This window comes from Neoarius graeffei, chromosome 11 (genome assembly GCF_027579695.1).
Source record: "Neoarius graeffei isolate fNeoGra1 chromosome 11, fNeoGra1.pri, whole genome shotgun sequence".
Taxonomy (NCBI): Eukaryota; Metazoa; Chordata; class Actinopteri; order Siluriformes; family Ariidae; genus Neoarius; species Neoarius graeffei.
Window position 1 is genome coordinate 35,008,421 of NC_083579.1, and position 128,401 is coordinate 35,136,821.

General features: G+C 42.1%; 2 protein-coding genes across 8 annotated transcripts; both read left to right on the forward strand.

Moving 5' to 3' along the window:
* Nucleotides 1-12,901: 12,901 nt before the first annotated feature.
* On the forward strand, nt 12,902-78,810 carry ppp1r13ba (protein phosphatase 1, regulatory subunit 13Ba). Of its 4 annotated transcripts, XM_060933771.1 has the most exons (16): nt 12,902-12,967; nt 26,046-26,113; nt 33,982-34,083; nt 41,865-42,039; nt 42,642-42,823; nt 46,108-46,248; nt 47,142-47,331; nt 47,866-47,964; nt 62,212-62,303; nt 68,230-68,659; nt 69,563-70,227; nt 71,444-71,581; nt 74,000-74,133; nt 74,219-74,385; nt 75,958-76,157; nt 77,636-78,810. In XM_060933771.1, exons 2-16 carry the CDS (start codon nt 26,078-26,080, stop codon nt 77,675-77,677), a joined length of 2,793 nt encoding a protein of 930 aa, XP_060789754.1. In that variant the 5' UTR covers nt 12,902-12,967; nt 26,046-26,077; the 3' UTR covers nt 77,678-78,810. The 4 variants fall into 4 exon arrangements, with proteins under 4 accessions (XP_060789754.1, XP_060789756.1, XP_060789755.1 ...); XM_060933773.1 differs by lacking the exon at nt 47,866-47,964; XM_060933772.1 differs by lacking the exons at nt 12,902-12,967; nt 26,046-26,113; nt 33,982-34,083 and adding an exon at nt 40,397-40,490 and having other exon boundaries at nt 47,863-47,964.
* Nucleotides 78,811-81,705: 2,895 nt separating this feature from the next.
* sdsl (serine dehydratase-like) lies at nt 81,706-108,523 on the forward strand. 4 transcript variants are annotated; one of them, XM_060933779.1, is made up of 8 exons: nt 81,706-81,732; nt 82,128-82,351; nt 93,631-93,670; nt 94,937-95,076; nt 95,187-95,275; nt 97,524-97,751; nt 100,633-100,757; nt 107,381-108,523. In XM_060933779.1, exons 2-8 carry the CDS (start codon nt 82,199-82,201, stop codon nt 107,566-107,568), a joined length of 963 nt encoding a protein of 320 aa, XP_060789762.1. In that variant the 5' UTR covers nt 81,706-81,732; nt 82,128-82,198; the 3' UTR covers nt 107,569-108,523. The 4 variants fall into 4 exon arrangements, with proteins under 4 accessions (XP_060789762.1, XP_060789760.1, XP_060789759.1 ...); XM_060933777.1 differs by lacking the exon at nt 81,706-81,732 and adding an exon at nt 81,750-81,897 and having other exon boundaries at nt 82,125-82,351; XM_060933776.1 differs by lacking the exon at nt 81,706-81,732 and adding an exon at nt 81,750-81,897.
* The last annotated feature ends 19,878 nt before the right edge of the window (nt 108,524-128,401 follow it).

Consider the following 128,401-nt stretch of genomic DNA (forward strand, 5'->3'; position numbering starts at 1 on the left):
TTTTGAGTCTGGTTCCTCTCGAGGTTTCTTCCTCATGTCATCTGAGGGAGTTTTTCCTTGCCACCGTCCCCAGAGGCTTGCTCATTGGGGATAGATTAGGGATAAAATTAGCTCATGTTTTAAGTCATTCAAATTGTGTAAAGCTGCTTTGCGACAATGTTTATTGTTAAAAGCGCTATACAAATAAACTTGACTTGACTTGGAGGCAGACTGGTGGAGGTATGAAATTTTTGCCTCATATTGTGTAACCAGTTAGGAAAAATTTAAGTAAAAAAAAAAAACAGCCTCCTTAACAGTTCTATCCAAAATGACACAATTTTTCATCACAACCTTACACAGTGGTGCTTGAAAGTTTGTGAACTCTTTAGAATGTTCTATATTTCTGCATAAATGTGACCTAAAACATCATCAGATTTTCACACAAGTCCGAAAAGTAGATAAAGAGAACCCAGTTAAACAAATGAGACAAAAATATTATACTTGGTCATTTATTTATTGAGGAAAATGATCCAATATTACATATCTGTGAGTGGCAAAAGTATGTGAACCTCTAGGATTAGCAGTTAATTTGAAGGTAAAATTAGTGTCAGGTGTTTTCACTCAATGGGATGACAATCAGGTGTGAGTGGGCACCCTGTTTTATTTATAGAACAGGGATCTATCAAAGTCAGATCTTCACAACACATGTTTGTGGAAGTGTATTATGGCACGAACAAAGGAGATTTCTGAGGACCTTAGAAAAAGCATTGTTGATGCTCATCAGGCTAGAAAAGGTTACAAAACTATCTCTAAAGATTTTGGACTCCACCAATCCACAGTCAGACAGATTGTGTACAAATGGAGGAAATTCAAGACCATTGTTACCCTCCCTAGGAGTGGTCGACCAACAAAGATCACTCCAAGAGCAAGGCGTGTAATAGTCAGAGAGGTCACAAAGGACGCCAGGGTAACTTCTAAGCAACTGAAGGCCTCTCTCACCATCAGGAGAACACTGAACAACAATGGTGTGCATGCCAGGGTTGCAAGGAGAAAGCCACTGCTCTCCAAAAAGAACGTTGCTGCTCGTCTGCAGTTTGCTAAAGATCATGTGGACAAGCCAGAAGGCTATTGGTAAAATGTTTTGTAGATGGATGAAACCAAAATAGAACTCTTTGGCTTAAATGAGAAGCATTATGTTTGGAGAAAGGAAAACACTGCATTCCAGCAGAAGAACCTTATCCCATCTGTGAAACATGGTGGTGGTAGTATCATGGTTTGGGCCTGTTTTGCTGCATCTGGGCCAGGACAGCTTGCCATCACTGATGGAACAATGACTTCTGAATTATACCAGTGAATGCTACAGGAAAATGTCAGGACATCTGTCCATGAACTAAATCTCAAGAAAAGGTGGGTGATGCAACAAGACAACGACCCTAAGCACACAAGTCGTTCTACCAAAGAATGGTTAAAGAAGAATAAAGTTAATGTTTTGGAATGGCCAAGTCAACGTCCTGACCTTAATCCAATCGAAATGTTATGGAAGGACCTGAAGCGAGCAGTTCATGTGAGGAAACCCACCAACATCCCAGAGTTGAAGCTGTTCTGTACAGAAGAATGGGCTAAAATTCCTCCAAGCCGGTGTGCAGGACTGATCAACAGTTACCAGAAATGTTTAGCTGCAGTTATTGCTGCACAAGGGAGTCACACCAGATACTGAAAGCAAAGGTTCACATACTTTTGCCACTCACAGATCTGTAATATTGGATCATTTTCCTCAATAAATAAATTACCAAGTATAATATTTTTGTCTCATTTGTTTAACTGGCTTCTCTTTATCTACTTTTAGGACTTGTGTGAAAATCTGATGATGTTTTAGGTCATATTTATGCAGAAATATAGAAAATTCTAAAGGGTTCACAAACTTTCAAGCACCACTGTAAGTCAGGAAATGTTTAACAGTCATAAACAATCTGTGAATATGCTAAATAATTTGTCCCTTGGGAGAATCCTTAAAGCTTCTACCACTTTAGAAAGATAAGAACCATTAACTATTCAAAGAACTGTTGTGGAACCCTTTTTTAAAGTTATACCTCCATCATCAACTCTCGATCAACTCCCTCTCATCAACCTCTAAAACCTTCCTTCCTGCTCTGTCCATCCTGAACTCCATTCGGGCTGAAATCCGAATAGCCTCTCCCTCGCTTTCCATCAAGAAAAAAGAGAACCGTCAACAAAGTTAAAAGCTCAGAAGATGAAGGGCGCTGTTTACTGCAATTCATCACACTTAAGCGCTGCGTTGGAAAGAGAAACATGCGTGTTTCCACGGAGCTGTCCGTTACCATGGACACCCTCTTAAAGTTCAACATGGAAAGACGGGACAATAAATCAGGCAACGGTTCACTGTGTCCCCAGTTTGGCAGCGGATTTTAGGAACAAATGTCTCAGGATCGGATTTGTAATTCTTTCCTCAAAGAATGCGAGAAAGAAAGAAAACGTTATAGAAAAAACACTTATGCTACATTACATACTGAACACATTCTGGTTCCTCCATTGACTTTCTCTATTCTTTGATTAGAGCTTTCTCCAGCCTTCTTGAAAGATTTCTGTCCTCTTATACCTCTAGTCTCTAGAGCTGCTGAGTTGAGAAGGCATGGTGTTTATTTTTTAATCAGGTCAGAGCTAAGTGTACTAGCAACACACTCACCAAAGACACCAATAATATCTGCTACTTCCTTTCAAGCTTTATTTTTCTTTTTTATGTCTCTATATACATTTCTGGAGAGGTTGCATATGATGCATCAAACAGGAATTGGGAAGTAACTGAAATCTTGAGTGGAAAACTGAAGCAATGTCAGACCACACACACACACACACACACCATGGGGCTGGTCTGAGGAATTTTTTGAGATAATTGTTTGGTTTCGTCGCTTTACTGCACCTAATTTGCACAAGATTGAGAAAATCCAAACTTAAATATTACGCTGTCGCTGAAATTGTGGCCCTGTGTCATGGACATATGTAGAACATCGGCACTTTTCTGTCCCTTTGCCACTTGCTTGCATAAACATAGTTGTACGCAAATTCTCAAATAGACTTTTTTTTATGCTTCCTGTTTCAAATAAATAAGGATAGGCCATGTATTAAGCTGTGGAATCAATCATGGCTACAAATTAGTTACTTATTTTAAACAAATAAATAATATTTTAAAATAACCAAAATGCCAAGTCATAAAATTTTACTTTGTCCTTATGCAAATTAAGGCACAATGTTTGTCCACATTTTAAGAGCTTGAAAGAAGAAGAAGTTTATTCATCACATGTACACTTGTGAAATTCCTCTCTGCATTTAACCCATCTGAAGCAGTGAAAACACACATGCACACACATGTGAACAATGAGCACACACACATACCCAGAGCAGTGGGCAGCCATGCTAACAACACCCAAGGAGTAGTTGGTGTGTGTGTGTGTGTGGGGGGGGTGCCTCAATCAAGGGCACTTCAGCCCAAGGCTGCCCCATGTTAACCAAACCGCATGTCTTTGAACTGTGGGGGAAATCAGAGCACCCGAAGGAAACCCATGCAGACACAGGGAGAACATGCAAACTCCACACAAAAAAGGGTCCCCGTTGGACACTGGACTCGAACCCAGAACCTTCTTGCTGTGAGGCAACAGTGCTAACCACTACACCACCATGCCACCCAAATGAGAAATGAGAGTGCTTGTGTTTTGAGGCTTTATAAATAAACTTGACTGGACGAATAGTTTCTTCTTGATGTCCCCGGTTTTGCAGTGCATTCTGGGAAACTGGATGTCTCATCTCATCTCATCTCATTATCTCTAGCCGCTTTATCCTTCTACAGGGTCGCAGGCAAGCTGGAGCCTATCCCAGCTGACTACGGGCGAAAGGTGGGGTACACCCTGGACAAGTCGCCAGGTCATCACAGGGCTGACACATACACACAGACAACCATTCACACTCACACCTACGGTCAATTTAGAGTCACCAGTTAACCTAACCTGCATGTCTTTGGACTGTGGGGGAAACCGGAGCACCCGGAGGAAACCCACGCGGACACAGGGAGAACATGCAAACTCCACACAGAAAGGCCCTCGCCGGCCCTGGGGCTCGAACCCAGGACCTTCTTGCTGTGAGGCAACAGTGCTAACCACTACACCACCATGCCACCCAAATGAGAAATGAGAGTGCTTGTGTTTTGAGGCTTTATAAATAAACTTGACTGGACGAATAGTTTCTTCTTGATGTCCCCGGTTTTGCAGTGCATTCTGGGAAACTGGATGTCATGATCTAATTTCATATGGCTTGATTGTACATAGAGTAAGCCAAGACAAGCTAACATTTTTGGGTCTTTCACTGAAATAATGTGTGTGTTTAGAGACACTGCTAACAGATGAGTGAAGATGGTGAAGTGTGCTTATGTCTGAGCTCTTTCCTGCCAGTGGCCTGCTTGTGTTTTTAGATTTATGAGCAGTGAGGCTTTGCATTCTGGCACACGCTTGCCTCCTTCTTTGGAATCAGTAAACTTGAGTGTCAAGCAGGCAGAGACAGAGAGAAGCTGCCATTTTTGTCCTGGCTTCCATGTCTGTTGTTGAGTCATCAATGTGTCGCTCATTTCCCTTCACTGATAAATTAAATGGGAAGTGAGACGTCGTGTACATCAGTGAATCTGATATAAGCAGCATGTCTGTTTACTGTCACCAGGCGCCTCTGATCTGTCACTAACACCTTCTGTGGTCCTGGGGAATGTCATTACAGAGGGAGAATCGTAATTTAGATACCACACATTCCCAAAACAGCCCCATGTATCCTAACCACCCCATCCAAATCCCCCCTGGTGTCAGCTACTTCCTCAACTAATCTATCATACATGCATATACAGAAAAAAACGCAAGCTGTCCAGTTTTCCTTTCATGTGGACACCACAAATCCACTTCATGTCCTCGTTCCTCGTCAAGTATCTCCCAAACACACTTAACGAAAGAGAGAGAGCGAGAGGGGGAAAAGTCCCAATGTTGAAGCTACATACCACCCCCCCAAACCTCCCCTCCCATGTGCCCTGGCCACCCTCCTACCCCTGTTACCCATCTCCTCCTCAACCCTCAACCACACACACACAGAGAGTGAACATCGAAGGTAAACGGCAGCTTGTGCTTTCTCCTGCCTCCTGCCCAGGACTCCATGAAGCGTTTTTGGACTTTGTTTGTCCGCAGCCTGGTCGATGCTTCCAAGGCCAGACTGTGGCTCCAGAAGAGAATCCAGAAGAAGGAGGAAAAAACAGAACACAACAACACAACAGGACACCAGGATTCGGCTGGGCCAGATAAGGTGAAGTATTAAAGGGCTGGACAAAGGATGAGATGAGTTGAGACGATACGAGAAGACAGACACCACGTTTAGGATTTTAGCGCTTAAAATAGCCAGACTTGTCTTGACAGCGGTGAAGGTTTAGCAGGTTGACCTCTCTGACCTCGGTGTTTATGGCAGCACTGAAAGTGAATGACAAAAGCATTTGGAAAATGTGGGGAATTTATAAGCAAAGTGTGTTGAGAAATGTTGAGTGCAGTTTAATGCAAAAGTTTACACACCCTGTACATTGGAAACGAGTTGGCGTTTGCAGATGTTTCTGCATTATCGTAAAAAACAAATGATCAAAAACATGATTTTAATAAATGTATTAATATGGAAACAACCTAAAAGTGATATACATAAAAGTCAACTTTTAAAATGTGATTCAAACGGCTTGAGAGCCTTAAAAGCTTCAAATTTGAAAACGAAAGCATGCTGTGGTTACATTTTTAAGTTATTATACACTTGCGTAATGAGTCACATTAAAATATTTTAACTATAAAAAGTTGAAGGTTGTGAAAACTGTTCACAGATTACCCTGTAATCAACCCTATAACCCTGTTGGAATGTAATCATGATAACAAGCACGGATAATGGTTTGGACTAGTGACCTTCTCATTCTTAAATGAAAACAATAAAAATACACAAGAATTTAGGAAGAAAGAATGGTTTACAGGCTAAGGTGTGAGGAAATGTTTTAATTAGAAGCAACACGAAATGATATCCAAAATCAAATCAGAGGAAGCTGCTATTTTGATTTTATTTTCAGTTAAGAGGAAACAAGATTGTGCATTGTGAGGAGAGTATTGTGAAAATGAGCCAAGTCCTTGTCTTGAAGACACAAAATCAAACAGCGATTCTAAAATGAAGCTTTACAAAGACGTCTTGCATTATTATTATTATTATTATTATCTCATCCAGCCGACAGGCAATGAGCTTATGCCATCATGTGTTGTCCATCGTCGTCCACATTTCACAAAAATCGCTTCTTTTCTCTCAATTCTTCACTGATTTTTATTCTTTTTGGTAGGAAGGTAGGTCTGCCTGGGGTGCATATAGCTTCTACCCAAATTTGCATAATTGCAATTAATAATGAAGATATGGAGTAATTAAGACCTAATGAGCAGTTTCCACACAAATCGCTTCTTCTCCCTCAATTCTTCACTGATTTTGATTCTTTCTGGCATGAAGGTAGGGGGACCTAGGGTGCATATACCTTCTGCCCAGATTTGGGCCGGAGTGAGCTACACCATCATTGACGGTCTCATTATTATTATTATTATTATTATTATTATTATTATTATTATCTGAAACCTCTTTGCATCAGTTGAGCTTGAGGTAGGGACAGATTTTATATATATATATATATATATATTAATTTTTTATTTATTTATTTTTTATTTTAAGAATGTTTTTCCTCTCTGGATTGATTTATCGTGGCAAATTCTGATTGATCCCACCCACACACACACCCACACACACAAATGGTTACATTCTCATATAATCCGATTATTATAGCTCAAGCCTGTAATCCAACTCTTATAGACTCTTAATCTGGACTCATCCGTCTGGAGCAATGCTTTACCTCTGAGAAAAGAAAAGAAAAGAGTCTCTATCCCAGTTTGGGGTGTGGTTGGAATTCATGCTAAACTGATGTATTTATGTTTCAAAGAGATGGACTCAAGGACAGATGAATCAGACAAAAGCATGAAAAAGGGGTGAGATTTTCCTGCGTCTGTGGCTTTATCATGTGCACCACACTGTGTATGTGTGTGCGTGAAGCCTCTCTGTGCAGGACCCCAGCAGAGATCTTAAAATGTGGCCTCAGATGGGGGTTGTTATGTAATGTCTGTGCAAATTTAAGATAGTTGGTCTTTGCGTGACGGAGTCTGAGCCGTTCTCAGTGCCCTAAATCACGTCAGTCGGGTTGGTTAATCTTATCAGCGTGTGCTTCATCGTGTTCTGGAAGTGCTTGTTTTTAGACGCTGTCTGGGAAAGAGAAAAGCAGAATCTTAATAAAAACATGATGATATTCCAAGAGGGCTGGATTGTCTTATCTTATCCGTTGTATATTAATGGAATCTTTTAGTGCTCTGTAGCCAGCAGGAACATACAGAATATGTGTGAGATATCTTTTCACACTTGGCCTGAATAATGAGTGATTCTGGGCTTATTTGGGAAGGTTTTCACACAAAATAATTCCATCTGAATTGTGGCTCAATAGTGCAATTACAGTTTTTGAAAAATGGGAAACAACAGATACATCAGTTTATTCTCCATATCTAGTAGGCAATCTGAATCCTGTGCAAACCAAAACATGCCATCTCCTGCTGTTGTGGTCCTGTGAAACATTACGTCACCTGACATGTTTGACAAATCACCTTATTCGATACTCAACCCTGTGATTCTATCACGTTTATTGTCAATGGCTTCAACTTTGGGCAAGATGGCCACATCTTATTGTGCTTCCAGACTGCTGTTCCAGGATCATTATATGTCCATATAAATTTATACACTATATGACTGGAAGTTTGTAGACACCTAACCATCAGATCCATATGTCCTTGTTGAACATCAAATTCCAGATTTATCCATTTTGCTGTTATAATAAGCTCCACTCTTCTGGGAAGGCTTTCCACTAGATTTTGGAGTGTGTCTGTGGGGATTTGTGTTCATTCACCAACAAGAGCATTAGTAAGGTCAGGCTTTGATGTTGGTAAGGAGGCCTGGGGTGCAGTCGGTGTTCTAGTTCATCCCAAAGGTGTTCGGTGGGGTTGAGGTCGGGGATCTGTGCAGGACACTCGAGTTCTTCCACTTCAAACTTAACATGCCATGTCTTAATGGACCTTGCTTTGTGCACAGCAGCATTGTCATGCTGGAACAGGTTTGGACCGCTTAGTTCCAGTGAAGGGAAGTTGTAATGTTATAGCAGACAGAGGCATTCTAGACAATTGTGTGTTTCCAACATTGGGGAAGAATTGAAGAAGAAGCACATAAGGTTGAGGTGCCTACAAACTTGTGGTCATATAATGTATGTCATGCTGACAGCTGGATTTGTCAACAAATGTTCATTAAAAATAAACAGACAATCAGGAAGACAATCTCCTGTCTTGTGCTTCATTTATGTTTCAGTGATTTTAAATGAGGGCGGCACAGTAGTGTAGTGGTTAGCACTGTTGCCTCACAGCAAGAAGGTTCTGGGTCCGAGCCCAGTGGCTGACAGGGGCCTTTCTGTGTGGAGTTTGCATGTTCTCCCCGTGTCTGTGTGGGTTTGCTCCGGTTTCCCTCACAGTCTAAAGACATGCAGGTTAGGATAATTGGTGGCTCTAAATTGACCGTAGGTGTGAATGGTTGTGTGTCTCTATGTGTCAGACCTGGTCACTTGTCCAGGGTGTACCCCACCTCTCACCCATAGTCAGCTGGGATAGGTTCCAGCTTGCCCATGACCCTGCACAGGATAAGCAGCTATGGATATTGGATGGATGGATGATTTTAAATGATTTACATATATGCTGAAACAACAGAACATATATACAGTACCAGTCAAAAGTCTGGAGACACCTTCTAGTTCAATGGTTTTTCTTTTTTTTTATTAATTAAAAGACACTTCATGTCTTAAAGTAATGATGGATGTCGTTTCTCTTTACTTAGTTGAGCAGTTCTTGACATAACCTTTATGGATTACTACAGTTGTGGATTAGGGCTATTTACTGTATTTTTATTATTTACTATTTACTGTTTGATCTCAAACACATTAGTTACACTAATTAACTTTTGACGAAACACACCTTTTAACTGAAAAGCATTCCAGGTGACTACCTCATGAAGCTGGTTAAGATAATGCCAACAATGTGCAAAGCGTCATCAAGGTAAATGGTGGCTACTTTGAAGAATCTAAAATATGAAAAATATTTTATTTTTTAACACATTTTTTGCCACATAATTCCATATATGTTCCAGATGTTATGTCATAGTTTTGATGTCTTTAGTAATGTTCTACACAGTGGCGGCTGGTGGTCTTTCAAACAGGGGAGGCTGGTCGGTTACGATATTTCCAGATTTTAAAAGAAAAAAGAAAAAACACATCAGTTTTGCCCATACTCTTGCCTCTGATCTGGCTGATTGTTGCCAGGGTCACAAACTGTGAAATAACAGGTTCTTTTGGCCCATTAGCTTACTGTCCAATATACATGATGGTGGTGTTGGGGGGGTTATATTTTAACATTTTATATTTTAAAATTGTGGCATGTTGTTTAAAAATTTATCATTATTGAAAGCAGCTCTTTGTCAGGAACCTCAGCAGTAACAGCAGAGTGTTCTGGAATAGGCACAAGCACTGACCTTGGGGAGCCAAACATAGAGCTGGGTGCCACACATTTCATTCAATGACACTTTCCCTATATTTTACTTATTTTGACTGAGAAATGTTTTATTGACGATTTTGATAACCCTTCACTTTTAATCCAGGTCTGTAGTGTGAAATGTTCTCAGCTGTGTTTTTGTTTAAAAATGTTTTCCAAATTGTAGCGGTGTTTAATTCATATCCAGAAAAATATATATTCCAATATAATATACTCAGCATAAACATTTTAAATAGATTCTATATTTTTGGTCCATTCATGACATATTACTAAAGTAGCCTATTTACTGTTGTTGATGTGGGTCACTTGCTGTTAGCCAATTCACTTTCTCGTACCAGGAGAGCTGAAAGGAACGAGTATTATTCCCTACCTTTTTCACCAAGTCAATTTGAGGCGTTGGTCTACCCTGTTCTTTAATTTTAATTTTTTCCTCGAAAGGAAGACTGGCAAATGGCTTCGCCAAAATTAAATCAGCAATGCTTGGCATCCGTGCACAGCTTTCTTGCTAGCTGACTAGCCCCCTCAAGTTCAAGTTCAGTCACTCAAATAAACGAAATTTCTGGAACTAAGATAGCAAACTTGACAACACTATATTTACACTTTATTTACAATGAAAATATCTCATCTCATTATCTCTAGCCGCTTTATCCTTCTACAGGGTCGCAGGCAAGCTGGAGCCTATCCCAGCTGACTACGGGCGAAAGGCGGGGTACACCCTGGACAAGTCGCCAGGTCATCACAGGGCTGACACATAGACACAGACAACCATTCACACTCACATTCACACCTACGGTCAATTTAGAGTCACCAGTTAACCTAACCTGCATGTCTTTGGACTGTGGGGGAAACCGGAGCACCCGGAGGAAACCCACGCGGACACGGGGAGAACATGCAAACTCCGCACAGAAAGGCCCTCGCCGGCCCCGGGGCTCGAACCCAGGACCTTCTTGCTGTGAGGCGACAGCGCTAACCACTACACCACCGTGCCGCCTACAATGAAAATATATACAAACTTAAAAAGCTGGTAGAAACCGTATGCAATGAATGAAATCGAAATGTAAGCTGATCTCTTACAATACACCACACCACTTGCGAATCCGCATGGGACTGAACTGAGATTCACCGCTGCCTGTCTATATTTGAAACGAGCTGTCAATCAAAGAAAATATCCGGCCGCTTTCACCAATCACCAGTCTCCTCGCGGAAACTGCCATGTCCCTCCCACTGTGAGGCTCGGAGTCCGTAGGCGGGCATTTTCTCAGTATTTGTCCAATAACCGTCTTGCATTTTGAGATTGAAAAGCGCATAGCTCCCAAATGCCATTGAAGTCCACTGAGGCTGGGAGTCCGTGAGACTCCGTGGGCGGGCGGTTTCGCAGTATTTGTCCAATAATCATCTTGCATTTTGAGATTGAAAAGCGCATAGCTCCCAAATGCCATTGAAGTCCACTGAGGCTGGGCTGCATCGCGCTGTCACGAGGGGGAAAAACTCACGCACACATTGGAACTGGGGAAAGTTATAACGGAATGATTTCGCACTGTAGTTGGGTTGAGCACATATATTTCTATGATTCTGGATCTGAAATAGCAATGTTATAAGGTCGGCTATAACATAAGCCTAGCGCAATTCATCCTACACGATGTTCGTCATTTTTAGAGGAGGCTGAGCCTCCCTCGTTGTATTCGAGCAATCGCCCGTGGTTCTACAATATAGAAAATCATCAAAATACAGAAATACCTATGAATAAGTTGGGGTGTCCAAATTTGAATGGTACTGTGTAGATATTTCTTCTTATATGAGGCTAAGGATGGTACATACTATCCCTGATTCACTGTGTTGTTTGCACTCAGTTTTGGACACAAAGCTAGTCAGTTGTGCAGACAGTTCTTATTCTCACTCCTGTCTTTTCTCCCAAAGACCTTCATCCCCGTGTTTCTGAGCTCCAGTGAGCAGGTTGTAACTGAGGTTCCCATCACTGCTGAGACACGGTGTAAAGACGTGGTGGAGTTCTGCAGGAAGGCCGGAGAGAGAGGCTGCCACCTTGTACAAGTCTGCAAAGGAAAAGGTTATTACTAAAACTCTTCCCTAATCACAAAACCTCAATTATTCTCTAATTACAGACTTTCTCTCCCATCTTACACATCTTGCTGAACTCATCAGATCATTGTGAAAATGCATATGACCAAAGATAATAGACTTCACAATGTCTCAATGCTCTAACAATAAAAATAATAATCATCCATCCATTATCTGTAGCCACTTATCCTGTTCTACAGGGTCACAGGCAAGCTGGAGCCTATCCCAGCTGACTATGAAGAGGCAGGGTACACCCTGGACAAGTAGCCAGGTCATCACAGGGCTGACACATACATAGAAACACACAACCGCATTCACACCTACGGTCAATTTAGAGCCACCAATTGGCCTTACCTGCTAATCTTTGGACTGTGGGGGAAACCAGAGCACCTGGAGAAAACCCACACAGACATGGGGAGAACATGCAAACTCCACACAGAAAGGCCCTCGTCGGCCACTGGGCTCGAACCCAGAACCTTCTTGTTGTGAGGTGACAGTGCTAACCACTACACCACCATGCCACCCCACGTTTACATGTATTAAAAATTATGAAAACAAATTAACCAAAACAAAGATTAGTATTTAAATTATAAGAAAGATGTTCATAATTAATAATATTGTTTAAAAAATAATGCCTTTAGACCAGTCTTGAAAGTTTCATATGAGTCAGCTTTACGAAGGGACAGTGGGAGCTTATTCCACAGTCTTGGTCCAGCTGATGAAAATGCTCTAGAACTTTCACCTGTTTCATGATTAAGTTAATCGACATTGTGTATTATGATATTATAATATTACAAACATGTCATGCAAAAATGCACTTTCAGATGTAACATCTTGATTGCATTCTAGAGGTTCAAAATAAAAATAAAAACATCAGTAAAAAAAACAACATTCTGAAATACAAAGGAATCTTTTTCCTGCTGCCTATTTTTATGACACTATTAAGAGGCTGAATAATAACGAATCAGAATGTACTGGGTGATTGTGTATTGTATCTGGTCACTGATTAAATATTGTAATTGATTAGATTACACTGATTATGAAGTAAATATGGCTGATGTTTCTGTCTGCAGAGAGAGCAATACCTTCAGACCACCTGATGCTGGAGTACCAGCAGAAATGGGGTCAGAGAAGGCAGGAGGTGAAGTTTTACCTGCGACGCGAGAATGAGCGCAGCAGCAAGAGTGAGTAACACACAGCACACACACACACACACACCCCTGCTCTCAATAAACATTACACCCCATGTGGGAAAATTCAATCTGCTCAACTGTGCATAATCAGGCCAGCGACTGAAAGTATTTTACTGATATTATCATTGTGTGTATGTTACACTTTTGTGCTATTACCACAGAGGCCCTGATTTAATAAGATCTGAAGTAAAAAAAAACTGATATACGTGTGTGTGTGTGTGTGTGTGTGTGTGTGTGTGTGTGTGTGTGTGTGTGTGTGTGTGTACAAGCTGATGAATTGTGTGTACAGTAAGTGGTTGTGTTCTGAGTGATTTAAAGAGAGTAAATGTGGAAAGAAAACAATATTTACACAAGGTTTCTACACATGCTCACTTTTCTCGATAGCCGTGACGAGTTCAGATCACAAGCAGATTTTAGGAAAAGGAAAAGACTGAAACTGAAAAGCCAAGGTGGTGAGATGTTTTTAAAATGTTCAGAATACAGTAAGATGTCAAACAAAATGAGATTTTAAAGCAAGTGTAAAAAAAAAAAAAAACAACACAACTTGTTACAGTTCCTATTTAAATGATATGCTGTGAATATCTAAAAATAAAACTTTATTTCAAAGTTATTGCAGAAATAGTAAGTAATCATTGAGATACTGAGACGTGATTGTGATGAACGATAAATACCATAAACAACACAGTGAATCATGGTAGTTTGTAATATCCTTTTATATATACGGTATATATATATATATATATATATATATATATATATATATATATATATATATATAATGTGGTGTAGTGGTTAGCGCTGTCACCTCACAGCAAGAAGGTCCGGGTTTGAGCCCTGTGGCCAGCGAGGACCTTTCTATGTGGAGTTTGCATGTTCTCCCCGTGTCTGAGTGGGTTTCCTCCGGGTGCTCCGGTTTCCCCCACAGTCCAAAGACATGCAGGTTAGGTTAACTGGTGACTCTAAATTGACCGTAGGTGTGAATGTGAGTGTGAATGGTTGTCTGTGTCTATGTCTCAGCCCTGTGATGACCTGGCGACTTGTCCAGGGTGTACCCCGCCTTTCGCCCGTAGTCAGCTGGGATAGGCTCCAGCTTGCCTGCGACCCTGTAGAACAGGATAAAGCGGCTACAGATAATGAGATGAGATGATATATATATATATATATATATATATATATATATATATATATATATATATATATATATACACACACTACCGGTCAAAAGTTTGGGGTCACCCAGACAATTTTGTGCTTTCCATGAAAAGTCACACTTTTATTTACCACCATAAGTTGTAAAATGATTAGAAAAGATAGTCAAGACATTTTTCTGGCCATTTTGAGCATTTAATCGACCCCACAAATGTGATGCTCCAGAAACTCAATCTGCTCAAAGGAAGGTCAGTTTTATAGCTTCTCTAAAGAGCTCAACTGTTTTCAGCTGTGCTAACATGATTGTACAAGGGTTTTCTAATCGTCCATTAGCCTTCTGAGGCAATGAGCAAACACATTGTACCATTAGAACACTGGAGTGATAGTTGCTGGAAATGGGCCTCTATACACCTATGGAGATATTGCACCAAAAACCAGACATTTGCAGCTAGAATAGTCATTTACCACATTAGCAATGTATAGAGTGGATTTCTGATTAGTTTAAAGTGATCTTCATTGAAAAGAACAGTGCTTTTCTTTCAAAAATAAGGAAATTTCAAAGTGACCCCAAACTTTTGAACGGTGGTATATACGGTATATATATATATATATACAGTGCTCAGCATAAATGAGTACACCCCCTTTGAAAAGTAACATTTTAAAACAATATCTCAATGAACACAAACAATTTTCAAAATGTTGACAAGACAAAGTTTAATATAACATCTGTTTAACTTATAACGTGAAAGTAAGGTTAATAATATAACTTAGATTACACATTTTTCAGATTTACTCAAATTAGGGTGGTGCAAAGATGAGTACACTCCACAACAAAAACTACTATATCTAGTACTTTGTATGGCCTCTGTAGGTGCAACTGGTAATTGAGTGATCAATCTCATTAAATCTGAAGGTTGATAATTAAATTGAATCAGTCTCATTGAATCATACCATTGAATCATTCTCATTGAATCAGTCTCATTAATTAATACCATTAATTTTGGTGCTTAATAATAAATTATCAAACAGCTAAATTATGGTATATTCCAAATTATTATGATCACGTACCATATTACATAACTCATATGCACCTTTAAATTCTTTGAGATTGGGTACTTCAAAGATATTGGAACACAAATAAACACACAGTTTCAATAATAAATTAATTTATTATAACAAAGATAAAAATGGATAATATCAGTTGGAATCTATATACAGTGTGTGTGTTATGTGTGTGTGTGTGTGTGTGTGTGTGTGTGTGTGTGTCCACGTGGCCTGAACAAAGAGTTAGCTTGGATGGCTAGCTAAGGTGTGTTTGTGTGTGTGTGTGTGTGTGTGTGTGTGTGTGTGTGTGTGTGTGTGTGTGTGTGTGTGTGTGTGTGTGTGTAAACAAAAGAATTAGCTCTGGTAGCTAACTCCACGTGTGTTTGTGGGGGGAGGATGACGACCTCGTGGTCCCTTGAGACAATACAATTAGCCCTGGATGCTAATGAAACAAAAGAATTAGCCGTGTGTTTAGCTAAGGCCCAAGGATCCTACCTCGTGGAGTTAAGACAAAAGGTTAGCCTTGTGTTGCTAGCTGAGGCAAAGGAAGGCTAGCTAACATGTGTTTGTGTGTGAGAGGCCTGGTGACCACGTGTTTCTAAGTAACAAGGGAGTTAGCTTTGGTTGCTAAGACAAAAGAATTAGCTTTAGGCTAATTTCACTAGCTTATAACAGTACTGAATCCACTGAAATCTTGATGAGGTCAAAATATGTGTAAATAATGAAATTAAAGTGTTAGAAAGAAAAAGGGGGCATGCAAAACCTATCTATTAAACAATTGAGAGATCAAAAATAGAACAAATGGTAGAAACACAAAATCAGTGTGCACACTTAAACAGTTCCTGAGTTTAAATTCACACTAAGTAAATAAACTAATTCCTAAGACTAGTCTTTTTGCCCAAAATGCCAAGTCTTACTTCAGTATCTCACGCTTTTGTAGAAAGCAGAGAATTCTTGGAGAGGCTGAGTTTCAGAGGAGCCCGTGGACACTTCTGTAGGAAACAGAGAGTTCTTGGTCCAACGCTTCGTAGCTCGTGGGAAGAAAATCTCTGATTAAGATAATGTGCACAGCTTTAATTAGAAGGAGCCGGTCGCTTCTAACATTAATTAACTGCTTGGGCTGCAGTCCGTACGTACGTATAAGGAACAAATGGAAACCAGTTGTAGCTCAAGTTGAGTTTAAAATCGCGCAATTCTAGGATCAACCATGGCCAAAGGTGAAAGAAAAGCGCGAAACTCTGATTCTTGAGTAAAAGAAAAGAAAAGACGTCTTTATCTGGTTTGCTCAGCGGAGCGAGCGATCCTCCTTGTGTCCATACGGCTTGAAGTCCAAACAGAAAGAGGAGGAAGCGGAAACGTGTTCCGTTACTTATGACTTCAAAGAGGATGTGACGTTGGTGATCCCGCCCCGGCATGATGCAGGTCAACGCGGAAGTTGGCTGATGGGAAATGTAGTTTCTTAAAGGGACTGTGTGTTACCTACACCTCCATGATTGTTAATGACAGCACCAAGTCTTCTAGGCATGGAATGAACAAGTTGGCGACATTTTGCAACATCAATCTTTTTCCATTCTTCAACAATGGCCTCTTTTAGTGGCTGGATGCTGGATGGAGAGTGATGCTCAACTTGTCTCTTCAGAATTCCCCATACCGTAGGTTTTTGATTGGGTTCAGATCAGGAGACATACTTAGCCACTGAATCACTTTCACCCTGTTCTTCTTCAGAAATTCAACAGTGGCCTTAGATGTGTGTTTAGTCATGTTGGAAAAGAGCACAACGACCAAGGGCACGGAGTGATGGTAGCATCTTCTCTTTCAGTATAGAGCAATACATCTGTGAATTCATGATCCCATCAATGAAATGCAGCTCCCCAACACCAGCAGCGCTCATGCAGCCCCACATAAGGACACTGCCACCAACATGTTTCACTGTAGGCACCAGGCATTTTTCTTTGTATTCCTCACCTTTGCGACGCCATACAGTTTTGAAGCCATCAGTTCCAAAAACATTTATCTTGGTCTCATCACTCCAGAGTATAGAGTCCCAGTAGTCTTCATCTTTGTCAGCATGGGCCCTGGCAAACTCTAGGTGGGCTTTTTTGTGCCTGGGCTTTAGAAGAGGCTTCTTTTGTGGACGGCATCCATGCATGCCATTCCTCTGCAGTGTACACTGTATTGTGTCACGGGAAATAGTCACCCCAGTTTGGCTTTCTACTTCTTTAGATAACTGCAGTGAAGTTGCATGCTGATTTTCTTCAACCCTTCTCATCAGAAGACGCTCCTGTCGAGGTGTTAACTTCCGTGGACAACCTGGACGTCTCTGTGAGATGGTTGCAGTTCCATATTTCTTAAATTTTTGTCCCACTTTTGCTACAGTATTCTGACTGATAAGTAAAGCTTTGTAGGTAACACAGTCCATCTAAGAACTACAGATCCCATCAACCTACTTCCGCGATGACCTACGTCACGCTTGGGCAGGATCACCTATGTCACTTCCTCCATGATTCCATAAGTAACTAAGGCACGCTACTCTCTTCCTCTTTTGGGGCTGGGACCACGCGGTAACAGACATAAAGAGACTCTATCCGGACCGTCCGAAATCACAACTTCTGCCTGGCAAGAAAAGATTCAGCGCGATTTTTGTTTACCATTGGCCACGGTAAAACTACTTAAATCATGCTATTTCACTCCTTTCGAGTTACAACCGGTTTGTTTGTCTATTATAGGTAACGTTATGACTGCCGCCCAAAGCAGTTTAATTAAAAGTTAGAAGTGACCGGATTCCTTCTAACTAAATCGCTGTGCACATTGTTTGATCAGAGACTTTTCTTCACGAACGACAAAGCGTCGGACCAAGAATTCTCTGCGCTTCCACGGAATCGACTCATGTGCTCCTGTGGACTCCAAAAGTCTCGGAACATCTCTATAATCTTGCACTGGAAGCAAGATACTGGAAAGTAAGGCTGGCATTTTGGGCAAACTAGTCTTAGGAATTAGCTTTATGAAGTAGTGTGAATTTAAACTCAGGAACTGTTTAATTGTGCACACTGATTTTGTGTTCTACATTGTTCTATGTTCTCTCAGTTGTTTAAAAGATAAGTGTTGCATGCTCTTTTTCTCTATTCCTTTCTAACACTTTAATTTCATTATTACACATATTTTGACCTCATCAAGATTTCAGTGGATTCAGTAGTGTTATAAGCTAGTGGAGTTAGCTACCACGGCTAATGCTTTTGTCTCATTAGCAACAGGGCTAATCCTTTTGTCTCCACCACGTGGTCATACACACACACAAACACACCTTAGCTAGCAACCAAGGCTAACCCTTTTGTTTTAGGCCACGAGGCCACACACACACACACACACACACACACACACACACACACACACACACACACACACACACACACACCTTAGCTAGCAACCAAGGCTAACCCTTTTGTTTTAGGCCACGAGGCCACACATACACACAAACACACCTTAGCTAGCAACCAAGGCTAACCCTTTTGTTTTAGGCCACGAGGCCCCCCCCACACACACGCACGCTCTCACACACACATGCTCTCTCATATACACACATCCACAGATATCACTGACGACCATTTGAATGTATTTCAACTGCTATTACTCATTTTTATCTGTTATAATAAATTCAATTATTATTGAAACTGTGTGTTTATTTGTTGCTCCTAATATACTTGAAGTCACACAATCTAAAAGACCTCCAAATGACCTTCAGTGTACTATTGGCTGTAGCATTTATGTGATACGGTAAGTTATACATTATTGCTGCATTGGTAGTGATCATAACAACTTGGAATATACCATAATTTAGCTGTTTGGTAATTTATTATTAAGCACCAAAATTAATGGTATTACTTAATGAGACTGATTTAATGATTTAATGAGACTGATTTAATGAGATTGATCACTTAAGACCAATTGCACCTACAGCTTTGCTGATCTTCTTGTAGCCTTCACCTTTGTGGTGTAAAGAAATTATTTTCTTTGGGGAATTCTGAAGAGACAAGTTGAGCATCACTCTCCATCCAGCATCCAGTTACTAAAAGAGGTCATTGTTGAAGAATGGAAAAAGATTGATGTTGCAAAATGTCGCCAACTTGTTCATTCCATGCCTAGAAGACTTGGTGCTGTCATTAAAAATCATGGAGGCCATACAAAGTACTAGATGTAGTAGTTTTGTTGTGGGGTGTACTCATTTTTGCACCACCCTAATTTGAGTAAAACTGAAAAAATGTGTAACCTAAGTTATATTATTAACCTTACTTTCACGTTATAAGTTAAACAGATGTTATATTAAACTTTGTCTTGTCAACATTTTGGAAATTGTTTGTGTTCATTGAGATATTGTTTAAAATGATTTTAATAAGTGCAACCGATGTACAAGATTTTTTTGTGTTAATTTAACAGGCCATTTTTTTCAGTGTGGGATTGGACCATATGGGCTAGCCTTTGTGCCCCATGTGAATCAATGAGCCTTCGACACCCATGACCCTGTTGCCGGTTCACTGGTTGTCCTTCCTTGGACCCCTTTTGGTAGGTCCTAACCACTGCATACCAGGAACACCCCACAAGATGTGCCATTTTGGAGATGCTCAGACCCAGTCATCTCACCATCATAATTTGGCCCTTGTCAAAGTCGCTCAGATCCTTACGCTTGCCCATTTTTCCTGCTTCCAACACATCAACTTCAAGAACTGACTGTTCTCTTGCTGCCTAATACATCCCACCCCTTCACAGGTGCCACTGTAATGAGATAATCAATGTTATTCACTTCATCTATCAGTGGTTTTAATATTATGGCTGATCACTGTATGTCAAAAACTGCTCAACTAAGTAAAGAGAAATGACAGTTCATCATTAAGACATGAAGTGTCTCTTAATTAATAATAATAAAAACAAAGCAAAAAAAAAAAACATTGAATGAGAAGGTGTGTCCAAACGTTTGATTGGTACTGCATATTTCACACACTGTATATGAGTAATCTGTTGAAATTGTGATACATGTTTCTTGCCTTTGACACTTGCCAGATTCTTTTCTGAGTTCGGTGTATACTCCAGCTCTGTCCTATTTGGAAAGGAGCCTATTTTCCATCACACACACGTGTGTGGCTCTTGGAGTTGCGTAACTAATCACATTTGTGTGTGTGATTTGTCTTCTCACTACTGACCTGACCTGAAGTTTCCACTCAAGGCGGATATGAGAAACACATGCTCGTCACTTCCCCTTGTCTCATGTGGAAGCTCAATGAGAGAGAGATGGAGTGATACGTGAGAATGAAAGAGAGTGACTTAGTGTCTGTAGTAGGGCTGAGCAAAGTGACAATATGATTCTGAAAAAAAATGACTTAATACAGAGCGTAAAAGAAAATGATGCCACAATTTTTAAACTTTGGAAGCACCAACTGGCACAAAACGAAGACCTACACACAGAAAAAGCAACAAAAAGTAAGAAAAGAAGAAAATCTAAGAACTGCTAATGCTTCCCAGTTAACATAATATCACTCGTTGCTCACATTTCACAAGACCAAACTAGTCACATAGCTAACATGAGCTCTTCACTGAACAATGTGAACATTTCCTCAGTAAAAATGATAAATGCTAAGGGATACAAGATGCTAAATACTAAAGAATATAAGGAGATAAATAATAAATATACTAAATATTAGGATACCAAATACCAAAACACACCCTTATATGGTATGTTGAGAGCTAATTCACATTGTTACAAAACATTCACTCAGATTGGTTCATATCGAAGTGAGTGTGTGTGTGTGTGTGTGTGTGTGTGTGTGTGTGTGTGTGTGTGTGTGTGTGTGTTCAGCTCAGACAAATGACCTGAGGTGAATGATCACACACCCTGTGATGCTGAGGGAAAATCACATGGTTAATCACAGAGTCACAACTAATAAAGCGTAATGCTCAGGCAGGAGATCAGACACACACATCAGACACAACCACAGATTTACATCCACATTTGCATTCATATCACATGGCAGATGCTTTTATGTGAGTATCTTATGCATGTCCCCAAGAGTATTTATTCTTCAGCCAGAGTCTAAAGATTAAAGACACAAACTACAGAAATGCACACATTAATACACACATTATACACTCTGAGTGTGTGTGTGCACTACTGAGGACCAAATGTTCCCACAAGGGTCGTAAAATCTAATAATTTTTATCTTGTGGAGACATTTGGATGGTCCCATAAGGAAATTACTGTTGTGTTTAAAAACAAAAAGAAAAAAAAAAGGAAAAAAAGCCAAAAAGTTTCCTTTTCATTACTGAGGTTAAAGTTAGGGTTAGGTGCAGGCACACCATTCATTAACTGCAATAATAATTATGCCAGTGGAAGGTCCTCAAAGGGATAGTGAGACTAACAAGTGTGTGTGTGTGTGTGTGTGTGTGTGTGTGTGTGTGTGTATTACTATGTGATATTATTTAAAGCTACTTGAGGTAAGAGTAGCCCTGTGATGACCTGGCGACTTGTCCAGGGTGTACCCCGCCTTTCGCCTGTAGTCAGCTGGGATAGGCTCCAGCTTGCCTGCGACCCTGTAGAAGGATAAAGCGGCTACAGATAATGAGATGAGAATGAGATGAGGTAAGAGTTGGGAATGCCGCCCTCTCTGGTAGAAATATGATATTGCAAGCTACTTTTTCTGTATCTGCTGTTTTTATTGAGGTCTCGTCATCGCTGTGTATCAGAATAAAACTTTACTGTACACATTAATAAGAACCAGCTGAAGGAGCAAAACTGCTCATTTACAAGAACAAGAATATCGGCTGTTTACACCAACTTCTGGTGTTTCCATCTTTTTAGTTTAAAATGCTTTCTTTCTTTCTTTCTTTCTTTCTTTCTTTCTTTCTTTCTTTCTCTTTCAACACCAACTTCTGATGTTTCCATGTTTTTAATTTAAAATGCTTTCTTTCTTTCTTTCTTTCTTTCTTTCTTTCTCTTTCAACACCAACTTCTGATGTTTCCATGTTTTTAATTTAAAATGTTCTTTCTTTCTTTCTTTCTTTCTTTCTTTCTTTCTTTCTTTCTTTCTTTCTTTCTTTCTCATAACATCAACTTCTGGTGTTTCCATCTTTTTAGTTTAAAATGCTTTCTTTCTTTCTTTCTTTCTTTCTTTCTTTCTTTCTTTCTTTCTTTCTTTCTTTCTTTCTTTCTTTCTCTTTCAACACCAACTTCTGATGTTTCCATGTTTTTAATTTAAAATGCTTTCTTTCTTTCTTTCTTTCTTTCTTTCTTTCTTTCTTTCTTTCTTTCTTTCTTGCAACACCAACTTCTGATGTTTCCATCTTTTTAGTTTAAAACTCTTTCTTTCTTTCTTTCTTTCTTTCTTTCTTTCTTTCTTTCTTTCTTTCAACACCAACTTCTGATGTTTCCATGTTTTTAGTTTAAAATTCTTTCTTTCTTTCTTTCTTTCTTTCTTTCTTTCTTTCTTTCTTTCTTTCTTTCTCTTTCAACACCAACTTCTGATGTTTCCATGTTTTTAATTTAAAATGCTTTCTTTCTTTCTTTCTTTCTTTCTTTCTTTCTTTCTTTCTTTCTTTCTTTCTTTCTCTTTCAACACCAACTTCTGATGTTTCCATGTTTTTAATTTAAAATGCTCTTTCTTTCTTTCTTTCTTTCTTTCTTTCTTTCTTTCTTTCTTTCTTTCTTTCTTTCTTTCTCATAACATCAACTTCTGGTGTTTCCATCTTTTTAGTTTAAAATGCTTTCTTTCTTTCTTTCTTTCTTTCTTTCTTTCTTTCTTTCTTTCTTTCTCTTTCAACACCAACTTCTGATGTTTCCATGTTTTTAATTTAAAATGCTTTCTTTCTTTCTTTCTTTCTTTCTTTCTTTCTTTCTTTCTTTCTTGCAACACCAACTTCTGATGTTTCCATCTTTTTAGTTTAAAACTCTTTCTTTCTTTCTTTCTTTCTTTCTTTCTTTCTTTCTTTCTTTCTTTCTTTCAACACCAACTTCTGATGTTTCCATGTTTTTAGTTTAAAATTCTTTCTTTCTTTCTTTCTTTCTTTCTTTCTTTCTTTCTTTCTTTCTTTCTTGCAACATCAACTTCTACTGTTTCCATCTTTTTAGTTTAAAATGCTTTCTTTCTTTCTTTCTTTCTTTCTTTCTTTCTTTCTTTCTTTCTTTCTTTCTTTCTTTCTTTCTTTCTTTCTTTCTTTCAACACCAACTTCTGATGTTTCCATGTTTTAGTTTAAAATGCTTTCTTTCTTTCTTTCTTTCTTTCTTTCTTTCTTTCTTTCTTTCTTTCTTTCTTACTTACTTACTTACTTACTTGCAACATCAACTTCTACTGTTTCCATCTTTTTAGTTTAAAATGCTTTCTTTCTTTCTTTCTTTCTTTCTTTCTTTCTTTCTTTCTTTCTTTCTTTCTTTCTCTTTCAACACCAACTTCTACTTTTTCCATCTTTTTAGTTTAAATATGCTTTCTTTCTTGCTTGCTTGCAACACCAATGTCTGGTTTTTCCTCGTTTTTAGTTAAAAAATTAAATCTACAGTGGTGCTTTAAAGTTTGTGAACCCTTTAGAATTTTCTGTATTTCTGCATAAATATGACCTAAAACATCATCAGCTCTGTGGAAACACGCATGTTTTTCTTTCCAACGCAGCACTTAAGTGTAATGAATTGCAGTAAACAGCACCCTTCATCTTCTGAGCTTTTAACTTTGTTGACGGTTCTCTTTTTTCTTGATGGAAAGCGAGGGAGAGGCTATTCGGATTTCAGCCTGAATGGAGTTCAGGATGGACAGAGCAGGAAGGAAGGTTTTAGAGGTTGATGAGAGGGAATTGATAGAGAGTTGATGATGGAGATATAACTTAAAAAAAGGGCTCCACAACAGTTCTTCGAATAGTTAATGGTTCTTATCTTTCTAAAGTGGTAGAAGCTTTAAGGATTCCCCCAAGGGACAAACTATTTAGCATATTCACGTATTGTTTATGACTGTTAAACATTTCCTGACTTACAGTGGTGCTTGAAAGTTTGTGAACCCTTTAGTATTTTCTATATTTCTGCATAAATATGATCTAAAACATCATCAGATTTTCACACAAGTCCTAAAAGTAGATAAAGAGAACCCAGTTAAACAAATGAGACAAAAATATTACAATTGGTCATTTATTTATTGAGGAAAATTATCCAATATTACATATTTGTAATTGGCAAAAGTATGTGAACCTTTGATTTCAGTATCTGGTGCAGCAATAACTGCAACTAAACATTTCCGGTAACTGTTGATCAGTCCTGCACACCGGCTTGGAGGAATTTTAGCCCATTCCTCCGTAGAGAACAGCTTCAGCTCTGGGATGTTGGTGGGTTTCCTCACATGAACTGCTTGCTTCAGGTCCTTCCACAACATTTCGATTGGATTAAGGTCAGGACGTTGACTTGGCCATTCCAAAACATTAACTTTATTCTTCTTTAACCATTCTTTGGTAGAACGACTTGTGTGCTTAGGGTTGTTGTCTTGCTGCATGACCCACCTTCTCTTGAGATTCAGTTCATAGACAGATGTCCTGACATTTTCCTTTAGAATTTGCTGGTATAATTCAGAATTCATTGTTCCATCAATGATGGCAAGCCGTCCTAGCCCAGATGCAGCAAAACAAGCCCAAACCATGATACTACCACCACCATGTTTCACAGATGGGATAAGGTTCTTATGCTGGAATGCAGTGTTTTCCTTTCTCCAAACATAACGCTTCTCATTTAAACTAAAGAGTTCTATTTTGGTTTCATCCATCCAAAAAACATTTTTCCAATAGCCTTCTGGCTTGTCCACATGATCTTTAGCAAACTGCAGACGAGCAGCAATGTTCTTTTTGGAGAGCAGTGGCTTTCTCCTTGCAACCCTGCCATGCACACCATTGTTGTTCAGTGTTCTCCTGATGGTGGACTCATGAACATTAACATTAGCCAATGTGAGAGAGGCCTTCAGTTGCTTAGAAGTTACCCTGGGGTCCTTTGTGACCTCGCCAACTATTACACGCCTTGCTCTTGGAGTGATCTTTGTTGGTCAACCACTCCTGGTGAGGGTAACAATGGTCTTGAATTTCTTCCATTTGTACACAATCTGTCTGACTGTGGATTGGTGGAGTCCAAACTCTTTCGAGATGGTTTTGTAACCTTTTCCAGCCTGATGAGCATCAATAATGCTTTTTCTGAGGTCCTCAGAAATCTCCTTTGTTCGTGCCATGATACACTTCCACAAATATGTGTTGTAAAGATCAGACTTTGATAGAGCCCTGTTCTTTAAATAAAACAGGGTGCCCACTCACACCTGATTGTCATCCCATTGATTGCAAACACCTGACTCTAATTTCACCTTCAAATTAACTGCTAATCCTAGAGGTTCACATACTTTTGCCACTCACAGATATGTAATATTGGATCATTTTCCTCAATAATTAAATGACCAAGTATAATATTTTTGTCTCATTTGTTTAATTGGGTTCTCTTTATCTACTTTTAGGACTTGTGTGAAAATTTGATGATGTTTTAGGTCATATTTATGCAGAAATATAGAACATTCTAAAGGGTTCACATACTTTCAAGCACCACTGTAGCTGACTAACACTAGTGCACTAGTGCCCAGGGTCTTGAAGGAGGAAGACTACTCTGGAAGTTTCTACTGCAAATTTGTGGGCGAGTCCTTTTCTGTACTACTTTCAGGTGTACATTTCCACAGATTTATAATTTCCTTCTTTTTATTTTCATTTTTAAACAAAATTAGAACAGTTGTGCCTTCTTAACGTTCTCATATGTAACTCAGCTGATTTCCTGCTCACTTCGGTGTTAGAGTGAACTTAAAGATGAGAATAATTTTATCTCGTGTCCTTCAGGAAGACAGACCTCAGAGCAGCTGAGCAGAAAGATGAAGGGGAGGACAGACACATTCTGTGTGAACAGGGTATGTACATATACATTTCAACTTCCTATTGAGATGGAGATTCTGTTTGTGATTTGTAATAATACAGGATGTCCCAAAAGTCTTCATACATTGGGGATGGTTGGATCAACAGTTTCCAGGGCTTTAGTTTTTTTTTGGCCACCATGGTCCTGTGGAGTCCTGCTAAGATCCCCAGATCTCAGCCCACTTGATGTTTACTTGTGGGGCACATAAAGGCCATGGCGTACCAGGAAGAGATACAGCATAAAGTTTTTTAAATGAACACATTCGAAATGCGTTACATGCATAACACCAGATGTGCTAACACGAGTTCATCATGAGTGGGAGAGGACTACATGTGTGTTTACAAGGAAAGGGCAATCATGTACAGTAGAGGATGATTTGTAAATAAAGCAAAATTTTGTGAAAAAGATTTTGTGCTAATTTCCCCATGTATGAACACTTTTGCAATGCCCTGTTCAAATGAACATAACTTTATGCTATATATTATCTTCTCATCTCACTGGTGAGAACTGCGCACCTTCACAAAAATGGACAATTTGACCGACGTTCCAGGTGACCAATAACAAACGCTTTCCCTCAGCTTGTCAGTAAACATGTGGAGATACCCTGTTTACTCACCACTTATTTCAGTTGTATATATCATGGCATCCTGTTCCATAAAGCTCATTTCATACGTAATATATCTGGATTAAGATAAGATTTTAACTCCATACATTTACACGTGTTTTCTCTCTATGGAGAGACTGAAATCTGGTCACTGTAATTTAGGCTTTAAAATGCAAAGCGTAAGCACTTTCAGTGTTTTTCCTTGTTTTAGGTCTTTTATGAACTATCTTCAAACAAAAGTTTCCTAAATGGCTTAACATTCAGATTTTCATTCTTTTGCTGAGTTTTCTATGAATCTGTCACTCTCACTTGTTCTTTCTTTCTTTCTTTCTTTCTTTCTTTCTTTCTTTCTTTCTTCGTTTCAAATATGAGTTTTCTATGGTTTCTTTCTTTCTTTCCTTTTCTTCACTTTCATTATTCTGAGGGTTCTGTGGATTGGCTTTCTTTCTTTCTTTCTTTCTTTCTTTCTTTCTTTCTTTCTTTCTTTCTCTTTCTTTCTTTCTTTCTTTCTTTATTCCTTTTCTTCTCTCCCTTTTATATATGCGTTTTCTATGGGTTCTTTCTTTCTTTTCTTCTCTTCCTTTCATATATGAGCTTTCTTTCTTTCTTTCTTTCTTTCTTTCTTTCTTTCTTTCTTTCTTCATTTCAAATATGAGTTTTCTATGGTTTCTTTCTTTCTTTCTTTCTTTCTTTCTTTCTTTCTTTCTTTCTTTCTTTCTTTCTTTCTTTCTTTCTTTCACTGCTTCAATCCTGTATTTCTGCTGTAATATTATTTAGACTGTAATGTTATTGAGTGCTGTGCCACAGGACATGAACTTCTTCTCCCAGACTTACTATAATCCATGTGATATGCCTGGTGTTTTTTTAGAGACAGCTGCTGGACATGAAGTATACTCTGAGTGTATATTCAAAGTTTATTTGGAACAGTGTACATTTTTGCGATATTTCTGTTTAAAATTGCATGTTGGAGTTCTGCTCTGAATAATTTGGCATATTTGGCATGAATGATGAGGTAAATAATGACAGTGTAGTGTGTTGTGTGATATGTGATGTGTATATTTCATGAGTATGAAGGGGAAAATCCACATTCCTTGTGAATGTATGGATTTTCAAATTAAATATGTATAAAAAGAAAAGTGACATCACCTGAAAGCTGTTTATTTCCAACAAACATTTATTGGAGTCATTCATTTCCAGAGCTGAGACTCACACGGCATTCTAACAGGCTTAATGTGCAATATTTGGGGTTAGTGCATTACATTATACCCTTTGTAGTGAGCATATATATAGTGAATAGTAAGCCATTTGGAATTTAGCCTCAGAAGTCCAGGTAGTATTTGTTGTAAATAAACTATTTACATGTGATATGACTTTTCTTTTTTGATATTAGATGCTTGAATAAAATATTTAATCCTGTGATAATTGATGTAGTGTGAACTCTTTATGTACTGTATATATGAACATATATGTTAATGCTCAGAGTGTGAATGTTGTGTTTGGACATGGGTGAGTTATGCTGTAGGAGCTGTAGGGAGAAAACGTCAGCAACGGAAGACATAAACATGCTGGGAATAAAAAACTACCTCAGCGTGATTACGGCTTTGATTGACTCCACAGGATCATAAAATGACTTCCTCCCACTGTCCCCGCCACACGCTGTACAGCTCTCTTACAGATCTGTCTTTATTTTCTCTCCAGGACATAAACTGCCCTGATCGGATCATAAATCATGGCCCATGGCCAGGCTGCGTTTACATACAGAGCACTGAATTTTATGTCTGTGTTCATGAGGAGAAACTACTGGCTGTGTTTCATTTTGTATTGGATATATTTACAGCCACATGCTTCAAAGGTACATGTCTCATTAGGCAGCATTTTAACCCAATAACTAGCACAAGGTATTTATGCTTAATCATATAGCATAAGCTACTGTAGCTATGTAACATGCTAAACTAATAAATGCAATCTCTAAATAACAGTTTCATATGGCATGTTTGTCTAAACCTTCATTAATTATTATTTAGGATAAATGTCATACTGCCAATTTTCGTAGAATTGATCTGAAACTAAATTTAACTACTTTCTTTAGTGTTGCCTCCAAAGCCACACTCCCTAAAGAGGGCTTCCTAAATATAGCACAATCCGGGAAGCATTTTTATACGAAACAGCTCATTCACAGTAACTTGTACAACAGATGCTCTTCATAAATAGATTAAAAAAATCTGTAATCATATAGAGACATGGTGACATTTTCTGTAAGGAGCCATCCATTTTTAACATTTATGGAAGGAGTCTCTAGTGTCAGAGAATTGTAACAGTCAATAAGTTTTCCCAACATAGTGTAAACAGAGACATTTAGCTTTGTGGTTTCTCGGTTACATGACAAGCTGCGTTTTCTTGTCTGATTAACTTCGAAAGAGAAAAGAAAGGATGGTGAGGGAACGACTGTTTATAGAATCAGAATCAAGTTTATTGCTAAGTATGTTCTCACGTACACGGAATTTGCTTTGGTGATGGGGGCTTGAAGAGTTAAGACAGAATAATTTAGCAAAGACAAATGTAGCTACAGACATAGAATAAAAAATAAAAGAATCTGAAAAATACAAATTTGAAAAGTGGACAAATTTAAGGGGTATGCGCATGAGTTGTTGAAGTCCAAGTTGTAAAGTATGTATAGCTGCCATAACATAAATGTTAAATGTAACTCTAAACAGATCTCATCTCATTATCTCTAGCCACTTTATCCTTCTACAGGGTCGCAGGCAAGCTGGAGCCTATCCCAGCTGACTACGGGCGAAAGGCAGGGTACACCCTGGACAAGTCGCCAGGTCATCACAGGGCTGACATATAGACACAGACAACCATTCACACTCACATTCACACCTACGGTCAATTTAGAGTCACCAGTTAACCTAACCTGCATGTCTTTGGGGGAAACCGGAGCACCCGGAGGAAACCCATGCGGACACAGGGAGAACATGCAAACTCCACACAGAAAGGCCCTCGCCGGCCACAGGGCTCGAACCCAGGACCTTCTTGCTGTGAGGCGACAGCGCTAACCACTACACCACCGTGCCGCCCTATAAACAGATGTCATTTTAAAAGTAAATAAATAATTGGAGTATTTGCAGAATTCTGTGGTATAAGAGAAATATAACTAGTAAAAACTGTATTGTATTATAACAGCAGTCCTTAGATTACGTAGCAAAGTAGATACAGTAGTTAGCTAAAAAATATTAGTTGCAATAACTGTAAGGTTGTATGTTAATGACTCCAGTAAGCCACAGTTCAGCAAAACTTTCGTGGAATTTGTGGAATTGCCTTACATGAAGAAGGATGCATCAGAGTCTGTGTTCTAATTTGGCCAAAATAAGGAGCTCAGAAATTGCTTCCTCATTGCCTTCTGATTGGAAGACAGTGATACTTCACTTATAAAGTATGGATTTGCACATGTCAAGGAATAATTGCATTTGCATTTGATCAGGAACCCAATCTCACACTTCCTGTTTTCCGTATCCCAGATGTTGAAGGCTGTTTGACCCATTTCCAAGATTCTTGGTCGATAAGAGATGGTGTAATAAAATCCTGTGTTATGTGGAGACTCTCACGCATGTGATGTGCTAAAGCTTTGCCTTTAAGTGTGAGACAGCTGTGGTGCAGCATGGGGGGGGGGGGGGGTGCTGCTGCTGCAGAGGAATGAGAGAGAGAGAGAGCGAGAGAGAGCTTGCAGGTCAGATTTGCTCTGAGAAGGAAAAACTTGCGCAGTGGAAGTGCTTATCTGATAAAGGAACCATATTTTCTCTCGTCATTAAAAACACCAGGCTGGGATGTGACAGCGTTAAAGTGCAAGTTCAACTCACAGAGATCCTACGCTGGACTGCAGGACGTGCACTGACACACACACACGCACACACATATATATATCTTAAACTGGATAAGACTCACCTGTGAGGCAGTCAGGATGGAGTGGAAGCACATCGAAGCCGTGCAGGAATTCACAGCTGAAGGACAATGCAGTAAAATTGAGGTGCGATCGTGCCTGATAAGCTGGGACTCTGCCCAGGTAAAACCCCTGCAGGGCTCCTCGCTGCTCCTGTGTGTGTGTGTGTGTGTGTGTGTGGGGTCAGGTACTGACTATTGCTACATCTGTATCAGTTGAGTGGGATGTCCTCAGGGATATTAATGTGAAAGACTGTTTTAGTCTGAAAAATTGAAATGGAGTTTGTCAGAGTTTGGGATGTGGCATCAGATAAATCTTCCTTAAGTTGGTGATGTAGTGGTGAATGATCCACTAATGATTCAGTTGTTTCTGAATGACTCTTTTATGGTGATAGATAGATAGATATCACCAAAAATGAAAATGATTCTGTTATTCTAAGTTCAGAACTAGGCAGCACGGTGGTGTAGTGGTTAGCACTGTCGCCTCACAACAAGAAGGTTCTGGGTTCAAGCCCAGTGGCCGACGGGGGCTTTTCTGTGTGGAGTTTGTATGTTCTCCCCGTGTCTGCATGGGTTTCCTCCAGGTGCTCCGGTTTCCCCCACAGTCCAAAGACATGCAGGTTATGTTAACTGGTGGGTCTAAATTGACCGTGAGTGTGAATGGTTGTTTGTCTCTATGTGTCAGTCCTGTGATGATCTGGCGTGTCCAGGGTGTACCCTGCCTCTCACCCATAGTCAGCTGGGATAGGATCCAGCTTGCCTGCAACCCTGCACAGGATAAGTGGTTATGGATAATGGATGGATGAATTAATTCAGAACTGCACTTTTGAATGGCTGGATTAATGGATGGGTGGATGAATGGAAAGTAAGTGGGTGAACAGTTGGAGAAGTGAACAGATAATCACTAGTTGTTTGGGTGGGAGGGTGGATAGACAGGTGGCTGGATGGATTGATATTAGATGGACAGAAGCCTGAGTGGATGGATGTGTGAGTAGAAACGAGAGATGTCTGAATGGAACAGAGATGGGGTGGGGAGATAGATGAATGGTGGATGGATGGTGTGGTGGATGAATGGTTGGGTGAATTGGTGGAGGAATAAGTGGATGGATAAATGGTTGGATGGTAATAAAGGGTGAGTGCATGGCTGGCTGGATGGGTGGATATTGCTAGATGAATGAATGGATGAATATATGTGTGGATAGTAAATGGATGGAAGAGTGCATGAATGGATGGATGATGGATGGAAATGTGCCTTGGTTGATGCCTAGAAGGGTTAGTGGGTGGATGGGTGGATGGTAGATGATGGAAGAGAAAGTGGATGGACTGATAGATGGAGGGGTGGATTGATGGAAATATGGTAAGGTGGATGGGAGACAAATGGGAGGATGGATGTGGAGACATGGGACAGTCTGTATTTTTTTAATTTACCGTAGGAAAGGGAATAAAATTTCGGAAGGAAACACAGTTATGCTGTAAAAAGCTGCAGCATCAGGAGGAGGAGGACAAATGTCCAACCTCAAGGTATCGTTACATCACCATTCAAGAAAGACAAGACAGATTGAAATAGGAAGAGTGGGAGAAACAGACAAGGAATAAGAAAAGGTTAGAGAGAAAGGGAAAAATGTGAGACAAAGAAAGACAGACAGAAATACAGGGTGGAAGACAAATTTTAAAAAGGATTTTTTTTAACAATTCCTCAAATCATAACAACAGTAAACAGATAATTAAGAGGAATGAATGAACGAATGAATAAATAGGAGGGTGGACGAAAGAAAAAGAGAGAGGGAGGAGGAGTGACAGTAAAAGAGACAAAAAGAAAATGAAATCCTGATAGGAATTTCATTTGCTAGTTTGCATTCACTCACTATAAGTTTGCTAAGTTAGCTTTCAGTCTCTTGGTTAACTTGCACATGTTTATTTTTAACTTGGTAGTTAGAAGAGGTTTCAGTTGCTAGTTAGCATTCACTCACTAAGTTAGCTTTCACTTGCCAAGTCAGTTTTTAAGTTGGTTTCAGCTTGCTAAGTTAGCTTTGAGTCCCTTGTTTAACTTTCACATGTTTATTTTTTGCTTGGTAGCTAGAAAAGGGTTTCAGTTGCTAATTAGCATTCACTCACTAAGTTAGTTTTCACATATCAACTTAGCTTATATACTCACTAAGTTAGTTTCCACTTGCTAAGTTAGCTTTCAGTCTCTTGGTTCACTTTCACATGTTACTTTAGCTTCCACTAGCTAGACGAGGTTTCAGTTGCTAGTTAGCACTGATTTAATACGATAGCTTTTTTTTTTAAAACAAGCTAAAAAAAGTTTGCCTTTCACCTCTTCGGTTAGACTTTGCCCAATAGATTACCTTTGATTTGGTTGGAAAGTCTTATTTTGCTAGTTAGCACTTAATAGATTTTGCTAGTTAGCACTGTAGACTTTGCTTACTAGTTTAGCTTTCACTCAACAGCTTAGCTTTCACTTTCATTTGCTAGTTAGTTTTTAACTGCTTTGTTACTCAGACTTGAAAAAAGATTAATGCATAATCTTGGGCAAGTTAATATGTGATTGGTGAAGGTACAGTTTTTGCTACCTGAGATTAGCCCTACTGACTTTATATTAAACTGGGAGGAATTCTACATGCCTTTATTTTAAAAGCATATATAGCTTTTTTAATTGAAAAGAAATAAATGTAAATCAGTCATTGGTATCTGCTTAAAGACTCCTTAATGATCGATGTGTTCACTCTGAAACCTGATTAATGCGGATTCTACACTAGAAAGCCCTGACTCAGTTTTGCTGCATAGGATTCTGATTTATCATTTTGGAAATGAGGCAAGTGTTCAGTGAGGCATTTTGGAGAATTGGGACAGAGCCAGTAGGTGTTAAATGCGCCATAGTGACCCATACTGCGGAGATACAGGACCACAATTTCACTTCTGATTATGATTAAGTGCGTGCGTGCGTGCGTGTGTGTGTGTGCGCACAAAAGCAGGACTTCCTGTTCCTTCTGTCCAGGCTTTTTCCTAGTGACTCTGCAGACTTTTTTTTCCCCCTGGCCTTTGCCTCACCGTTTTACACTCACATCTGCACTGCAGTACAGCAGCAGCGACTGACATGACAGATGCAGTGAATACAGTTTTGTACTGACATTATTCTTAGTGCACTTAGTAAGTGTAGTGCAGATCATGTACAGGCTGCTCATTAAACATTACTATTGATTAAAAAATGAAATAAGAAATATCAAATAATTAAAAAATAGTACAACATTGGCAGGCAAATTTTACTGGAATTAATTACATAATTAATTAATTAATTAAGTGTGTGTGTGCGCATGCAGATGGGGACTCCCCATGTGGAGCTGACTCTGTCTGAGCTTCAGGAGATGGCTGTACGTCAGCAGCAGCAGATCGAGGCTCAGCAACAGATGCTCATGGCAAAGGTAAGCACCTTTCCACTACACACTGCTGTTTCTGTCCCATGTGACTCACACACATCTGAACCTCATTTTGCCTTGCGTGTGTTTGTATGAGGCAGCAGCAAGTCCACGCTTTCTCAGTTACACACTGTTACTGTACTTACTAAATAAAACTGAATAAATACGATGAGAAAATGTATAATGAACTAACAATAACAAAATGAATGGAGTTTAAAAGGAGGTTAAGAGCTCCACTGAGCCATGTGTGTGTGTTATAAGAAGCCATGTTTAACTCAGACAGACATGCACACATGGGAATTTGGACATGTGCACACCCAGACATGTGATATGAGGACACTGTCTCAGCTGTCTTTCAAACAGGATTCGTCCAATGAGGCATGTGGGCAAAACATTTTTATAAGAGAGTAGTGAATGCCACAAGGTTTTGGAAATGTTCCTTTGAAATCCTGGTCAATGCTGACATGAACACATGACATATGTACTGCAGATTTCTCAAATGCTCATTCATGCTGCAAATCTCTTATTGTTCCACATCCCAAATGTGCTTGATTGGATTCAGAGCTTGTTATTTGGGAGGCTACTGAAGTACAGTATCCTGAACTCCTTATCATGTTCATGGAACCAGTTTGAGGTGGCTTTGTGACATTATCATGCTTGAAGTAACCATTATAAGATGGCTTGCAACAATACTCATACAGGCTGTGGCATTTAAATGATGCTGAATTGGTAATACAGGGCACAATATGTGTCAAGAAAACATTCCTCACAGCATTACACCACCACCACCAGCCTGAAGTGTTGACACAACACAGGTTGGATACATGGATTCATGCTGTTAATGCCAAATTTTGACGCAGCAGAAACAGAGAGTCGTCAGATCAGGAGATGCTTTTCTAGTCTTCAACTGTTCAGTTTCGGTGGGCCTGTACCCACTGTAGTCTCAGATTCTAGTTCCTGGCTGACCAGAGGGGAACCTGATGTACAACCCCAATTCCAAAAAAGCTGTGTAAACTGTAAATAAAAACAGAATGCGAGAATTTACAAATCATGAAAACCCTATATTTCATTGAAAATAGTACAAAGACAACATATCAAATGTTGAAACTGATAATAATTTTTTTTTTAAATATATGCTCATTTTGAATTTGATGTCAGCAACATGTTTCAAAAAAAATTGGGACAGGCCACTGTTGCATCACCTCTACTTTTAACAACAAACGTTTGGGAACTGAGGAGGCCAATTGCTGTAGTTTTGAAAGAAAAATGTTGTCCCATTCTTGCCTGATATACAATTTCAGTTGCTCAACAGTTCAGGGTCTCCTTTGTCATATTTTGCACTTCATAATGCACCAAATGTTTTAAATGGGAGACAGGTCTGGACTGCAGGCAGGCCAGTTTAGCACCCAGACTCTTTTACTATCAAGCCATGCAGTTTTCATATGTGCAGAAAGTGGTTTGGCATTGTCTTGTTGAAAGAAGGAAGGCCTTCACTGAAAAACATTTTATCTGGATGGCAGCATATTGCTCTGAAACATGTATATATCATTCAGCATTAATGATGCCTTCCCAGATGTACAAGCTACCCATGTCATGTGCACTAATGCACCCTCATACCATCACAGATGCTGGCTTTTGAACTGTGTACTGTTAACAAGCCAGATGGTCCCTCTTCTCTTTAGCTGGAGGACGTGGTGTACATGATTTCCACCCTGCAAAAAACTGAAAACTGAATTTGAGGAGAAAATTCCTTAATACTAATGAAATTATCTTGCTGAATGGACAGATAATTTTACTTGACAAGACATCTTGGAATAAGTTGGTTACAATCTAGAACTAGTTTTAATAATCTCAGAGTTGGTGTCTTGTATTCTTCTAATAGGAAATGCAAGATTGTTTCAACTATATTCAAGATATTCTAACTTAAGATATCATTTTTGCAGTGTAGAAGAATACAAAACACCAACTCTGAGATTATTAAAACTAGTTCTAGATTGTTACCAACTTATTCCAAGATGTCTTGTCAAGTAAAATTATCTGTCCATGCAGTAAGATAATTTCACTAGTATTAAGGAATTTTCTCCTCAAATTCAGTTTTCAGTTTTTTGCAGTGCAAAAAGAACTTCAAATTTTGATTCATCTGACCACAGAACAGTTTTTCACTTTGCCTTAGTCCATTTTAAATGAGCTTTGGCCCAGAGAAGGTGACTGTGTTTCTGGATATTGTTTATATCTGGTTTTAACTCGCATTTGTGGATGCAGTAATGAACTGTTTTCACAGACAATGATTTTATGAAGTGTCCCTGAGCCCATACGGTGATTTCCACTATAGACACGTGTCTGCTTTTAATGCAGTGTCTCCTGAGGGCCTGAAGATCACAGGCATCCAATGTCAGTTTTCAGCTTTGTCTCGGCCTCTCTGGGATGCTCTTTTTATACCCAATCATGTTACTGACCTGTTGCCAATTAACCAAATTAGGATTTTTTAGCATTACACAACTTTTTTCAGTCTTTTGTTGCCCTGTCCCAACTTTTCTGAAACGTGTTGCTGACATCAAATTCAAAATGAGCATATATTTTTCAAAAAACAATACAATTTCTCAGTTTCAACATTTGATATGTTGTCTTTGTACTATTTTACTCCTTTGCAAATCTTCACATTCTGTTTTCATTTATGTTTTACACAGCGTCCCAACTTTTTTGGAATTGGGGTTTTAGTTTTCTGCTGTTCTTGCCCAGATTTGACATGTTGTGTGTTCTGAGATAAAGAAACACAATGTGATATTTTAAGTAAAAATTGCCCCAAGTTTTAGATTTGTTTCAATAACAGAATATACTTTATTGATTCTGAAAGAAATTCGTGTGCCACTGCTCAAAACAATACTGTCATGTATTTGCAAATGACAGATGACAGAAGATTGTTTACTTAAAAACAGGCAGGCAAACGGTTCAAAAATGTCAGACAAAGGCAGGGTCATGGAACAGGCAATGGTCAAGCGAGGCACAAACAGAATCTCATCTCATTATCTGTAGTCGCTTTATCCTGTTCTACAGGGTCGCAGGCAAGCTGGAGCCTATCCCAGCTGACTACGGGCGAAAGGCAGGGTTCACCCTGGACAAGTCGCCAGGTCATCACAGGGCTGACACATAGACACAGACAACCATTCACACTCACATTCACACATACGGTCAATTGAGGCTACATCCACACGACAACGGCAATGAGATTTTTTTTTTTTAGCGGGTAAAAAAAATATTGCGTCCACATGGGCAACGGATCAGTAAAATATCAGGTCCATATGGCAACGCAACGCTTGCTGAAAACGATGCAATACGCATGCCACACCTCTACGTGCGCTGTAAGACGGTCCCATCGGAGACACCAGAGCAATAGAAGAAGAAGTAGGACGCATGCGCATGTAACGGGTTTATTTTTTTCCACTTGACATTGTGTGTAGTGGTGGGGAAATTCTGCGCTGGCCCTTTAAGAGTGCAGGTAGTTATGGGAACGAGGCGCTGGCCTCTTTCAGTTCGTTTTGGAAATGTAAGCGCCAATGCCACTGGACGTTTGCAGCCCGTCCTCAGCAGTGTATTTGTGTCTCATTTCTTCAGAATAAAAAGACTGGTGAACAACACAACGCAACGTCTGTTACACGCATAAACCCCTTCTTCTATCCGGCGTGAAGCACTCACAGGAACAAACACACAACAACAAGAAAAAGATGGCTGCGACTATGCGAGGAAATCGTGCCTTCTGTGTGTACAAATTAGTTTTATTAGTGTGCACAGTTTTATATAACTTAATTTTCTTATTGTGTGTGAACATTTTGAAAAGCAGTCTTATCCAATAAAAAAAAGAAATTCAAGAAATGGTTCAGTTACTTGTTTATTTAAAAGAAAAGCTGTATACAAAAGTGAATGCAATGCAGTGGTTCATACAAAACAGTCTGTTGAAGGGTCTTCTGACCCTTTTCCCCTCTGCCTCCATTATAGTCAGGTAACTGTTGCTTTGTGTGGAAGGCTGTACTTTCTGTTCATCAAAGCAGGTGTAAATTGTCTGTCTGGCAGGTCAGTCAGGTTAATGTGTAAACAATTTCAATTTCTGTTGTTACGAATGATGCGCGCGAGAGTGCTGCTTGTTCTAGTCATGTGGTTGTGACGTCATCGTAAACAAATCCGTTCTACTCATCCAGACGACTTCGCAACGGCGCCATTGCCAGGTTTTTTCACTCTGGAACCCGTTCTCAAAAGATTTTGTTTTGGGGCACCCAAAACGCTGGTGCCGTGTGGACGCCAGGCCAAAATGATAAAAAATTTTATCAGATTCACCTGAATCCGTTGCCGTGTGGACAGGGCCTTAGAGTCACCACTTAACCTAATCTGCATGTCTTTGGGGGAAACCGGAGCACCCGGAGAAAACCCACGCAGGCAACATGCAAAATCCACACAGAAAGGCCCTCGCCGGCCACGGGGCTCAAACCCGGACCTTCTTGCTGTGAGGCGACAGCGCTAACCACTACACCACCTTGCCGCCTGCACAAACAGAATATCAGAGTTAATACAATGCAGAGTCGAGAAAACAGAAAACAAAGCCAAGAACCAGAGTAGATAAATAATACAGGAAGAGCTTGTTAACGTGTGACATTAGGTACAGTGTGTATACTTTGTAAAGTTTGTATGCATCGAGGGTCCTTATAAGTGCGCACTGTGATTGTGCTCTAATCCAGAACAGGTGCATGGTAATTAGTCCTAATGGTGCTGTGAGCATGTTGTAGTCTGCGGCGCGCGCTCCAAGCACCAATGTGCATGGATGTGACAGAACCCCCCCCCCAAAAAAAAGAGCTCCCTCCAGGAACTACAAACCTCCTTGGTCAGCCCCAGGGATGAAGACCTGAAGCTGGACAAAGTCCCCTTGGAGCCCTGTTCTGGCTCAGGAAGGACGTGGCACAGGAACATGGGCTTTGGCAGAGGTTTGGGTTTTGGTTGGGATTTGAATGGGAGCGTGGACAGGTGGAGGCTTTGGTTCAGGCTTGGACTCGGATATGGACTTAGATATGAGCATAGTCATGGGCTCAGGTGTTGACATGGGCGTGAACTCTGGCATAGACATGGGTTTGGACTCTAGCTTGGACATTGGCATGGATTCTTGCATCAGCATGGGCATGGACCTGAACTGGGCATGGACTCAAAAGAGTACTTAGAGAGTCCTTATAAGCACATGCTGTGACTGCGCTTTAATCCAGAACAGGTGCATGGTAATTAGTCCTAATGGTGTTGCACACACATTGTCGTCTGTAGTGCGTGCTATGCGCTCCAAGTGTCAACACACATGGACCTGGCAAATACAAAAACAGTGAAAGATAAGGAATAAATCTGGCCAAAAATTTGAATAAATTTAGCTATACATAGAGACTCACTAGTCAGAAAATAAAAACAGAATTATTCTTTAAAACTAACTATGCATGTTTAAAAAGTGTCAACCCTTGCACAAGTGTGAACAAGTGTAAGTAAAATAAAATAGAGATGTAAATGTAGAAATATAAGTGTGAATAAAATGAAAGGATTTATGCTATGTAAATTAGCAGAAAGGAAAGCGTTTTCACACACTTTCACAGACTTTCTCTATCCAACCGTCTTTGCTTCAGGTTCAAAACAGATGTTTCATCTGTCAAAAATGGTAACATGAAGGTCCTCATGGAAAAAAAAATATATATAATTACTTTAAATAATTTTCTTTATGGCCACGAACTTAGCATTAATGGTTAAGCATTAAAAGGTAACTGCCACTGCTGTTCAGTCATGATGTCACGAGAAATTTTATGTCACTGGACTTTCATAAATTGTAGCTGAAAAGTTAAAAAAAATGGATTTATTTGTAAACAGAGTGTGCATTAGAAATGTGAGTTTTCTTCTTTCCTGTACGTCACCCTGACATTGTGTCATGAGTCAAAACTGATGTTAGTGTGTGAGTGTACACGCAGGCTTTAGGTCAGTGTGTGTGAGTGTACACTCAGGCTTTAGGTCAGTGTGTGTGAGTGTACACTCAGGCTTTAGGTCAGTGTGTGTGAGTGTACACTCAGGCTTTAGGTCAGTGTGTGTGAGTGTACACTTAGGCTTTAGGTCAGTGTGTGTGTGTGAGGAGATGCATGTAGAGCTCTGAGTCTTAAACAACAGCAGGAAGAGACTCATTCCATGGCCATAGGAAATTACATCAGCACAAAGCTGCAGCTGCCAGGAAGTGGCAAAATGAAAAGTGTGTGAATAAAATGTCCTGAAGTTCGAGGAAAGTAGGAGGAGGAAACAAGAGGAGGAGAACATATGAGCTTTGATTCATCTGAGAACTCCACCAGTCAGTCTCAAGAATGTTCACGGATACGATTTGTTTATGGTTTAAAGAATTTATCGATAATCAGGTAAATAAACACAGCTATTTTTTTCAATTTATTACATGTATTTTGTATGTATATTAACGTAAATTGTTATTATATTGTCATACTTTTTAATTTTTAAAAGTTGTTCATTAAAACGGAGTCATTTCTTTTTATATTCCTTTCACAAAGAGTTCAGTGTCATCTCTTAACATCTAACACCTGATTTTGAGAATAATTAATGAGAAATAATAATAATAATAATAATAATAATGACTAATAGGACCTTTTTTGTTTACTTAAGCTGATTACAGTGTATTTAAATGGGATCAGCAGGAAAAATAATTCAGCTAAATCCTAAACAAAATCTTGCATTATGAGGTACAAAATTGTAAATAAATAAATAAGAATGTACCATGTTATAAGTTGTTTAACACATTTAGATGGAAATACCAGGAAATGACAACTGAAATTCTGACCTCTCGTCTCATCTTCATCTTTGGATCTCAAATCCAAATCAGTGAAGAAAGAGAGAAGCTTGTTTGAGAAATGTATTTTATCAAAACTTTATTAGTGTTTTAATACCTGTTGAAATAAAAACTTTGTTGTGGAGCTGACAGTGAGAGATATGTGATGATAATGCAAGTGTGTGTGTGTGCGCGCACGCTTATTATGAAACCATATTGTTGCATTAGCGCATATGTTTGTGAGAACCGCAGCAGCAACCCTGTGGTAATATAAATGGCTTTGATCATTCTCTAAAGTTTGTGTGTGTGTGTGTGTGTGTGTGTGTGTGTGGGTGCTTTGTGCCAGTTTATTCTAGAGAAGGCCAGTCTGTGAGTCAGCAAAAAACATTCTCCTCTCTCTCTCTCTCTCTCTCTCTCTCTCTCTCTCACACACACACACACACACACACACACACACACACACACATTTGTCTCACTTTGCATGTGAGGACTTTCCATTGATATAATTATTAATGCTGTGCCTGCACCTAAACCTAATCCTGACTTTAACCTTAGAAATGGAAAGGAAACATTTTGAAAATTTTATTATTTTTTAAAATTTTTGTTAAAACAACAACAATAATTTCCTTGTGGGGACTATCCAAAAGTCTCCACAATGTCGAAATGTTCAGATTTTTTTTATTCTTGTGGGGACATTTGGTCCTCAGTAGTATATAAGAACATGCACGCGCGCGCGCACACACACACCCTCCCTGTTTTATTTATTAATTTTTTTCATTATATGCCTTCATTGTGACTGACAGACAAAGAGGCCACACCCCTTCACTGGTTCTATCATACACAAAGGCCACGCTTCTTTTAATTAACTAGACATTACGTTATTTTGAAGGAGACATCCACAGCCCTGGGATCTAGAGTTTGGGTGTTTAAGTGTTTAAATGTGTGTGTGCAGGAGCAGCGTTTGCATTATCTGAAGCAGCAGGATTCTCATCAGGGCCCGGCTACGCCCGAAACAGAGAAACTGCACAGGCTCAGGGAGAGAGTGGAGAATCAGGAGGCCAAGCTGAAGAAAATCCGTGCCATGAGGGGGCAAGTGGACTACAGCAAGCTGATCAATGGAAACCTGTGTATGATCACTTCATTAAACATGAATAAAAACATCACAGTGTAGCTGAATGCTGGAATCGTCTGGGGGCCACCATTTTTTTTCTCCAAAAAGTGGAATTACTTTTTTTCTCGGTGTAGTTTGGTATCACTCCACCCCTTTAGACCCCACCTTCTGAAGTTAGGTTATGGAATTGCAGGACAAACCAGGAAGTTATGCTGATGATAATAAAGTTCCACTTTGAAGTCTGTATTAAATGTGAATTGTTACTCATTGAAATCAATTCTAATATCATGCTTTAGGCCACGCCCCTTCCTGGATCTATACTATGTGCTGAGAAAGAGAAGTGATGTGGCTGTGACTGTTTTTATAGTTTTTGTACCATACATGATGAAAAAACACATCAGTAAGGATGGTTGAGATGCTGAAAAACTCATACACTTGCACATTTGGTGCACAATGCAAAACTGGCAAAAGCTTCCATCATTTGCTCACTACATTAGCCTTGTGAAAACACAAACTTCACACAACAATGCCCTGCTGTTTGATTATAATTTGGTGTAAAAGGAACGCTGGGACAGTACTGAGACTATTTGATGTGTTTGTGTGTGTGTGTGTGTGTAGCTGCAGAGATTGAACATGTGAGCAGTCTGTTCCAGGAGAAGCAGGTGGAGCTGCAGCAGGCTGTAATGAAGGTGGAGCAACTCACACAGCAACTAGAGGAACTGAGAAACAAACGCATTACAGAATCACAGCCTGCAGGGGGCAGCGCCCTGGAGCTACATAAACTGTATCAGGAGCTGCAGGTGAACTACATTATCTATTCCATCCATTATCCATAACTGCATATCCTGTGCAGGGTCACGGGCAAGCTGGAGCCTATCCCAGCTGATGATAGGCGAGATGCAGAGTACACCCTGGACAAGTCGCCAGGTCATTGCAGGGCTGATACATAGAGACAAACAACTGTTCACATTCACACCTATGGTTAATTTAGAGCCACCAATTAGCCTAATCTGCATGTCTTTGGACTGTGGGGGAAACCGGAGCACCCGGAGGAAACCCACCTGGACATGGGGAGAACATGCAAACCCTACACAGAAAGGCCCCCGTCAGCCACTGGGCTCGAACCCAGAAACTTCTTGCTGTGAGGCGACAGTGCTAACCACTACACCACCATGCCGCCCAGGTAAACTACAGTGTCTTGCAAAAGTATTCATCCCCCTTGGTGTTTGTCCTGTTCTGTCACATTACGAGCTGGAATTAAAATGGAATTTTGGAGGGTTAGCACCATTTGATTTACACAACATGCCTACCGCTTTAAAGGTGCACTTTTTTTTTTTTTAATTGTGACACAAACAAATTAAAATGAAAAAACAGAAGTCTGGAGTGTGCATAGGTATTCACCCCCTTTCATATGAAACCCCTAAATAAGAGCTGGTCCAACCAATTCACTTCATAAGTCACATAATTAGTTGATGAAGATCCACCTGTGTGCAATCAAAGCGTCACATGATGTCTATATAAATCAACCTGTTCTGGAAGGACCCTGACTCTCCAACACTACTAAGCAAGCAAATTGAAAATCAAGGAGCCTCCAAACAGGTCAGAGACAAAGTTGTTAAGTATAGATCAGGGTTGGGTTATAAAAAAATATCCAAAACTTTGAATATCCCATGGAGCACCATTAAATCCATTATAGCAAAATGGAAAGAATATTGCACCACTACAAACCTGACAAGAGAAGACAGCCTGGCAAAACTCACAGACTGGGCAAGGAGGGCATTAATCAGAGATGTAACAAAGACACCAAAGATAATGCTGAAGGAGCTGCAAAGATCCACAGCAGAGATGGGAGTATCTGTCCATAGGACCACTTTAAGCCGTACACTCCACAGAGTGGGGCTTTATGGAAGAGTGGCCAAAAAAAGCCATTGCTTAAAGAAAAAAAATAAGAAAACACGTTTGCAGTTTGCCCAACAGCATGTGGCAGACTCCCCAAATACATGGAATATGATTCTCTGGTCAGATGAGACTAAAATTGAACTTTTTGGGAAATGCCATGTTTTCGTGCAAACCCAACACTTCCCATCACCCTGAGAACACCATTCCTACAGTGAAGCATGGTGGTGGCAGCATCATGTTGTGGGGATGTTTTTCATCTGCAGGGACAGGAAAGCTGGTCAGGGTTGAAGGAAAGATGGATGGCACTAAATACAGGGCAATTCTGGAGGAAAACCTGTTTGAGTCGGCCAGAGGTTTGAGATTGGGACGAAGGTTCACATTCCAGCAGGATAATGACCCTAAACATACTGCTAAAGCTACACTGGAGTGGTTTAAAGGGAAACATTTAAATGTCTTGGAATGGCCTAGTCAAAGCCTAGACCTCAATCCAATTGAGAATCTGTGGCATAACTTGAAGATTGCTGTACACCAATGCAACCCATCTAACTTGAAGGAGTTGGAGCAGTTTTGCCTCGAGGAATGGGCAAAAACCCCAGTGGCTAGATGTGCTAAGCTAATAGAAACATACCTCAAGAGACTTGTAGCTGTAATTTCAGCAAAAGGTGGCTCTATGAAGTATTGGCTTTGGGGGGGGGGGGGGGGGTGAATACCTACCGTATGCACACTCCAGATTTCTGTTTTTTCATCTTAATTATTGTTGTGTCACAATAAAACAACAATTTTCACCTTTAAAGTAGTAGGCATATTGTATAAATCAAATGGTGCTAACCCTTCAAAAATCTTGTAATGCGACAAAACAGGACAAACACTAAGGGGAATGAATACTTTTGCAAGGCACTGTATATCAGGAGCTGTTAGTCTAAATGATGACCACATGAACTTTCTCAGTTTATAAGGTCCAGTGTAGGAGGCATGGCCTCTGTGTCTGTCAGTCCAATTCAAAGGGGTGTAGCTTCAATGTGTGTCAGGTCCAGTGAAATGGGTGTGATCTCTGTACCTGTTAATACTCAGGAACGAGACCTATCCTGTGTGTATTTCCATCTCAGTAAAGGAGGTGTAGCCAATTTATGCTGACAACGCAGTCCTCGCAGATGGCGTCGCAGATGGCATCTGCGTAGCCCCCCCACCTTCACAGACGCTCTGTGCGCACCTCCCAAAAATTGTGACCACCACAGAAGCCTCGCAGACAGCGTCGCAGACAAGAGGGCTCTGATTGGTCCACTCTACATCTGCTGTACACGCACTTCCGCTTCCCTACTTTCCCGGTTTGGTTTGTTTTCACTACCGCCATTTTTAAAAACACGAGCGAAGATGGAGCAGCACGAAGAGCAGTTGATCGAGGAAGTGAGGAAGTACATACATCTATACGACTCCAGTTCTAGTCATTATAAGTAACCGGAGGATAAACACTCCACTAACCACACCCACCAATTACTCCTAGCGATTTCGCGACTTCGCGCCCCCTTGCGTTGTGGCGGTGAATAACATCGTGCACGCCTATTACTCCCCACTCAACGATAAATTACAACTGTCTGCGAAAAGCTATCTGCGAAAGCCTTGTCGCAAGAGCATGCAGAGGCCCTCAGTGTCTGTCATTCCAAGTGAAGGAGGCATAGTCTCTGTGCTTGTTAATCACATTGAGGAGGCATGGCTTCTGTCAGATCACATGAAGAGGCATGACCTCTGCATCTGTCAGAGCAAGAAAAAGGGGTGTGGCTTCCATTTTCATCAATCCCAGTAAAGGGGTCATGGATACTGTACATGGCAGACACCTCTAATGCAGTTTTAAAAGTGAAATCATCTCACATTGACTTATTGGATGTTTCACACGGATTATCGATCATATATAACAATCATATGAATTTCCCTAAATAAAGTTGAATTAAATTGGTGTGTCAGTCAAATTGTTAAATATGAAATTAAATATTAAACAGTTTCAGTCAGACAGAAATGCAGCAGACTGTTTTCAGTGGGCTGTGCGTGTTTTGACTCGCAAATCCAGAGCACTCTCAGTTAGTCATTAACAAACGTGCTAATGTCTTAGCAAACATTGCAAATCTGCTGCAGACAGATGCTACAGCACTTTGACTGGTGTCTTTGTGTGTTGATTTATTTGGCCACTCAGATGAGGAACAAGCTGAATCAGGAGCAGAGTAGTAAACTCCAGCAGCACAAGGACATGCTGAACAAACGCAACCTGGAGGTGAGCATGATGGACCGGCGTATTGAGGAGCTGAGAGAGCGCCTCTACAGGAAGAAAGCTGAGGTGCGTTTTACAAAGTGCTAAAAGCAAACAGACACTTGAAGTTATCTTCTTATACTGAGAAGCCCTTTAGCGTAGATCCTCAAAAAATTATTCCAAATTTTAAATCACTGTCTCTGATACCATGTTAGATTGTAAAAATGGGATGCTGGTAAGGGAATGACTGTTTATAGCTGCTATAACATAAGTGAGAACAGGAATGTACTCATTTCATGGATGTTCCACAGCAATACAGGACATGTAACTATAAATGGATAAAAATATGTGTCCATTAATGTATAAAATATTGTAATTGTGGGCAAATTGCTGTGGTTTAAGAGGAATAAAACACTTGAGGATGTGCTGTTATAGGAAAATCAGTTTTGCTTCATCACACCACATCACTCATTATTTTATGATAACAGCATAACACACAGAGAGTTTTATTACTTACAGAGTTATGGGTCCAAATGAAAATCAAACTATGTTGTATTATTAAACACACACACACACACACACACACACACACACACACACACACACACGAGAAGAAAAGCAGCTGTCCTGTTTAGGGTGTGTTGAAGGTCTTGGATGATTTTAGATTCTTGACTTTGGGGTGTGGAAAAGGGGTGTGGTGATTTTTGCCATTACACACACACACACACACACACACACACACGCGCACACACGTGTCTTACAATACTTCTGAGGACTTTCCCCCTCAAAAACTATAATAATAATAATAAGAAGAAGAAGAAGAAGAAGAATTCAATATCAATTTAAATAAATAAATACTATATATAAAATCTAGACATTTTTATACTACACCAATATGACTAAAGCAATGCTTTAGTGAAACCTCAGACCTTTGTTTAATCACCTCTCTCTCTCTGTCTCTCTCTTTCTTTCCTCCACAGTTAGGGCAGATGAGCGCTCCCTCATCCCCTCAGTCTGTTCCCATCACCTCTGGTCGTGTCGCAGCTGTGTTTCCCTACATCCAAGTTCCTACGGTGACCGGGAGGCAGGACGGAGGCTACCCTTTGACCCCTGACCTGCTTAAACCAAACCCACTTCCTGCCCAAATCAATCACATTCGATCCAGATCAGGTGAGTCTCTTTCACTGCTTTGATACTGATATCCTGATGGTTTCTATGGTGATGATCCACACACATCATTCACAATTTAAGCAAGTTTTCTGAATGATCACAGACATGAAAGTGGGGAGTTTTACAACAAATTGTGCAAAATCTACATTTTGGTCAAGGGAATTTTATCATGATACTGATATCAGATTGATGCATCTCTTCGTCAATTGTCAATTTATCTTCCTTTCAGTTATTCCATATTTTTCTAATGTGACATTTCAGTAACACTTACCTTTTATCTTGCCCCATTTGAAAGTTGGGACATAAAATTCCACTCCATCCTCTCACCCACAATCATCTTCACACTTTACTCACACCAATTTCATGCTTGAATTCAGCCTTTTTATGATTTTTTCTGTCTAATACACAATTTCTTTTGTATCTTGTCATGTCTTTCCTTCTCCACTCCCTGTATTTGTTTCCCTTGTCCTTCGTCAATGTGTGTCTATGTGGGGTTTTTTTGGTTGGATCGGTGTGTGTGCACCACCTCAGAAGACGATAGAGTGAGGAAGCCAGCAGGACCGTGGAAGGTCTCAGACCTAGACCTCATAGTGAACCATGAGGTGACCCTTGACCCCAGAGAGCATCCCACCCGTGAGTGTACAGCTGTGACAGTCGGTGAACAAAAAAATGCCTATGTATGTGTTTTGAATGGCAATTCAGAAATAAAATAGAATTTTTTAACACTTGAAGGAATAAGGTGAGGCAACAGGACATAGCTGAAGATGTTCCTACACTCATCTGAGGTTCTTAATATATTATATTAATTTTCTATTAAATAACGGCACATATTGAAATACAGGCATGTAAGATGACAGGGGTAGGAGCTTGTGAGCCTCTGGATTGTAAAGTAGGAACTAAGTCCTCAAACTGGCTGTAGAAGAAGCTTGTCGTCTTCTGACTGGCTGTAGAAGAAGCTTGTTTCTTCTCAGACTTGCTGTAGAAGAAGCTTGTAATCCTCAGATTGGCTGAAAAAGGAGCTTATGGTCCTAATAACTGTTGTAAAGGGAACTTATGGTCCTCAGGTTGGCTGTAGATGGAGCTTGTGGTCCTCATATTGACTGTAGAAGAAACTTGTAGCCCTCAGATTGGCTGTAAAAGGGGCTTGTGGTCCTAAAGACTGACTGTAGAAAAAGCTTGTGGTCCTCAGACTGACTGTAGAAAAAGCTTGTGGTCCTCAGACTGGCTGTAGAAGGAGCTTGTGGTCCTCAGACAGGCTGTAAAAGGAGCTTGTGGTCCTCAGACTGGCTGTAAAAGGAGCTTGTGGTTTTAAAGCCTGGCTGTAGAAGAAGCTTGTGTTCCTAATGACTGCTGTAGAAGGAGCTTGTAGTCCTCAGATTGTCTGTAGAAGGAATGGTCCTCAGACTGTATGTAGAAGTTGTTTGTGGTCCTCAGATTGGATGTAGAAGGAGTGGTCCTCAGACTGGATGTAGAAGGTGTTTGTGGTCCTAAAGGCCGGTTGTAGAAGAAGCTTGTGTTCCTAATGACTGCTGTAGAAGGAGCTTGTGGTCCTCAGACTGGCAGGAGAAGGAGCTTGTGGTCCTCGTGGTGAAAGGAGAAGGAGCTTATCATATTCAAAATGACAGGAGGAGGACCTGGTCGGCCTCAGGTTGGTGGAAAAATTAGTTTGGAGTTTTCAGGATGGCAAAAGCCACAACTTGTGTTTCTCAGGATCACAGGAGTAGGAGGCAATGTAATTCCGTATGGCAGGAGATGCAGATTTTAAAGCATGGTACAGCAACTATTGGTCCTCAGGATGTGTTATGCATTATTGTAGTAATAAGAGAGGTAAGCAATTAAAGAGACAAAGGATGCTGAAGGTTCCAAAATTTCAGTGATGTAGGAATATAAACAGATGTATTAGGTAGTACAGTTGCAACCAGAAGTTTACATACAGTTTAGAAAAAGACACATAAACTTTTTTTCTCCATGTCTGACAGTAAAATTGAGGAAAGTTTTCCTGTTTTAGGTCAGTTAGGATCCCCATTTTTTTTCTTATTTGTAAAATGTCAGAATAATCAGAGAGAGAATTTTTTAGAGAATTTTTAATTACTTTCATCAAAGTCAGAAGTTTACATACACTTGGTTAGTACTTGGTAGAATTGCCTTTGAACTGTTTAACTTGGATGAAGCGTTTTGGGTAGCCTTCCACAAGTTTCTCACAATATCTTGCTGGAATTTTAGCTCATTCGTCCTGACCAAATTGGTGGAGTTGGGTCAAATTTGTGGGCCTTCTTGCTTGTGCACGCCTTTTCAGTGCCACCCACAAATTTTCTATAGGATTGAGGTCAGGGCTTTGTGATGGCCACTTCAATACCTTCTCTTTGTTGTCCTTAGGCCACTTTGCAATTAATTTAGAGGTATGCTTGGGGTCATTGTCCATGTGGAAGACCCATCCACACCCAAGCTTTAACTTTTTGGCTGATGTCTTGAGATGTTGCTTCAATGTATCCACATAAATTTCTTTCCTGTAATGGAAATTTCTAATAAACACTTCAGAACGCTTAGCAGTTGTCTTTTCAGTCATTTATTATAGTAGATCATATAAAAAGATATATAAAATAGGAAAGGAAAGAGAAGAATAGAAGAAGACACCACTTCTGATGATGCCGAGAGTACGTGCATTCTGCGTTGTGTTTTAGTGGCTGTTATCTATTATACTCTAAAGGCATTTGCTTACTGCTTGCATCTTCACGTGATTGGCTCAAGATTTTCTATGAAGCTTTGTTAAAGCGTGCACCTGGCGTGTTCTGGTATGTGCAGGCGGATGTGTAGTTATGGAGAACTCAGGCACCCTGCTTATCACCAAGGCCACAGAAAAGTGATTACAGCATGTGGAAAAACATCTCTTCTCAGTAACTAAGCCACTTTAGCTCAACATACAGAAACACAGAGAATAATAATGTTCGTCCATTAAATTTCCCTCACATTCTCCCCCCTTTTTATCCTACAGGATAATAATTGTTAAAAGGAAAAGAACTGTACACAGTTTCAGTGATAAGAGTTCTCAGAGAGATTCAACTTAACACGTCATTGAGTGTACAGGGATAATGCTAAGGCTATTTTGTAAGACATAGACGTCTTAAGTTAATGCTAGCAAGCTATATACATAGATCAGGAAACAATTGAACAGGAAACAACCACAGATGAAAATGTTTTAAGTTCAGGCTAATTTCATGTCAACTGTGCTGATGTAATCGAACGGTGGGTTGTGGTCTTCGTGTGGGTTTTGGAGGCCAGTCAGGTAAGTCGTCTGAGTCTATTTTCCCATCTGGTAACCAATATTTGTCAGCTGCCTCTGAAACACAGACATACAACATTGACAGAAAACAGGGAGCAAACATAGCATCACAATCACTAAGCCCAGGACCGGTGTGGTGGATAGAATTAGAGTCTTCCATCCACTAACCCAACATGATCAGCTGTCTTCAACTCCTCCATGTTCATCTGCTCATAATTGTTCAGCAACCTTGCACATCTTGTTCAGTGCCTCAGTAATGTTACCGAGTTAACCCTTGCCCTTCTTGACATGTATTGGTGCTCAGAGGGCGGGCAGGCCCTATCAGCCCTCGTCCCACCTCACCGGGACTTGGAGAAAACGTGAAACCCTAAGGCTTATCTATCGGCTAGACACTGAAATACTCTCCCTATTGAGGGTGCATGCGTGATTGATGTGATACTCGCGCTGTTCCATGTAGTGATGCCTTTCTTCCTCACAAGCTTTACCAGCATCCGGGTCACTTAGGCCTTCCTTTTCCTCCTGCTAAGCCGGTTCAGGAACCCTCCTGCAGTGGCTAGCGTGGATCCACGTCACTCTGCCTGTGACCTTCACTGCCGTTGGGGTCGTGAGCAGGACCTGGAATGGGCCATTCCACCATGGCTTGTTCCACTTGGTTCGTCGGAAGTCCTTCACCACTATCCAATCCCCTGGTTGTAGATCCCTCAGCGAGTTTGGGAAGTGCTTCTTTTACCTCTTTGTGGATAAATTTCAAAGCAGAGGACAACGTTGCACAGTAATTCAACATTGCATCATCACACAGTCTGCTGTTCGGCAGTGTTCCTTGAACTGGCCCTATCCCCGTGTTGGGTACTCGTCCAAACAGAATTTCAAAATGGGCTTAACCCATGTTTAGGTCTAGTTTGCATCCTCATTTGTGTGAGTACTACAGGGAGGACCTTTGTCCATCCTAGCCCTGTTTCTGCACAAGCTTTGCTTAGTTTATTTTTAAGGGACCCATTTTCCCTCTCTACTGCTCCCGCACTGGCAGGATGGTAGGCACAGTGTTGTTTCAGGTCTATCCCTAGGAATGCTCCTATTTTCTTTAGGGCTGCATTAACAAAGGGTGTTCCATTGTCACTTGAGATTTTTCTAGGTATACCCCACCTATGGTAGGAATTATATCTCTCAGGAGTGCTTTGACTACCGCCTCTGAGTCTTGTTTAGCTGTGGGGAATACTTTAACCCATTTTGAAAACGTCAACTATTACCAGGCAATACCTTTTCCCTTCACTAGGTGTCAGTTCAATAAGTCCATTTGGAGATGATCAAATGGTTTGTCTGGTATTGGGTGTGCTGCTTGAGTTAGTCTGATACCTTGACCTGCATTATGTTGTGCACATATCAAGCATTGCTTGCAAAATTTCGCAGCATAATTTGAAAACCCCTTTGTGAACCATCTCTTTGTTACTTCTGCTACCATCCCCCCTTTTGACACATGGGTGAGCCCATGTGCCAATTTTGCATAGAAAGGGAACATGTATTTTGGTAGACAGGGATGGCCTGAGGGACAAACCCAGACCAAGTTTGCAAAGATACAGCCTGCCTGTTTCCAGACTCGTCTCTCGTCCTGAGTGGCAGTGCTCTGAAGGTCCACTAGCTGTAAACAAGGGGTAGAAACCTGAGGAAAAGCAAGGTTAGAGGGTGAACTGGAAGCTGAGGCTGCACACTTAGCTGCCGCGTCCGCCCTGGCATTCCCTTGAGACACAAGATCAGTATTGTTAGTATGGGCAGCACACTTACACACAGCAATGGCTCTAGGGAGTAGAATAGCATCCAGCAACTCAGAGACCAGTTTATGATGTGCAATGGGAGATCCTGTGCTAGTGAGAAAATTTCTGTGTTTCCAAATGGTGCCAAAATCGTGCACAATGCCAAATGTGTACCTGCTGTCTGTAAAAATATTGACAGATTGCCCTGCAGCCAATTTGCATGCCTCAATAAGGACACAGAGCTCTGCGGCCTGCGCCGACAGGTTTGAGGGCAGACACGACGCCTTGAGGACCTCGTGATCTGAGACTATGGCAAAACCTACTTTGTTCTTTCCCGTCTCTGGGTCTCTGGAGGCTGAACCATCCACATAGAGGACCATGTCTGGATTTTCCAAAGGGTCGCTCTTTAAGTCTGCCCTGGAGGAACAAAAATCGTTAGTGAGAGCAACACAGTCATGTGGCTCTCCATCATCCTCTGTAGGGAGAAGAGAGGCAGGATTCAGAACAGTACAACGTTTCACAATGATGTTAGGCATATCAAGTATGACAGTGTTATACTTCAACCATCTCTGTGCTGACAAATATGACATCTTTTTCTCCAACAGAAGCAGGGAGACAGCATGTGGGACCAAAAGGGTGAGGTTAGAATACCCCACAATATTTCTGGAGCCAGTTACCACCTTTTCAGCTGCAGCAACTGCACGCAGGCAAACAGGAAGTCCAGCTGCCACTGGGTCCAGCCTGCTGGAGAAGTAGGCTACAGGTCTCAATCTATCCCCATGTTTCTGCAAAAGAACAGAGGTCATAAAAACCCTTCTTTTCATCTACACTTTGAACAAAATGGTTTATTGGGGTCAGGCAGTCCCAGAGTGGGTGTGGTCTGCAGAGCGCTCTTTACGGACGTCAGGTGCGCGCGGGACAGCCGCAGCATTGACTGCTTGCAGATCTTGGACAAACCTCCACTCATCGGGCTGGGACAGTTTTCTTGCTTTCTTAACTGGAAAAAATAGGAGTGTGCACTAGAGAGTCCTGGCAAGGGACAATTACATCTGCCTTCAGCAACGAATCAAAGACCGGTTTTATGCCTGCGATTGCTTCTGGTTTGAGTGGGTACTGGGTCTGTTTAGGCCTGAAATCTGATTTGGGGGTGATCACCACTGGTTCAGCATTCTTTATTAGGCCCACATCATGTTTACCCTTCGCCCAAACGGAATTTGGAACTCCTGCCAATTTGGGGTGCACCTCTGCTGGAGTTATGCCTGTGGAAACAGAGACAAACAGGCCACTATGGCCGGGGTCCCCAGGATCCCGGTCATCAGTGGCTAATATTACGCTGCGCTTAACATACACACACATAGCATGACTTTGTTTGTAGACCCCAAGCTTTTGGCAAAACAACACACTAGGGTCCTCTGTTCAGGACCATTCATTGTCATTGGCTGCGCACTTCCTGACCCACTTCCCCACGTCTTTCCAATGGGCGGCTCGTGGCTTTGCTAATGAGACATGGGGTATAGAATTAACGATGAAAATGAAATCATGCTGGCAGCAGTCGACCTCAGAGTCCTCTGACACGAGGCCGCGTATAACATGTTTGAGAACACTGCGATGAACATTGATGCAGCTGTTTGGACAACGAGCAAAATGGACCTGCACAGCGCAATAATGTTTAGACCAATATGTAGTTTTGAGGGTCAATCTTTCACGTACATGGGAGTCTGCAAACCAAGTCTTTTCAAACTCCACAGCTTGCCCTTGGTGAACATGTGCTGTACAATGCAAATCTTCCTCTTTCATATAATCTGTGTCAGCTGATGAGGTGTTCAAGTATGCGAGCTGTACAAGGTGTTTGGGAGTTTGTGTGAGTTGATCTGAGCAGAGCCGCCAGACATACACATACAGAGGGCTTCCAAACCCATACTGCACACCGCACATTTCACTTTCTTCAATAGTTAGTCCATCTGGAGTGGACGTGAGATTTACTCCTAATTTGCACATTAAATCACATGCTAACAAATTTACTGGACATGTATGTGAGATGAGAATTGAGTGGGACATAACTATTCCTCCCTCGCTTTCACACGGGAGGTTGACTGAGAAAGTTTCGGTTACAGGTCGTCCTGAGATGCCCATTGTCTGAATAGAATTTGAGCTGAGCGGCGGGTCTACTGGAAGTACCCTATGTTGTATCACTGAGTGTCCTGCTCCAGAATCTACTAAAAAGGTTAACACATGCCCACATACAGTGAGGGGCATACAAGGGAGTTTAGAAAAGGGAGTAGTTGTGTATTTTAACAAACTTCATGCAACTTCAGGTGTATCTATTTGGACTGGTGTATCGGGCGTTTCTGTGTAGTCTTGCTGTTGCATGCAGGTGCTGCTACTAATGTGTTTAACGTTATGTGAATGCTCCTGTCTATGTGTATGTGTATCATCAGGTGTGTGTGTGTTACCTCCCCTGTTCTCTGTGTGGGGCCCGTTCCCGGAGTCCACCCATCAGTCTGCTTTTCTGTACTCCTCACAGGGCCTCTGGCTGCTACTGTGGAGACAATTTCAAGCAATGTGTCCCTTCTGATTGCAGTTGTAGCAGGTTGCGCCTTTTATCCAGGACGAGCCACCCCAGGTCGTCCCGTCTTGGCCCCTACCTCGACCTCTTCCTCTAGGTCCAGGCTGAGCAGTCTGGAGAATAGTGAGAGTGGCGGCGTGTAGGTCTTGGTCTCTTTGTGCCGACTTTGTCTTCTCTTTCATCAGACTTTCTGCATGCACAGCGTACTGCTCGATCTTGGTGAGGCTCAGGAGTGCCCTCCACTGCAGCCAGGTTCACGGGCCTGGTCAGGCCACTGTGTTTTTTTTTTTTTTTCTCATGCGCAGTGGTGAGACGGACGAGAAACGCTGACACACCTTCTCCATCTTCTTGCTTACACATACTGATCTTAGTAATGTCTATGTTCAAGGGAAAAGCACTGTCCAGATGAGCACAGAGAGCAGTGAGGGTATTTCTGTACTCACGATTACCAGCCGCACTCCAGTCTGGTGTAGTCGCTCGCCGGTCAGCTTCCGGCCACTCTTTGGAAACTTTGTTCCAATCTATACCCATCTTGGTCATGATTAGGTGGCGAAGTTCATGGGTGGTCGGTCGGAATTCTCTGCAAAATATCAACAGCTCATTACCAAATCTCTTTCCTCCTACCTCTCTCACATTGGGAAGAGAAGCCATGCTTTCCTTCATGTCAGCTGTCGTCCAGGGTCTGTGGACTAAAAGCACACCGTCAGCTCCAGCCACTTCCATCATTGGAAGATGAAGGACTTCAGACTTTAGATTATGGCCTTGTGGACCCACTGGTGAGCACGTGGTCAGGTCCAGGACGGTGTCTTTTCCATCGCCATATGCAAGACCGGATCTCATGTGTGACGGAGAAGCGCTGAGAGGCGTTGATGCTGGAGGCGGCTGGTAGGCTGGGAGAGATTCCAGAGGCTCAGTTTTTCCTTTGTCTCGACTTCTCCCCTTCTCTGTGGGTGAGGCGCTTGTGGGAATGATGCTCTGCCTTGCTGAGGAGGCAGTGTGTGTCGGGGTGGTGGGGCAGACTCCAGGTCAGGGTCCATCTGAAATTTCAAACACTGAGAAGAGGGTGAGAGCCCTGCCTGTCGTTTCTCTCTTTTGTACTCTCTCTTAAGTGTTTCTTCTTTCCATGCAGAAAACACCCTCCAGTCCCCTAAAAACTTAACATTATCTGCAGACTCTTCTTTTCCCTTCTGTTTCAACTTTTCTTCTAACCGTTCTATCTGCCTGGGACTAAAACTGCCCTTTTCAGGGAATTCTAAGTCCTTTACCCATATATCAAACTGTGCCAAATAATCCTCGCCATACGAGGTTTTCATAAACTGGATGTTTGGGCTGTCATAGGAACATCCAATTCTTATTATAGCACATGTAGCCTCACACTTACTTGCTTTTTCTTTTCTTTCCTTAACTTACTGTTTCTGTTCCTCATTGTACACTGTTATATCAATAGGTTGTGACAAAAATGGCTGAGTTTTTTATTAGGATCACAAGAAGAGCAAGTTGGTCTATGTCCAAAAATGCGACACAATAATCCTTTAGGTGTGTTCTTATTAGTAAACAATTTATCTGACATTTGCCTTAAACTAAAGTAGGTATCATTTAGCACAACAACCTCAAAGACAACTCGCGCATGTGTACAAAATCTGTTTCTCTGTTTCAGAATTTGGAGGAGGACAGTACTCTGTTAATTCATCAATATTTTGCGTGCAAACTGGTGTGTCTTTGCGACTTCGTGATCGAACCTCTCTATCTCGTTCCTCCAACGGGCCAGTTGTTCACACAGAACAAAGGGAGCAATATTCAATTCTTTCCAGTTACGAATCGCTGAACGTGAGTCCGTCGAGACATGCACCCGTACTTCCTTCGCTCAAGTAGGTGAGCTGCTACCCAGTCGTCACTTGGGCGGACAATTCTCTTACACAACCCAATAAACTACTCGCAGTTTATTGTCTCAAAATTGTGTTTTATCCGTTTTCTGCAAACATATTGATGGCATCACAGCTTAGCAGTCCTCCTGGCCTCAAACAAACTTTTGTCCGTCTCTTATATCAGTCTTCCTTGACTGGGACAATCTCTGTCCATCTCTTGTATCATTCTTTAAATACTAGGACAAATCTCTGTCCATTTCTTGTATCATTCTTTAAATACTGTTTCCACTAATAACTTTGCATTCTTGTGTAAAGAAATCACTTACTGGTTTGGTGAGCCCTGACGGTCTGGTCTCTCATCCGAGTTCTCAGCTCCGCACCGTAGCCTTGGGAGTGTTCCGTCATCCGAGGATCAGACACGTAGGGCCCACCCAGGGACGCCAAATTGTAATGGAAATTTCTAATAAACACTTCAGAACGCTTAGCAGTTGTCTTTTCAGTCATTTATTATGGTAGATCATATAAAAGATATATACCGTAAAATAGGAAAGGAAAGAGAAGAATAGAAGAAGACACCACTTCTGATGATGCCGAGAGTACACGCACTCTGAGTTGTGTTTTAGTGGCTGTTATCTATTATACTCTAAAGGCATTCGCTCACTGCTTGCATCTTCACGTGATTGGCTCAAGATTTTCTATGAAGCTTTGTTAAAGTGTGCACCTGGCGTGCTCTGGTATGTGCAGGCGGATGCGTAGTTATGGAGAACTCAGGCACCCTGCTTATCACCAAGGCCACAGAAAAGCAGTGGCAGCTGCTGGTTTTTAAAACAGGGGAAGCCCATTTTACGCATTCATCGTAAAACCTGTAGGCCGGATATCAAAGCATAGAAAGGTGTGCCCCATTAGCATAGTGAACTAGACAACCCTACCTAGTGGCAGAAAGTATTTTTGCTTGTACATTTCATGTTATAGTCTGGCTTGCCAGGCTAGTGCCTCATATCCTTAATCAAAAATATCAAACATCCAAAAATCACTGGCTATTCAACAAAGAGCCTTGAACATCATACCCTGATATGCAACACAGAGTCTTTAACACAACACCCAGCTGTGCAACACATCCTTGAACATCTTCTGCAACACAGTCTGGAAATTCATAACCAGGTAGGCTATGCAACACACAGAACCTTGAATATCATACCCAGGTATAACCTATAACACAGAGCCCACCATTCTCTTAACATTACTGAACAATATACACACTTCAGATTCATGAACATGAACACTGTTTATACACAAATTCTGCCCTCCGCTCCTTTTCCAGAAAATGGTCTGTGACCCTGTCATACCAGCTGGTTGTGCTTTCCAGAGACTTCACCAATTTCTGTTAGCAGCTAGCACTGCAGATCCCAATAAGGCTCAAGCTAGCCTACAACCAGATTGAACTACAAATGAAATAAACGAGTGAATTCATGAATGATCAAACTGATAGAATGGATGAAAGTTAACAGAGCACAACGAGTAATATTTACATTTATTTACAGAGTAATGTACAGAGACATCAATGAGAAGAAACGTTTATATGAAAAGAAATTCAGACAGCACTTTGGCACACGACTGCACTTTCTCGACATCCGCTAGGGACTGACTGATCATACTTCCGTGTTCCTTGCCGAAGTACTGCCCTCCTCATGTCTTTCAAACACTACCTCCAATAATCCTTTATCAGCCCGGCTTCTTGTCCCTCCCACTGTCTCGTTTAGTCCCAGAGAAGCCCGGCTTCCCTGGAAGTGACGATTTTGTTGATTTTAACCAATAACAACTAGCCGAAATTGGCTGTTCAGAGCCATCTCGTAGACTGCAATGGATACCCGGCTGCCAGTCAGTGTTGCCAGATACTGCTGACGTTTTCCATCCCAAAATATGTTCAAAACCCGCCAAAATGCACTTAAAACCGCCCAATCTGGCAACACTGCTGCCAGTCCATAGAGCCCATTGAAATAAGAAAGGTTACAGCCTGGCAGCAAAGGTGATTCTCGTAGCGAACTGCAAGTTCGTCAGACATCACTCAAATAAGTTACAGGATAGTTATGAACATAAATACAATCTTGGGCATATATTATGTTATGCAAGTTATTGTTTTAATGAGAATTCAACGTCGTAGACGCCGCAGTTTGGGGAGAGAATTTTAGGGGAAGCTCGGCTTCCCTTGTTGTCTCTGAGAAATCGCCCCTGCAGAAAAGCGATTACAGCATGTGGAAAAACATCTCTTCTCAGTAACTAAGCCACTTTAGCTCAACATACAGAAACACAGAGAATAATAATGTTCGTCCATTAAATTTCCCTCACATTCCTCATGATGTCGTCTATTTTGTGAAGTGCACCAGTCCCTCCTGCAGCAAAGCAGCCCCACAACATGATGCTGCCACTCCCATACTTCATGGTTGGGATGGTGTTCTGAGGCTTGCAAGTTTCCCCTTTCTCTTCCAAACATAATGATGATCATTATGACCAAACAGTTAAATTTTTGTTTCATCAGATCACAGAACATGTCTCCAAAAATTAAGATCTTTGTCCCCATGTGCAGCTTCAAACTGTAATCTGGCTTTTTTATGGTGGTTTTGGAACAGTGGCATTCTCCTCACCGAGTGGCCTTTCAGCTCATGTTGGTACAGAACTCACTTTACTGTGGATAATGTACTCTCTTATCGGTTTCAACCAGCATTTTTACAAGGTCTTTCGCTGTTGTTCTGGGATTCATTTGCACATTTCACACCAAAGCACATTCATCTCTGGGACACAGAAGCCGTCTCCTTCCTGAGCGGTATGATGGCTGTGTGCTCCCATGGTGTTTATACTTGCGTATTATTGTTTGAACAGATGAACGTGGGACCTTCAGGCATCTGGAAATTGTATCCAAGGATGAACCAGACTTGTGAAGATTCACAATTTTTTCCTGATGTCTTGGTTGATTTCTTTTGATTTTCCCATGATGTCATGCAAAGAGGCCCTTGTGTTTGAAGGTGTGCCTTAAAATACATCCACAGGTTTGCCTCCAATTAACTGAAATTATGTCAATTAGCCTATCAGAAGCTTCTAATGCCAAAACATCATGTGGAATGTTCCAAGCTATTTAAAGTCACAGTCAACTTAGTGTATGTAAACTTCTGGCTTTGATGGAAGTAATTAAAAATTATCTTAAATTTCTCTCTGATTACTCTGATATTTTATAAATAAAAATAAATTGGGGATCCTAACTGACCTAAAACAGGAAAAGTTTCCTCAATTTTACTGTCAGACATGGAGAAAAAAGTTTGTGTCTTTTTCTAAACTGTATGTAAACTTCTGGTTGCAACTGTATATAGTAGGTAGTAGATGTAGCAGAATATAACACAAATTTTCCAGAGAAACAGGACATTTTTGACAAATGTGCAAACAAAGAGCTTGTTGGATATGAAACTGTGGTTCCTGGTTCAGTGATTGTGGAACTTTCCAACCGACTAGACTCTCCCATCTTCAGTTCTGTCATCAAACTAACCAAAAGCACTTGGACTAAAACCAGACTTACCATATTTATTAGAAGACATTGAGAAACACCATCATTCCTCAGGGTTTGCAACTTTTATCCTAAGAAAAACAGCAACCATTTTTACACGGTTTCACCTCCTACAGCTTCAAAAGCACAGCCAACGAAGGACATCTGTCCAAGACACCCTGCTTCTCTGGAACGTCTATTACATCCACCGTGTTACATTCTATATTTATTATACATCTGTACACCTGCACAAGGACAAGTTACAGCTCAGGGTTTAAAATATGATAATAGTGTCCTACTTCTTAAGGAAGGGAAAGTAGTGTTTCTATCTCATCATGATAAATGATGGAAGGTATGTATGTATGTATGAATTTATTTATTTATTTATTTATTTATTTTTAGTTTAAATGTCATCCTGTTTGAAAATGGAACACTGCAAACAGATGATTATTTTATTGTGGATGTTTCATGCTGATCCAGTCCTGATTTGAGTAAAAATGAAGCAGAAACTTCTCCATTTTTAACTGAACGCATTTGAGGGTTTGTTTCTTGCTGTGTATGTACGAGGTGCTATCAAAAAGTTCCAAGACTGTTCCTGTTGTGAACAAATGGAGGACGACACGGTCACGCACCTGCAGCAGGAGTGAGCAGCAACTTTCATGAGTCAGTATGTCGGATGACATCGCACTGTCAACATCGGGATCTGTGTTACGTGCGTTTTTGTGACAACTTGCCCGTGTACGTTTGTGATTTTACGCAGAGAGTAAACATCAAATTTTGTGTCAAACTTGAGAAATCAGCAACAGAGACCCTTGAAATGCTTCAGCAAGCCTATGACAATGAAGCAATGAGATATTTTGAGTGGCATTCGTGCATCAAGAGGAGCAGAATTCAGGGTGATCCAAAGATCCTGACACAAAATGCACTCCATTTCTTGGACATTTTTGAAGGTTGTACTCATGAAGCATTTGCAAAGCTATTCGATGTTTCTTGTCTGCTCAAGTTTAAGGTCCATAGTAAAATCGCAAATGTGCACATGCACTTTGTCATCAAAACAAGCGCAGCACAGGTCCTGATGTTGACTGTGCAATTGGCATACTGGCTCATGAAAGTTAGTACTTGCTCCTGCTGCACATGCCTGACCATGCTGCCTTCTGTTCATTTGCAACAGGAACAGTCTCTGAACTTTTTGATCGCACCTTGTATAATGGTTTTGAGTGTTTAAACCTGTTCGATGTACGGTATTATTCAGCACAGAGGAAGTACACACAGTCTGAGTGTTTGTGTGAGACTGGGCTGGGAAAAAAAAATCTTCACAGGAGTTCAGAAGGTCATTGAATTGAATGGAGGCTGCAGCTGCTGTTATGTAACTCAATTTATTTTTGTGGGAGGCCGTGAGCAGGTTATAACAAATTACATCATTGAATTAAGCCTACAGCAGCCTCTCAATCCTTGAAGTCACAGCTCGACACATTTAACCTTTACTGGTTGGCTTCAAATGAGTTATTAGCCATCTAAAATGGATTCCAACATTACATTTTCTGTAAAGAACATATTGTTTTGAATATTATTTGGTATCACGGAGATAATGCTCAGGCCAAAGCCAAAAGAGATGACCCCGGGTTATTGGGAAAGTGTTACTCTTTGTCAAAACACACACACACACACACACACACACACACACACACACATAGACAGACAGAGCGCCATTGTAATCTCTTTAGTCTGATCTGAGAAGAGGACGCTCCACAAATACACTCCATGCCAAGCTGTGATTAGTGGCGTCTTAAGCTTCGACTGTTTAGTCTTGGGTGTGTTATGTCTCTGAACATTTTTATCGTTTCTGTTTATACTTCATTCCTCCCCTCTCGCTCCATCCTACCTTACAGCAAACGATGCAAATTGGAACATGGCCTCGCTCAAAGCCCCGGACTGGAAGGACGCGAGCCAGAACCCGGGCAAGATGGCTGCCGGTGAAAAGGTGAGACGTTGAACTCTGTATGACACAGAGTTACGGAGTTAGGTTTAATTCTTTATTTATTTCTGTCACTTCAATCAATCTACAATTTAATTCTTTTTAACTTGAAATTAAGGAATTCATGGTGGAGGAATCCACACTTTCTCTCCTTACTCAAGAAATTACATTTTATTTATTTTTTTTATTATTTCTAATTGAATTCCAAATAGTTATTCATTAATATTTGCAAATAGTTAACTCCTTTTTTCTTAATAGTATTAATTATTTTAATTTATTTTCCATAACATTAATGCGTAATTCTTATTTACTTACTGAATATTTAGTTCTAAGATTACGTACTAAATATTTATTTAGTTAGTTAGTTAGTTAGTTTTTGTATTTACTTAATGGTGTCAGTAACGTGATAGAGAGCGCCACTTCCAGCCAGACTACAAACATGGCCGTTCTGAACTGCAACACTCAACAACCACAGCATCCTCTATTACCTGTCTATTAATTATACCTGTCACTCATTTCCTGGGTAATCAGCCCACACTATATAAACACCTCTCCCACACTCACTCAATGCGAAGTATCGTTCAGTGTCTTACCTGTCATGCCAAGCCTTGTTATTCTGCTGGCTTTATTGTGTTCTCGACTCTCGTTATTGTCTTGCTCTCATTACTCTCACCCTTATTACTCTGTCTGCTGATCAATTGACCCCTGCCTGTCCCTCGACTTCAATTTCATCTAGCGTTTTGGATTTGTTTGCCAGTCTGTGTTCCCTGCTCTCCCCTGCACATACATCCGTACGTGCTTGTAACCTGACAGGATACTTTGACGCATATGGATGCAACAGAGGAGGCATGGTAGACTGCTTTGATCGCTCAAGGGCACCTCGTAGGAGAACATCAGCAGATGCTCACCGATCTCAACACCAGGATGGCTCAGCTCGCTGCTATGATGCCGCAGGCCCTCCTAATGTGCCCCGAAGCTCCTTCGAGTCCCATGCTCCCAATTTCACGCCCCGAGAAGTACGCCAGGGATGCACTCAGCTGCAAGGGGTTTCTGCTTCAGTGCTCCACGTACTTCTCCTCGCTCCCACACATCTCGGATGAACACAAGATCGCCAGATTTCTTTCGCTTTTAATCGGCAAAGCACTACAATGGGCCAGCGCATTGTGAAGGAGCGGAGGCAAACACACCACCTCCTACGACAGCTTTCTGGAGTTATTCAAGCATGTGTTTGATCACGAACTGAAGGGAATTGAAGTCAGCAAGAGCCTACTCACCATTACCTAAGGTTCAAGGAGAGTCACTGAATGTGCCCTAGATTTCCGGACTCTTTCAGCCACCAGCAGATAGAATGAGCCAACATGAAAGGCGGTGTTTTGCCAAGGACTTCACCCCTCAGTATTGAGCAAACTAGCATGCCACAATGAACATCTTACTCTGGACACTCTTGTTTATCTTGCCATTCAGCTAGACCATCTGCTATCCAGCCGCCCATCCCTCTGGGAAGAAGCTGGACCTCTGATCCTCCCTCTCCCATAGAAGTTTCTCGTGCTCGCCTGAAATGCTCTGAACAAGATCGGAGAAAGAAGGAGGGCTTGTGCTTCTATTGTGGGAGCTTCAGTCACTCTATCATCCAGTGTCCAGTCTGCCCGCCACGCACCAGCTCTGAGGGGACCAAGGCTGATTTGGTGAGTCCCATGAGATCACTAATGGCCCTTTTCCACTACCCTTTTTCAGCTCGCTTCAGCTCACTTCAGCCCGACACGGCTCGTGTTTCGACTATCCAAGAACAGCACGACTCAGCTCGCTTCAGCCCTGCTCAGCCCCCAAAACTCGCACGGTTTTGGAGTGGGGCTGAAGCGAGCCAAACCGAGCCGAGTGGGGCTAGGGGCGTGAGCAGACACTCCCCTGTGCACTGATTAGTGAGGAGGAGTGTTCTCACATGCCCACACATGCCCCGCGAGCACGCTGGGATCTGTAAACACCGTAAACCCGGAAGAAGGAGAATCACGAATTACGAGAATTTCTGAAGCCTTATGTGCCTCACCTCATCTATACGCTCTTGCCAGTATCTGTTGGCGTTGTCGGTGACAAGCCACAGCACCAAGACCAGCAACACTAACGACTCCATGTCCTCCATGTTTATTGTTTACTCTCCGGGTCGTGAGACTACCGCTTAAAAGGTCACTGATGTCACTGTTTGCGCCGCCTAATGACATCACCTGACGTCCACCCACTTTCGCTAACTCCACCCAATGTGTCCACCCACTTCCAGCCAGCACGGTTCAGCGCGGTTGTAGTCGAAATGCAACTCCAACAGCCCCACTCAGCTCGACTCAGCCCGGCACGGCTCAGCCCAACTCAGCCGCGTTGGTAGTGGAAAAGCGGCATAAGAGCTCAATCTCTCAAGTTTCCAGTATTACTGAAACTGTCTTCCTCTACCCATGTGCTGTCAGCGTTTATCGACTCAGGGCAGAGGGAAACTTCATTGCCAGCTCAGTTGTCCAGAGGTTCAATCTGCCCACAAACATGGTGTGGAGCCAACTCAGCATCCGGTCCATTGATGAGCCAACTCAGCATCCGGTCCATAGGGGAGGGCCTCGTCACCTCCCGGACCGCTCCCGTGCATATTCAGGTGGGAGCTCTTCACTCTGAACAAATCTCACTCCTTGTCACAGCTAGCAAGCATCACGATATCATCCTGGGCTATCCATGGCTACAGTTTCATGACCCACTCATTTCCTGGCAGAACAAGGAGATTCTCCAGTGGTCCCTGACATGTTTCCAGAACTGCCTCTGACGTCCTCAGTTAAATCTTTTCTCTACCTTCATAGAAAGTTGTTACCCTGACTCCCTGGAAGGAATCCCTGTGTGTTACCAGGACCTAGGGGAGGGCTTCAGCAAGGGTAAAGCATGCGGCCTACCCCCACATCATCCATACAATTGTGCCATCAAACTCTTGCCTGGTACTTCTTCCCCATGCAGCTACATTTACCCTCTGTCCCAGAATTAACAAGCTGCTATGGAAGAGTACATACAGAAGGCCCTCAAGCAGGGGTACATATGCCCATCCACTTCACCAGCATCAGCGGGATTCTTTTTTGTGAAGAAGAGAGGGAGTGGACTTCGTCCGTGTATAGACTTTCGAAGACTCAATCAGATATCAGTCAAATACCCATATCCACTTCCATTTGTTCCCTCCGCATTGGAACAGCTCCGCAGTGCCATGATCTTCTCCAAGCTTGACCTACATAGTACCTACAGCCTGGTCCGCATCCATGAGGACGACGAGTGGAAGACCGCCTGCAGTACCATCGCCAGTCATTTTGAGTACTGGGTCATGTCTTATGGTCTCTCTTTGGTGCCAAGCGTGTTTCAGTGCCTCATTGACGATGTGCTGCGAGACATGTTGGGGAGGTATGTCATAGCTTACATCGATGACATCTTGATCTACTCCCCTGATGAAGAGAGTCATCTTAACCATGTTTGATCAGTACTCAAACACCTGTCTAAGAACCATCTCTATGTCAAGGCTGAGAAGTGTGAATTTCACATGCGTAAGATCTCCTCCCTGGGGTACATCATCAGTGTTGATGGGGTCAGCATGGACCCCTCCAAGGTAACTGCAGTCACATCCTGGCCTGTACCCACCTCGATGAAGGAGCTCCAATGTTTCCTAGGCTTTGCAAACTTTTATCGTCATTTCATTAGAGGGTTCAGCACCCTCGCAGCACCCCTGACCTCCATCCTGAAGAAGGGACCCAAATGCCTCCACTGGAACCCCACAGCTGAAGAGGCTTTCTTCACTTCTCCTGCCACTGGTCATCCCAGCAGCCATCGCACCCACCAACTGCTGCGAAACAAGTACTGGTAGGAGAACATGCTCACTGAGATCATTTGTTTCATCTCTTCATGCACTGAGTGTGCTCAAGCCAAGGTCCCTCAAACTCCTCTGGCTGGCAAACTATGCCCTCTTCCTGTGCCTCAGAGACCATGGTCCCACCTGGCAAACGACTTCATCACCAACCTGCCGCCATCCCAAGGCAACTCCACAGTTTTGGTCATCATTGACCACTTCTCCAAGGTGCTGAGACTCATCCCGTTATCCGGCCTACCCAAAGCATTTCAGACCTCTGAATTATTGTTCCAGTATGTGTTCCGATACTTCGGCATCCCAGAAGACATAGTCAGTGACCGTGGCCCTCAATTCATCTCTCTTCTGTGGGCCAGCTTCGTGGAGCAGCTAGGGGTCTCGGTGAGCCTCACTTCGGGATATCATCCCCAGTCAAATGGCCAGGTAGAGTGAGCCAGCCAAGAAATAGGATGTTTCCTCAGAATCTTCTGCATGCAAAACCAAGGGGACTGGGCCCGATTCATCCCGTGGGCTGAATACGTGCAAAACTCTCTCAAACACTCAGCCACACAACTTGCACCCTTCCAGTGTATACTTGGCTACCAACCTCTCCTGTTTCCTTGGGACAACTCTCCAGTGTGGGTACAGGCCATGGAAGAGTGGTTCACCCATAGCCAATCAATTTGGGAGGAAGTTCACCAACACATCACGTCAGTTAATCTGTCAGTAACGCGATAGGGAGCACCACTTCCAGTCAGACTACAAACATGGCCGATCTGAACTACAACACCCAAGAACCACAGCACCCGTTATTGCCTGTCTATTAATTACACCTGTCACTCATTTCGTGGTTAATCAGCCCACGCCATATAAACACCTCTCCCACACTCACTCGATGCGAAGTATTGTTCAGTGTCTTACCTGTTATGCCAAGCCTTGTTATTCTGCCTGCCTTATTGTGTTCTCGGCCCTCGTTGTTGTCTCGTTCTCATTACTCTTTCATCTAGCCCTTATTACTCTGTCTGCTGATCGATTGACCCCTGCCTGTCCCTCAACTTCGATTTTGTCTAGCATTTTGGATTTCTTTGCCAGGGGAAAGTGTTCACCACTTTCCCCTGCACATACGTAAGTGCCTGCATCCTGACAAATAGTAGTACTAATCAATCAATCTATCTATCTATCTATCTATCTATCTATCTATCTATCTATCTATCTATCTATCTAAGTCTATTTTTGTTAAAATATAAATTGTTACATACATTACTTTTTGAAACGAAATTTCTGTAAGATCCATATGGTGTAAAGTGTAAGTAAGGGGTGGAGTTTTCTCAGTTTCCTCTCACGTTGAGATGTATACAAGATTAGAAATGATTATAGAGTTAAATCTAACAAATTTGTTGTTATTAATTACTTATTCCACATTACTTGCCTGTAGATGTGCCAAGTTAGCAATAACGTGTATAATTTTTGCATTCATGTAATTCTTTTTATAAAACAAAACTTTAAAACTAACAGATACATGAAGTGAAAGATAAATAATTCGTATTTTACTGAACAAAGGAGAAAAAAAATGACATATTGACACTTAAATACATATTACAGCTTACACACAGAATTAACATATACAATCAGCTCCAGAATTATTGGCACCCTTGGTAAAGATGGATTAAAAAATGTGATGGAAAAAATATATTTGTGTATCACAATTATTTGCACACACACACATCATTAAACTAATTAACCACAAAGATGGATTTTTGCTAATCTAACTTAAAGACAATATATTCTAAGATTTTTTTTTAACTGTCACAATTAATGACACCCTAAGTAAAGATGGGTTAAAAATGTGATTTTAAAAAAATGGTTTTGTGGTTATTTAACTTTAACACACTCTGAAAATTGAACTTTAATATTCATAAGTCACTGCCATCTATGCCATTGAGCTAATTAACTACAGCCATTTTTAAGGATCTTTTTTTTACTTATCCTTACCAAGGGTACCAATAATCTGGAGCTGACTGTAATAAAATGATGATATAGTAGATTATATGCTCATTTCTAGCACTCTCTCCTTCACTACAGGGATCGCCTAAAGTACTGGGCACTATAACAACCTTGTCCAAACATCCGCCCCCGACCTATGGCACATACCCCAGTGTAGGGCATCACTCCACCATCTGTGCCACTAACTCTCTGCCTCGCTCAGCACCAGGCACTCTATCCTGGCACAGATCCTCTGGTTCCTCATCGCAGCAGATCCAGCAGAGGATCACTGTCCCTCCGAGTCCTACACCCTCAGCCGGCTCTCCCGTCTTACCCCCACATGAGAGAAGTAATGACGCCCCTCTGGCTGCAGCAGTTCGACCATTTTATACAGACCGGGGTTCACGACCTCAGTCTCCTCGGAAAGGTCCTGCTACAATGAACTCCAGCTCCATCTATCATGTGTACCTGCAGCAGCCAACGGCCAAAAACTACCAAAGCAGCAGCACCAGAGCTGCAGTCAAAGCAGGTAGGTGTAAGTAAAAAAAAAAACAATGGTCAAATTACAGTATACTGCAGTTCATATAATAATTCATAGTAGCTACTGAAAGAATGAATGATCAACTAAATTGCTAATTATAAATTACTACTACTACTACTACTAATAATAATAATAATTAAAAGAAGATGACAATGAGAGTTTTAAGGACTTTTACAAGAAAAAATAATTCAAAATGTGCTCAATTTTAAGGGCAGTACAATAACATTTAAATTGACAATCATGAATATTTCACTTACTATTAAAGCAGTTAAAAATTATTGTTTACAATTAGTCAGAACAAAATGTTTATTGTACTTATCATTTTATCTATATAATTTTTTTCTTTTGTATTGTGCAGTAAAAGCCTCGAATCCTACAAATGTAAAAAAGGCTTTATAAGTTATGTCATTGTATGCTAAAAAAATAAACACAATTAAAACTCTAAATAAGCTGGATAGCTAGACAGGAAGATAGGAAGAAAGAGAGACAGACAGATGTCCTTCATTAAACATATGAATGGGGACTTTATGATTTAATGCACATTAGATGATAAAAATCAATATCTACCATTAATCAATCAGCAAATGTGACTAAACTCAGCATTAAATAGAACTACAAATGAATAAAAAGTACAATGTCATTCTTTAATTCCTTTAAGCATTGGCAGATTGCTCTGTTTTAAGATGAATAAAACACTTAAGGGCATGCTATTATAGAAAAGTAATCAACTCCCAGTTGACCCAGTAAATCAGCTTCATATCACCACCCTATCATTATTATTTTTCTATTACAGTGCCACACACAGTCTTTCACTTCAAACATATATTTCAAGCACAACCTTGTTTCACAGAATGGTTATTGTCTTAACGTCACTTCCCTTTCTGTCTTTAGTCTATGGAAAGCCGTTGCTGCCAAGTTCAGTCTCCTCGTCCCCTGTTCCCTTCCAGCATCAGTCCTCCAGAGACAATTTGGAGCGTGAGTCTGAACCTGAGATCACCCACAATCCTCAGCCAAATGTGGAGAACATCCCTCGGCCCCTGAGCCCCACTAAACTCACACCGGCTCACTCGCCCCTGCGCTACCAGAGCGACATCGACCTGGAAGTGCTGAGGAGGAAGCTTGCCAATGCTCCTCGTCCTCTTAAAAAGCGAAGCTCCATCACTGAACCTGAGGGTCCGAATGGTCCCAACATCCAGAAACTTCTCTACCAGCGCTTCAACACACTCGCTGGTGGCATGGAAACAGTTACACCATTCTTCCAACCAGACACCGCCCTTAATTTACCAGGTGATGTTGATTCTGTTAATGGAAATGTAATGGAAGCAACTAAAAAAGCCACCGTGGCGATGCCTATTTCAGAGCCCGCACCATCACTGACATCCGACGCTAATGAGAATCAATCTGTACAAACAGCTAATCATACAGAAACTCCGGAAATTACAGATACCATGGATCCTAAGGAAGGTCCTGAAGACAGTCATAACAATAATCAGTCATCATTAGACAAAGACGTAAAGTCCACACCAGCAGAGAAGGAAGACACAGAGAAGAACATGGTGAGTATTACACCAGGACATTACTACAGTAATATCACTAGTGATACAAAGATTCCAGGTGCTTTCACATATGCAGAGTTGAGTCTGTTTGAACAGAACCTTAGTGTGTTCTGCCCCTTAGTGCAGTTCTTTATGCAGGTGATAAAACAGCAATCACACTCAGAGCTGAGAGTGTCTGAGTGAGGTGATTGTTCACTTGAACTCAGGGAACTCAGGGAGAAAGTGATTCGACTCTGAATCAACTTGATTGCAGGAAATGAATCAAACATGCTGCAGTTTGGGGCATTTTTGTAGATTTCTATCTATCTGTCTGTCTATCAAACTGAACCAATGGCAGAACTGCACAAGTGCTATATGTAAATTCTGGAGGTTTAAACTCCCAAAACAAACCAAAAGAGAAAATAAATGCTTCATGCAACTCAGAGAATGTTTTTCTATCACTATATTTCTGAACCCATGAATGAAAGAGTTTTATGGGGATGTTTTCAGCCCTACATGCCCCTCAGCCAACATTTTCTTTTCGGTTCATTACCTTCCACCAACTTTGCTGTCATCCCCATTTGTCTGTCTATTCCCAACATAAGTCAATGTATTCGCCTCCATTTGCTTGTCTGTTTGCTTGTATGGCTGTTTCCAATGTAACTTAAAAAAATAGTGAACGGATTTTGATGAAATTTTGAGAAAAGGTGGGTCATGGGCCAAGGAACAGTTGATTAGATTTTGATGTAAATCTGGACATGCATGTGGATCCAGGATCTTTTTGTCTTTTCCCAATGTAACTCAAAAAAATAGTGAATGGATTTTGATGAAATTTGGAGGAAAGGTGGGCCATGGGCCAAGGAACAAGTGAATAGATTTTGATGCAAATCTGGATATGTATGTGAATCCAGGATTTTTTTTTTGGTCTCTTCCCAACGTAACTCAAAGTACTGAACAGATTTTGATGAAATTTGGTGTACAGCTTTATTATCGTAGGTTCAAGTGATTTGATGTTGATATGTGGCTTGGCAGAGGTATGAACTCTACCGAATGCCCTTCCTCTAATTTCATTAAATACAAATATGAAACCAAATCAGCCCAAATAGCAAGTCAATAAAAATAATCTTCAAGCCAAAGAGTTAAGCAAAACAGAAATTCTTAGATAAGAGTGAATGTTATTGAGACGATTTTTCATACAGTGAATGACTTTTTTTTTTAATTTCTGCTCAAATGCTAGGTGAAGAGGACGAACCTGAAAAAGCCTGGCTCTGAGAGGACAGGTCATGGTCTCCGAGTGAAGTTTAATCCACTGGCGCTGCTTCTGGACGCATCTTTGGAGGGCGAGTTTGACCTGGTGCAAAGGATCATATATGAGGTACAACACAGCATTAAAATACAACAATTACTACTACTAGTGTTAATAATATTGAAATTGAGTGGTGGTGTGGACTCGAGTCACAAATCTGATGACTTCAAACTCGACAAAATTACAAATGGTTTAAATACCACAGTACTGTTAAATTCTGGATTCTGATTGGTCAGAAAAAAGGTGTTGATTAATTTTTTTTTTATAACAGCAGCTCTGTTAGTAGTGCAGCTCCAAATCACAGGTTTATATTAATGAGCTCGTTGATATTAATACATAAATGTTTTCTGTAGTAACAGCTCATTCACAGGGACTTGTATGGTGGATGGTCCACAAAAATGGATTAAAAGTCATGTGTAATCATTGATATGGTGATTTATTTTTCTGTTTTAATAATTATGGAAGGAGTCTCCAATGTCAGCGCTTCGTAACCGTCAGATATAAAGCTATAATTTTCTTTTAAGTTTTCTGACATCTTCAGGACAGAACACTTTGTGGTTTCTCTGTAACACAACAAGCTGCTTTTTTCTTATTAACTTCAAGAGAGAGAAAAAAGAGAAGACTGGTGGAAGACTGTTTATAGCTGCTATAACGTAAGATAGAACAGATAGTAACTTGTTTGGCAAACATGAACTGTAGCTTTAAATTAATAAATAGTATGACGTGTAGTTCTTTAACAAATATTGGCAAATTGCTGTGCTATAAGGGGGGAAAAATACTTATTATAGTACAACCCCGATTCCAAAAAAGTTGGGACAAAGTACAAATTGTAAATAAAAACGGAATGCAATGATGTGGAAGTTTCAAAATTCCATATTTTATTCAGAATAGAACATAGATGACATATCAAATGTTTAAACTGAGAGAATGTATCACTTAAAGAGAAAAATTAGGTGATTTTAAATTTCATGACAACAACACATCTCAAAAAAGTTGTGACAAGGCCATGTTTACCACTGTGAGACATCCCCTTTTCTCTTTACAACAGTCTGTAAATGTCTGGGGACTGAGGAGACAAGTTGCTCAAGTTTAGGGATAGGAATGTTAACCCATTCTTGTCTAATGTAGGATTCTAGTTGCTCAACTGTCTTGGGTCTTTTTTGTCGTATCTTCCGTTTTCTGATGCACCAAATGTTTTCTATGGGTGAAAGATCTGGACTGCAGGCTGGCCACTTCAGTACCCAGACCCTTCTTCTACGCAGCCATGATGCTGTAATTGATGCAGTATGTGGTTTGGCATTGTCATGTTGGAAAATGCAAGGTCTTCCCTGAAAGAGACGCCGTCTGGATGGGAGCATATGTTGCTCTAGAACCTGGATATACCTTTCAGCATTGATGGTGTCTTTCCAGATGTGTAAGCTGCCCATGCCACATGCACTAATGCAACCCCATACCATCAGAGATGCAGGCTTCTGAACTGAGCACTGATAACAACTTGGGTCGTCCTTCTCCTCTTTAGTCCGAATGATACGGCATCCCTGATTTCCATAAAGAACTTCAAATTTTGATTTGTCTGACCACAGAACAGTTTTCCACTTTGCCACAGTCCATTTTAAATGCGCCTTGGCCCAGAGAAGACGTCTGCGCTTCTGGATCATGTTTAGATACGGCTGCTTCTTTGAACTATAGAGTTTTAGCTGGGAACGGCAGATGGCACGGTGAATTGTGTTCACAGATAATGTTCTCTGGAAAAATTCCTGAGCCCATTTTGTGATTTCCAATACAGAAGCATGCCTGTATGTGATGCAGTGCCGTCTAAGGGCCCGAAGATCACGGGCACCCAGTATGGTTTTCCAGCCTTGACCCTTATGCACAGAGATTCTTCCAGATTCTCTGAATCTTTTGATGATATTATGCACTGTAGATGATATGTTCAAACTCTTTGCAATTTTACACTGTCGAACTCCTTTCTGATATTGCTCCACTATTTGTCGGGGCAGAATTAGGGGGATTGGTGATCCTCTTCCCATCTTTACTTCTGAGAGCTGCTGCCACTCCAAGATGCTCTTTTTATACCCAGTCATGTTAATGACCTATTGCCAATTGACCTAATGAGTTGCATTTTGGTCCTCCAGCTGTTCCTTTTTTTGTACCTTTAACTTTTCCAGCCTCTTATTGCCCCTGTCCCAACTTTTTTGAGATGTGTTGCTGTCATGAAATTTCAAATGAGCCAATTTGGCATGAAATTTCAAAATGTTTCACTTTCGACATTTGGTATGTTGTCTATGTTCTATTGTGAATACAATATCAGTTTTTGAGATTTGTAAATTATTGCATTCAGTTTTTATTTACAATTTGTACTTTGTCCCAACTTTTTTGGAATTGGGGTTGTACACGTAAAATAATCAACTTCACGTAGGTCACAGTAACTTTCATCACACCACCCAAACAAGTGTTTTATTCCATATCTATTGGGTTTTACTTCAGGTGGAGAATCCCAGCACTCCGAATGATGAAGGCATCACACCACTGCACAATGCTGTGTGTGCTGGTCATTATCACATCGTGAAATTCCTGCTGGATTTTGGAGTGAACATCAATGCAGCAGACAGCGACGGATGGTACAAATTACAACACAAATAAACCGTTATCATCTTAGAGTAAATTAAAATGTGCTTGTAAATGAAGCTCTGTTGCATGTAACAGGACACCTCTGCACTGCGCCGCCTCGTGTAACAGCGTACATTTGTGTAAGCTCCTAGTGGAGTCAGGGGCAGCCATCTTCGCTACCACTATCAGCGATGTGGAGACGGCAGCGGATAAGTGCGAGGAGATGGAGAACGGCTATGTGCAGTGCTCACAGTTTCTCTATGGTGAGAGAAATGAGGATTTTAGACCAAAAATTGTCTGTTTATAATCGGAATTTGTTTTATCAAGACAGGTTTATTATTCTAATTAAGGGTCCTGATGTCTAAAAAAACCAAAACCCACACATCTTAGGTGAGTACTTTCATTTGGCGTGTAACGATTAACCCAATACAAGATTTGATTCAATTTTCCCACCATATATTTTTGAAAAAAAATTAAAGAATTTATTACAAAAAAATGCAACTTTTTTTCCTGTTCTTTATCAACTTAAATTTCTTTTATTAACTTAAAGACCCTTTTGTCTCATTTTCTTAATTATTTACCCACATTTGTAAAGGTTGGAGCTAAATATAATAGCATATTAACTAGAATATTCCTTTTATTAAAAATGATAAACATTAATAACAAATAGGCCTTTCCTTAATAAACTTTTATGAACATTTGTGAAGGCTGTAGTAAGGCTTAAACATAAAACAACTACCTCCTTTTCTTTTCTTTAGCTTTCGGCAGTCTGTAAAAAGAGAGCTCCAATTTCTTGTTAAATGATGGTATTTGTCACACCATTAGCGTTGAGTTATTTCCGTCTATGGTGAAGCCATGTGTATGCGCTGTTTTACATCATCACACTGTCTCAACAATGCGATTACAGCTAAGAGATTATGGAGCCTGATACTAATCGCAGTTCTTTTATTTCATCGATTTGAATCATCATAAATTTATATCGTGATTTATATTGTTACATGCTTAACTTTCAGACTGTCCAGAAATGTTTGAAATGTAAGATTTTTCAATTCGTTGTGATGCCACATTATTTAAGCCAACCAAATATACCAGTTATACCAAACTGCTGTGGTATAAGATGAATAAAACACTTCAGACCTGTAACAGTAACTCTGCTTTATCACATCATCCCTTCTCATCTCATCTCATTATCTCTAGCCGCTTTATCCTGTTCTACAGGGTCGCAGGCAAGCTGGAGCCTATCCCAGCTGACTACGGGCGAAAGGCAGGGTACACCCTGGACAAGTTGCCAGGTCATCACAGGGCTGACACATAGACACAGACAACCATTCACACTCACGGTCAATTTAGAGTCACCAGTTAACCTAACCTGCATGTCTTTGGACTGTGGGGGAAACCGGAGCACCCGGAGGAAACCCACGCGGACACGGGGAGAACATGCAAACTCCGCACAGAAAGGCCCTCGCCGGCCACGGGGCTCGAACCCGGACCTTCTTGCTGTGAGGCGACAGCGCTAACCACTACACCACCATGCCACCCTCACATCATCCCATTATTGATAATTTTATTATAACAGCATCACAGTGTTTTTGTTTCTTATTTATTACACACTCCTACAATTTGATTAATCGTAATAAATATCATTTAAAAATCATAAATATCAGATTTTAGTATTCTCAGTTCAATAAGTCTGGAGATAAACTGTTAGTTACAACAACCAACATGAAACAGACAAATATAAAGGAAAAAAAAAGATTAAATAAAAAGGATGTAGTGATAAAATAAAATCTGTGCTTGGTGCACTCAAGGTGTTAAATGCTCTGTTTCTCTCTCAGGTGTGCAGGAGAAGTTGGGGGTGATGAATAAGGGGGCAGTTTACGCTCTGTGGGATTATGAAGCTCAGAGTCCAGACGAGCTCTCGTTCCGGGACGGAGATGCTTTCACAGTGCTGAAACGAAGAGATGAGAGTGAGACTGAGTGGTGGTGGGCCAGACATAATGACAAGGAGGGCTACGTTCCCCGAAACCTGCTGGGGGTAAGCACAAAAAATACACCTGAGAGAACCTATTGAATATAAACCATCACTGTGACTGTCAGATACAAAGGCCACTCCTCCTTCAGTGAATATGACAAAGGGCACACTTCCTTCACTGAAATTGACATGCACAGATGCCACACCTCCTTCACTGTGGACAGACACATAAGCCACACCTCCTTCACTGGACGGACACATACTTCCTTTCCACCAACAGGAACCAGGTGCTAGTTCAGAGCTGGTACAGCTTGCCTTGTAAGAACTGGTTTGCTTTTCCAAGGGCTAGAGAGCCACCACAGAGCCACATCATTACATCACTGTGCTTTCCCAGTCGCTAGCCCTGCTACCGGCACGGTGGTGCAGTTGGTTAGCGCTGTTGCCACATAGTGAAGGAGGTTCTGGGTTTGAGCCCAGTGGCTGACGGGGACCTTTCTGTGTGGAGTTTGTATGTTCTCCCTGTGTCTGTGTGGGTTTCCTCTGGGTGCTCTGGTTTCCCTCAAAGTCCAAAGACGTATGGTTAGGTTAACTGGCTACTCTAAATTGTCCATAGGTGTGTGTGTGTGTGAATGGTTGAGAGGAGAAAACCTCTATAATAATCCAGTAGAAAGCAACAGGAAACCACAACTGTAATTCTTCCCTAAAGACTTTGATGGCCAAAGCTGTTAGAGCGGCTACGTCATTGCAGTGATATGCGAGATAGATAGCCCTGCTACAACAAAGGCAGACTACATCATATCCCCCCCCCCCGGATTAGTCAGACTAGATGCTACACCAGCACTGTTTTTTTTTTTTTTTTTTTTTAATAAATATAGCTGTCACAAAGTTTTAGCTGGTTCTGTTGGTCATGATAATAGACTAGCCCTTGACATAAGTGGGTTTTGGTTCTATACCAGCAAAGTGTTAGTGCTGCACTGAAACCAGGTTTCCTAGCCAAGAGACAGTTCTTTGGCTGTTGAAACATGAAGAACTGGTTTGAGATTCGGCACCAGCTTCATATCGGCCTTGGAACTACCTTGGTGGAAAGGAGGTAACCGAGGCCATGCCTTCAATGCAACTGACAGACATGGAGGCCACACACCTTCACTGTGGCGCACACACACAGGCCACACCTCTTTTACTGGACCTGACACAGAGGCTACTCCTCTTTTACGGAACCTGACACAGAGGCTCCTCCTGCTTCACTGGGACAAGCACAAAGATCACATCACCTTCAATGTGACTGATAATGTATCTGTTGCCATACCAAGGATCATGACCAACAGAACCAGCTAAAACTCTGTGGGTTAGGCACTTATAAGCTTTGCTTCAGCCTAAACCCTTTTCGGTCAGCCACAGAACTGTTGTGTTTGTGGTGACCAAATTGGCTTGTATTGTACACTGCTGCTATTGTTGTTGTTGACCGAAATAAATAAATTCAGTCATTGTATTATAATCAATCTTTATTTAATTTCTCTACTTTTTTCTATTTTTTTGTGCAGTTATATCCGAGGATTAAACCCCGGCAGCGGTCGCTGGCATAATGCCCCCTGATGAACAGGAGCCCATCTGGATATTTTGCCCCATTTCCATCTTTTAGTGCCACCAACATAAGAAGAGGGCGTGGCAGCTACAAACTGAAACTAAAGCTTGGATTTATTTATCTGCCAGAAGAGATTTGGTTATCAGGTCTTTGTTTTCAGCCTGCAAAACAGCTCTTATTTAGGTCCTTTTTTTTTTTTTTAAACCTTCACCTAGATGTCTGTTGGATGAAAACACACCAGTTTACTCATTTCCTTTTGTACTGGCGTGAGTTTGTGGGTTTTGAAAGTGATGACAGCTGAGGAAGACAGTTTTGTGTATTTTTGTTGGACAAAGGCAAGACTCAAGGACAGATCATTGTCTACTAAGCAGCTGATTCGACAAAAGGAAGGAAGGAGCTAGGAAGTGCAGAGAGAGAGCGCGAGAGAGAAATAAGAGTGCAGAGGAAATGCTGAAGAGTTTGTGTGTGTGGTTGTGGGGTATAAGACATAGGAAATAGTATGTTAAATAAGCGTTGGTGGCAGTTAAGTTGTGAAAAATGGTAAAAGTCTGCATTTTACATCCAAGAGAAAAAAAAAGCTGTACACACATGCATTTATACATTAAAGCCAAATGTACATAAACAGCTGAGACATGTTTGGTGTGTAAAAGTGTGCTTGTTTAAATTTGTAGTGATGCCACAAGGCTAATGTGGGTAGAGCCTCCAGTTTAGCGTATGATCACATGCTTGCCACAAAAGTCATTGTTCAGTTTCATAAAATACAAGAGCGAGTCCTTTTATATATGTAGATTGTTTGAAGCTAAACTGGTGGTCTTGTGACTCAAGTGAAAAACTAATGAAGCAAACCCCAGACACCAACTGTGTCTCAGCTGATTGTCTCCATTTGGTGTTAATAAAATTAATTTAGCCTGAATTGTTTTGTGTGTTGTATTGACATCCTCCTTGTTTTTAAAAGCTCTTTATAACCCAGACAAGATGAAATGCTTTCAGGGTTCTGGTGTATAGGTGATTGTACTTGGGAGATGATGATGATGATAATAATAATAATAATAACTGATGATAATAAAAATAATGCAGTGTAACAGGCCTAATTCTGAATCTGTGACCTCATTCATGCCATGTAAATGTGCACAATAAAAGCTGTTCTCACATTGGGAACCATCAGAATGACTGGTTGTTCATTTTGTATAATATAATTATATTATTTTAGTGTGAAGTTAATTTGATTATGTGATTTAATCATGTTTTAATTGTAATGAATGACCTAATTTTCAGCATCGCATCCCATTCGAGTATTTTGGTTGAGGTTTGAATCAACGGATTCATTTTAAACCATATATGTAAAGAATGAACATAAATGGACTTTATACTCAATCTGGGAATTTAATCCAACTGAAAAAGGATTTATCTTGCTCTAAATGACACTTTCTGTAATTACACAGAGATCAGACTTTCTCTTCTAAGCAGATATTTGATTGAAGATGTCAACAATAATTTGTTGTTTGACTTAGAAACCGGCGGCACGGTGGTGTAGTGGTTAGCGCTGTCGCCTCACAGCAAGAAGGTTTGGGTTCGAGCCCCGTGGCCGGCGAGGGCCTTTCTGTGCGGAGTTTGCATGTTCTCCCCGTGTCCGCGTGGGTTTCCTCCGGGTGCTCCGGTTTCCCCCACAGTCCAAAGACATGCAGGTTAGGTTAACTGATGACTTTAAATTGACCGTAGGCGTGACTGTGAGTTTGAATGGTTGTCTGTGTCTATGTGTCAGCCCTGTGATGACCTGGCGACTTGTCCAGGGTGTACCCCGCCTTTCGCCCGTAGTCAGCTGGGATAGGCTCCAGCTTGCCTGCGACCCTGTAGAAGGATAAAGCGGCTACAGATAATCAGATGAGATGAGACTTAGAAACCGGCGGCACGGTGGTGTAGTGGTTAGCGCTGTCGCCTCACAGCAAGAAGGTCCGGGTTCGAGCCCTGTGGCTGGCGAGGGCCTTTCTGTGCGGCGTTTGCATGTTCTCCCCGTGTCCGCGTGGGTTTCCTCCGGGTGCTCCGGTTTCCCCCACAGTCCAAAGACATGCAGGTTAGGTTAACTGGTGACTCTAAATTGAGCGTAGGTGTGAATGTGAGTGTGAATGGTTGTCTGTGTCTATGTGTCAGCCCTGTGATGACCTGGCGACTTGTCCAGGGTGTACCCCGCCTTTCGCCCGTAGTCAGCTGGGATAGGCTCCAGCTTGCCTGCGACCCTATAAAAGGATAAAGCGGCTAGAGATAATGAGATGAGATGAGACCTAGAAACCCATCATTGACTGCACTCTATTCTATTACTATTAAACAATGTACGGTGCATGGACAATAAACAAGAAGTCATTTTTATCTTTTTCATTATTGTTATTATTGTTATCATTATTCACATAAAGTGTCACAAAGTAAAATGACCACACAAATTCAATACATATCTCCATATAATGGGCAAAAACTCTTCCACACCCTGTTCAAAGTGTAGTGCATGGACAATAAACAAGAAATTCTTTTTAGTTTCTTTTTTGCTATTAAAAGTTAAGTCATCTCTGAAGAATTAAAAAATTAAATGAATAAAAAATTCTACAATTCTAAATTGTGCAAACTTAAGCACCCTGTTAGGACATCAATGGGCTGTATTTTCAAACAAAAGTGCTATTATGGGTACTTTGTAATTGAAGTAACATTACAATGGGACTCGTCTGGTCTTCCTAATGGCAAATTCCTTGATAATATCATCAAATGATATTTCTATTGAGATCTCTTGGTTGATGCTCATTAGAGCAAGCCCATTCAGACGTTCTTGACTCATTGTTGACCTTATGTATGTCTTCAGCAGTTTTAATTTTGAAAAGCTTCTTTCAGCAGAAGCTACTGTCACAGGTAGTGTAACAGCAGAGGTAAGGAGTGCGTATTTCTACATCCCCAGCCGCATCAGAGGTGTTGTAAAAAAGGTTTTCAACCTTTCATGAGCCAGGGCGCACTTTTTTCAATGAAAAAATCTCAAGGCACATCACCAATAGAAAATGTTGACTGAAACTAAAACGCTGTTGCCAATATTTACAATATACAGTCATTCTATAATTTTCCACGGTACACTAGTGTTCCGGGCGGCACGGTGGTGTAGTGGTTAGCGCTGTCGCCTCACAGCATGAAGGTCCGGGTTCGAGCCCCGTGGCCGGCGAGGGCCTTTCTGTGTGGAGTTTGCATGTTCTCCCCGTGTCCGCGTGGGTTTCCTCCGGGTGCTCCGGTTTCCCCCACAGTCCAAAGACATGCAGGTTAGGTTAACTGGTGACTCTAAATTGACCGTAGGTGTGAATGTGAGTGTGAATGGTTGTCTGTGTCTATGTGTCAGCCCTGTGATGACCTGGCGCCTTGTCCAGGGTGTACCCCGCCTTCCGCCCATAGTCAGCTGGGATAGGCTCCAGCTTGCCTGCGACCCTGTAGAAGGATAAAGCGGCTACAGATAATCAGATGAGATGAGACTTAGAAACCGGCGGCACGGTGGTGTAGTGGTTAGCGCTGTCGCCTCACAGCAAGAAGGTCCGGGTTCGAGCCCTGTGGCTGGCGAGGGCCTTTCTGTGCGGCGTTTGCATGTTCTCCCCGTGTCCGCGTGGGTTTCCTCCGGGTGCTCCGGTTTCCCCCACAGTCCAAAGACATGCAGGTTAGGTTAACTGGTGACTCTAAATTGAGCGTAGGTGTGAATGTGAGTGTGAATGGTTGTCTGTGTCTATGTGTCAGCCCTGTGATGACCTGGCGACTTGTCCAGGGTGTACCCCGCCTTTCGCCCGTAGTCAGCTGGGATAGGCTCCAGCTTGCCTGCGACCCTGTAGAAGGATAAAGCGGCTACAGATAATCAGATGAGATGAGACTAGTGTTCCGCGGTACTAGAGTTCGGCAGCACAGTGGCTGAAAACACTGTACACCACTGATGCACTTGATAACATCTCCATTCAAAACTCCATCCCTCCTTTTTGGTGGGGTTTTGGTCGCCCCTGGGCACACTTTGCGCTCTAGGCAATCGCCGGCGCTGACTGCACCTTTAAGGTCAGAGCATTAATGCTACATGTCTCTTATTGCTGATTGTGCATTCACTATGGTAATCAGTTAGTTACTGATAAACAACCTTTGGACCTTGAGAAAGCAGATGTGATTTTAAATCGCTCTGTGAGCTTCATTTTTATACGCTGACTGCACTGCACCTTTTTGAAGGTAGGCAGGAAAACTTTTATAACTAAGCTCATGCATCGATTTTAAATCCAACAGAGCAGCATTGTAATTGGTGCTCTGAGCTGGGAGGAAATCCAGTGCACATCATCAGACATGGCGACTAGCAGCATGCATGACAGCTGCAAGCAATGTTTGGACCAGATAAACCAGTACAGCCCAGTATAAGTCTGAATAGCTGTTTTCTTTTCCTTTCTTCTTCTTTTTTCCAGCAGGAAGTGCAACTAGCTTTTCCATTATTTCTGTAGTGTGCATTGCAGGTACTTTGTCTGTCTGTATCATCATCATGTCGGATGTGCAGGGATTTCACATTAACTCTCCTCTCATCGAGAGCTTTGGCATGTCCACGCGACTCGGATCCCCAGTTTATTTGAAGATGGAAAGCGTCCAACCTTCTGGTTCGTTTAAAATCAGAGGGATCGGACACCTAATTCAGCAGGTGAGCAGAAATTAGTACCCCCTCCAGCGGTATGCACAAAAACTTCAATCAATGTATTGCAAATGATTAATTATTGAGCCAAATAGATGTGTATAACAACGTCATCGATTGCTTTTTAAATTCCTAATAGAATAAAGTGAACGAAAGTTAGAAACTGTTTACTCTGCTTTACTTTGCTGTTTACTGTTTAAACTCAGCTTTATTATTATTATTATTATTTGTTTGTAGTCCATTTTGCATCGTTTTCCACGTGAAAAAAAACACGGAAGTGACGTTGTTTCTAGACCAATCAGAGAGCACGCCCAGTTGCGAGCCGGGTAGGGCAGTGGGTGTTCATGGGAAGTGTAGTTTTTACAGCGTTGCTGTGGACCAGTAGAATGAGTGAAAAACTTGTTCAAGTTTAATTCAAAAGGTTAATATCAGCAAAATATCGCGCATTGTGGGCATAATGTATAATCTGGGCTCACTTAGAACTCATGAATCGCCAGAAATGCCTTAAAAGTGATTATTATTATTATTATTATTATTATTATTATTATTAATAAATATTTGTTTGTAGTCCATTTTGCATCGTCTTCCTATAACGTGAAGAAAACACGGAAGTGACGTTGCTTCTACACCAATCAGAGAACACGCTCTCATCCGGGTATCACGGTTACGCAGCACTTACCCACCAACGTCGACGGTCAAAAGCAATGAGTTAGCTTAATAAACCACTCTAGAATATTATAAACTAATTAAACACAAAAATTGTAAACATAAATATGAAACTAGCTAGCGAGCGAATGTTCCAGTCGCGAGCCGGGTAGGGCAGTGGGTGTTCATGGGAAGTGTAGTTTTTACAGCCCTGCTGTAGCCCAGTAGAATGAGTGAAAAACTTTTTTTTCAAGTTTAATTCAAAAGGTTAATATCAGCAAAATATCGCGCATTGTGAGCATAAAGTATAATCCGGGCTCACTTAGAACTCATGAATCGCCAGAAATGCTTTTAAAAGTGAATTATGAAAGCGAAATGAATGAGGGGAAATTACTTCCGGGTTCAAAGTGACGCAGAACATTTGTAGTTCACTGAATATAACGTCGCTGTCAGTTCAAAACCTGCTATGTGACAATTTAGGTCAAATTGGGTTCTCTATGCTGATTGGTCAATTTTGACCTCGTGCTTCCCTTTATGCTAATTAGAAAATGGAAGGACCAATGGGTAATCCAGAAGAGACTAGATTCAATCCCTTTCATGTGATGGGTCCAAATAAACTGTGTGCAATATCAACTATGTGCACCTAGTGGCACACACAGCAGATTCTGCACACAATCCTCTGTCACTCAGATTGCACATGGGAGGTTTTGCATGTCTAAAATACGTCTTCTTTCTAGATTGTTTTTTACACAATTTTGAATTATTTTAAGATTTTGTGACTGAATTATAAACAAGGGAGGATTTTATAGATATTATAAACTGTAACCAGATACATTATTTGTATAGAGTGACAGATTGGATGGTATCAGTCATTCAGTTCAAGTGGATGCTGGACTGTCAATAAACCAGATTTGAATTGAATTGCAGTTCGTCTGCTAATGGCCAAACCCCTACAGTAGGCCTACTGATGGTGAGTATCACAAGATAATGATAAAAATTAACATCCTTTAATGAAGTAATGGTATTGACCATGGATCTTCAGAGTGTCTTGCTTACCCCAAAAATGAATGCATCAGCCATCTACTATAAACAGAAACTACAAGTGCACAACTTGACTATGTACGTATTAAACGATCAACATGTCACACTATATGTTTGGCATGAAGGCAATGGTCTGACATCAAATGAATTTACAACATGTGTGGTAGATTTCATCAAACGCCAGCCAGATCAGTACAAGAAATTCATCTTGATATCAGATGGTTGTGGTTATCAGAACCGCAATAAGGTTCTAGCCAGTGTCCTTAGTGATACTGCTCAGAAGTATCGAGCAGCTCTACCTAGAGAAAGGGCACACGCAGATGGAGGCAGATTCTGTCCATGCGACCCTAGAAGGCTATTTCAAACCACCTATTTTCACCCCAAGTGATTGTTGCATTGATGAGACAAGCACGTCCGTGTAACCCATACTTTGTGTTCAACCTTGACTACACATTCTTTCGTGACTACGAATCTGTTCCTTCTTTCATTCAATCCGTCCTGGAAGCCGTGTCGGTGATCCTGTGGTCGCTGACATCCATGCACTCAAGTACAGCTCCTCTGGGGAGGTCTTCTACAAGCTTGATGTTAAATCAGATTGGGAACTACTACCACAGCACAGAGGCAGACCAAACCATGATTAGGTGCAAGACCAAGCCCACTCCAAATCACAAGACAGAAATTTCAACACCTTCAGTCTCTGAAAGAAGTGATTCACCCAGACTACCATGGTTTTTATGACTCGCTTTCTCATGAATAGACTTTGGTCGTAGATCTGTTCTAATATTTTTATGTGAAATTCAACATTTTAATCGTGCGACCACAGGTTGTTGAATGTTAACATTGTTCATTGTGTTGTTTTCTTATTGTTCCTGAAACTGTTATTTTAAGGCTATTTTTGCATTTTTATTGATTAATCAATTAAACCAGTTATCTTCGTTACTACGGATTGAAGCCTATTTTTTGTGTGTCAATTCAGTATTTCAGCTAGTGCCAACTCGGCTAGATCTTTTTTTGCTCATGCATGCAGTCCTATTTTTTTCTGGAAACAGAAGCCTAATAGAATGAGAAATCACCACTTTAGTAGGCCTAGCAGTGTAGTTCATCATTACACCGTCACACTAGCAGAAGAAGGCTTTAGCTCAGTTTTTACCCACCATGGTTGAATCACAATGTTGGTTTTGATTTTTCTGCCTTTAATGAGATTTCTTTAACTTATTAATTGAACAAATCAATAAAAAACAAAATTAAAATGATTATTTTAATCAATTTATAGACAGCTTAAAAACTCTTATGTACAAGTATCTTGAAGTAAAACTGGGATCAAAACTTCCTATGTGAATCTTTGAAACAGTCAAAACCTTATATGTGCAAATATCTGGCATGCAGAACCTCTTATGTGTTCTGAAGGATGATTTTTTTTTTTTTTGCAATTTACGCTAATATAATGCTGCAAATAGCTATTCTGATTGGATATTTAACTGACCAATCTAATAATAGAACAAGTTAACTTTTACTGTCTTCCTAGCTTATTTCAGAGTTTTATTCGGTTTTTTACGTCTCCTGTAAAAAAGGAAAAATGTCACATAGCAGGTTTTGACCTGACAGCGACGATAAACTCAAGCGGCGGCTACAATTATCGACACCTTAACGATCTTTTGTCCATTGCAAAAGGAGAAAAGACTTTCAGTGCATAAATTGTGGATGAATAATTACTCAAACTTCCTCTGGGGGGAAAAAATTAGTTGATTCCTGATTACTTAGCGTATCAGATCACATGACACCATTCCACAAGTATTGACACTTTTGTCCACAATCATCGACACGCAGATGATTTTTTAAAAAAAAAATCAGTATGTGATATCAAGTTAACAAAATCTCTTCTCATTAGCCGCTTTATCCTGTTCTACAGGGTCGCAGGCAAGCTGGAGTCTATCCCAGCTGACTACGGGCGAAAGGCGGGGTACACCCTGGACAAGTCGCCAGGTCATCACAGGGCTGACACATAGACACAGACAACCATTCACACTCACATTCACACCTACGCTCAATTTAGAGTCACCAGTTAACCTAACCTGCATGTCTTTGGACTGTGGGGGAAACCGGAGCACCCGGAGGAAACCCACGCGGACATGGGGAGAGCATGCAAACTCCGCACAGAAAGGCCCTCGCCGGCCACGGGGCTCGAACACAGACCTTCTTGCTGTGAGGCGACCGCACTAACCACTATGCCACCGTGCCGCCCAAGTTAACAAAATATAGTTTTTATTTAAAATTTGTTTTACATAGACTTATTTAGTACAAACAATCTTGAATGTAAATATATCAATGTCGGTGTTTACGTAAATGAGGAAGTAATTCTAATGTTTGTAAACAAAATGATAATGTTTAACCCGTGTCAAGTCTTTTTGTTCTACTTTTTACCCACTTTCTAAATATTTTCGTAGGTCACATTTTGTTAATCAATACCTCGCCTGCGACAAAGTAAGCAGGGTGAGGTATTGTAATCAGTGTGTTGTTTGTTTGTCTGTCTGTCAACAATCTAGCATCTAGACAGTTGCACTGATTGACCTAAAATTTTCAGGATAGGTGGGCAATGGTCCATAGATTACCCGATTGAATTTTGGAGGTAATCAGATCAAGGTCACCGGAATCGTCAACCTTTCGGTCAAAATAACATATTTTCCATTTTAACTCAAAAATGGTTGCCGATAGACAAATGTTTACTATTATGAGCATATAGGAACTCCCATATGGCCTTTTATTTGGCACCATGATCATTAACCTTGAGTGAACTTGAAAGGTCAAACTGAAGGTCATGGGTTTTCAAAGGGCTACAACTTTTAAATGGTTCATGATAGCCAGATGTTTACCATTATCAACATATAAGAAGTCCCATATGGGCTTTCTGTTGCCACCATGACCTTTGACCTTGAATGACTTTGAAATGTCAAACTCAAGGTCATGGATTTTCATAGGACCTGGCAGCTGATGATTGAGAAATATCACCGTTATCAACATATAGGTATAAAATAAGTGCTGCTGGGCGAGGTTTGTTTTGCCTGGAAACACTTGTTCATTGTTGTTTGTATTAATTTCTAGTCTTGTAGTTTACCAATAAATATCAACAGGCAATTAACATTGTAACCACATGAAAGGTCAAAGGTCACATGCCATTCCTCGAACCAAAATATAAAATGTCTATTGATTATTGTAATTTGTGGGAGATATTTACAACAAACTGCAAATAACCCCTCCTAGAACTGCCACCTTATTGTGGTGGAGGGGTTTGTGTGCTTGAATGATCCTAGGAGCTATGTTGTCGGGGGCATTATGCCCCTGTTAGGGTTTCCCAAGGCAGACAGGTCCTAGGTGACAGGCCAGACCAAGAGCAGTTCACCAAAAAACCCCTATGGAGAAAAAATCCAGGACCGTGACGTCGCCCGGTAGGACGCAGCCGGGGCCCCACCCTGGAGCCAGGCCCGGGGTTGGGGCTCGTATGCGAGCGCTTGGTGGCCGGGCCTTTGCCCATGGGGCCCGGCCAGGCTCAGCCCGAAGAGGTACCACCCACAGAGGTAGCAGTAGGGGTTTGGTGCAGTGTGGATTGGGTGGCAGTCGAAGGCAGGGGCCTCGACGACCTGATCCCCGGACACAGCGGCTGGCTGTTGGGACATGGAATGTCACTTCGCTGGGGGGGAAGGAGCCTGAGCTTGTGCGGGAGGTTGAGAGGTACCGGCTAGAGATAGTCGGGCTCACCTCCACGCACAGCTTGGGCTCTGGAACCCAGCTCCTCGAGAGGGGCTGGACTTTCCACTTCTCTGGAGTCGCCCGTGGTGAGCGGCGGCGGGCTGGTGTGGGCTTCCTTATAGCTCCCCAGCTCAGCCGCCATGTGTTGGAGTTTACCCCAGTGAACGAGAGGGTCGCCTCTCTGCGCCTTCGGATTGGGGAGAGGGCTCTTGCTGTTGTTTGTGCCTACGGGCCAAATAGCAGTATAGAGTATCCGGCCTTCTTGGAGTCCCTGGGAGAGGTACTGAGGGGTGCTCAGACTGGGGACTCCATTGTGCTACTGGGGGACTTCAATGCTCATGTGGGCGATGACAGTGACACCTGGAGGGGCGTGGTTGGGAGGAACGGCCTCCCCGATCTGAACCCGAGTGGTGTTTTGTTATTGGACTTCTGTGCTAGTCACAGTTTGTCCATAACGAACACCATGTTCGAGCATAGGGGTGTCCATAAGTGCACGTGGCACCAGGACACCTTAGGTCGGAGGTCGATGATCGACTTTGTAGTCGTGTCATCTGATCTCCGACCCTATGTCTTGGACACTCGGGTGAAGAGAGGGGCTGAGTTGTCAACTGATCACCACCAGGTGGTGAGTTGGATCCGCTGGCGGAGGAGGAAGCTGGACAGACCTGGCAGGCCCAAACGTATGGTGAGGGTCTGCTGGGAACGTCTGGCCGAGCACTCTGTTGGGGAGGTCTTTAACTCCCACCTCCGGGAGAGCTTTTCCCAGCTTCCGAGGGAGGCGGGGGACATTGAGTCTGAGTGGACCATGTTCTCTACCTCCATTGTGGACACAGCTGTTCGGAGCTGTGGCCGCAAGGTCTCCGGTGCCTGTCGTGGCAGCAATCCCCGAACCCGGTGGTGGACACCGGAAGTAAGGGATGCCGTCAAGCTGAAGAAGGAGTCCTATCGGGCCATGTTGACCTCCGGGACTCCTGAGGCAGCCGACGGGTATCGGCAGGCCAGGCGTGCTGCAGCTCGGGCAGTTGCGGAGGCAAAAACTCGGAACTGGGAGGAGTTCGGGGAGGCCATGGAGAAGGACTATCGGTCGGCCTCGAAGAAATTCTGGCAAACCGTCCGGCGCCTCAGGAGGGGGAAGCAGTACTCTGCCAACACTGTTTACAGTGCGGGTGGGGAGCTGTTGACCTCGACTGGGGACATTGTCGGGCGGTGGAAGGAATACTTTGAGGATCTCCTCAATCCCACCATCATGTCTTCCACTGAGGAGACTGAGGCTGATGACTCAGAGGTGGACTCGTCCATTACCCAAGCCGAAGTCACTGAGGCAGTTTGCAAGCTCCTCGGTGGCAAGGCACCGGGGGTGGATGAGATCTGCCCTGAGTATCTCAAGTCTCTGGATGTTGTGGGGCTGTCTTGGTTGACACGCCTCTGCAACATCGCGTGGCGGTCGGGGACAGTGCCTCTGGAGTGGCAGACTGGGGTGGTGGTCCCTCTTTTTAAGAAAGGGGACCGGAGAGTGTGCTCCAATTATAGGGGAATCACACTTCTCAGCCTCCCAGGGAAAGTTTACTCCAGGGTACTGGAGAGGAGAATTCGACCAATAGTCGAACCTCGGATCCAGGAGGAACAATGCGGTTTTCGTCCTGGTCGCGGAACACTGGACCAGCTCTATACCCTTCATAGGGTGCTCGAGGGTTCATGGGAGTTTGCCCAACCAGTCCACATGTGCTTTGTGGATCTGGAGAAGGCATTCGACCGTGTCCCCCGTGGTATTCTGTGGGGGGTGCTTCGGGAGTATGGGGTTCGGGGCTCTTTGCTAAGGGCTGTCCGGTCCCTGTATGAACGGAGCAGGAGTCTGGTTCGCATTGCCGGCAGTAAGTCAGACCTGTTCCCAGTGCATGTTGGACTCCGTCAGGGCTGCCCTTTGTCACCGGTTCTGTTCATAATTTTTATGGACAGAATTTCTAGGCGCAGCCAGGGGCCGGAAGGAATCCTGTTTGGGAACCACAGGATTTCATCTCTGCTTTTTGCAGATGATGTTGTCCTGTTGGCTTCTTCAAACCAGGACCTTCAGCATGCACTGGGGCGGTTTGCAGTCGAGTGTGAAGCGGCTGGGATGAGAATCAGCACCTCCAAGTCCGAGGCCATGGTTCTCGACCGGAAAAGGGTGGCTTGCCCTCTCCAGGTTGGTGGAGAAGTCCTGCCTCAAGTGGAGGAGTTTAAGTATCTCGGGATCTTGTTCACGAGTGAGGGAAGGATGGAGCGTGAGATCGACAGGCGGATCGGTGCAGCCTCCGCAGTGATGCGGTCGCTTTACCGGTCCGTCGTGGTGAAGAGGGAGCTGAGCCAAAAGGCGAAGCTCTCAATTTACCGGTCGATCTACGTTCCGACTCTCACCTATGGTCATGAGCTTTGGGTAATGACAGAAAGAACAAGATCGCGGATACAAGCGGCTGAAATGAGTTTCCTTCGCAGGGTGGCTGGGCGCTCCCTTAGAGATAGGGTGAGAAGCACAGTCACTCGGGAGGAGCTCGGAGTAGAGCCGCTGCTCCTCCACATCGAGAGGAACCAGCTGAGGTGGCTCGGGCATCTTTTTCGGATGCCTCCTGGACGTCTCCCTGGGGAGGTGTTCCAGGCATGTCCCCCGGGGAGGAGGCCCCGGGGAAGACCCAGGACACGCTGGAGGGACTATGTCTCTCGGCTGGCCTGGGAACGCCTCGGTGTTCTTCCCGAGGAGCTGGCCAAGGTGTCTGGGGAAAGGGAAGTTTGGGCTTCCATGCTTAGACTGCTGCCTCCGCGACCTGGTCCTGGATAAGCGGAAGAAGACGAGACGAGACGAAACTGCAATAAATAAATAAATACTGAATGGAATAGAAAAATCTGAATATTTCAAGTGTGTAATTTTTTTATATGCTAGGAATTTAAGACTGGTCTAATTCTACTTATTGCAAAAGGATTTCAAATACTCTATAAACATTCCATTCTGTTATGAATCAGAAAAAAATATTATAAATCATAGCACTTTTAATATACTTCATCTACTTCAACAGTGTTACACAAAGATTGATACAGAACAGTTGTAAATGTCACTTAATTCCACAGGGTGCCGATAATGGTGGACACCGGTGAAAGCTATCACTATTATTGACACCTCACAAGACTTCTCAAACGCGCGTTTAGATACAAAATGGCGAGTGTCAAATGAAGGAGTAAGAAACAAAGTAGGTTTTGACAAGGAGATCATGAAATATTGGTGAATTTGATAAGTAAAAACATGTCCATGATCTTTCCACCATGCTTACCTGCGATGATAACGTCCGGATTTTTCTCAAATTGCTGATCGTGCTAAAAAATTCCATCTCCGGTAACGAGCTGTGTCATCAGACGACAAGATCAGAGGGTGTGGGGGGGGTCTTCCGGTTGATTAATTAACCAGTAATAACTGTTGTAACTGAAACTCATCTTTGTAAAATAGTTTTTTGTTGGTAAATCTGAAAATGTGTCTAATTATGGACTGTCGATAATTTTAGCCACCGCTCTATTATATTTGTAATATATAAAAGTGTGTGTCATCTATCTATCTGAATTACACAATTTGTCATCAGGGTAAACTTGCACTGTTTTGATGTTCAAATATCGGCTGCAAGCTGAAATGTGATGTTATTAGGTTGCTTTTATATGTCTAGTTACTGGTTCCTTTGTATTTTTCGTCAGCACAGAAGCTTTTAATCGGTTATCCTTATATTATCACCCATACAGCCCTTTCACTTTCGCTCTCTGCATTGTTTACATGAAATACATGTTCCAACTACTCAGCACTATAGCTCTGGCCAACAACATTAACAGTGTATATTTACACTGATGACAAATTGTAAATGTGCAATCATTTCGAACAGTATTAATCTTCAAAAAAAAAAAAAATCTGCGAGCCCATGTAAACCTGTAATAATATTTGAACATCCTATATTTGAACATAATAATATCTGAACATTGAAAATGATTATATAGCCCAGTATTGGTTTTTGTACCACTATCAGCAGCCTGGGTCTGGCCACTGGAAGTTCCCAACCATGCAGTGGATTGTGGGATTTGTGAAAAGGCGAATAAGAGCGAGAGAGAGAGGATATTACCTGGTGGCTTGAAGATATGAAGTTTATCTTCGATTGGTGAATGTATATGTTTATATCATGAGTAAGTGAAGTGAACGATTGATATATTTTTCAACATGAGAAGATAAACTTCACATCTTCAACCCAACGTAAGATTTTCTTTTTATTATACAGACACATTCACAAACAAAAAGTATCCAAATTTATCAAAACAATTCATCGATTTCCTCATGAGTGACAAATCGAGATTTATGTCATGGTTTTGGTTCTCCATGTCCTGGATGGAACTCAGATGGAAAATACAAGTGGTGGATTTCTCAGTAAAACACTCGTGTGTACACACACACACACACACACACACACACACATATATATATATATATATATATATATATATATATATGCAGGTTAGGTTAACTGGTGACTCTAAGTTGACCGTAGGTGTGAGTGTGAATGGTTGTCTGTGTCTATGTGTCAGCCCTGTGATGACCTGGCGCCTTGTCCAGGGTGTACCCCGCCTTTCGCCCATAGTCAGCTGGGATAGGCTCCAGCTTGCCTGCGACCCTGTAGAACAGGATAAAGCGGCTACAGATAATGAGATGAGATAATTAGGGTGGTGCCGAAATGTATGGGAATTTTTTTTTTTTACCAAAACCTTCCGACCACCCTACCATTTTTTTTTTTTTTTTTTTTTTTTTTTTTTTTACATAGGCTAAAAGAAGGCAACAAGCAAAATTTCAGAAAAATTGGTTAATATTTAGAGGTGCCACACGAGGTTGCAAATCGGGTTAATCCATTAACATTAGTTGGTGCGTAGACTGTTGCAGAGAAGATCTCAAACCCCCAAAAAGTCACAGTTCTAGAGGGAATATGCCACTTCTATGAAAAAGAAGAGGCAGGAAGAGTTTATAGACTGATAGAAGGTTAACTTTCATGCACTAAGTGGTTCTTAAACAATGAGCACTGATCGTAATATGCTGATGAAGTTGTGAATGTTTTTCTTTCTATGTTTTTCAGATGGCTAGCAACAGTAATACAAGTAGTACCGGTGGTGCAAAGCACAAAACCAGAAAGGACAATTATGTTTGGTTTTGGTCCCACTTCCAAGGAACTGTCTGGGAGAAAGCTTCCTTCTGCTAGGGAAGTCCTTAGTGTGTTCTTTTATCACCACAAGATACCATAATACCGAAGGGTTTAGAAAATCACAGACAAGTAATAGCTATTGTTACTCTGAACACAGGAAATTATATTACTGTATTGTTTGTATTAATATGAAAGTTAATAAGTCACATTATTTTATATTGTGTCTTGAGTGAAAACTTTAGCTTTGTGGCACCTCTAAACATTGTTCAATCTTAACCAAATTTCGCACAATAACTTCTTTTAGGCAATGTAAAAAAAAGGTAAGATGGTCATAAAATCCTAAAAAATATATATAAAATTTAAATATGAAAATCCAATCTTAAATAATTTAGGTATATGAAAGTTTAATATTAAATATGAAGTTTATCTTCGAGTGGTGAGAAATACATCACTTGTCCTCTTCACTCACTTGTGATATATCCATTCACCACTCGAAGACAGACTTCATATTTTCGCACAACTGTGTAAAATTCTCTATCTATCTATCTATCTATCTAGTATGTATTTATGTATTCAATATGTATACATATTTAATTAAATATATATTTAAAGATTTTATGTAACAGAATATATCTCATGACAACCATTTAATCTTTTTTCTTTTTTCAGCTTGCAGGTTCAAATTCAAATGGTGTAGTCTGTTCTTCAGGTGGGTTCAATGTAGTGGGAAAAAGGCATTTGTTTGTTTGTTTGTTTTTGTTTATTAAGTGGTTCAGAACTATGATAGCATCCAGAAATTTCTTTAAATCAGGTTTTAAAGTGCTGATGACACGTTTTTGACATCTTTGGCGATGTTTTATAACAAAAAGTAATTCCCGATTATCCATATATTAATTCACGAAGGCGCCTATTTTACAAGTTATGATGATAAACTCAGCTATTTGGGCAAATTTGACGGGGCTGCAGCACCCGGGAGACGAAAGAGGAGGAGGAGCTATATGACGTCAGCGAAAGAACCTTCCTCCTCACTTACCAGTTTGTTGTTGATGCGACAGGTGTTCAGTTTGTCATTATTATATATATATATATATATATATATATACAGTTATTATGCCTTCGCGTTGTGTTGCCGGCTTTTGCTCCAAAACCCACAAGGATGGGGTAAGTTTATTCAAGTTTCCCAGAGATCCCGAGCTGCATGCGAAGTGGGTGAGGCAAGTGGGAGCCCTCACCAACATCCGTCCTGTGCTCTGAACACTTCGATTTGGATTGTTTTGACACCCTTCCCAGCTTAAAAGAATCTCTTGGGTGTTCAGTTCAGCACAAACGTGTGCTGCTACCATCAGCAGTGCCTAGTATTCCGGAGGGGTTCTACTAGTAGCTATGCCGGATCCAAAGACAGTCCTCCTGTCAGAACATGTGTTGTGAAACGACATAAGATAAAGGTACGTAGAGCTATAGATTCTACATGATAATCATAAATGTAATCATAAAGTCGGCGTGATATCAGTCATGTATTTGCTTGTGAAAGCTTGCGGCTTTCATGTAACTGCCGCCTAGCAACGAGAGGCAAAGGGTAAAGAGGGTAGGCTATCATAGATTCTATTCGGAAGAGATCAACACAATTCTAGACTCCCAGAAGAGGAAGAACTAGCACTAGAGAGTTCACCGGCGTTTTCATGCGCCATTTCCATTGAGTAGAACCAGAGTAGAACAGCCAGTGAACCGCAGCGTGTTCTCCCGCTGACGTCACAACATGGCCGCAAGCCACTGACCCAGTTTTCTTGCGCTGTGCAATTAAAAGTTGGATATTCGCGTAACAACAGCTTCTTTTCACGTAATTATAACAGAAATCTAACATGTTTGCTATGTTGTATAGTTTATTTAAGAAATTACATAGTCATGTTCGTGTCATCAGCCCTTTAAGTTATTTCGTGTTGAATAACTGTGTTCATGCTGTGAATGCTGAATGCAGGTGGAAATGCAGGCTTGGCTACAGCCTACACAGCACGCAAGCTCAACATTCCAGCCACCATCATAGTGCCCTCATCCACTCCTAAGATGGTAGTGGAGAAACTGCAGGATCACGGTGCCAGTGTGCGAGTCGTGGGTAAGGTGAGGAAAGTACTGTCGTGAATAAATAAACAAACAAATAAATAAATGTACATACTTATATGGAAAGCAATCAACATTCACAGCATGCTCTCCATACATGATATGAGCAGGTATGGGATGAAGCAAATGCTGAGGCTCTTCGTCTGGCTGACAGTGAAAACCTTACCTTGGTGCCACCATTTGACCATCCCCTGATCTGGTGAGGTGTTCTCTGTTCTACTGTAAATCTAAATATATGATAATTAATAGTATGAAGAAAATCTTTGCTAAGATTAAGATGCTATTGAAACACCTACACAAAAAAAAAAATCTTGCCACTTCACATACTTGCCAACGTTTCAAAATTCTCATGGGGGAGAAAAGTGCGTGAACGACATTTTCAATTGGATGAGAGTAGGATGCGCGGTTGAAACGATAAAAACAGTGGATCCCAGTTAATTGCAAACCATCTGAAATTTATACAATTAAAGAGTTTTTGAATTGTTGATATTGTTCTATCAATTACTCTAGGTTATGGGATTCATGTATCAGGCATGAAATAGCTCAGAGTGAAAAACCTGAAATAATACTTGTCTTGAATTTTAATATAACAACAATGAAAGGGAAGTCTTAAATCAGATTTTTAGCTGAAAATTCTCATGCCTGAATATTGTCTACGTACAGAGACCCACAGAAAATAACACAAGTGATGCTTTAGAAGAATGTTTATCATTTCTTAAAATAGTCAGTGAATGAAAGTATTATTGGTTTGCATCAAATGTGTTTTCCTTCTGTAAGCTCATGTAAAAATGCAGAGAACTTTAATATCATATATAAATTAAATTTTAATAAGATTTGACCAAAATAGTAACAACTCCAATTAAATAAATACTGCATTGTCTTAGTACTACTAAAATGCATCTCTCTCACTAAACACTTTTTCCAACAGAATTTTTAAAAAGCACGAGAAATACTATCAAAATCCTATCAGAATGCATCAAAGGAATTTGCTCATTTGCAAACTTTGAAAGTTCATCTCATCTCATTATCTCTAGCCGCTTTATCCTGTTCTACAGGGTCACAGGCAAGCTGGAGCCTATCCCAGCTGACTACGGGCGAAAGGCGGGGTACACCCTGGACAAGTCGCCAGGTCATCACAGGGCTGACACATAGACACAGACAACCATTCACACTCACATTCACACCTACGCTCAATTTAGAGTCACCAGTTAACCTAACCTGCATGTCTTTGGACTGTGGGGGAAACCGGAGCACCCGGAGGAAACCCACGCGGACACGGGGAGAACATGCAAACTCCACACAGAAAGGCCCTTGCCGGCCACGGGGCTTGAACCCGGACCTTCTTGCTGTGAGGCAACAGTGCTAACCACTACACCACCGTGCCGACCCACTTTGAAAGTTTTCAAACAAAATTTAAAAATGGCACTATAAATACTACCATACTATCAAAATATACTCCACAAAGAAATTCACTCGAATGCAAAATTTTAGTACAACCAAAATACACTCACTAGTAATCTTTCACTTAACCTCAAAACTCTGTCAAAATCAATCACTTTCCAGATAAATCACTTGTAAACTTTCACTTAAAACTTTCAAACAAATTCAGAATAGTACTAAGACACTTCCACACTACTCAAATACACTCCTCAAACAAATTCGATAGTTACAGCCACCTGACCCAGCATTAAAAATTTTCCAACTGAAATAAATTTGCGAGACCCGGCTGTAAACATACAGACTTCTAAACTTTGACCTGTGCGGTCAGTGAATCGCTTACCTTGCAAAATGCGTTGGTCTGGCTGGTCGAACATTTGCTTATCCATGGAAATTCATTCTCCCATGCAACCTGGTATTTGCATTCATATTTTTGCCGTTTGGTATTGGGTTTAGTGGCCATGATGAATGACTGCTTGTAAAAAATGTCGGACAGCCTGGGTGAATCCTACATTACGGAAGTGACTGTCATTCTGTTCGTTGATTGGTTAAAAATCAGTTGATGTCAGCAGTGTTTCTCATACGATTCTGATTGGACATGATCAAGAGTATTTTTAATTTGGCGATAGGGATTTACCCAAACCGGGAGATTATCCAGTTTTTAACAAATACAATCGGGAGGCAGGAGATGGAGGCTAAAATCGGGAGCCTCCCGCCGAAATCGGGAGGGTTGGCAAGTATGACTTCAGATGCGTCAAGTACACAGAGGTGATTTAAAGTTAAGAAAAACAACTTGGGCATATATGTAACCCAAATATGAAGAACTTTCTTCGCATAAATATCAGTGTAACTTTTGAACTTAAGTTACCGGCTCTGGTCATTTTGTATGTTAACTGTGTCTTGGGGCCTCATTAACTATCCATGATAATAATATTGTGTGCTAAATAATTCACAGCAACCACTAGATTAAAAAAATGCACCTTATGACAGAATTGCTGACATTTTTTCAGGAAAGGTCATTCCAGTCTGGTCCATGAGCTGAAGGCGGTTCTGCCGTCTGAGCCAGGTGCTGTGGTTCTGTCTGTGGGAGGTGGAGGACTTTTCTGTGGAGTCATTCAGGGACTGGATGAAGTCGGCTGGGGTCATGTCCCGATCCTCTGTATGGAGACTGTGGGAGCAGATTGTCTCAATGCAGCCATAAAAGCTGGACATTTAATCACTTTACCAGACATTACGAGGTAAAAGCTGACTCTAAATATGGTTTTAATGCTCACGTTTTATCAGTGATGACCACCTGTAAGTCTGAAAGTATCTGGAAGGGGAGAGGTGTGAGCAATGGCAGAGGAAAATTATTTAATGCTGATGTTTCTATGGGGCGGCATGGTGGTGTAGTGGTTAGCGCTGTCGCCTCACAGCAAGAAGGTCCGGGTTCGAGCCCTGTGGCCAGCGAGGGCCTTTCTGTGCGGAGTTTGCATGTTCTCCCCGTGTCCGCGTGGGTTTCCTCCGGGTGCTCCGGTTTCCCCCCACAGTCCAAAGACATGCAGGTTAGGTTAACTGGTGGCTCTAAATTGACCGTAGGTGTGAGTGTGAATGGTTGTCTGTTACCCCTTTTCTACCAAATCAGTTCCAGGGCTGGTTCGGAGCCGGTGCTGGTTCACAACTCGTTCAACTTGTGAGCCAGCTGAGAACCAGTTTGCTTTTCTATAGCTCACGGTGCTAAGTGAAGTCACGTCAGTTACGTCGTTGTATACGTCATTACGTCGCTGTATATGTCAGTTATGTCGCTACGTTTGCATAAACCTTGGCGCGAATATCGAAGCAAAAACAACACGGAAGAAGCAGCAGCAACAACAATAATAATGATGGATGACTTCACGTTTGTACAGCTGCTGCTTCTCATCGCTTAAAAATGGCGATCTTTCGCGGTCTTATTGTTGTTGGTCTTAACAACTCCGCCCCCCCGCTGACGTAAGCAGTTCTTTCCTCTGGCCCAGCAGAGAGTTGGTGCTAGCCTGGAACCGTTTTTTCTGACCCCAGAGCCAGTTCTTTGTCAGTGGAAACAGAAAACCTGGTTCCAAACTAAGCACTGGCCCTGAACCAGCACTGGAACTGCTTTGGTGGAAAAGGGGCATGTGTCTATGTGTCAGCCCTGTGATGACCTGGCGACTTGTCCAGGGTGTACCCCGCGTCTCACCCATAGTCAGCTTGGATAGGCTCCAGCTTGCCTGCGACCCTGTAGAACAGGATAAAGCGGCTAGAGATAATGAGATGAGATGATATTCATATTTTCAATAGTATATTGAAAATGTACTTGCACAAATTGTCTCATGTCATTATCTCTAGCCACTTTATCCTGTTCTAGAGGGTCGCAGGCAAGCTGGATCCTATCCCAGCTGACTATGGGCGAAAGGCGGGGTACACCCTGGACAAGTCGCCAGGTCATCACAGGGCTGACACATCGACACAGACAACCATTCACATTCACACCTACGGTCAATTTAGAGTCACCAGTTAACCTAACCTGCATGTCTTTGGACTGTGGGGGAAACCGGAGTACCTGGAGGAAACCCACGCGGACACGGGGAGAACATGCAAACTCCACACAGATAGGCCCTCGCCGGCCACGGGGCTCGAACCCGGACCTTCTTGCTGTGAGGCGACAGTGCTAACCACTACACCACCATGCCGCCTACACAAATTGTACTTTTTGTAAATATATAAGAAGTATACTAACATCACGCTTTCACACTAACACTTTTAACACACTTTAAAATAATTATACTATGTTACACTTTATAGAAATATATTATATTAAAATATACTTTAGGTGAAAGTTATGTGTAATTTAGCACATAAAAGTACACTAAATACACTTCAAGTTGCACTTTTCTACAATTTAATTACAATTAAAATATATTTAGTACAAAATTAGTTGTTCCAAAATAGCATGCCTCAAGTTAACTAATCATAAACACACTTGAAGTATATTGATGATTTAGTGTGGCTTCAAGTACACAAAAGTATGCTAAATTTTAGTACACTTAGCACATTTATTTTTCACCAGGGGCGGCTAGAGATGATGAGATGATGTTTCTATTAAGGTTAGAGATGAGAAGTTAGAGACCATTTAGCTAGCTATGAAAATCACTGCTATTTTTAGCTTACTTTTTGTAGGTTAGCTAAGTGTTAATAATAGTGGTTAATTTGATAATAGCCAAATTGGTTAATTGTCATTTGTAGTTAGCTACCTAATCTGGTGGTTCATGTTAGTTAATGTTACCCAAGTCAAATAACTAGCTATTTAGTGATAACTATCTTGGGTACTAATCATATTAATAGCAAGGTTAACTTTAAATGACATTACAGCTGATAATATTAGTTACTTAGCTAACGATAACTAAAATAACCTGCTGTTAAAGTGAAAACCTAGCTGTGATATCAACATATGCACTACCGTTCAAAAGTTTGGAGTCACTTTGAAATGTCCTTATTTTTGAAAGAAAAGCACTGTTCTTTTCAATGAAGATCACTTTAAACTGATCAGAAATCCACTCTATACATTGCTAATGTGGTAAATGACTATTCTAGCTGCAAATGTCTGGTTTTTGGTGCAACATCTCCATAGGTGTATAGAGGCCCATTTCCAGCAACTCTCACTCCAGTGTTCTAATGGTACAATGTGTTTGCTCATTGCCTCAGAAGGCTAATGGATGATTAGAAAACCCTTGTACAATCATGTTAGCACAGCTGAAAACAGTTGCGCTTTTTAGAGAAGCTATAAAACTGACCTTCCTTTGAGCAGATTGAGTTTCTGGAGCATCACATTTGTGGGGTCGATTAAATGCTCAAAATGGCCAGAAAAATGTCTTGACTATATTTTCTATTCATTTTACAACTTGTGGTGGTAAATAAAAGTGTGACTTTTCATGGAAAACACAAAATTGTCTGGGTGACCCCAAACTTTTGAACGGTAGTGTACTAGCTGGAAATGTTAGTTAGCTAGCATCTTCCTCCCAACCAGTGGGCTCAGTACAAGGGTCTGTGAAGCTGCAGCCACACACTGCTGCACTTTTGTGTGTCTACCTTATATCCTCTGTGTTGATTTATTTACTTTATTAGCGAGGCCAAATGTTTAGGAGCAAAGACGGTGTGCAGTCAGGCATTCGAATACAGCAAAAGACCCAATGTTATCTCTGAGCTCGTGACTGATCGACAGGCTCTACAGGCAGTGGAACTCTTTCTCGGTAATATATGTTTACATTTATTTTTTTGTCTTACCCTGTAATAATCTGTGTATTCCAAGTTCTGTCCCAAATAATCAAATATAGGGCTAGCCAACATGGTTTGCTATTGTTGCTAACTAAAAAAAGTAATCACTCGCTAAGCTGGCTAAGATTGGTTACTTAACAAGCTAAAACTGTGAACTATATTAGCTGTGTTAGTTCCCTAGCGATAACAGCAAACCTCTAACCTAGCTAAGCTTATTGGTAAGTTGATAATTTACTGTTAAAGGTCCCATGGCATGAAATTTTCACTTTCTGAGGTTTTTTTAACGTTAAAATGAGTTCCTCTGACCTTCTTAAGTCACCCCAGTGGCTAGAAATTTCATAATGTGTAAACCAAACTATGCCCAGCATTTGAGAATGGCGCGTCAAAATGGCACATTCATAAGCTCTTCCCTTTACTACGTCAGCAAGGGAGATGATCCCCACGCCCCCCCCTCTGGATTCCCACCCACTGTATGGATTGCCCCGCCCAGTTGTAGTGAGGAGACCATAGAGGACACAACATGGCACCACCTAAGCGAGCGAAACATGGAAATTGCGCTGTACATGGATGTGACAACACAGAAAAGAGTCTGTTTTTACTGCCGACGGGAGAGCCCCTGAAGACGCAGTGGCTTAATTTTATTTACTTCAATAATACGCCATCGAGTCTACCTAAGATGGTGTATGTTTGTCGGAAGCATTTTCCTGAGGAATGTTTCCACAACTTGGGACAGTACAGGGCAGGTTTTGCACATCAACTGTCACTGAAGCCTGGGTCCGTACCAAGCATCCCTGCCGCATCAGCAACAAACACCGAACAAGTAAGTGTATAACTGGTCGTTTTGCCGTGTTTTAAAATCGGTGCGTTAGCCTAGCAATGGCTACATTAGCTGTGCAGCTAACCGCTTCCTGCAGTTAGCCAGGTAATCTGCGCTACAAAACTAAAGAGCATGCAGCATGCTCTGTTAAACTGAGTTTAGTCTGGAAATTGACTAACTTATGAGCTTATGTTTGACTATTGCTCTGCAATGCATGTCTTCTGTTGGATAAGCGCTATGTTGCTGTAGTTGCTGCTTCTATCCTCTTTGGTTATGGAGTGCGTGTTCAAGCCTAGGGTATTATACGTTCGTAAACTACCACTCCGAACACTCTCACTCTCTGTTCTCTGGGTCATGTTGAGTTTACAAAAGGAGTCCGAGGGAGAACGGGGTTTTGTCTTAGCACCGTGGCTACAGGCGCTGATAGCAGCGAGTATGTGTGTGCGCAGCTTGGTCAAGCCCCTCCCCCTCCCCCCATGGCCAGCCCCCACCCTCTACCCTTCCCCGCCTCCTGCTTCTCATTAGCAAAACGACGCACTGGGAAAAGTGCTGAAATGGGGCTGTAGCGTGTATCGAGTGTGGGTGGAGCACAGAGGACGGCAGGACAGCGTTTGGAGGCAGACAAGGTGATTTATTTTGATAACTTTTCAGTCTAATAATCCTATTCATTCACACACACACACACACACACACTCGTCTGGTCCCGGGTTGCGCTCCCTCTCCTCTCTCTCTCTGCCTCCTTAAATAGGGAGCGGTTACTGGGAAAAAACACACACAAACAGGTTAATTATCCTCAGGTGTCACAATTCTGCCACTCACCTTCCCCGGCTCCACCCTCCTGTCACAGACCGGCGCTTGACCATGCCCCCGCTGCCACATACCCCCACCGCCCGACTCAGGCCGGGCGCTCTTCCGGCCCGCAGCCGACTCCCCCCCCCCCCCCCCCCCCCCTTGACGGGAGAGGAAGTCCGCCACAACCATCTGCGCCCCCGGCCTGTGGACCACCTTGAAGTTGAAGGGTTGGAGTGCCAGATACCAACGGGTGATCCGCGCGTTGGCATCCTTCATGCAGTGGAGCCACTGGAGGGGCGCGTGGTCCGAACAGAGAGTGAAAGAGCGCCCCAGCAGGTAGTAACGGAGGGCGAGGACCGCCCACTTAATCGCCAGGCACTCTTTTTCAATTGTGCTGTAGCGCCCCTCATGCACTGACAGCTTCCGGCTGATGTACAGGACCGGGCGGTCCTCCCCCTCCACCTGCTGGGACAAAACGGCCCCCAGCCCTCTGTCCGATGCATCGGTCTGCAACACAAAAGGGAGAGAGAAGTCAGGGGAGTGTAAAAGTGGCCCCCCACACAGTGCAGCCTTTACCTCAGAGAAAGCCCGTTGGCACTGCTCCGTCCACTGGACCGGATCTGGCGCCCCCTTTTTAGTGAGGTCAGTCAGCGGGCTGGTGACGTACGAATAATTAGGTATAAACCTACGATAGTAGCCAGCCAGCCCCAGGAACTGCCTCACCCCCTTTTTGGTCTTGGGCCTCGGGCAGGCCGCAATCGCTGCTGTCTTATTAATTTGGGGACGCACCTGCCCGTTGCCCAAGTGGAAGCCCAGATACCGTACTTCCACCCGCCCAATCGCACACTTCTTCGGGTTGGCAGTGAGTCCCGCCCGCCTCAGCGACCTAAGGACGGCCCTCAGGTGTTGTAGGTGCCGCTGCCAATCATTACTATAAATGATGATATCATCTAGGTACGCGGCCGCATAGGTGGCGTGGGGCCGGAGGACCCGGTCCATCAGCCGCTGAAACGTAGCGGGCGCCCCAAACAGCCCAAAAGGAAGTGTGACGAACTGGTGTAAGCCGAACGGTGTGGAAAAGGCCGTTTTTTCCCGGGATAATGGAGTCAAGGGGATCTGCCAATATCCCTTCGTCAAATCCAGTGTCGAGTAAAAGCGAGCCGTGCCTAGTCGATCGAGCAGCTCATCAATACGAGGCATTGGGTACGCGTCAAATTTAGACACCGCGTTGACTTTCCTATAGTCCACACAGAACCGGACCGAGCCATCGGCCTTGGGAACCAAGACCACCGGGCTGCTCCAGTCACTGTGGGACTCCTCGATGATGCCCATTTCGAGCATGGCCTGAAGTTCTTCCCGAACCACCTTTTTTTTGTGTTCGGGTAATCTATAAGGACGGCTCCGCACTACCACCCCCGGGGGCGTCTCTATGTGGTGTTCTATGAGGTTAGTGCGACCGGGCAGGGGCGAGAACACATCCAAAAACTCGGCCTGCAACTGGGCGACCTCCGTGAGTTGGGTCGGGGAGAGGTGGTCTCCACAGGGGACCGGAGAGGTACGTGATGCCAATGACCCTTTTTGGACCTCCGGCCCCAGCTCCGCCTTCTCCGGAACTACCGACACCAACGCCACGGGGACCTCCTCGTTCCAGCGTTTCAGTAGATTGAGGTGGTAGATATGTAGCGCCCCCTCCCTGTCCGTTCGCCTAACCTCATAGTCGACATCCCCGACTCGCCGTGTGACCTCAAAGGGTCCTTGCCACTTGGCGATTAATTTGGAGCTCGACGTGGGCAACAGGACGAGTACCCTATCTCCCGGAGTGAACTCTCTAAGGCGCGTGCCCTTGTTGTACAGGCGGGTTTGCTGTTCCTGGGCCTGCCGTAAATTCTCCTGAGTTAGGTGTGTGAGAGTGTGGAGTTTTGCGCGCAGATCCATAACGTACTGAATTTCGTTTTTGCTCGGTGAAGGTCCCTCCTCCCAATTTTCCCGCAGTACATCTAAGATGCCGTGCGGCTTCCGCCCATATAATAATTCAAATGGGGAGAACCCCGTGGAGGCTTGGGGGACCTCTCGCACTGCAAACAACAAGGGTTCGAGCCACTTATCCCAGTTATGTGTGTCCTCACTTACGAATTTTTTGATAATATTCTTGAGGGTGCGGTTGAACCGTTCAACTAAACCGTCCGTCTGTGGGTGATAAATGCTGGTGCTGATCGGCTTAATACCCAGTAGCCCATACAGTTCGCTCAGTGTTCGTGACATAAACGAGGTGCCTTGGTCAGTCAGAATCTCTTTCGGGATTCCAATCCGGGAGATGACGTGGAAGAGGGCCTCCGCAATACTGCGTGCTGAGATATTGCGAAGAGGCACCGCTTCCGGGTATCGCGTTGCATAGTCCACCAGAACCAATATAAAGCGGTACCCTCGTGTTGACCGATCTAATGGCCCGACGAGATCCATCCCAATTCTTTCGAACGGGGTCTCGATTAATGGTAGGGGGCGCAAGGGCGCTTTTGGAATGGCCGCTGGATTTACTAACTGGCATTCGCGGCACGCCGTACACCACTTACGGACGTCGCCGCGAATCCCCGGCCAATAGAATCGGGCCATTATCCGGGCGAGTGTCTTATCCTGCCCGAGGTGTCCAGCCATGGGATTAAAGTGAGCCGCCTGAAATACCAATTCCCGGCGGCTCTTTGGAATTAGCAATTGGGTGACTCGCTCTTTCGTCTGAGTGTCCTGCGTCACTCGGTATAACCTATCCTTCAAAATGGAAAAATAGGGGAAGGAGGGGGTGGCGCCCGGCTGGAGCGTCTGACCATCGATTACTCTCACTTGGTCAAACGCGTGTCGCAGAGTCTCGTCTCGCGATTGTTCCAGTGGGAAATCCGCGAGGGATTCCCCAATAGAAAGAGGAGGGGCCGGTGGCTCCTCACTCTGTCGCGGAGATGACGTAGACGGCTCTGCGACCGCAGCTCCAGCCAAAGCGACACCGGGACCCTCCCCTGCTAACTGGCAGGACCCACTCTTTATTAGGCGTGCCATTAAACCCCGAAATCCCGGCCAATCAGTCCCCAAGATCAAAGAGTGGGTAAGGCGAGGATTAACCGCCGCCTTCACTATCGATTTCTCCCCTCTGAAATGTATGTGGACCGACACCAACGGGTAGCTGTGAATATCCCCGTGCACACACAACACCTTCACCCCTTGTGCTCCCTCCAATGCCTCGTCTTGCACCAGGCTTTGGCGGATCGAGGTCTGATTGCAACCTGAATCCACCAACGCCTGATATGTAGCCCCTTGTACACTTACCGGTATGCGATACGCTCCGGCCCGATCGAGGGCAGCCTCTGGCGCGTCGGGGATCCGCACCACCGCCCCCACCTCCATCGCTGCACACTGTTGCTGCAGGTGGCCCAGATCCCCGCAGCGCCAGCAAACCGGCCCGGGCCTTCCCTCTGCAGCTGTGTTCTGGGGCTCACTCATCTGAGGGGGGGGGGAAGAGACAGACACAGAAGGGAGAAATGGGAGGGCACCACGGGTGCGGCGGGCCGGCTGGGGTGGAGCCGGCCCCCGCCTCCGCGGTGGGGGAATGGGGCGAGGACGGGACACGGGAGGTGGGGGGGGGAGAAAGAGAGAGAGAAGAGGAGAAAGAAGATGCTGTCGTCCGCTGTCCTGCTGCCGGAACAGCCGCCAGATGATCCTCCGCCAGTCCCACGGCCTGATCCAGCGACGCCGGGCGGTGGCACTGGACCCACTCCGCGGTTCCAGCTGGTAAGCGGGCGATGAACTGTTCCAGTGCCACCTGGTCGACGATTCCCTCTGCGTCGCGATCTTCGGCCCTCAGCCACCGCCAGCAGGCGTCCCGGAGCTGCTGGCCGAACGCGAACGGGCTGCCGACTTCCTCCATCCGCAGCGCGCGGAAGCGCTGGCGCTGCTGCTCCGGCGTGCGCCCCACGCGCTGGAGGACAGCCCGGCGAAGGTCGGCGTAGGCCAGCCTGCGATCGGCGGGGAGCTGTAGTGCGGCCAGCTGCGCCTCTCCCGTGAGGAGGGGGAGGAGGCGCGCCGCGCGCTGCTCCATCGGCCACCCCGAGGCTTCGGCGACCTGCTCGAACAATGTGATGAAGGCCTCGGGGTCGTCCTGCGGGCCCATCTTGGTCACGGTGAGGGGAGACGGGCCCGCGGCCGGAGCGCTGGTGGACCCCACCGACGCGAGGAGACGCCGGAACGCCTCTCGATCTTCCTGCTGGGCTAGCACCAGGGCTTCGAAGCGGCGCTCCTGCTCCTTTCGGAGCATGACAAGTGCCTGGTGCTGGCTCTGCTGAGCCGTGGCGAGGGCGTGGACCAAGTCCGTGAACGGGGAGGATTCCATGGGGCTGCTGTGTTGGTGCTCCACCTTGTCCCGGGTTTCGGCACCACTGTAGCATGTATCGAGTGTGGGTGGAGCACAGAGGACGGCAGGACAGCGTTTGGAGGCAGACAAGGTGATTTATTTTGATAACTTTTCAGTCTAATAATCCTATTCATTCACATTCACTCACACACACACACACACTCGTCTGGTCCCGGGTTGCGCTCCCTCTCCTCTCTCTCTGCCTCCTTAAATAGGGAGCGGTTACTGGGAAAAAACACACACAAACAGGTTAATTATCCTCAGGTGTCGCGATTCTGCCACTCACCTTCCCCGGCTCCACCCTCCTGTCACAGACCGGCGCTTGACCACGCCCCCGCTGCCACAGGGGCTTTCTCCCAGGAGGCTATATTTACGTGCCGAGGGTTCATTTCGAGAAAGGCTGCGGATATAACATCCGGAAGCCTCTATGAGCCCGTTTTAAAGCATCAACAAACCACCATGCCATGGGACCTTTAACAGCAAAAAACTATAGTAAAGTTTTTTTTTTTTTTTTTTTTTTAAAGCACCAAGTCTCAGGATCATATATATGATAATGTTCTTGGCTCTTTTGTATGTATGTGTGTGCGCATGTGAAGATGAAGAGCGTGTGTTAGTGGAGTTAGCGTGTGCAGCATCGCTAGCCGCAGTGTACAGCAGCGTGATACAGCGGCTGCAGGACGAAGGTCGTCTGTGCAAACCGCTTGGCCTGCTGGTCATCATCGTATGTGGAGGAAGCAGCATTAACCTCGCTCAGCTGCAGCACCTGCGCACCGTCTGCAAATGATCACATGACCACACTTTTCCTGTGGTGGCTAGAGCACATCATGTCATGAATCACATGCTCCCATACTGCACTTCATTAATAACTAACCTCACACAACAGTACCACTTTCACACAAACTGCAGGACTACATTTCCCATCATACTTGGTACTTCAGAGTTTCAGAAATCACTGATTTTTTATTTTTTTTTTTAAACAAAACTATTTGGAAATTCTCTAATGGTTTCCATCAGAATCCTAAAGGTGTCCATTTGGAACTGTTTAAATTGAACATGAAGTGAAAGCCACATTACCACTCAAGTGGTTATAGTCCTGGAAACATTGTTGCTAGGCAAATGGATGCTGAGCTGAACTTCCTAATGGTTTAGCGAGCTAATAAATTGGTGTTAAAATGCATTTATAAAAACACAGTGACACTGGAAACAAGACAAAACTATCAAGAATATCAACATTTACCTCAGATGTGTTGATAAATTATTAAAAAGAGACACCATATCGACAAAAATCACACTTTAGCTACACTTGGCATCAATTGCTAACCCAACTACCAGGGGTTCTGTTATACTGCTATGTGTAGCTGTTAGAATGCTGTTATAAAGGCATAGTGATGGTGGAAACAAGAGAAATGTACCAAGAATATAAACATTTATCTCAGATGTTAGTGTCAGTATAGTATAGTGAAGTATTAATTATTATGAAAAAACTCCATGCAACTCCAACTGTATTCTTTTATTTTTAATTCTTCAACACGGTCAGCAGATGGAGCAGCTGCAATACTAATTCAAATCATTAAAACAGTTTTTGTCTTTTTTGTTTAGTCATGAGTAATAATTGTTTTCAGCATCACAATGATATGGACTGAGTAAAGCACATCAATTACTATAAGTTTATTTGAAGAATGAACATGTCTCATGTACCTAATATAATCAATTACTAAATAAAATGCTTAATGTTATCATCTTGCTTCTCTCTCTCTCTCTAATTATTCTTGCACCCCAAGTTCAACTGACATACTGTATATGCTTATATTATATGGACACAAGTGTTTTACTGGGAAATACACCACTCACTCGTGTTTTTCATATGAACTACATCCGGGACATGGAGAACCAAAACCATGACATAAATCTCTATTTGTCACTGGTGAGGAACTCGATGAATTGTTTTGATAAATTTGGGTACTTTTTGTTTGTGAATGTGTCTGTATAATAAAGAGAAAATCATACATTGGCTTGAAGGTATGAAGCTTATCTTCTCGAGTTGAAAAACTCACATTTTTCATACAAAATGCGTCGTGGATCTGAGTGACATTTAAATAATATTGGCTGGCTTTGAGTGGTATATCAGATATATTCCATTCAGCTAGCATGATACTGAACAAGTCAAAGACGAGTTCATTATCATGCTAGCTGAATGGAATATATCTGATATACCACAAAAAAAACCCAGCCAATATTATTTTTGATTATTATACATTTGATGGAACAGTTATAGATTTTACAAAAAGTTAAGAACAGGGGGGTAACTTACCAGTACTGAATGCTGATTCTGATCGAATATAATTCAGTGTTTTGTCAATCCAATGTACATGTACAAGGTCAAAGTTCTAACAATAAAAATGGTACCAGTGCAAAAAGCCTGAACAACAACAACAACCCAACTTGTATACAAACTATAAACAGGTTGACAGTTCAGTTACTTTTGGTCGTAGTTAATTGTTACATTGCAGCTGTTCAAAACAAAAGGGCTTTGCTGAGTGAAGTCCACGAATGAAGTCCTCTTGTAAAAGTCTCCATCACTTTTCCTCACCTCCAAGTAGAACTTTGACAGTAGTTCCACTATTGCTCTCTTTTCCAGTTTTTCGATGTCTGTTGGTATGTTTTTCTCTTGTAAATATGCGTGAAGAATATCTAATGAAGTTTTGGTAGCTTTTTGGGAGTTCACCGCGTCTTTCTCTTTAAATCTTCCACTTTTAATGAAACAAACCTCACGGCCATGTTTGTGTACAAACGGTCACGATCACTTGCTAGTGCGGAAGTTTTACATCTCCAACGTGTTTCTTTTCCAGTTTTTTCGATGTCCATTGGTATGTTTTTCTCTCGTAAATATGCATGAAGAATGTATAATTAAGTTTTGGTAGCCTTTCGGGTATTCAGTGCGTCTTTAATTTCAGTTTATTTATTTAGTGCTTAATCCGAGCACTGAATTAACCCCGTCTTCTCTCTTTCCTGGCCAATAAAGAAATGATTGTGTGCATGTGCAGCAGCAAAGTTTTGTCATTGGATCTTCGCATGAGTTCTGACGTATGACATCGTGTTGTCTTGACAACATGCAATATTATAACAATATTGCATGTTCATTCTCCATTGGGGAGAGTGGTGTAATACATGGAGGATAAGCGATATGATAACAATATTGCATACTATCAATAAACCCACTAGAAGGGAATAGAACACATTTTTATTCCATGGAAAAAGTGGCCCGTATGTATAATAATTTCTGATATTTCACTCCAATGACATCACTCCCAGTGTTTTCCCGCTGACTGGATGTGTGTTGTCAAAATGGCGAACCAGTTCAAAATTAAGATTCTTTTGTTTAACTTGCTTTTTTTTTGTGCATGTGTCCATATAATATAAACAACATTACAAGGTGGCATGAAGATATGAAGTTTATCTTCTTGTCTTGAAAATATTTTCACTCATTCGCTTCACTCACTCATGAAATATACATTCGCCACTCAAAAGACAAACTTCATATCTTCGTGCAACTGTGTAATATCCTCTATATATTTGCACTGTTTTATGCTTCCATGGTCCCATGTTTGATTTCTTACTTTGAACACAATCTTCTGTTCTGATGATTCTCTGTTCCATCTTTTTAATTTTGAAAACAGACTGACATTTATGCCTGATCTTCTAGTACTGTATATATTTAATAAATATCAAAAATAATTAATTATGTTACCTGAATCACTCTGGCTACAAGTGTGTCTTTTGAAATTAGATTTAAAAATCATGTGTGACCTCTGATGAGGCCGTGACACAAACAATAACTAAATGTTATTGTGTCACGTCATACGTCATATGCTTTATTGAAATGATGACACACGTACACACCTAACACACAGTGGTTAATGTGTTTTATTATCCCTTGTGCTCTTGGTCTGAAAGAACACACTGTTTAGGACTTGAATAATGAACTCTTGTTAAAGAATTATGATTAGCATTAGAGCATCAGACATCTTTTTTTTCTGAACAGAGATAGAGTGTTCAGTGCTTAGCTCATCTATTGATTCATGGCCATCAGTTTTGTACGATAAACACTTTCATCCAGCTGGGAGGGAGGAGGTAAATGTTTTGCTTTTTGCCAATGGCAACAGACAAATCTTGCGTGGGCCAATTCCAATTAGCACAGTCAAGAGTGGGGCAGTGTGAAGGCGAGGATGTGCCATGAGTCATGTGTAATTGACAAGAAATTTGTCTGAACCCCTTGTGGTGCATTTTGTTCTGAGCTGGGGGGGGTTTTCCCCCTGAGGTTTTATCCGATGCTTGAGCTTTTAACACGTTCCTCCATTAGACCTCGGACCAATAACACAAACCAGACCTGCACTCTTTAAATATTTATTCAGCACTGATACCACTGGGAGCCACAAGCTTTAGAAGTACTGTACATTAAACAGACTCCCTGTTTCTGTGTTTTGTTATCATCTGTAACCTGGGACTTGGGAAAGGTGACGGAAACAACTTTCAGTCTCCGAACACAGCCAAAAGATGGGGGAGGTGTTGAAATCTGAACCTGACTGAATGAAATGTTCAGTGAGAGCCAGACGTCTGGATTGTGTATTATGAATTATGAATTTTACATCCCCTTAAAGTCAGAGGCAGAAGCATAAAACTGGAGTGAGGCATGACATCACTGTGCTGTGTGTGAATTTGGAAAGGAAGTGTGTAAATTTGACAAAACAAGGATTCGGGACACAAGCTACATTCCTGCTTGCTGCATTCAGCTAAAGCTCGTAACTTAGAATTTCTGACTGTCAACACTGAATAAAATAACTTCACTAGTTTGAGTTTTTTCTGTAGATCAATGAACATATACACTTTCTTCAGACTATAACATTGATTATTCTATCCACATTCACTGGATATGAGCAGTCACACACTCTGATTGGCTACCCTACTACTAGACTATCAGCTCATATACTGTGAGTAGGGAAAAACAAAATGGCGGAGCATGTTGCTGAACTAACCGAGGATGAAATAAAAACTCTACTCGAAAACAAAACCCCAAAAATAGTTTTCAAGTATTTAAAAGAAACAGAAATAGCTAAAAGAATATAGTCCCCCCCAATATCTCTTGTTCTACACTCCAGCCCATTCAGTGGCAATAATTCACCTTTAAGTTGGTTTGCCAACTGCCAAAAAACCCAAAAGAAGAACAAAACCCCTCAAAATACAAAAAAGCAACAAAATATGGAATAAAAGTATTTGATGGTAAGAACATATCTTTTTTTTCCCAAGAATTATTATAGCATTTTTCACAAATTGCTACTGTCATTTCACTGGTTTGTTTACACTTTAACTGGAAATGATTTTGTTGGATGTTTTGTATAGTTTTTATTTATTGAATTTGCAAAAAATAAAAATAAAAATGCTGTGTTTCTTGTCAGCCCTGTGGTAACCTGGCGACTTGTCCAGGATGTACCCTGCCTCTCGTCCATAGTCAGCTGGGATAGGCTCCAGCTTGCCTGCGACCCTGAAGAACAGGATAAGTGGTTACAGATGATGGATGGATGGATGGATGGATGCTGTGTTTCTTAAAGTCCAGTGATTGTGGATAGAATAAAACAGTTATTCCACTCAATCTTGTCGTACATGGCTTATAGCTAACTTGTCGCTACACGCCTCGCCGGCTATCAGCTCATGTATGTCTCAATTTCGTGGAATAACTGTTAATTATACAGTGTGCTGTTTTGAAACCGTAAATACATCACAATCAATAATGTTAGCTTGTTATCAAAACACATGTATTCATCGGTGTCCATGTTTTTTTTTCCTTAATTTGTAGCTCAAACTTTCCAAACCCCAAAACTATGCAATTCCTACGAAGTCCTACAAACTATGAACTTCAGACTTCTCACCTCTGAGTTAACTTAAATGCAGCATGATTCCATTCAATAATCTCCAGTAATTCTTTGTTTGTTTTTTACTTAATTGGAAACTCCATTCCTCTCACTGATAGAAAAATAAAACAATGTGTAACTGTACATTTCAGGGTGCACTGTCATTAACACATCTTTAATGCCTTTAATTCACCATTATTATATCTTAGAGAGATTTACATGGGAACAGAAATGACCCAGTACCCAGTACAGAAATGACCCAGTGGGCAGCATGGTGGTGTAGTGGTTAACACTGTTGCCTCGCAGCAAGAAGATTCTATGTTCGAGCCCAGTGGCCGACGAGGGCCTTTCTGTGTGGAGTTTGCATGTTCTCCCTGTGTCTGCGTGGGTTTCCTCTGGGTGCTCTGGTTTCCCCCACAATTCAAAGGCATGCAGGTTAGGTTAATATGGGGCAGCCTTGCACTGAAGTACCCTTAAGCAAGGCACCTAACACCCAGCTGCTCCCTGGGCACTGGGTATGTGTGTGTGTGCTCATGTTCACTGCTTCAGATGGGTTAAATCAATCCATTATCCATAACTGCTTATCCTGTGCAGGGTCGCAGGCAAGCTGGAGCCACCCTGGACATGTTGCCAGATCATCGCAGGGCTGATACATAGAGACAAACAAACATTCACACTCACATTCGCATCTACGGTCAATTTAGAGCCACCAATTAGCCTAACCTGCATGTCTTTGGACTGTGGGGGAAACTAGTCTGGCTAACGCGACTTCAAAGCTCTGCAAGCATTTGGTCTGGCAAAGATATTAAGCCCAACCGTTTCCCAAAGTGCGTGGTTGACCCACCTCCCTGAAATGCCTCAGTTTGCTACTGGTCGAAGCCAGAAAAGGCTGTGACGAAGCTTAAACCAATCACATCACTCTTTCCTCTGACGTATGTGACGCGACGGGGCTAACTGGTAGATTAAACTCTTACCGAAGCCGGTCGGGAGCAAGGCGAAAACGTCCTTCCTTTCAATAAATACCTCCAAGGCTGCTCTTTGCTCCGTTTTCAATGAGAACTTGCTCCATGTTCGTAATGTTTCTAGTGAATGAATCGCTTCCGGCATAGATTCTGTAAACAATCTATGGCTTCCGGTCGCAGTTCTACTACGTCACTGCCTTGAACACGCCTCTACCCAGGGCAGTTAGAGATGCTCAAAGTTGATTGGCTCCCGATTTTTCGGGAGCTTGGAAGAGCTGGAGATAGCTTGCCTGGCCAGACTAAGCTCGCAACAGGCCCTTGTGTTGCGTCATGCTTAGGATGGGCGGGCCCAGGCTAGGGGGAAACCGGAGCACCCGGAGGAAACCCACGCAGACACGGGGAGAACATGCAAACTCCACACAGAAAGGCCCCCATCAGCCACTGGGCTTGAACCCAGGACCTTTTTGCTGTGAGGCAACAGCGCTAACCACTACACCACCTTGCCGCCAGATGGGCTAAATGCAGAGATGAATTTCACTATGCTTAAGAGTACGTGTGATAAATAAAGTTGTTGTTGTTCTTCTTCAGTACTGTGGCATTTACACCTGATAGTGTATGACTGTAATAATTACACAATATCACATTTTAACATATTAACTGCATGGTAGTTTATACATAGAATAAAGGTGCATATTGTACAGAACATGGGTGATTGCTCTAAGACAACGAGGGAGGCTCAGCCTCCTTTAAAAATGAACATCGTGTAGGATGAATTGCGCTAGGCTTACAGTATGTTATAGCCGACCTTATAACATTGCTATTTCAGATCCAGAATCATAGAAATATATGTGCTCAATCCAACTACAGTGCGAAATCATTCCGTTATAACTTTCCCCAGTTCGCCTAATGTGCGCGTGAGTTTTTCCCCCTCGTGACAGCGCGATGCAGCCCAGCCTCAGTGGATTGGGAGCTATGTGCTTGTCAATCTCAAAATGCAAGACGATTATTGGACAAATACTGTGAAAACGCCCGCCCACGGAGTCTCATGGACTCCCAGCCTCAGTGGACTTCAACGGCATTTGGGAGCGATGCGCTTTTCAATATCAAAATGCAAGATGGTTATTGGACAAATACTGCGAAAATGCCCGCCCACGGACTCCGAGCCTCACATGGGAGGGACATGGCAGTTTCCGCGAGGAGACTGGTGATTGGTGAAAGCGGCCGGATATTTTCTTTGATTGACAGCTCGTTTCAACTATAGACAGGCAGCGGTACAGTGTTGCCAGATTGGGCGGTTTTAAGTGCATTTTGGCGGGTTTTGAACATATTTTGGGCTGGATAACGTCAGCAGTATCTGGCAACATCAGTTCAGTCCCATGCGGATTCGCAAGTGCTGTGGTGTATTGTAAGAGATTGGCTTACATTTCGATTTCATTCATTACATACGGTTTCTACCAGCTTTTTTAGTTTGTATATATTTTCATTGTAAATAAAGTGTAAATATAGTGTTGTCAAGTTTGCTATTTTAGTTCCAGAAATTTCATTTATTTGAGTGACTGAACTTGAGGGGGCTAGTCAGCTAGCAAGAAAGCTGCGCACGGATGCCAAGCATTGCTGATTTAATTTTGGCGAAGCCATTTGCCAGTCTTCCTTTCGAGGAAAAAATTAAAATTAAAGAGCAGGGTAGACTAACGCCTCAAATTGACTTGGTGAAAAAGGTAGGGAATAATACTCGTTCCTTTCAGCTCTCCTGGTACGAGAAAGTGAATTGGCTAACAGCAAGTGACCCACATCAACAACAGTAAATAGGCTACTTTAGTAATATGTCATGGATGGACCAAAAATATAGAATCTATTTAAAATGTTTATGCTGAGTATATTATATTGGAATATATGTTTTTCTGGATATGAATTAAACACAGCTACAATTTGGAAAACATTTTTAAACAAAAACACAGCCGAGGTCAATTTTTAAACAACATGCCACAATTTTAAAATATAAAATGTTAAAATATACCCCCCCCACACCACCATCATGTATATTGGACAGTAGGCTAATGGGCCAAAAGAACCTGTTATTTCACAGTTTGTGACCCTGCCAACAATCAGCCAGATCAGAGGCAAGAGTATGGGCAAAACTGATGTTTTTTCTTTTAAAATCTGGAAATATCGTAACCGACCAGCCTCCCCTGTTTGAAAGACTACCAGCCGCCACTGGTACAGAAATATATTAATATGCACAAAAATTGATATCAATCCAGTTGTGATTATTTTGTTTGTTGTCAGAGATGAGCTTCTCAGGCATTCTTAAGAAACCTGTTTATTCTGAGCAGAACTCGCTGAAATCATATGAGGAAATGTGCTTATTTGTGTCAAGCCAAAACACAGATAACTGAACAGAGTTGATGTTTAACCGTGTGAAGGTCGTCTCCTGCTTTCTGCTCCTTATCTGTTTTGGAGGACAGGCAGTGCAAATGCAGGATGATAATATTCACGTTGACGGTTTTCATTCAGCATTGGCTTTTTGGCTGATGCAGTTTACTAGCTGAGTAGTTGTAGGTTGATTCTTTTGCTCAAGAATGCTACAGTTATTAATCTCAAACACAGCAATGTGAGCTTTCAGCATTTACTCTTTCTGATGTTTAATTGAACCAAAGACTGTGACTATCTCATGAGGTTAAAGGAGTCCAATGTACTTTTAAAATAAGTGTGCTTTTGTTTACATGCACATATTCTGCTAACTTCCAGAATGTGTACTTATCTCAGAATATGCTGGCAAACACCCTGTTTCAATATGCAGAGAATGTGTGGTTAGCTCCACTCCCTTGTTTGATTGGGATTGTCATTTTTACTTTTGTCCAATATTAAATCATTACCTTACTAAAGTGCTCAAATCATCTGCTCTAAGTCTGTATTTCTTTTTCATAGTTTTCTAACCTTATTGTCTTCAGCAACCATGTTTACGGAAGTGACACCCAATCACTGAAGAGTTTTGTGAAAATGTCTTTTACATCCTCCCAGAGGCATGTGTGATACACAGTTCTTGTTGTCTCATCTCATTATCTCTAGCTGCTTTATCCTGTTCTACAAGGTCGCAGGCAAGCTGGAGCCTATCCCAGCTGACTATGGGCGAAAGGCGGGGCACACCCTGGACAAGTCGTCAGGTCATCACAGGGCTGACACATAGACACATTACATTTACATGCACATAGAGAGAATCGAATTTCTGCCGTTGCTCGACTGAAATCGAAGTTCAAAATGCCATGTATACACCTTAATTCGGCTGAAGTTGAACCGAACTTGATTTCTCGGAATCGAGCTACACGACCTAGTTTATGCGATTTCTGCCGAGCTATTTTGCGCATGTATACCCTATCGAGCTAGTTGTCGAGCTACTTCCGGAAGTGACGAGTGACGAGACCACAAGCGGGAAACACAACAGCCTCGGTCGGCATGAATCTTTTCTTTTTGTGGCATTGTTTGCACTGTTAAAATTTAGCTCACTTACTGTATCACCAAATACATCTGTACAGCTGTTGCATAGCTGTGAATTGTGTACATAAACAAGTCATTGTATTTGTGTGTGTGTGTGTATATGTCCAACATCTGAAGAATGTCAATAAAAACAAAACAATTGAACTTTTTGTGTTTATTAAGACATAAGTTAAATTGTAAGCAAAAAAAAAATATTTTTTTGTAAGCAAAAAATGGACTTTAGAAAAATATTATTGTGCAAAATAAGTTGTCTTACAAAACAGTGGTCTGCGCCGGACAGTTTGTAGCCATAGTCTGTTAAAGCAAGCCTAACAGCTTGAACACGGAACTGCTAGTGTTGCCAGATTGGGGGTTTTAAGTGCATTTTAGCGGATTTGAACATGTTTTGGGCTGGAAAACGTCAGCAGTATCTGGCAACACTATAGCTCTTCTTCATGACGACAACCGGAAGTGTACCAACACGATGGGGCGTGTAGCGCCACGTGTGGTTCGGGTGCACAATGCACCTTGCACAATAGCCCGATTTCACTTGTGCATGTAGGATTGGATTTCTCTGGCACCCCTGCTGGGACCCTTTGCTCGATTACCGACAGCAGCTCGATTTGGACGTGCATGTAAACGTAGTGACAGACAACCATTCACACTCACATTCACACCTACGGTCAATTTAGAGTCACCAGTTAACCTAACCTGCATGTCTTTGGACTGTGGGGGAAACCGGAGCACCCGGAGGAAACCCACGCAGACACGGGGAGAACATGCAAATTCCGCACAGAAAGGCCCTCGCCAGCCATGGGGCTTGAACCCGGACCTTCTTACTGTGAGGCGACAGTGCTAACCACTACACCACCGTGCTGCCCCCAGTTCTTGTAAAAAAGGTACAGCTAAATACTGACGTTCCAGTGTACTTCATTAAGATTCCCTCTGGATGTAAAGTGGCAGGGGCGTGTTTAGCCTATTTTTGGGGGTGCTCAAGCACCCCCAAAAACGAGCTCAGCACCCCCTAGCTCAGCACCCTCAAAACACTGCTTTTGGACGTAATTTTCAAAAATAAGTGCCCTTGCGCACTGCGCAATGAATGTGTGCGCGGGCGTGTGTGTGTTTTTGAATTCACCTGTTACGTGATAGTTCTATGACCAGTAAAATACCTCTCCTCCTTGCGTCCCCTCTGATTGGGCTGCCTGTCTGCGCGAGTGCTTGCTACGACATGGTGTTTTTTTTAACTGGATTCCACGCCGATGAGGAACTAACGTGGAAATAAACGCGGAATAAACGTGGAAACACTGTCGTTCAAGCCAGGTGCCTCTGTCAGCTCTGGGGGCTAAGCACCCCCAAAGATCAGATGCTAGAATCGCCCCTGTAAAGTGGGTGGAGCTAATGATGGCTAAAACTTGTACATGCTTTACTCTCACCAATCACAAAGCTGATATCAACTACTTCTCACTGGAGTTCTCAACATTTCGCTTCTACAAAGATGGCCGCATATGTACAGCTCCTGATCCATCCTGATGCCCTACTTCTAGCTGAGGTTCTCATCATCCATCAATGAACAGTTGATAACTTTAACAAAATAGACTTTGTGTCAAAACTATAATGACTTTCCAGGTTACACATTTGCACTTTTTGACCACTTACCGTATAGAAGTGAATTATTATAATCACACTATCTGTTGTCACCCAAATGAGGATGGGTTCCCTTTTGAGTCTGGTTTCTCTCGAGGTTTTCTTCCTCATGTTGTCTCAGGGAGTTTTTCCTTCCCACCGTCATCTCAGGCTTGCTCATTAGGAATAAGTTTATTAATTCGTATGTTTAAAATCTATATTTTTCTGTCAAGTTGCTTTGTGACAATGTCTATTGTTAAAAGCACTACACACATAAATTGATACAGATAAATTGATTTTGATATCAATCGTTCCACCAACAGAGATTTTATTGAAAGTCTGTGCAAATTTTGAATGTGAACGTTTTGAGTCTTTGCAGTCCATCTGAATCCAGGATCTATCTTGAGAGACATCATAGTCATCTCAGCCAGAGTGCTGTCAATCAAACATGCTCCTTACAATATTAGGCCACGCCCATTAGGGCAGTTCTCAGACAAGTCTGATGTCTGAGCTTATCAGCTGTTTGGTCTCAGATGCTTAACATAACACTCATGCTTGGCATTATTCAAATATTTTTAATATTTTATATGTAAGTATGTAAAGCAGTTTGAGAAGCCAAAAAAAAGTGACCTGAAAGTCCTTAGAGAAAGACAGAATGGAAAAAAGTCAACATTTATATCACATTCAGAAATATAATCGAATTATTTCACTATTAATAATGAGCATTAAAAATATATATATCTTAATGAACTTCGAATGTGGGCAGCACGGTGGTGTAGTGGTTAACGCTGTCGCCTCACAGCAAGAAGGTCCGGGTTCGAGCCCCGTGGCCGGTGAGGGCCTTTCTGTGCGGAGTTTGCATGTTCTCCCCTGTGTCCGCATGGGTTTCCTCCGGGTGCTCCGGTTTCCCCCACAGTCCAAAGACATGCAGGTTAGGTTAACTGGTGACTCTAAATTGACCGTAGGTGTGAATGTGAGTGTGAATGGTTGTCTGTGTCTATGTGTCAGCCCTGTGATGACCTGGCGACTTGTCCAGGGTGTACCCCGCCTTTCACCCATAGTCAGCTGGGATAGGCTCCAGCTTGCCTGCGACCCTGTAGAACAGGATAAAGTGGCTAGAGATAATGAGATGAGAACTTTGAATGTTTCGTTGGTAAGGTTGAACAAACTTCTGCATTCAGCTGTATCCCCTGGTGTTTTCAGTGTGTGTGGTGTGTGTATGTGTTCAATTGGATGGTGTGTGTGTGTTTGGTGCTGGTGGGGTTTGTTGGCACAGGTCGCTGACGGGAGGTGTGTGGGGGGGGGAGTCAAGTGGTGGGGATAATTAGAGAGCTGAGATCACACGCCTGTTTCACTTCAATGCATTTAGGGAATGTTCTGGATGCCAGGATGAGAGAGTGAAACTACTTTCACACACAGCCGATACCAAGCACCTCATAGCAGGTTAATAATAGGCAATAAACTGTGTTTCTGTCCATAGTTATACTTTGGTCACTTGAAACGTAACTATTTTTTAGAGTTTTGCTGTTTAATAATCATACCTGAAAGCAAAAGAACGAGAATCCCATAATGCATTGCAGGAGGCTAGTGTCCAAACAACCTGAACTGGGACAGAAAGAAGGAAGGAGGCATGGCCTTTTTGCCCATCAGTCCTAATGAAGGAAGACAGTGTGGCCTTTGTATCCATCAGTGCCAGTAAAGGAAAGAGGTGTGGCCTCTGTATCTCAGTACCAATGAAGAATAGGAGATGTGGCTTCTGTAACTATCAATCTCAATGAAGGAAGGAGGTGTGGCTTCTGCATCTATCAGTACTATTGAAGAAAGGAGGTGTGGCTTCTGCGTCTACCAGTACTAATGAAAGAAGAAGGTGTGGCTTCTGTGTCTATCAGTATTAACAAAGAAAGGAGGCATCTATATTCTGAGTCAATCAGTACTAATTAAGGAAGGAGGTGTGGCTTCTGTGTCTATCAATACTCATGAAGAAAGGAGGCATCTATATTCTGCGTTGATCAGTACTAATGATGGAAGGAGCCAAGGCTTCTTCATCTATCAATACTAATGAAGGAAAAAGGCGTGGCTTTTGCGTCTATCAGTATTAATGAATGAAGGAGGTGTGGCTACTGTGTCGATCAGTGCTAATGAAGGAAAAAGGCGTGGCTTTTGCGTCTATCAGTATTAATGAATGAAGGCGTGGCTTCTTTGTCTAGCAATACCAATGAATGAAGGAGGCATGGCTTCTGCATTTATACAGTGGGGCAAAAAAGTATTTAGTCAGCCACCAATTGTGCAAGTTCTCCCACTTAAAAAGATGAGAGAGGCCTGTAATTTTCATCATAGGTACACTTCAACTATGAGAGACAGAATGGGGGGAAAGACTCCAGGAAATCACGTTGTAGGATTTTTAATGAATTAATTGGTAAATTCCTCGGTAAAATAAGTATTTGGTCACCTACAAACAAGTAAGATTTCTGGCTCTCACAGACATGTAACTTCTTCTTTACGAGGCTCCTCTGTCCTCCACTCGTTACCTGTATTAATGGCACCTGTTTGAACTCGTTATCAGTATAAAAGACACCTGTCCACAACCTCAAACAGTCACACTCCAAACTCCGCTATGGCCAAGACCAAAGAGCTGTCAAAGGACACCAGAAACAAAATTGTAGACCTGCACCAGGCTGGGAAGACTGAATCTGCAATAGGTAAGCAGCTTGGTGTGAAGAAATCAACTGTGGGAGCAATTATTAGAAAATGGAAGCCATACAAGACCACTGATAATCTCCCTCGATCTGGGGCTTCACGCAAGATCTCACCCCGTGGGGTCAAAATGATCACAAGAAGGGTGAGCAAAAATCCCAGAACCACACGGGGGGACCTAGTGAATGACCTGCAGAGGGCTGGGACCAAAGTAACAAAGGCTACCATCATTAACACACTACGCCGCCAGGGACTCAAATCCTGCAGTGCCAGACGTGTCCCCCTGCTTAAGCCAGTACATGTCCAGGCCCGTCTGAAGTTTGCTAGAGAGCATTTGGATGATCCAGAAGAGGATTGGGAGAATGTCACATGGTCAGATGAAACCAAAATAGAACTTTTTGGTAAAAACTCAACTTGTCGTGTTTGGAGGAGAAAGAATGCTGAGTTGCATCCAAAGAACACCATACCTACTGTGAAGCATGAGGGTGGAAACATCATGCTTTGGGGCTGTTTTTCTGCAAAGGGACCAGGACGACTGATCCGTGTAAAGGAAAGAATGAATGGGGCCATGTATCGTGAGATTTTGAGTGAAAACCTCCTTCCATCAGCAAGGGCATTGAAGATGAAACGTGGCTGGGTCTTTCAGCATGACAATGATCCCAAACGCACCGCCCGGGCAACGAAGGAGTGGCTTCATAAGAAGCATTTCAAGGTCCTGGAGTGGCCTAGCCAGTCTCCAGATCTCAACCCCATAGAAAATCTTTGGAGGGAGTTGAAAGTCCGCGTTGCCCAGCGACAGCCCCAAAACATCACTGCTCTAGAGGAGATCTGCATGGAGGAATGGGCCAAAATACCAGCAACAGTGTGTGAAAACCCTGTGAAGACTTACAGAAAACGTTTTACCTCTGTCATTGCCAACAAAAGGTATATAACAAAGTATTGAGATGAACTTTTGTTATTGACCAAATACTTATTTTCCACCATAATTTGCAAATAAATTCTTTAAAAATCCGACAGTGTGATTTTCTGGATTTTTTTTTCTCATTTTGTCTTTCACAGTTGAAGTGTACCTATGATGAAAATTACAGGCCTCTCTCATCTTTTTAAGTGGGAGAACTTGCACAATTGGTGACTGACTAAATACTTTTTTGCCCCACTGTATGTACTAACGAAGAAAGGAGGCGTCTATATACTGCGTCAATCAGTACTAATGAAGAAAGGAGGCGTGGCTTCTGCACCTATCAGTATTAATGAAGTAAGAAGGCTTGGCTTCTGCATCTATCAGTACTAATGAAGGAAGGAGGCATGGCTTCTGCATCTATCAGTATTAATGAAGTAAAAAGGCATGGCTTCTGCATCTATCAGTATTAATGAATGAAGGAGGCATGGCTTCTGCATCTATCAGTACTAATGAAGTATGGAGGCGTGGTTTCTGCACCTGTCAGCCTGTCAGTATTAATGAAGGAAGAAGGCATGGTTTCTACATCTATCAGTATTAATGATTGAAGGAGATGTGGCTTCTGCATCAGTCAGTACGAATGAAGGAAAGAGGCATGGTTTCAACATCTGTCAGTATTAATGAATTAAGGACGTGTGGCTTCCGTGTCTATCAGTACTAATGAATAAAGGAGGCATGGCATCTGCGTCTATCAGTATGAATGAAGGAAGGAGGCATGGCTTCTGATCTATTAATACTAATGAACAGTAATAGGGTGGCATGGTGGTGCAGTGGCTAGCACTGTTACCTCACAACAAGAAGGCTCTGAGTTCGAACCTCACAGCCAACAGAGGCCTTTCTGTGTGGAGTTTGCATGTTCTTCCCATGACTGCGTGGGTTTCCTCCAGGTGCTCTGGTAATTAGCTCCACTGTAATTAACACAATCTCTACTTGTTTCCCATCTGTAATGTATGGACATATATATCTTGCTATGGCAAAGCTAAATAAATTTTTAAAAATTAAATTAATGAAGAAAGGAGGCATTGCATCTGTATCTATCAGTATTAAGGAATGAAAAAAGTGTGGCTTCTTCGTCTAACTATACTAATAAATCTGTCAGTACCAATGAATGAAGGAGGCGTGGCTTCTGCATCTATCAGTACTAATGAAGAAAGGAGGTGTGGCTTCTGCGTCTATCAGTATTAATGAATGAAGAAGGTGTGGCTTCTTTGTCTAATAATACCAATGACTGAAGGAGGTGTGGGTTCTGCATCTATCAGTACCAATGAAGGAAGGAGGTCCCTTTATCTTGAGATCCAGTGAAGGAAGGAAACATGGCCACTGTATCCATCAGTCTCAATGAATATGTGTTAATGAAGAAGCGCTATTTGTCTCCCGTTTTTCTAGTCATTTTTTAATGAATTGCATGCATATATACAAAATGCCTTATATTTTAAAAGAGCTTAGTTAAATAATGATAAAAATATACATTTTGTGTATTGTGTTTTGTTTTGTTTTTTTACTCAATCTGTCTTTCATCTGTTGAGGGATCTTGCATATTTTTTGTTTTGTTTTTGTTACACACAGCAGCAGTACATTCAGAAATAGAACTGTGTGTGTGTGTGTGTGTGTGTGTGTGTGTGTGTGTGTGTGTGAGAGACAGGGCTAATATAATTAACAAAAACTAAGACTAATACTTAAACAAACGGTGAAAAAAATAATTTTGTTAACTGAAATAAAATAAAAATGATAGTTTAAAAAAACTAAAGCAAAGTAAAAACTGCAGTGAACCATACAACACAAACTAAGACAAATTAGAATTGCAGGTAAAATCAGCTTTGTTTTCATTTTCTTTTCATTTCCCCCCTTGAGACAGTAAGGGTTTGTGTCCATAGTTGTTTTTGGCAGAAAAGATCTAGCAGGGTGCTGGGGAGCGCTTTATCACAACACTTCTGCTGTGATTTAAAAAAAAAAGTGTTCCCACTCTTTGTGTCAGTTTTGTTTCTATGACAACAATATTTTGAAACGTCAAAACAATTCGTCAAAAGTGACAGTATGACTGGTTGCCCGAAAAGGAGCAGCTTGAAGCACTTTTTCTGTAGGGTTAGCCTGCTGTGGTGTACACTCTCTCGTTTGGAAGAACTGAAAAAAAGGGGCTGGTGCTCAGAAAATACTCTCTCACCATCCACGAGTAAGAATTCAAGTTCAAAACATATTAATGGGCTATTTATGGTGTTTTGGCATTTGAGTGCGCTGATTTTCATAACGTACACTGATAAAGGGCTATAATATGATAATATGTTCTTCCATGATTGTCATTATAATGATTTATATACAGAAGGAAGGGTAATTGCCTTCAGGATTGAGTTCAAGATCACTCTCTTGGTTTTCAAGTGCCTCCATAATCTCGCCCCGAAGTACCTTAGTGACTTAGTGTCAGGGAATTTACGAGATCAACTCGAGTATCAGGTCAAGGTCTTCTTCTTACCATTCCTAAAACTACACGGAAAACCTTTGCTGACAGGTCCTTTAGTGTTTGTGGTCCTAGACTATGGAATAACCTCCCAGTATCCTTAAAATCAATTGACTCTTGTGAGGAGTTGATTGAAAACTCATTGAAAACTCATCTTTTCTCCAGGGCTTTCCATAATATGTTGAGTAAAAATTCAAATCATAAACAGTCCTGGTCATGTTCATACAAACATGGCCAGTGGATTTTTTAAGATCTTAAGTTGTTAAATTACCCCTTAATTTCTATTTATTTTTATTTATTTTCATTTTATTATTCTAGTCTACATTTTAATTTTACTTTTACTTTAAATTTTATCTCTATCATTATTTTTTAAAATTAAATCTAGTTTTATTTTATGTTACTTTTTACATTTTGTTAAGTGCCATAGTGTGTATATATATTGTGCAATTATGTGCACTATATAAATGCTAATAAACTTAAACTTAAACTTATTTAAAGGATGGATGGATGGATGGATGGATGGATGGATGGATGGATGGAGCTCAGTAAAGTCCATGTGCAATGTTTTTTATAGTTTGCTGAATTCTGAATAGCTAAACAAACAAACTGTACTGGAGGGATTTACATACGAACAAACTGCATGTTAAGCAAGACATTTCCCCTTTTTCTATTTATATTTTGATAGCTCAAAAACAAATTTAAATGTTCTTATCTCTGATGATGGGGCGGCACGGTGGTGTAGTGGTTAGCGCTGTCGCCTCACAGCAAGAAGGTCCTGGGTTCGAGCCCTGTGGCCGGCGAGGGCCTTTCTGTGCGGAGTTTGCATGTTCTCCCTGTGTCCGCGTGGGTTTCCTCCGGGTGCTCCGGTTTCCCCCACAGTCCAAAGACATGCAGGTTAGGTTAACTGGTGACTCTAAATTGACCGTAGGTGTGAATGTGAGTGTGAATGGTTGTCTGTGTCTATGTGTCAGCCCTGTGATGACCTGGCGACTTGTCCAGGGTGTACCCCGCCTCTCGCCCGTAGTCAGCTGGGATAGGCTCCAGCTTGCCTGCGACCCTGTAGAAGGATAAAGCGGCTAGAGATAATGAGATGAGAATGAGACTTGTGAAATTCCTCTCTGCATTAACACATCTGAAGCAGTGAACACACACATGTACAAACACCTGAGCAATGAGTACACACACCCAGAGCAGTGGGCAGCCATGCTAACAGCGCCCAGGGAGCAGTTGGGAGTTAGATGCCTCGCTCAAGGGCACCTCAGCCCAAGGCCGTCCCATATTAACCTAACCGCATGTCTTTGGACTGTGGGGGAAACCAGAGCACCTGGAGGAAACTCACGCAGACATGGGGAGAACATGCAAACTCCACACAGAAAGGCCCCTGGGCTCGAACCCAGAACCTTCTTGCTGTGAGGCGACCATGCTAACCACTTACACCACCGTGGCGCCAGTATGACAACTGACACAAGTCACCAAAATGACAAGCAAACACGATTTATATTCATAATAATTTTAAATTGACCAATACTTAGTGACATTTAAAAATATAAATAAAAGGAACAAAGGAGAATTCTTGATCAGAAAGTCCTACGATAAAACACACGATCGTCTGACTTGTCATAATATCCAGTTTCATTTAGTTGAGCAAACATGGGTTTCTTTCATGTTGGCCATAAACACATGAAAAAATATGTTCACTGAAGGTTGACACTCCCATTTGACACATTCAGAGTGATGATAAACCCTCTGTCACATATTTTCATTTTTGCTATGCATTATTATGTTGTTACGACACCTATTTTCATTGATATAAACAATGCTGCAATATAAAAAATGGGATCTCTGTGACAAAAATCAGCCAACCGATATGGCGTATTGTACTGGAAGTAAATAGCTTGTATCGTATCTAGTTTTTATGGGATATCTATGGCTGTGCAATACCTGAAACAGTAAATCTAAGACTAAAACTAAATAAAAACTAAACTAAAACTAACTAAAACTAGAATTAAATTAAAAAAAATTGAAAAACTAATAAAAATTAAAACAAATGAAAATTTCAAAACTATAATAACTCTGGTATGTCATCAACTACATTACATGAATAACTGAACAAATAGCCAATAGATTATTGATTAAAAATCTAATCTCATCTCATTATCTCTAGCCGCTTTATCCTGTTCTACAGGGTTGCAGGCAAGCTGGAGCCTATCCCAGCTGACTATGGGTGAAAGGCGGGGTACACCCTGGACAAGTCGCCAGGTCATCACAGGGCTGACACATAGACACAGACAACCATTCACACTCACATTCACACCTACGGTCAATTTAGAGTCACCAGTTAACCTAACCTGCATGTCTTTGGACTGTGGGGGAAACCGGAGCACCTGGAGGAAACCCACGTGGACACGGGGAGAACATGCAAACTCCGCACAGAAAGGCCCTCGCCGGCCACGGGGCTCGAACCCGGACCTTCTTGCTGTGAGGCGACAGCGCTAACTACTACACCACCGTGCCACCCTTGATTAAAAATAGTTATAAATTTGAACCCTAATGTCAATATACTGTCTACTTGATTCATCAGTCTAAAACTGATGCTGATTGGATAGAAAATTAATTGAGCCTAGTTTTTTATGTGAATTTAACTAAATTAGTTTGTGCAGGTTTAAAGTCCTGGTAGAAGCAGTTATTATTAATCCTAATATTAGGAAAAAGTCTTGTGTAGTTTCAAAAGAAAAGCGAAATTTGCTAAAGAAAATTCAGTTTCGCCTCCTGTGGGTTCACCACCCACAGAGGTAGCCATAGGGGGCCGGTGCAGTGTGGATTGGGCGGCAGTTGAAGGCAGGGGCCTCGACGACCTGATCCCTGAACACAGCGGCTAGCTGTTGGGACATGGAATGTCACTTCGCTGGGGGGGAAAGAGCCTGAGCTTGTGCGGGAGGTTGAGAGGTACCGGCTAGAGATAGTCGGGCTCACCTCCACGCACAGCTTGGGCTCTGGAACCCAGCTCCTCAAGAGGGGCTGGACTCTCCACTTCTCTGGAGTCGCCCATGGTGAGCGGCGGCGGGCTGGTGTGGGCTTGCTTATAGCTCCCCAGCTCAGCCGCCATGTGTTGGAGTTTACCCCAGTGAACGAGAGGGTTGCCTCTCTGCGCCTTCAGATTGGGGAGAGGGCTCTTGCTGTTGTTTGTGCCTATGGGCCGAATAGCAGTATAGAGTATCCGGCCTTCTTGGAGTCCCTGGGAGAGGTACTGAGAGGTGCTCAGACTGGGGACTCCATTGTTCTACTGGGAGACTTCAATGCTCATGTGGGCGATGACAGTGACACCTGGAGGGGCGTGGTTGGGAGGAACGGCCTCCCCAATCTGAACCCGAGTGGTGTTTTGTTATTGGACTTCTGTGCTAGTCACGGTTTGTCCATAACGAACACCATGTTCGAGCATAGGGGTGTCCATAAGTGCACGTGGCATCAGGACACCTTAGGTCAGAGGTCGATGATTGACTTTGTTGTCGTTTCATCTGATCTCCGGCCCTATGTCTTGGACACTCGGG

Bases quoted from the DNA above. Each gene is read 5' to 3' on its own strand.
- ppp1r13ba (XM_060933771.1), top strand. From the start codon at position 26,078: ATGAAGGGGAGGACAGACACATTCTGTGTGAACAGG. The intron at 74,134-74,218 runs GTACAAATTACA...TGCATGTAACAG, and splicing joins GCAGCAGACAGCGACGGATG to GACACCTCTGCACTGCGCCG. The intron at 74,386-75,957 runs GTGAGAGAAATG...TTTCTCTCTCAG, and splicing joins GTGCTCACAGTTTCTCTATG to GTGTGCAGGAGAAGTTGGGG.
- sdsl (XM_060933779.1), top strand. From the start codon at position 82,199: ATGTCGGATGTGCAGGGATTTCACATTAACTCTCCTCTCATCGAGAGC. The intron at 82,352-93,630 runs GTGAGCAGAAAT...TTCTTTTTTCAG, and splicing joins TCGGACACCTAATTCAGCAG to CTTGCAGGTTCAAATTCAAA. The intron at 95,077-95,186 runs GTGAGGAAAGTA...TGATATGAGCAG, and splicing joins GTGTGCGAGTCGTGGGTAAG to GTATGGGATGAAGCAAATGC.